Source organism: Lynx rufus, unplaced genomic scaffold (genome assembly GCF_022079265.1).
Source record: "Lynx rufus isolate CCGP_SWC_20201006 ecotype Redwood Valley unplaced genomic scaffold, mLynRuf1.p SCAF_45, whole genome shotgun sequence".
In the NCBI taxonomy this organism is placed as follows: Eukaryota; Metazoa; Chordata; class Mammalia; order Carnivora; family Felidae; genus Lynx; species Lynx rufus.
The window spans coordinates 481,814-603,709 of NW_025814862.1; the positions used below are offsets into that span (position 1 = coordinate 481,814).

The following is a 121,896-nucleotide window of genomic DNA, read 5'->3' on the forward strand; positions in this document are numbered from 1 at the left end:
TATTTGAGCAAGGGCTCAGTAGATAACACTGGGCCAAGAGGGTGCTTGTCTGCAGGAAGGGGGTTTGACAGGGAAAAAACTGCACCAAGCAAGTGTTAATTGAAAACAAACTCAAGGGGATGATCCGTCTGAGCTCGGGCTTCTGTCCACCCCGTAAACACCTTCTCCACTGTGCGCTCCAGGGTCTCAGGGGAGCAGGTCTCAGCCCCAGGGATCCAAGGCTGCCCACAAGAGAAAAGTGTGGTGACCGACATGGTGGCAGCTCAGGTCACATCATGAGTCTGTGACTCAGTTGCCACCTGTCACCCTGGCACATGGGAAGCGTGATATGGGAATGTTTTCTTATCACATCCATTCCTGCAACTGGGAAAGCCTTAGAGGGGCAGAGGTCCCATGGGCCAGACCTGGTCCAAGGGCCCTGAGCACAGACCTGAGCCTGCAGGGGACACTGAGGCAGGGCCTGTTGGGTGAGCTATGGAGTCATATAGCTATTCCTGACAGTAGTTTCAGGGGGAGACCTCTCTACCTTACCCTCCCCAGGTCCCTGCCCTCAGTGCCACAGGAAATAATCCACTTGTGACCCTCCAACCCTTAGCCAGCCACAAGAGAGGATAGCAAACATTTATTTAATAAAAATGCAAATAAAATCCCTCCACTGTAAAGATCCTGGCTGGTTTAGGGAGAGTAAAGTGAGCAGGAGTCAGGGCGGGGGACGGAGGGGTTTGTGATCACCTCCCTTCCTGAAGGAATGCCACCTTGGGGTGGCCAAACTATGATCACTGACAACCCTGTTAAATGAAACGCTCCCCCAAAATGAAACGCTCAGGGAGAGGGCATGCCCAGGCGTCGTGGTGGCCTGGGATCCAACCCGGAAGCCCATTTGGCCTGGCTGGTGTCTCTCCTGCTTCCAGGTCCAAACACAGTGCCCCATTCCCGCCCGGATAGCACATCACCCTGTCCCTGGCCTGTGTCCTTGGGCAAGGGAGCAGTCCCCAGCTGCTGGAGATGGGGTAAGGAACAGAAAGAGACAGCGAAGAGAGAGAATATAGACAATGAGGACAGATGTGTCTGGCAGGTGGGGACTGTTCCTCAGAGGGAAGCTGCGGTTGCCAGGAAAAGGGGTGCTCAGGGTGCCACAGCCCACCCCAAAATCCCCTACCTCCACTCAGCTCCCATCAATCATCAAGGAAAAGCAGAGCCCCAAGGCCCAATGGGGACCACATCCGGCCCAAAGGGGCAAGGGGATGGCAGCGGATGGGACAGACAGAACTGTGAGGTTGCTAGGTGGGTGGACAGAGCGTGAGGTGGGAGTCGGGGGTGAGCCGGCCCTGGGATCTTTGAGCTCCGCTCCTTGCCCCAAGGTGTCTGTGATCCCAACTCAGGGTCCCCCCCACCCCGCATCCTCTGGCTGGTTTCCCAGCTCTCTGTGGCCAGCACTCGGCCGCCCCCTCCCCTCACACCCCAGGCCTGGCTGATCCCCGAGTGAGCAAGGGCCATCAATTATTTAGCTGCTGCCTCTCAGCCTTCTCTCTGTTAGTACCTCATAAAGTCAGAGGAGATAAATCTCCTCTCGGCTTGCTTCCGCCGGCTGACAGGGAGCAGGCAGGCGCCTGGGTGATGAGGGCCCGGCCCTGAGCCCCGGGGCCCCCGAGCCAGCGAGGAGCATCCCTGGCGGCCTGCTCGGCTCCTCTGCTATTAAACCCATAATTCAGTGGAAACGAAGCTGTGCAGGCTGCGTCTTGGTTCCCGTGATGTGGTGAGGTCTGCCCACCAGTCATAACTGCGCCAGGCCCCAGCTAGAGTGAGGCTCCCGGCCGCACATGGGGCCACTTCTGGGGGACCCGTCAGGTTTCAGGAGCTATGTTTAAAGCTGTGCCCGGTGGAAGGTTCCTGGGCATGGACCTGGGTGAATTAAGGAGCCCGACTGCCCACAGGGGAAGCCGGGCAGCCAAGCAGCACAGGCACAGGACCTGCAGAGGCAAGTGAGGGGTGAGGACACCCAGGGCACACAGTGGGCCCTTGTCTGCATGCCCCAGCCATACCCGGGGTGACCATGGAAATTACCTGGGTCAGCCCTGGTGGAAGAGGCAGTCCCGGTCACACCTTTCAAGAACAGAGCCATCCACCCCAGGTGAGCTCCAGAGCCTGGGGACCCCCCAGGGAGGACCAGCACCTGCCCAGGCCATCCTGGGGGAGGACTCACAGCCCTGCACCTCTAGCGAGACACTTGTCCCAATGGAACAGATGGACAATGATGTCATGGGAGGTCCAGGTCAGGCCCTTGCCCCTCTGCATAGTTAGGAGAGAGTTAGGACTGAGTGCATGACCCCCACTCTGCAGGACTTGCGGTGGCCCCTGCTGGAAGTGGCATGTGGGCAAAAGGGAGCAGTCACAAGGCAGCAAGATAAGGTGGGCCAGGGAGGTATGGAGTAGGGGTGAAGGCAGGGCTTTGGGACAGAGTCATGCCCACCCTGTGGACCCTACCACAGGTGGACCTACCCAGAGTTCCACTCTTAAATCCCTTGGGCACATGGTGAGACAGAGCTCCAAGAATCCCGGTGATTCTAGGCCAGGGGACTAAAATGCATGCAGAGCAGAGGGGCCTGGCCCAGTTGTGGGGACTTGGGCTGCTGGAGGCACTGCCTGACTGGAGCTCCAGCTCCTGGTGGGTGTTCCCCTCCCCACTCCCCACTCCCACTGGCCCCCATGGGGCAGGGGCTGAGACCCAGGTAAGGAGTCCAGAGGTGCCACCAGTCCCTGCAATTAGCAGTAACGAGTTGACAGGCGCCCAGTGCAGGCCACAGGTCAAGTGCTAATCGAGAATGATAATTACCTCGATAGGCTAGGAAGTGAAGCAGTCCCTCCCCTCTGACCATTAATCCTCTGGATGTGGCTCCTGCCCCACCCCAGAGCTAATGGGGTTGTTTTTCAGCTGTAACCACGAGGCTCCTGCACAGAGAGAGGCTGGGTGTGTGAGGGGCCTCAGGCCCATCCCCCTTTGGCCCCCAGCTCAATGGCCATGCTGAGTCCCTCCCAAGGCACTGGTCCTGACTCTCCGTCTCACACCCCTGCAGGTTGAGTACACCAGCAGCTGTCCTAGGCCTTTGTCACAGCCAATCCAACTCTGCAAACTACCTTGAGCTCCCAACGCTGCCTCCTGGACACCGGCCACTCCAGAGACACAGCCTTCCTGTATCCCAAGCAGCCATCGGGCCCACACCCAGCTTTGGGGGCTAACCACCAGGTACTTGCTCCTACCACAGCTTCAGGCTCCTCCCCACCCTGAAGACCTGTCCCCTTCTTCCCTCCAGGCCCCAACCTCTGTTGATGTGGCCAGTGTTGTTATATAAGCAGTGTCCAGCCACATCAAGGATTCATGGGGCTTTATAGCCTGACTCCAAATCTCTCTCTTCTCTGTGACCAGCCAAGCCAACCCTCCACCTGACCCTGGATCATCAGGTTTTGTGGCCAAGAACGGGGCCCATTTATCACAGAGCCCATCTTGTCCCATCTGTGGGCAGGCCTGGTCTCGTCCCCACCTGTGCCCCTTATGCCATGCCTGGCTTGGTAACACCTCCGCAGCATCCCCAGGAGCACTCTGTGCTGAGACCGCAGGGCAGGAGCTCACTCCTGGGGGCCTGTCCTGCATTCTGTCAGCTCACTCTTTGGGAACTGCTCCCTCGGAGGGGGCATGGCATGCCTCATCCATCTCTCTCACTGCTTATTGGCTGGGACTGAATACACTGGATCTAGGCCTCCCCTCACCTGCCCTCATTGCCGTGGGGGAAGGAAGGGTGCCTCCCTCCTGCTCTGCTTGCATGTGGCCTCCCCCACCGCCACAGCCCCTACAGTCCTGCCAAGGTCAGTTGCAGCAAGAAATGCCTCCAACAGGACCGTAAGCAGCTACAGAGATGAATTATGTGGGAGGACGTCCAGCGTCTGGTGCTGATAAGGCCTGTAAGGCCTCTGCCTGGAGGGAACCACCATCAGGAAGGGCTCGTTTCAAGAGAGCATCCTCTGTCCTGAGGAGAGAGCGACCCGACCGCTTGGCTTCCCAGAGCACAAAGGTGCATTCCATTAACTTCATTGCATCAACTTCTGCTGACTTGATTGTCCTTGAAGGGTGAGAGGATCAATCTTCAGTGCATATGGGGGGCCTAAAGCAGCAAGATCCACACAGACCAGAGCGACCTACTCTGGACCAGACCTTTGTGGCACAGAACTGACTGCCAGGATCCCGTGTCTCCTGCCTCAGGCACCCTGCATGGGACACCGCAAAGCTTTCTAAAACAAACACAGTCTGGGGATACAGAGGTTTTATCTCCGGCTCCCATGCTGGTCAATGAACAGGGCCAGGGGCTGCTCTGGACACAGGAGAGAGATCTGTCTTCAATGACTTCATGTCCAGCCCCTGCCTGACTCTGCCACCTCCCCACTTCCCTCTGTTGCCCTACCTCCTGCTCCAGGTGTTCTAAACACCTGACACAGGGACATAATTGATCTCAGAGCATGGTCCACTGCTCCCCTCCCTGGCCAAGTCCTGCGCTGCCCACCCCCTGCCAGTCATCACTCCAAGAGTTTCCTGGCACTCCCCACTCTCTCTGACACCCTCTCCTCCAGCCCCCAGCTCAGACCTCAGTCCTCAGCCCTGACTCCACACCTGCTTTCTTTGCTTTGCACGTCTGCACTTCTGGAGGCCAGGGTCAAGTCTGTCCCCTCAGCAGCTGCAACACCAAGACTACTGAGACAAATGTATGCAGGAGGGTGGGGAGAGAGGGAGGGAGTGTGGGGCCCACAGATGTGGGCTAGAGGGTAAGGTGGTGCAAAAGGAAAAGAGCTGAAACCATTGAGAAGAACTGGAAGTAAGCAGGCAAATATTGACCAAATCTCTCATGGGAAAGAACTTTCTAAGAACAAAGGCAAAGATAAGTACACTTTGTGTGAAAGCTAAATTCTCAGGTGGCTCAGAAGAAACCATACAGTTAAAAGGCAAGCAATGAATCGGGCAAATTTTTGACACTAACATGACAAAAAATTAATAAAATTAACATAGCATGAGCCTAACCAAAGCCAAAACACCAAGGAATTCAGCAAATTGCAGATGAGGCAGCACCCTAAAGATGAACCCCATTGAATGCCCCAGCCCCTCCAGCCAGGTATCACAGAAGCCCCTTGTCCACTGAAGGCAGCTTTAGCAGGCCAGCTTTTTGGCGTCCTGAGTCATGAGATGTTGAAACATTAGCTGAGGAAGCCCCCTTCCTGGAATCTGTGCTGATGGAGTCTGACTCAGAGGGGCAGACCCAGCTGTGTGGACTTGGTATGGCCACAGCATTTACTTGTCACTGCAGAAAAGGTAGAAACAGCTAGAATACCCAAAAATGCAAAGTGAAAATGAAGACCAGACACAGAGTCATATATGAACTTATGAGAAAGTGTGTGCACACAGCAAAACTGGGAGAACATAAATAAACCACCATTAACCACAGGGTTCTCCATTATTTAGACTGAATATATAAAGCATACAGACATGAAGAGGAGGTTCCTAGAAGATGAAGCACAAGGCAAGAGGGTGTGGGTGTTCTGGCCAAGTCCAAAGCAATATTGTCAGCATTTCTGAATGATGATGTAGGTCCTAAAGGCTTTCCTAGGCTTGGGTCATCTCTGGGGGGCAGTTCTATCCCCTGGTTGAAGGGCATCTGTGAGGGGAGAGAAGGGCTAATGGAAAGGTGGGTAGGTGGATGGTGAGTGAATTAATAGGTGAACAGACAGATAAGTAGATGAGCATATAGGCAGACAGATGATGGGTGGGTAGACAGGGAAATGAATAGAAGGATGAATAGAGCAATGGATGGATGGATGGATGGATGGATGGATAGGTAGATGAATGGAGGGATAGAAGAATGGATGAATTGACATGGATGTCAATGGATGGACAGATGGGTGTGTGGAGGGATTGTTGGGTGGATGAATGGGTGGGTACACAAGTGGATGCATAGAAGGATGGATGGAGAGATGGAAGAAGGGATGGATGAGTGGATGGATGGATGGATGGATGGGCAGGTGGATAATTAGGTGGATAGATGGGTAGAAGATGGACAGACAGATGTGTGGAGCGATGGTTGGGTGGATGATTGGATGGATAGACAGATGGATGGGTAGACAGATGGATGAATGAAGGGATTGGTGGGAGGGCCTCTGGTGTGTGAGGTATAGCCAATGGCCCCTCCCCAGCCTTTCCCTTTGCCTCTCCCTACCAGAAGCTCTAGTGGGATCACTGTTTTTCAGGGAGCATACACTCCCTTTGTTGTTAGCCTCTGCCTCAGCATCCCCAAACCAGCCCCCTGCCTGGGAGCTGTGGGCCAACCCTCTGCCATGAGCCTCAGATCCCTGGTGGCTGGCCGAGGAATCCCTCTGCCTTCCCTCTGGGCTGTTCAATATGCAGAAGGACAGGACCCAGCATGGCCACCACAAATCTTGCCCCCATCCTGCAGCCGATCAATCATCAATCAGTCCCAAAGCCCCTGGATGTCTCAGTGGCTCAGCCTACATGGCTGCCTGATCCGTCCATGACAGCCATAGCTGCAGCCGGCTCTGAATGCCGTTGGCTACATATATTGAACTTGAAGCATCGGATTACATGTTTGTTCAATAGCAATAAACTCCCAAAGTTTTATAGGGTCATAAAACCGCTGCCTCGGCTCCCACTTAGGCAGTGCATAATGTACACAGGCCGGTTTCCCCGCTAATGGGGCAGCACGAGTGATTTGGGGCTATTAGCTGGAAACATCACATCTGCATTTCCCAAATTCTCATAAATAAAGCCGCCCGCCAGAGCATACCAGACTGAGCCTTGAAGTTCTAGGAGAAGCTAGAGAGGCAGAGTAGGCTGCAATCATGGGACGTGTTGGGGGTGGGGGGGCAGATGAGGGGGAGTAGCAAGAGGAAGTTGAAGAAATACCGGTGAAACACATGGGGGGCGGGGTGGGCAGGTGCCCACCCACCCAACACACTGTCTCTGGAGTTATCCTGCTCAGCCTCTCCCTCAAGGGGTCCTGGATCCCCAGCCTCACCTTCAGGGAAGGACAATTCCAGGCAGGTGGGAGCTCAGAGGAAGGATGGAGGGGGGTTTAATGGTGGACAGAGAAGGGAGGGTGAGAGCTTCAGGTACAGGGAGCAGCAAGTGCAAAAGCAGGGAGGGGCAGGGAGGGGCAGTGAGGTCCCAAGTCCCCATGGGCCAGTCAGGCATCTGGACTGATTGAGGGCAGAAGTGATCAGAGAGCTGGAGGGGTCAGTCAAGGTGGTGGTGGCAGAGCTGGGGGAAATGGCCAGAATGACCTTGAGCAGGTAGAGGCTGTCTCCTGGAGTGTGCATTTGGGGAGGGGGTGCCACTTCTGTGGGCCTGGATCCATGGTGAGGTGCTGCTAGGGTCAGAGATGGAAGAGGTAGCTTTGGAGGAAGTGAGCTCCCCATCTTGGGGGCATGCCACAAGGGGAAGGAGATTAAGGTCTGCAGAGAGACCCCTGAGGAAGGGCCTCTGCTCTGGCCTGAACCCCAGCCACCAGGCACATACATATCAATGGGAGATATTCAGATGGGTTGGCATGAGGAAGGCCCTGACAGGCATGAGGACACCCCCTCAGCCATGGTCAGGTGAGGAGGAGGGGCTGGTGTCTGCCAAGCCCCTCTTCTCCACTCTGATCCCTCAGGTGGACCCAGCCATTGGCACTCGTTGCTTGGACATGTGGCCAGTACTTTTTCAGTCCTGCCAGGCTCTTAGTGATGCTGGAATTGGGTGCGTGGATGACTTTGCCCTGATCCTTGTAATTTTGCTATCAAGCTAGGGCCTCAGAAATACATCGATTTTCCAGAATCAATATTTATTGCAGCTTCAAAGGCTAGGGTGGGCGGGGGGGCTTCAAGCTGATGAATGGAGGCCAAGTAGCCAGGGAGTAGCGGTGCTGCCTCCACAGGCCTTGCCAACCTTAGCACCTGCCCTGCCCCGACCCAACAGCCTGGCCCCAGCCAGGGCAGAGGGCCAGGTGGTGCACCCTATGTCTAAGACATCCTAATGTCCTGTTCCCTGAAGGCTGTATGCTTGTTTTGGTTTGAGCTGCCAAGGAACAAAAGCAATCCAGGGTTAATTCTCCCCAGCAGAAGCCCCTCCCTCCAGGAATCAACCTTCTGCAAAAAACCTAGGAGGGTTGGGAGGTCGTATGGGTGGGCAGTACAAGGGCACCTTCCCATCCACACAGGGCATCTGTTTTGCCTCTGAGCCTGGGCCAGCAGCAGTTGTGATGAACAAGGTAGCAGAGCATCCATCTGGAGGAGACCCCCTTGTCCTGGTAGAGGGCTGCTTCTTCATGGATGACCCCAGTACGTGGCAAGCCCCATGTCTGACCAGTGTGAGGTGATGGTCAATGCTTCACAACCTGCAAGAAATAGTCTGGTTTGGAACATCTGCTAGTTTCTGGGGTGTAAGTGTTCCCACAGTGGCAGATTCCAGAGCTACCAATGGGCTGTCACTGTGGTCAGAGTTGGGGAGAGCCAGGTCTAGCACACCACTGCCTTGAGGGAACCCACTCCAGAGCTGTTGCTCCCTCCCAGGAATGCCATAGCCTCAGGGCTCAGACAAAGGACAGGAGGAGATCCCCCAGTGGGCCCAGAGGCTGGGCCAGTGGGACAGGAGGATAGGGGAGGCTCTGGACCATCAGGGTGCTAGAGGGGTAGGCAGTCCCTGGCCCACAGGGCATCAAGAAACTCATTTCAGGAGATGTCCAGGCTCCTGCCCCACAGACAGCATGGAATCAAGTAGTAAGATCTGCCAATTGAGAAGTGTGGGGACAAGAGTGAGGATGCCAGGACATGGGACACACATTCGCAGAGGGAAATATGGGAGGCCCAGAACCCGTGGTGGAGCTCAGCTGGCTGACAATGAGAGAGACCCCTCTGGGGGAGCAGCTGGGGGAAGGGGGAGTGAGTAAACACAGAGCTTGAGTGGTGGATGCTCCCAGCCCACACAGTGCTGGCAAGAAAAGACCCCCACCAAGCCTAGCCCATGGCTAGACACCATGGCCAAGGAGTAGGACAGATGAATCTGTTCCCCCTGAAGGTGACACAGGGCCATGGCCTGACTTTTCAGCAGTGCACTGGCCACAGGCCACCCTGAATGAGTCCACCTCTGGAGAGGGTCTGTGTTCACATCCATCCCTGCCCCATGGTTTCCCTGCTCTCCTTTCCAGGGTCAGGAAGGACCTAAAGTTCTACCACTTGGAAGTGCTATCCCTGGAAAAACAGCTTCCCAGGAGACACAGATGTCAGTGTGAACTGGAAGATGTCCCAGGATGGCCGTGTGACCTGTGTGGGTACCATTGCCTCTCACAGCCTCAGTCTCCTCATCTGCAAGATGCCCAGAGATGCTTGAGGAGGCGGTGTGCACCTGGAAGGAAGTGGGCTTTTATGAACTGGTAACTTCCTCACCCTCCAAAGGTGGTGGTCCTGACAGACTGGCACACAGCAGTTGGGCAAGGAGGCAGAGGAGCCTGGCAGGGTGAGAGGGTGAGGCAAGGACTCAAAGGACACCCTAACCACAAAGGGAACCCCCAAGGAGCAGGGACAAGATGGAGCTCCTGGTGCAAACACAAACCCATCCAAGGCCTGACTGGGGCTCAGGGGGGTTCCTGACCAAGCCAGGGTCCATGGCAAGTGAGGGGCAGACCAGTATGGAGGTCCAGGTCTGGAGATGTCTCTGGAAGTCTTCTTGGAGGAGGAGGCCCTGTCTCCAGCAGCCTCTGGGAACCACTAATGCTTCGTGGTGGGCATGGCCACTACTTGCACTTCCCTGATCCCCACTGATATAGAATAAAAGTTAGGAGGAGGCCAGAGCCTGGCAGATGGCTGCCCTATAGCTGGGTTCAATCTCAAGCAAAGCCCGAGCTATTCCCCTCCCTCCTCCCTCTAGGCCTGTGCCAAATCCCTTCTTCTGTCCTGCCCTTGGAGGCAGATCGTTGGCTCTGCTGACTGCTGGCCCACCATTATTAACACACTGTTGCTTGTGCCCGGAGCATCTCAGCCTTCCAGATTAAATACAACTGTTTAGGAAATCCTTCCAAGAAGCTATGAATTCTGACACCTTTTTGGCAGGGATTGAGAGCACAGCTAGGATGGCCCAAAAGGTGGGACACACCCCCCCCCACTCCAGGGCATGTTGGGAGGCCCTGGGACCCAAATGTGGGCAGAGGACAGATGGAAGACAGGCCCATGTGGATGGAATAGCATCAGCCTCCAGGGCCCTAGGAGGCAGCTCCATGAGGATGCCAGGAATTCTGGGAGGGTAAGTGCCCAGGTGAGTCTTGGGATGGGTTGGGGAGGGACCTGGGCAGGACAGGGGCTTTAGAAGCCACTGGGAGTTGGCAGCATTCCAACCTGACCGTGCGCACTGGGCTGGGCAGGCAGCCCAGGTTGTAATACCTGCATTGCTTTGTGTCTGCAAGGAGACGCCCCACCACTGTTTCACAGACAGACAGGGAAACCAAGGCTTGGAGGGTTGGAGAGGTGAAAACCCCTGCCTACCGTCTCAGTCCATCCAGGCTGCTATAACAAAAATACAAGACAGGGCAGCTTATGAACAACCTAACGGTGTTTCTCACAGTTCTGGAGGCTCAGAAGTCTGAGATCAAGGCACAGGTAGATTGAGTATTTGGTGAGACCTACTTCCTGGCTCATGATTGCCATCTTCTCACTGTGTCTGCATGTGGCGGAAGGAATAAGGCAACTCTCTGGGGTCTCTTTTATGAGGGCTCTAATCCCATTCCTAAAGGCTCCACTCCTATGACCTAATCATTTCCCAAAGGCCCCACTTCCAAATACCATGGCCTGGGGGTTAGGATTTCAATATATGAATTCAGGGAGGGACTTAAACATTCAACCTACACCACCCAGCCTGTACCCAGCTCACAGACTCACATGCTAGAGCCCAGTTTTCCTGCCCCTGGCACTCACTCATCCTGAGGCCTTGGCCCTGGACAGGGAAGGCTGTCCCTATCTCCACTTTCTCCAGGAAGCTGGCACCTCCCTGGTTCCAAAACGGGTGCCAGGTACCAGGTAGCTGAATGCCCTGGGACAGACTAACTCGTCAGAATCCACCCCACATCTGCCACCCCTTCTGACTGAGGCACCAACTCCCCCAGCGAGGGAGACGTTGGGAGTCGATGAGGTGGGGCCCTCGATGGAGAGTGGGGCTACAGAGGCCCAGGGAGCCCAAAGGCCTCCTGGAAGCTGCAAGCAGGGCAAAGGCCCAGGATACCAGCAGGAGGCCCTCAGCAGGTGTGCAAGCAAATACTGGGCGCCTCCCATGTCCAATTCCCAGCAGGTAGGGGCATCGCCTTTAGAGCCTGGCAGACAGGTGCATGCCCCATGTATGCCTTGAGCTGGGGCATCAGAAAGTACTGGGGTCAGGGGACCCATTGCTACCACTGGAAGGAATTAAGCCAACAGTTACTACGTACTGGCAGGAGCCAAGGCCACAAACGAACTGCTGGCCCCTCCTCCTGATCGGAGAGCCTGAGATCAGGAAGGTCTGCACGCCTGGTGGGGAGGGCCATCACAGGACACATCCACCTGTCACGAGTTTTGTTTACCTGCCAGCCCCTCTTGCCCATAATCACCTCCTGCAGAGAGGCCACCATGCTAGGCCTATCTCAGCTCTGTCCTCCCTGTTTTGTGGGCATCGATTTCCATGTTTCCAACAGAGCCTGGAATTCATATCTGGCATTTGGTTGTTTGGGTAGAAACAGCAACAATATTGTCTGCAGGGTGTCCCGGGCCCCTCTGAGAGGTCTATTCCTGCCCGTGAGTCTGAACAACAGGCCCCGTGCCTGATCAAGAAGGCTGCATGACCTGCCCTGGGCCACCCCAAAAAGCCAGTCGCATGGAGGTTCTGCCCTGCTGAAGGCTGCTGCTCCAGTGCCCCCACTAGCACCTCATTGTTGTGGCCTGATAGCATCATCCTGCCACCCCCAGAAAGGATCATTACTCCAGTCCCCTTGCCCCATGCCTTGAGCAGCAGAAACACTGTGCCCTGAGTGGGGATCACCAAGTGCATGGGTTCAAATCCATCTATGGATTCTACCAGAGCTGTGCGGTGGGTATGTGGCCAGGCCAGAAGAGGGCGGTGGGGGGGCGGTGGGGGGGGGATGTTGGGAGGCAGCTGCTGCTGCTGGAGGCCACCAACGGGAAGGGGCCAAATTGGACATGCCCCACACCTCATTCCCCAGGAGCGTCACACGATATCTGAGACTGGGCAGTCCTTACTCCCCCACTTACAAGGTGTGCTGGCTGGCCCAAGTAGTGACCAGAACCAGTCTTCTGACCCCTCATTCTGTTTCTAGTTTTTCCTCATTCCTGGCTCTAATCCTCACATGATCAGCCTGGAGGCCAGCATGAAGGAGGTGGCAATGACCCAGGAGAGGCTGATGGGGCCTGTGGAGGAGGGCAGACCTCGCCACTTTCAGGAGGCATGGTGTAGCTGACAGAGGCCATTGGACAGCAGGGCTCCTGTTGTCAGGATATGACGGTCCACAAGGGCTTCTGGATGGCCCACACACTCCACTGTCTGCTGCTCCAGGTGGTGCGAGGTATTTGCAAAAACAAGGTAAATAAGCAGCTGGGCTAGAGCCCCCTCTCACCAAGGTCCCCTGTGGGCCTACCCTCACTGGGCTGGCCCAGACTTAGGGAGGTGTGGTGGTGACAACAAGCACTGTCATGCAGCCCCATGTGCATGGGGATCCTGGGATGCAGACCCAAAGTGGCAGCTGGAGGTAGAGTCAGAGTGTCAGACTGAGGACAGAAAGACTAGTGGGGGTGTGAGTCCCCTGGGGGTGCAGCCCAGGGCTGACAACAGTCTCTGCCCCTCCCCCCTGCTTCTTCATCAGGCCCTGTCCTGAGGTTTAAGTTGAAGATGGACACACAGTAGGTGCTTGCAGGCCCCTGGAAGAGGAAAGCTGTTCTGGAAACAGCCTGGAAAGGCAGGCAGTAGGCAGCACTGAAGGTCAGCCCTTTAGATCTGTCACCTCCGAGATTTCTGTATGGCATGAAATGGGGCTGGGACATATTTACCTAAAGCCCAGTTGAGAGCTGATGTGGGGCCCAACCTTCCCAAGAACCACTTGGTGGTTGGAGCTAGTATGCCAGGACACACAGCCAGACTAAGGAGACATCGCCACCACCAAGGGCCACCATGGGACCCCTCTGTCTCCACACCTACCCCTTCCCAGGATGACCAAACCTGCTTCACAGGGAGGCAATGTGTTTGCAAGGGCCTGGCACACAGTGGGTGCTCATGCACTGCATGGCCTCATACACCCATGGTACCCCCTTCTAGGCCCCAAGATGGGAGGAGTTGTCCTAGGATACAGGGCTGGGTCTTCAGGAGTTCAGGGCAGGGAGACCCCCCAGAGCCCAGTACAGCCTTAGCAGAGCACCCATGGGCGGGGGGGGGGGGGTCCAGGGATACACCTGTCCCAGAGGGCATGGGCAGGTCTGATCTATGGGAAGGGAGTCAGGTCAGCTTGACTGGGGGCCCCAAGGGGCCCCACGCTGGACTCTAGGCTGATCATGTGAGGATTGGAGCCAGGAATGTAAGTGGCTTCCTGCTCTTTATTACAATGCACCCTTCTGTGTTGTTTTGTTTTATTTTTGTTTAATGTTTATTTATTTTGAGAGAGAGAGAGACAGAGCATGATCAGGGGAGGGGCAGAGAGAGAGGGAGACACAGAATCCGAAGCAGGCTTCAGGCTCTGAGCTGTCAGCACAAAGCCCGACATGGGGCTCAAACTCATGAGACGTGAGATCATGACCCGAGGTGAAGTCAGACGCTCAACCGACAGAGCCACACACGCGCCCCTACAATGCACCCCTCTGTTAATCCCCACATCAGCACATTTCCCAGGCTGGATGTCAGGGAGCCTCTGGGTGCCCCCACTGGGGGCCTCCCTTGTCCCCTGATCCCATCCCCACAACCATGCACCTGCCCACGGCATCTCCAAGGCTTCCCAAGCAGGTGCAGGATTATAGCTTCTTGTTGAGCAGCACTCCCAGCCCCGGTGAGAGGGTCTACCATCTTCTGGAAAGGTCCCTGCCTGCAGAGGGTAGGGAGGCAGATGGAGTCCAAGAGCCATGACGCCACAGGTCTGCTGCCAGGGATTGACCTAAATCAGTCAGAAACATGCTCAAGCTCCATGTTTAAGGATCTGCCCTGGCATCATTTAAACCATGAAATCCCAGAACTGACCGAATTTCCAGGGCCCAGTGTTTGTCTGGGGCAGGAGGAGATGGCCAGTGGATGTCTGTACATGGAAGCCTTGGGGCTCAGTGACACCAGAGGTTGTGGGCTCAAGGCTCCCAGGCCCACTTTCCCAGAGCATCACTTGGGCTCTTAACAGTCCTTGCTCACTTCCTCTCACCAGACCCATGACAGGGGTGGCAGCTAGGTACACTGAAGCAAGAGCCCCCTCACTGTACAGCAGCTACCTCAGGACTCGAACTAAGGCCTGCAGCCTCCAATGCCCAGGGTCCTGAGCTGCCCCCATGAAAGAGTCTATGCCCTTCTTTCCCACCTACCTTGAGGTGCTCATCCCCCGAAAGTGTCCATTCTGGACCCTGCCCATATGGGTTCATTAGCCAGATGACGTGACCTCCAACCACCAGCAGAGTCTGTGCTGGGGCCCAAGCCGTCCACACCCTGACTCACCAAATTCCCCTGCTCTACTATTTGTCAGGAAAGACACTGAGAGAATAAGTTCTAACACACCAGCCTCAGACAAGGGGCCACCAGGATGTCTTCCAGCCGGACACCCACACACCTGCTCTCTGCACAGCCATGCCAGCCCTTGTTGCGGGGCAAAGAGGTCAGGGCCTATCCCCCATGCCTGTTCCCTATGCCATGCAATCCTGGGCAAGGGGTCCCAGTTCACCCTCTGTGGAGGGAGAGAGTTGGGGAGGCAGCACAAGACAGCCGGCTTTGCCATCGCCCGTATGGGTATGAAGACAGAAGGCCCTGGACTGAGGAGGGCTCGGGGAACAGCTCTCTGCTGACTCAAGGCACCCCAAGCTTTCCCCAAAACATTCCATTCCTGCCACCTTTCCAATGAATCAATATGCTGACAGGTTGACAGGCAAATAAAAGGCAGTTGGACACAGGTTCAAGGGCACAAGTGGGCATCAGATGATGGTAGGGAGATCCTGGGAGCCTAGGGATGGACAAGCATAACTACAGCCACATTGGCCCTCAGGCTGTCAAGGGCAGCCTCAGCCACAGGACAGCAGCCAAGGGGGTCCAGCTGGGCCGAGCAGCAACAGAGGCAGCCCCACCCCTGTCCTCTCCCTCTCCCCACCCCATCCCCTGCCTGCCTGCCCCTAGCCCACACACCCACACTGCTGAGCCCCATACTCCACTCAGTCCTGCATCTGTCCGCCCACCTGCTTCACTATTGTTTACTGGAGGGTTTTCTTCAAAAGGTATTTTTTTCACTTAAGTGATTATATTTTGAAAGGAGATCTTACAGCACCACTGGAAATGGAAAACAAGCATCACAGGCGGCAAATAGAAGGTATCCGTACAAACAGAGTGGCAAAAAAAAAAAAACATGTTATAAAATCCCACAAGGCCTGGGACCTGCAGAAGGCTGGACCCTCACAGGGCATCTCCAGCTCCAGCAGATGTCCCCATCGTGGGATCTCCCACCTACAGGGAGAGCGCCCCCACACAAGGATCAGAAAGCTCTTCCTTTATTCAATGTATTAATTGGGTACAACCTGTGAGTGCTATCTAGTTGAAACATGAAATAACTGAAGCTTGGCCCCACTTCAGGGGTGGCCCCAATTCAGGACAGGGATTCCTGCTTCCTACCATTTGCCTTTGGCCTTGGGGTCCTGGGCAGCCCTAGCCTCACTCCCAAGCCCTTGGACAAGGCGCTGGGCAGAGCGAGAAGACAGCAACCCCAGCCTGGAGAGGAAGATTACTTGTGCATCTCTTAGAATCCCCTACCCCTGAGTTGTTCAAGGCACTGAGAAGTCCTGCAGGAGACCCCTTAACCTTGTTTAACCCAGGGTTTCCTGGGTGACCTTTTCTCCCTGGGTTTTCCCTGCATCTGGAGGGGTCTCCTGGATGATAGACAGAATGGTAATCCCTTCCAGACAGACTACATCCATTCTTGTTGATTAGAACACTTATGGGGGCCCCTGGGTGGCTCAGTCTATTAAGTGTCTGACTCTTGATTTCAGCTCAGGTCGTGATCTCAAGGTTCGTGGGATCAAGCCCCAGGTAGGATTCTCTCTCCCTCTCTCTCTTCTCCTCCCCGGCTCGCACACACACTCTCTCAAAATAAATCAATAAACTTTTTTTATTTTTTAAAAAAGAACATTTATGAATCCAGTTTTGCTCCAACAATGAAATGAGTCCCACCCAGAGGACATGTAGCCATTCTTCCTATTGGGTCCAGCAAAGCCACAGGACACACAGGGCTTCCCATGGCTCCATTGATCCAGGCCAGGAGAGGTGACTCCCACCCCAAGCTCAGTCCTTGGCTGTGTGCTCTCTGCAGTCCTTATCAGCACCTTGGCTGACATCCTTCTGTTGGGATGCCTTGTACTGAGGAATAAAGGGAAAGTGAAGATGACCTTCTCCTGCACACAGTGAGTGCTGTGAGAAGGCTTCCTGGATATAACATAGACTGTTGTCCACTCCACGATGGGCCCCAAATCTGTTGGGTCTGGCAGGAGGGGACTGAGGGAGGCAAACTTCACACAGGGACCTACATGGTGTTCTGAGCCAGGAAAGAGGGGTGGATTAGGTATATTGAAAGATCCCTAAGAAGAAGCTTGACCTGCCCAGTAAGGTCCTGTGACTGTGGGACAGTTCTGGGGATCAAACTGCCTGCCCCTTGAGACCAGTCTGTGCCTCAGAGGTGGCCGAACACACACCCAGTTGCTTTCTGGAAGGGGCAGCATTTGTAATGGGACTTTCAGGGTGGGGGAGCTGTTGGCCAGCAGAGGTTTGGGGAAGGAAATGTCAGGTGGAGGGAAGGGCAGGAGCAGACATGACCACTGGAAGTGCAGGTGTTTGGAAACCAAGCTAGCCCAGAGGCCAGAGAGCAGGTCCTGAATGTCAGGAGGTGAGGAGGGCTGGAAAAAGTGGGAGCTGCCCTGGGACCTACTGAGCCTAGGAGACCAAAGTCAGTATAACCAAGGGTCAGGGTGGGGTGGCCACTCTAACCACCATATCACGGGCCAGTACACCTCTGTCCCTGTGCCCTGGTCCTTTGAGGCAGCATCCTATCTTGTGTGATAGGGAGCAAGCCAGTCCAGAGGGGTCTGCTCCTCAGGTCCCCCTGCTCAGAGGGGCTAGGTGGAAGGTTTGTAAGCTGCAAGGATCCACTTCCTGGGTGGCTGGTCCATCCTTTGGAGGGTGCAGTCTGAGCCGACAGCCAGAAGCACGGTGGGTGGAATGACATCAGGGTGACCCCTCCCCAACCCATCCCTGAGCCCGTGGGAGACTTACTGCCTGAGAACCTTGGTTAATTGGCCCCATCCACTGCGTGCTGCTCAAACACTTTGACATCACTGCATGATTGGCAACCTCTGTTTTATGTGGTTTCTGAGGTGTTCCCAGGACTTGGTGATGCTGAGTTGGACCCAGGGTGCAATGGAGCTGCTGGGCTGGGCCTCTTGGGTGTCCCCAAGCACCCCGCAGGGACTCATGCCCCCTTGGGTCCAACTCCAGGCCTTGGTGTCCTGCAGGGCCTTTCAGCCTGTTAGGCCCCTGGGACTTCCCCCAGCCTGGCCTTGGGATGCCAGGGGGCATGAAATCAGACAAGAAGTGAGTCCCAAGGGCCACTCTAGTGAACCACGGATAGCCCCACAGCTGAAGGAGGATGCCAGGCTCACCGCCAACACCTCCTCCCCAAGGCCTCACCCACCACAAAAGCTTCCTGTTGCCACAGAGTCAGGTCCATCCCATAATGCACTGGACAGAAGCCTGCATCCATGTATAGTGGCCATGGGGGCCCATGGGAGTTACAGAGGCCGTGGAGGGCTGTAAAGGGACTGTGGGGTCCATGGGGGGGGGCTGTCATGGGGAGGACAAGATTTAGACCAATAAGGTTGAGTCACCTGCTTAGAGCTTCACAGTTGGAATCTCCCCTGACAGCTTCTGGGATGGCAAGCGGCCAGGACTGGGACACGCATGTTCCAGCCAACAGCTTACTCACCCCTCAAAGTGGCCCCAAGAAGCCCCAAGACAAGGCCTGTGGACAGGTACCTGGGACAGTCTGTCTGGTGCCAGGACAGAGGGCCAAACTCAGCTTCTTCAGCGCTAAATCGTCCATGCCTGTTGACTCAAGGTGGTGAGGGGATGGCCTGGCAAGGCCCAGACCCCTTTTATCCAGTGATACTCATAGGCCAGGCCCTGAGGGCTGTCTTCACACGCCCACTCAGGGAATGCTCACAGGCCCCTGCCAGCGTGGCACTACCAGCCCCCTGCCAGACAGAACTATGAGGCCCAGCAAGTGGCAGAGCCAGGACTGAGCTTCAGGCCTGTAAGGGCATCTGCCACAGGGCATCTGCTTGGGCCTCTTTCCTTCTGGGCCACTCAGTGAGGCTACATGATAGGTCTCACAGGAGATGATCCAGGTGAGGGCCCCAAAGGCTCAGGCCAAGCTGGCAAGGGCACCGGTGGGGCCAAGTCTTTGGTGGGTCCAATGTGTTGGCAGATGGCACAGAAGACAGTGAAGTTTTACTTCCCAGTAGCAGTGTTGGCAAGACTGTGGGGACAGCCAGGTCCACTGTGGCTCCCCGTGAGCCACTGCCAGGAATTGACATGAAGGAGAAAACAGAGATGCATGTGTGTTCTGGGACCTTTCTCTGAGCCTTATTTATAATACAGCAAAGTCAAAAAGAATCCAAATGTCCAACCAGAGGAAGACAGCACCATAAATGATGGATTCTCACCCTGGGAACACAGGTGGCCCCATGAACCTGCATTTCTGGGGAGTCTCTAAATGCAGGAGATGTGAAGTTATGTTAATAGAAAAGCAAGACTCAAAATCAAGTGCAGCCCGGGGAAAAGGGGCTTGTGGGACCAGCCCAGCTGAGACGCACAGGAAATCCACCCCAAGCAGGTCAGGCAGTGGGGCATAACATCTAGTTTGTCTTTATCATTTTCAGGTTTATTATGTTCCCATTTCCACAGAAATGTGTATCCTTTTATAATGACAAAAAACAATGAAGAGTTAATGCTGGACAGGACAGTAGTCGTTACATTCCTGGGACCCAACCCCACCATGCATTCGAACCCCAGCTATAGGCTCCAAATAGTCCCTGGTGCCCTGGCCACCACCAGACCTGGCTCTTCTGTGTTTGCCAGAAGATTTGCTCCATGCCAATTTGGGGCAGCTGGCCCCACAGGTGGGGGCACATGTCCTGCCAAGTACCATCTGTCCCCACTGTGTATCAGACACCCCAGGCAGTCTCCCCCGCCAGGGACTTCAAAACGGCCACCTGTCACTGCCTTACTAACCCTGAGCCCTCTTAGGGCCAGGGGCCTCCCAGAGGGGTCAGGCCCCGGCTGACCATGCTCAGCTAGGCTCTGAGCTAGTCACTGCCCTGGAGAACCCTCAAGTCTGACTTTGGGCAGAGTGTGAACCAGCGTAGGATGTGGGTGAGATGGGTGGATGGTGGCTGAAACTCTGTATGCACCCTGTGTGTCTTTGGGGCATGCAGGAGCAGCATAGGGAGGTACCTGCCAGAGGCTGTGGGTGCCCCCTTTGCAGACCAGGCTTGGTGGGGAATGTGCCGAGGGCTGCATGGAACAGACATGGAGCATCACTGACAGCATCTTGGAGTGGCCAGGTCTAAGGAAGCAGAGAAGACGCTTCTGTGGGACACCAATGGGCTGACTGCTACACACAAGGCAGATGCCCTTGGCCCATGAGGCAGGTTGGGTAGACTGAGGTACAGACAGGGCCAGGGTACACAGGAATCATACTGAACCAGGACTGGACCCAGATCAGCATAGTTGCAGTCTCCACAAAACCACATGGCCTGAGGGCCCGGAAGAGGCAGATCCAGTTCTAGAATGGAGACATTGAGTCCAGAGAAGAGGGGATATGGTCACCTGGGCTGGTGATAACATGAAATGGAGACAAAGAGCAGGGAGAGACATTGATGGAGAAGAAACCAGTGACAGGTGTGGGAAGCAGTGAAACCCACAGAGGGGCTCAGATGAGAGGGCCACACAGTCCCATCACACAGGTCACCAGCTGGGAGTCACCCTCTAGGTACAGCAAGTAGCAGAGGACTCACCTCCAGGGAGCACAGACTCGGGAGATTCTATTGACTGTGTGATGATGTCATTTGGACTTGTTCCTTGTCATTAATGACTTGTTCCTTGTCATTAATCCACAATAAAACCTATTTCAGAGCCACCAGCCAGGGAAGGGCCTCTCCCCAACTAGAGCCAAAGCCTGGAATAGGCAGCTCAGTGCCCCTCCCCGATGTCAGGACCAGGAGTTCACCAGAGGGACTTGGATATATATGAGTGGCCAGGATACAGAAATGTGGTGGCTACAAACGAGGCCATGGAGGCCTGAGCCAGGCAGGGCGAACAGGAGGAAACAGCCAGGCTGGGCTATAAAAGGCAAGGAGAGTGGACCAAGTCCCAACTTGGAGGCCTCTCCTGGTGCCTCAGGCCTATGTCCCCTCCTGTCCCACCTGGATCCCACCCCCTGGGTCCCTCAGATGTCCTGTCACTGTGTCACCTGGCACCCTCCATCCCATAGACCCTCACCCTAGGAGTTTGTCTTCCTTCACTCTGGCCCGTCTCCCCCAGCAACCTCATGGCCCCTGTTCCACCCATGCCCCCCACCCTGTGCCCATGACCCCCTCATCACGGCCCATAGTGTGCCCATTAGCCGATAGCTGGAATCCCTCCATCAGGCCCAGCTGCCCTCCCCACCACCCTGCCAGCCTACCACAGTTAGTTCTTGGGAAGCGTGGGGGCCGCTGCCAGCAAGGGGCCCCCGGGGAAATCAGCCAACGCCAATAAACCTCCTTCAGACACCCACGGCCCTGAGCGCACCATCACTCTTCTGCATCAACCAGCCCTCTAGGGCTGCAAAACGGGCCGGGACAGGCCCTGGTCCATCAGCTTCCCCCCCTGGAGGCTGCCCTCCTCTGCCCCTCCCCGAGCAGCCCAGGAGCCCCCAGCGTGCCCTCCCCCACTCAGCCTGGCTCCATCACTGGGACCTGCAGCCCAGGGTCCAGCATCATCCGACGGGAGTAGGGGGTGGCAGGGGGGGCCATGTCTGCCGCCCCACCAGCCTGACATTTCCAAACAGGCTGGCAACACTTCTCAGCAGCAGAACAAGCGCTGTCAGCAGCTCCCCAGGCTCCAAATGCCAGCATGGCTGCCCAAGCATGGCAGGGAGAGGCCCAGCAGCCCCGCTGGGGTCAGGCAGCCCAGCAAGAGCAATGGCAGCAGGGGGTGCTGTGGGGATCCTAGAGCTGGTCTCCCTGACACCACCCTGGGGGTGAGGGGTAAGCTCCAGTCTGTGCCAAGTGCAAGGGTGCCAGCTTGCCTCCTGGCCAAGAGCTGAAAGAGGTCCCCACAGCCACCTCCACCTTCCCCTATTTGAAGCTTCTGGCTGCTGGGAACAGGGGTGGGAGCCGCGCAGCCGGGCCTGGCTCTGCCCCTCCCCAGCCCTGTTCATGGAGCTCAGAGCAGCCCCTCCAGGGCCCCATGTGGCCTGAGAATCAAAGCCACTTCTATCCCAGGATGCTCCCACAGCTGATTTGGGAGAAGTTTTCCCAGTGCCAATGCTGAGCCTCAGCCCAGAAAGTCAGCCATCTGGGGCACCCAGGGGCTGACAGCAGTTAGCCCCTGGTCCTCAGTGGAGGAAGAAGCCATGAGGGAGGGGCTCAAGCCCCATGCCCTGTGGTTAACACACCAACATCCAGCACTGGAAAGCAAATTCGCACACTGGCAATGACCGGGGGACACCAAGCCTCTGAATCCACCGCGTTGCTATCGCAGCCAGGGAAGGGTCTGGGCCAGTAGACGCCACTTATCACGACATACTTGCAACAGGACTGCACCATAATAAGCCTGAGGAAACATAAATGGGGCTTTTTCTTTACAGTTTGTAAGATTTCAATACAAAATATAGGAGACTTTATTGCTGAACTGATTCCTGCCTGTGAGGACACCGAGGTAAGTGAATCATTTCAGGTCCCAGAAGGGACACAACCTTCATGAACCCTGGAAGGCTGTGACCCAAGTGGGCTGAGGTGCCATGCTGTAAGGTGCTGCAGACCCCAGGGGAGGGATCCAGGTGGGACAGGGGGGGACATGGGCCTGGGGCACCGGGAGAGGCCTCCAGTCTGGGGCTTGGTCCACTCTCCTTGTCCAGAGACAGGCGGCCAAGGGTCTCTCTAGGGCAGGGTCTCAAAACCCTAACAAAGCAAGAGCCTGGGGAGGGCATTTGACCCATGCGGGAGGCACAGGCCTGGCAGGCTCCAGTGGGGAGACCAGGTTAAGGGGTGCCAGAGAAGCCAGCCAGGCACCTCAGCTCCCACCCACCGAGGGCAGGAAGCTGCATGCTGATCACACAGCATGGAGGAAGGGGGGTGAAGGCTTGGAAGAGCCAAGTTTGGGCCTACAGGGTGGACACCTACAGGGGCTGCCTCCAGCCTTTCCACTGCCAGATGGAAGATGCAGGTGATGGGGCAGGAAGAGAGAGTCAGGATGAGAGGAACCAGGTGGGTGGAGGATATGCAGAGAGGGATGTTCACACTGACAGGCTGCAGGTCTGAGTGCAAGATATCCCTGTCGGCCAGGTCTCAGAGCAGCAAATAGGTGAATAGGGAAAGCCCTTTACATGCTCCCGGAGACTCCAGCCTGACCCTCGGCAAAGGAGCCTGGAAGGCCATTGGGCACGCCTGGGACAGACACCACAAGCCAGCTGAGTGAGGGTATACACTGCTGCGGGGAGGGGCCATGTCATGGGGAGAAGGGGGAGCCTGGCCAGCTCAGAACCAAGAGGAGCCCACTCTCTGTGGGGTCAGCACCCTCCACCATTCTCCCCCATCCCCGTAAGACACCTGAGAGAAGGCAGCACTGGATGGCTCTCTCAAAGGAGGGACCATGAAGCTTTGTCCCTCACGTGGACTCCAAACCAAACTAAGATAAGGCTGGGACAGGGTCTGCTCTGCCAGTTTCCTAGAGTCTGGCAGTGCTCTCTGGAGCTGTCCCCCTGGCCCTGCCTTTCCTCCTCAACCCCATCTCCCCTCCCCCACCTCACTTCCACCTCACCCTTACTTCATGGCCCACTTCATCCCTACCTCCCCCCTACCTTACCACCTACCTTACCTTCACCTCATCCCTTACCCTACCCCTACTTCATTCCCACCTCACACCTACCTCACAGTCTACCTCACATCTACCTCACCCCACCTCAGCCCCACTATAGCCCACCTCACATGTGTCCCTGCACCTCCAAGCTCCCAGGACATTGCCCATCTCACTTCCCCAGGAAGAGCCCTCCAAGACTCGGCCTGGGGCATCTGCAGAGCATACTCTCCACAGGAACACCGCGGTCTTCCTTCTCAACACTCTGGAGTCAGTACTCACAGGTCACCAGAGGGAAATTGAGACACAGAATCTCTGGCCAAGGCCATTGCCGGTCAGTAGATGAACTCATTGCATGTATCTGTATTCATAGATCTGGGCTGGCTGTCCCCTGTACTGGAGCACTGGGAAGTCCCACAGAGGGCCAAAGCCACCCTTCTCCTCTAGGGTGGGGTACCTGAGTCAGGAGACCTTGACCATGGTTGGCCATGCCCTGCAGCACACAGGACATGTGGGCCTACACTCTCTCTGAGTCTGCAGCACCTCACAGCCTAGGGCACCTCAGCCCATCTGGGTCACACCCTCCCAGGGTCACAACATACATGTGGGAGGACTCCAAGGGCAGACCCTGGGCTCCTCCCTTCCAGGGACTGCCTACCCAAAAAGTTGAGCCCTGACACAAGGACAGGGCCAAATGGGGTGGGACCCCTGCTCTGCCTGCCCCTGCCCCTGCCCTGAAGGGAAGTCCCACCCCACAAGGGGTCCTGTTGAGGCCACGGCCACCCACACCCGCTAACAGGGCTGCCAGCCCCGAGCATGAGCCAGTTGGTCGTTGATTGATGGGTAATTGTTTTACCTCTGAACAGCCCGAGCCCCATAATTTGGAAGCATAAATCCCAGCCTGTCGGGCTTGGCTGACATGGAATGACACCCAGAATTAAATGGAAGCATAACAATTAACAGCCCATAAAAATGTTCTGAGCTGAGTCCCGCCAACTGGGGAAGTGCATCTCCTTCTCCTGCCGACGGGATCCCATGGGCTTGCTGGGCCTGCGGGGGGCAAGGGGTGGGGCACAGCATGATCCCAGGTCCCATGATCCCAGGAGACCCGGCTCTCCTCCTGGAAGGCCTAGAACTCCTCTCTGTTCAAGAGCAGTTGCCCCCATGCAGGTCGGAGGATCTGCCTGCTCCCCCGCTCTGTTCCTGGGTGTGATAGACGCTGTCAGGTCTTCCCCCAACCCTGCATCCCTCAGGAAGATGTATGTCCCACAGAGCTCTCTGAAGCACCCCAGTGGACCCAGTCCCAGCAGTCTATAGTACCCCACCTCCTGGATTTCCCCTCCCAAACAAGCCTCTACCCCCAGCCAGGGTCCACTTTGAGGACCCATGCCTAAGATGGCAGTTAGTGTGCCCTCCACATATTTGGGGCTCACTTGTCCAGGTGTCCCCCCTGAGCTCACGCTTCCCCTGGGTCTCCCATGGGCACATGCCTCACAGGCCGAGTACTGTCACCCTGTGCCCTCAGCCTAAGGGGTCGAAGGCTCACCGGGAGAGGGCCTTTCCTCCCCTGGGCTCTGCTTCCTCCACTGGGGCTGCAGGGCACCCCCGAGAGTCAAGGCACCCTTGGCCCTGGACAGCAAAGCCTGCTCCATGGCTCTCCCCGACATGTCTGGTGTCAGGGCCTAGCTAGAGAATGAGATCCCTGAAGTTGGGGATGCTGCCTCCAAGCCCCTGGGTCTGGAGGCCCAACAGCCGAGCTAGACTTTGGGCCCAGGCATCCCCCACACCCTATGCACAAGGATGGGGGCTGTGGTCTCAGTGGGAAGACCCTCTCCCGGCATGTCACTGGGGACAGCTGGCACTGAGGCGCCAGACAGAGCTGGAAGCTCTGTTGGGAGACAGGCCAAGACTCCACCCTGCCTGGCATGAAGATGAGGTCGTGAGAATCGGAGATGCCCAGCCTGGCCAGCTCCAACGGCATGATGGCGGCCCAGAAGAGCCATGCTGGCCTCAAGGACAGAGGTCCCCTGGGTGGGGACCCCAAAGCCGGGCGGCCAGAGGTTTAACACCAAAAACTCTTACCGACTTGATGCAGAGCCCATTTTAAAAATCAACTTAATAAAAAGCCACTTGCCTAGCATTGGGAACAGTCAAATGGCTGCTGTAACTTAATTGTCTCTGAGCTCTCTGTTTTGTAACTCGATAATTGTGATTTTGTTTTCTTATTAATGTCATTGTTTTAAATCTCCTCCACCACTTTCTCTGCTGGGCCTCGGGGTGCAGAGCAGAGGCGGGTCTCCCAGAGGCTTCCTCCAAAGAGCCCAGTAGTTTCAAAGAGACTGCTCTGCTAAAAGTGCCCATCCTGACAGGCACCTGTTGGGGGAATGTGGGAGCGGGATCTCGGGGACAGGAGATTAGCATGAGGGCCGAAGGTATTCCTGACAGGAGGAACAGTCTGGGTAAAGGCAGGGAGGCGTAGGGGTGGGTCCTGAGGGAAGTTTGGTGAAGGTTGGATGCTGGGGAGGCCAGTGGGGACGTGGAGGTGGGGGAAGAGTGGGAACTTCACCTTGGATGTGTTACTATGAGTGTGGGGGAGTCCAGTGGTCCTGGCTGCAGTCCTGTAACCAGAGGGTCCCGGGGCGGGTGGGCATACAGAGGAGAAGCGCTGCTGCTTGGCTCATTCCCACGCCCATCACGCTTGTCTGAACAGGGGCTGGGGAGCCACCCTTGAGGACATGGGTTCGGGAGGCAACATGCAGCCCCGGGCTCTGGGCCCTGCAGACACCCCAGCCCTCTCCCCAGGCACTTGGGCGGGAGCCGCACCCGCATTGGGAATTCTGGGCAGGTCCAGCCTGCATGCTGTGTCGGAGAAATGCAACACAATTAATTAGCCCCTAAAAAAAGCGTTTGAAGTGTTTATTGCAGGACGGCGCTCCTGGTTTTATAAGCAGATGGGGAAATAAAGTGGTGGGGATGACAAGCCGGGAACAGCTGCACGGGGACCCGGAACCTAATTCATAATTCAGCAGACTAATCAGAGAACATCTTCTGCAGGCGCCGTAATGAAGGGACGTGAGGCCGCAAGTGATGAGCCGCTCCCCGCTGCGTCCCGCTACGCCGGCCATGGCGGCTACTCCCCTGCGTGTCCAGACCCTGGGCAGCCCTGCCGCCCGTCCTGGGCCTGGAGCACAGTGCCTGAGTGCCAAGCTCTTGACATGAATTTTCTCAGCAGCGGCATTAGTCGGAAACCCATTTTCCAGGAGAGGAAACTGAGGCCCAGGGAGGCTGTCTGAGTGACGGGTCCTCGTAGGTATACAGCTCCCCCCTCCCCACAGGACTCCAGGAGGCTAGAACCCGCCCCCTACCCTGGCAGTAAGTGCAGAAGTCCCTCCAGCCTCAAGAGGTATCTTCCGTGAGAGGGCTTCACCCATGCAGCGAGCCTCCCGCAAGGCCTCTTGTAGACTGAGGAGTTCTCACCTCCCTTGCAGGTGGGAGGGGGGCACAAGACAGGGGCACAGCATTTAGAGCCTGGCCAGAGCCTCTTTGTTCCCAGGATGAAGTGGGTGGCTGTATGAAACAGCAGTTAAGAAGACGGGAGGGGGCCAGGCTTTTCCCTTGAGCTGGGGTGGGGTGGGGGTGGGGCCAAAACAGGGCCGGGGTTCTGGGGGGTGGGTACCTGGGGCAGTTCATGGACCCCTAAGCAGGGACCTGAGATAATGGAACATAAAAATTCACATGCATTTTATGAATCTCCTGGCTCCGACAGGAGCCCAGTGTTCACAGCAGTCGTGGACTGTAAAATGTGCAGGATGAAATATCTATGACAGCCGTAAAGTCCTTGTTTTCTCCTGGGCTGCTATTGAAACAACGAAGGTGGAGGGCGGCAGCCAGGCCTGCCCCTCTCTGGTCCCTGCCCCTCCTGGAGGGTTTGCTGCTCCTCCTCATCCCCATCCGGGACCTTCCCCTTCAGGCTCCGCGTTGTTGTCTGCAGAGACACACAGACCCAGGGAAGAGCCCAACCCACCCTGCCCTGAGCAGCTCACGGCCTCCTGAGCAAACAGGGGAGGTCAACTAAACCTTGCACACGTCTTTTATGAAACATACATAAAACCACAAATAATATCAAAATGGTTGATGGTGTAAGAGAGGAAGGCACAGGTGCCATGGTGCCCCAATGGGAGAACACAGGGGCCTTGTGGAGCTAGGCTTTGAGGCATAGGTAGGAGCTCACCAATGTGAGAATGGCCAGTCATCATCCTCTGTGCCACCAGCACTAGATGGGATCCAGACTCTCGTTAGAAAGGGAGCCCTGAATCAGACCCTGACCCCAATCCCATTGGACACCCCAGGCTGACTTGGCTGGCTGGGATCCTTTTCAGGGATCCAAGCCCCAGGGCACAAGCTTCCAGTCCTTGGACCAGAGTTACATCCCCTCGGGCTGTAAGGGGAGGGCAGGGGAATGGGAGAGCTAGTGCCCAGTTACCTGCCACAGGTAACAAACCAGCCCTATTGCTTTTGTGTGCACTGTCTATGGGTGCACACAGAATCTGGGCAGGGCTACGGGGGGTGAGGTTCTGCTCTATGCGGTGCCTACAAGGGTCCCTCAGTGGTACTCTGTGCATGCCTGGCCTTAGCGGGCCGGGTGCAGGGCCAGGCTCAGCAGGTTGCCCTCCTCTGCACGGCCTCTCCAGTGCTCAGACTCCTTTTGTGGCAGCAGAGCCAAAAGCAGGAGGTGGAAGCTCCAGGCTCTGAGGGCCTAGGGGGTGATACAGCAGCAGGTCCACCAGATGTTAATGGTCAAGGCTGTCCCAGGCCACCTGAGAGCAGGGGAGGCCCAGTACAGAATGCTGAGGGAAGAAAAGGAGCAGAAGCCCCCTGAGACCCCAGCCAGGAGCCCACAGGCACCAACGTGATCCCTGAAAAATAGGATCAACTGAAGTGTCCGCACCTCCAGATAGATGCCCTCATGGGTGTTCTTTCCAGAAGAAAAAATGAACAGGGAGTGACCCCATGATTTTAGTTGGGGCCTGCCCTATTTGAATATTGATGGGAGATAAAATACAACTTAGGGCTCCCTCCACTCCTAAGTAGAGAAGGTGTGTGGTAAACCCAGGACATGCCCTCAGGAGGCGGAGCCGTGCTAAGGGATCTTTGCCAAGGCGGAGTCTCTGTGCTGAAGTGGGATTTGGGTTTCGCAGGCAGGCAGGGCTTGCTGCCTTCAATGTCCCCCGCATGCCCCACCACCAGCATGACTCCCCCCACCGGCTCCCTGGCAGCTGTTTGCCAAGGACCCAGTGGGGCTCGGCCCAAGCATAGCCAGCACATTGCTCATCTTTCATGGGACAGATTCTTCCTTGTCCCCAGTCCACCCATTTGAAAAGAGAGACCCACCTGCCCGGTGTCACCCAGCTTACAAATGGTAGAGCGAGGATATGAACCCTGGTGTCCCTGGCTCCAGGGCCATGTCGTAGCCACAGACTGGCCCCGCCCCTCCCCCCAGCCAGGCCCCCAGCGTGTCTACATCCGCTGCCCACTCTTGCCACATCCTACTCTTCCTGCGTGCCCCCTTTCCAAGTGAACAGGCTTCTCTGGTCTCCCTTCCCGACCTCAGGCGCAGGGCAGCTCAGAGGTTAGCCAAAGGGCAGTGCGGCCCCTGAGTGTGGTGGGGCCACCATGCAAGAGCTCGATTTGTGTGAGTCTAGCACCCTGCCGTGGGTGGCTCCCTCATGACTGTGCCATCCAGCCCTGTGGACTGGCTGCAACACTACTACCTCCAGAGTGACCAGCAGTGGACAGAGCCGTTCTTGGGCAATGCTCGGTGTGCACACACATTCCCCCGCCGCACCTAGCCTGTCCCTTGGGGTGGCTCTTGCAAAGGCAATCTCACTGAACAAACATGCCCCGGATTTGCTCTGTGCAAACAGCAGAAACTGCCGCACCACAAATGAGGGACTCGGAGAATAACTGAATGCACAATGGGCCGTGGAGGGCTGTGTCCTTTGGAGCAGGAATGTGGGAGGTGACCCCTAGGCATTCCGAGGGGGAGGCATGGGACCCTAGGCCATCTCCTAAGACATATGCTTGCCCAGCCACTCAGGTGCACTGAGCTGGTCACTGGGGGGCAGGGTGGACGCAGTCCCAGCTTCAAGTGGGAACTGGACAGCATATAAGCTGTAGACGAAGTGCTGGGCCAGGCAGTACCCACCAGAGACCTGCCCTGGATCCTGCACCTGCACCCACCGCCAGCGCAGCCAGCCCCACCCTGACACCCACCCTGGGGCCAGGGCCATTCCTGCTCGGGGGTCCTCCAGGCCCAGAGGGCAGTCAGCATCCATGTGGTGACCCTGATGAAGCTCCTCCAATGGCCTTCCTCCTGTCAGCCCCTCCCAGTTCCTTCAGGAATGGAACCAAGATGCTGGAGTGACAGGCCAACCAGGCATGACCCCTTTGGCCACTGGAAGAGCCCCTCCCAAGGGCTGCCCTGGACAGTGGGGCCATCAGGGTAAGAGCCCACTGCCATCCCCAGCTGGGTCCCAGCCCGGCTGCCCCCTGTGTCCCGGGGGGGTCATCGTGGAACTGCCAGATCCTGAGGAACAAAGGGCTCCTCACTATTGGTGTCTGTGCCCACCGTCTACCTAAACGACGCCACCCCTGCCCCTACCACAGGCCTCTGGCCTCTCGCTGAGCCTGAGGCAGGTGCACAGGTGGACAATGCAGGGAAAGGGACACCCATTTCTGTGGTAAGGGGGCCCTCACATTCCTTTCTCTGTGCATTTTCCAATTTTGACACAGGCACAACTTTCTCATGTAGTAGGAACAGAGCGTCAGCAGGGAGAAACCAGGCTCCCCTCGGGCGTGTGCGGGAGCTTGAGACCCAGGGCTCAGAGGAGGGTCGGGCTCTCTCCAGGCTGGGCCCCAAGCAAGAGGCCCAGTGAAGAGCCCCCTCCAGGGTGCAAGGAGGGTACCCTCCCTGTGCGCAGCTGTCTCTCCTCCCAGGAGGTGTGCTCTGTGCCCCTCCCCAGGGACAGGCCAGCCTCATTTCATTGCCACTGCGACAGTTACATTAACTTGTATCTAATGGGACGCTGGGCTATTGGACATGGAGCAATTCCAGTTTAATTAGGCATCAGGAAGCTGGGCATTAATTAAAGTAACAAAAGACTCAGCACAAAGTGGGCCGGGCCTTTCTGGAAAGGCTGCAGTCCAGATATGCAGGAAAGGCCAAGAGCACGGCTAGCCTGGAGGGAGCCCCTTCACTCATCCCAAAGGCTTTCAACTACCATTAGCCTGAGTGTCTCGAATCTTCTGTCACCACTCACCCCTTAGGCCCAAGCACTGAAGGCCACTTGGAGCCTTACACCCTGACCTCCCTGGCCACGCATGGCCCAGAGGTAGTCCTCTTTGAGCTTAATGTGCTGTTCTCCCAGGGAGAGAGGGTAGGGGACACCCTGGAATTCAGGCAGAGCCCCTACCAATGCTGTCCAGGCCCTGGCAGCCCTAGAGACTTGTCACAGCCCATGCTCAGCTCTGGCCAAAGCCCTCTCCCCACAGCCCTGTGGCCCCACCCAGGAGAAGCCTGGCCCCCACTGTGTGCACAGACCACCCTCAGCACCCCTTTCTCCTGCTCCAGACAAGCAAAGGGGCTCAGGCCCAGGGGCAGTTGGGGACAGTGGTCAAGAGCAGAGGACACAAGAGACGAAATCTCAACGCTGCAGCCAGCACATGAGAACTATAACCACCTCCCTCTGTTTTCCCTCTGCCTGAGCCTCCCTTGTCTCCTGGCCTTCTCTTAGCCCTACTAGGCCTTGGCTCCTCTGCAGCCATTATGGAGAATCACACAAGGATTTGCAATCACATGAAATCTGCCACATTTCTGGGAGGCGCTTTATGTAACTTTTTATTTTAAGGGCAAGAGAGTTGAGGGTTTTATATTTCTTTCTCAGAGGAAAAACAGAATACTAGATTAGGTGGCTTACAATATGACCCCAGTTACTCCTCTCCCACCTTAATTGGCTCAGTGTTTCCCTCTGTCTTTGGCCTGCACTTAGGGCCTCATAGGTGTGGCTACCCCTGGTCCCAGGACACACTCCAGGCTCCAAGGTCAGACCAGAGCCCAAGGATCTCTAGTTTAAGCCACTTCTCCCAGTCCTGGTTTGGCATCACCTCCTTCTTCTCAGATGTTCTACCTCTGTTGATATGTCCTGCTCTCCATCCTTGCTCCCCTGTGGGAGCTCCCCTGGTCTAAACTGAGGGACACAGTGGTCCAGGTGTCTGATGCTGCTCACCATACACCTGCTGCCTGATGGGCCCCTGGGCAGAGCCCAGGCCTTGAAAGCCACATGAGTGAGATGGATTTATGTCAAGGCCACAGGGCCCTTCCCTCCTGCACTGGATCATTGGAAGGCTGACTAGGCAGGAGCTGTGGACCCCAAGTGAGACTCAGCCAGGCTTCCCCACCGCAGTAGCAAGAAGATCTCAGCCACACAACGATATTGGGCTATCTCCACGAAGCATTTGCTTCAGCCCCCCAGGGACACACACTTTTCGGAAACCTCTGAGCCTTCCAGCCATCCCTGTTTCTGTGAGCAAACAGGCCTCAGCCAGGAGGTGACGATTCAGGGACACCTGGACAGTAAGTGGCAGAGCCATCCCTCCCAGAAGGGTCTGGAAGTAGGTTCTGAGCAACGGCTGTGCGGCCCCAGCCCGGAGCGCAGGCTTCTCACCATGGTGGGGTCCCAGCCTGCTCTAGGAAGAGACAAATGCTCCGTGCTCTAATATTGACATTTCCCATAATGATGATCATATTTTCCCCATCAGTCGAGACCTGAATCAATGGCATTTGAGTAATTGGAGATTGATTTTAATTAAGTCTTAGAAGTTTTGTGACCGTACCTCAAAGGACTCCTTTCTGCCAGCTGCAGGGGAAATGGTAAGAACAGGACCCTGGTCTGCCTGACCCTAAGGTGGGGCAGGACTGCCACCTGGGGTATCCTCAGGTCCTGACCTCAGACCCCTCCCCACCGGACCCCCAAGATCAACCCCATCCTTTGTCCCAGCCAGGTCTGAATCTCACTCAGCTCATGGGGCAGGGCTGGACTAGGGCTGGATTCTGGGGAAAGAGCCTGGTGAGTGGCGGCAGGACCCCCCTCCTAGGCCCCACTTCCACAGCTGAATCTTGGACAGTGCCTGGTGCCAGGTGCTGACTGCCAGGTCCCTCCCCTCCCCAACCCCAGTTTCCTCAAATGTAAAGTGGGGCAAGAATGCCCCCCATCCCTGCCCAATGACCCAGGCCCCACCCCACAGGAGCATTGCCATATTGTTTCTCTTCTGTCACCCGACAGGATTGCCCAGACAGAACATGTGGTCCAAGCCTCCTGCCCAAACCTCATCTTCTAACATTTCCATCATCCCCAGGGCCACACTGCTCTGATCACACTCACTGACCACAGGACACAGAGAGAGGGCTCATGTGGGTTCCCTGCCTGGCACCCCGCCCCCACCAGACCAGCTGTCTTCTGGGCCAGGCCACTGCCCCTGCCAACCCTCCAGAGCTTCTCATGACAATGTCAGGACATGGGGATCCAGCCCATAGGTCTCCACTCAGCCCCTCATGGCCCTCTAACTGCTGGGGACCCCAGGCCTCCCCAGCTACCCCCACAGTTTCCCACCACCACCAGCCCCATCGGCAGGTTTAATGTCACAAAGGAGAGAAGGTCATTAGCAGGAATGTATTATTAATGAGGAGACCTAATTAAATAGACCACTAAATCACTCGGTCTCACCCTGAATCCCTGAGGACTAATGGGGAGTAGTCAAGCCCTCAGGAACATCTAGCAAGATGCAGGTGGGTGGGCTTCTGGGTGCCAAAGACTCCAGTGGTGCCCAGGCGCCAGGCAGGAGCTCAACGGTAATCAATGCCATGGCCCTGGGGACCCTCGGCTCCGACCCCAGTCACTGGCTGAGCCCGAGCGCCCCTCATAAAGCCTAATTGCTCTGGATCAACTCAACACGGCTGAGTTGCTGCTACTGGTTCAGAGGACAGTCATGGCAGCAACTTCCCAGGCCTTGACCCTACTGGGGGAGCTGAGTCGGGGTCAGTGGGAGTCACTGCCCATGCCAAGTGTGTCTGAGTAAGACCCTCAGGGGTCTGTCCTCTCTGTCCAGCCCCCCACTTCTGAGAAGGGAGAGTCAGCCCCCAGGAGTAAAGCTGACTTAGCACCTTTCTGTTCTGACTGCGGGCCCCACAGTAGCACTCTGCTTTTTCACTGTGAGATGTGCCCGCTTAGCATCCCTCCTCTGGGGCCACATGGAGCCTGCCATCGGACTGGCATAGGCCCTGAGGGCAGGGATAACAGGAACTTCAGCACCCAATGACAGTGCCTATGCTGAACCTGTTTCACCCAAACCCACTTTACAGAGGAGGAAATCCACAAGGCAGAGACTGGGGCCAGGCCCTTCCCAACTGCCCAGAAAGCCTGTGTTTCCATCCACCTCCTGGCTCCTATGGTTAGGGTGCATCCTGGAAGCAACCCCCCAAGACCATCAGCCCCTACCAGCTAATGTAAGGAGGGGAGCAGTGAGCAGAGTTGCCCAGCCTGCTGCGTCGCCCATGGGGTCAGGGCCAAGGCCACTGAGTCCTCACATGGGTGGGCAGCCAACTCCTGAGCTGGGAAGGACATTTACCAGGCACAGAAGAGCAGGCAGGCCCTGTGGAGGAACCTTAATGAGCAATCAGGCTTGGAGGAGCCTCAATCCCGTTAATGGTCTCAGAGCCTCTGGCCTCGGAACAGAGAAGTATGACGAGCTAATGAGGGAGCGCTGGCCAAGGGCACTGCCAGAGCAGTGACCCCAGGCCAGAGGTTGAGAGGGGCTAGACCTAAGCACCTGGGCTGGGGGAGGGGTCTGGGAGATCAGGGGCCAAGCCTCTGCCTTCAGGACCTTGGGCCTCAGTTTATCCATCCAGGTGTGGAAACAGGGGCAATGAAGGAGGTGGCACTTTCGGGCTTTCCAAAGTGGGAAATGGGGAAACTGAGGCCAGAATGACACCTGCCTAGCCCTCCACTGTGATGACCATCTGTGGTAAGCCACAGAAAGTCACTCAACCAGCCCTCCCCATGGGGCTACCATCTTCACCCCTTTGTTTCTCCAGCTGCTACCTTTTCTTAATTTTGTGCTTTGAAAAAATTGAAACTACCAAAAAAAGCTGCAAGAGAAGTTTAAGTGGCCACCTGCCTGCCCCTGGCCCACCATCAGGCACCAGCCACCACTCTGTCCCATCCCATCATCTTGTGGCAGGCTGCTCAGGGACAGCACTGGCCCCAGTAGGGGATAAAGTGGCATTGAGGGTTCTGGAAGCTGTGATGACTTGGGGGGAGGGGCATAAATAGGATAGTCCTTCTTGGAGGACCAGGTGAAGGAACTGTATGGCAATGTCCGTTAAGAGTCTGGCCAGGTAGGGCCTGGAACCAGGATCAGAAAAAATGACTCATGTAAAGGGAAGCAGGTCTCTAGGTCCTGCCTCTACCAAGGCTCCTGGTATCCTCCAAGCTGCTGTCCAGGAGTGACAGAGTCAGTCTCACGGAAGCCAGTGCCAGGCCTCCTTTGCCTGGAATTGCCCTCCTCCTCTTCCTGCAGTTGAAGGCTTCACACGGCTAAATGCCTGAAGCTGTAGACCTAGAGAATTAGAGCAGCACTGAGCAACCACTCACACGTTAGTGAGAACTGATGGATGGAGCAGCCCTCGGCCAGATCCCAGGAGCATGACAGGCTAAGTCTGATGGTGGAGGGGTATTCCCAAGGCCCAAAGGAGCTGTGGGCAGGGAGAGGATGAAGGACCAGCCCACAGGAGCAGAGGATGTCCCTGCCTACCAACCCTGAGACCTAGAATACTGCAGGTATGGGGCAGTGACTTCTGGGCCCAATGAGACAACCCTGTGGCCACTCCATGAGCCCCACCTAGGGAATGAGACAGGCACCATTCACTCGGCCCAGTGATTAGGCAACACCCTACCTCTCTGCAAGTGGGTGTGGGAGTCCTCACCTTCTGTGTATGGATAACTCCCACCCCTGGTAGGCAGGCCCCAGGAAGTGCGGGGGACCCAGGAACCCAGTGGGGCCACATCCTGGCCCCCATGACTCTGCCACCCCCAGCACCAAGGTGTCTGTACTGTGCAGGATATCAGCAATTTAACTTTATCACAATTACTCTGAAAACTATTAAGTGTAGTTATTAATCATTAAGTAATTATATCTGCTCTTGTATTAATTATCTGGCCATTGGGAATGTCACCAAGATTTAAGATTTTTAATTGTTAATAATATTTCCCAAACATGAGGGAGATTTAATGCACCTTCATATATTCTCTCTCTGCCTGAGGTGAGACAGGGAGGGTCCCCTTGGGCCTCAGAAGGTACCTCAACCTGGCCCCCCTAATGCAGGGAGAGGCCCTGCCCTCACTAGCACTGCCAGGCAGGCTGCTCCCCTATGAGTGCATCCTGGGCCCTGGGTATGACCCAACCTTCTCTCCAGTGACCTATAAGGGCCCCCAAACACCATTCCAGAAGTATGGCCCACTCCCCAGCATCCACACCCTGTCCTACTACCATCAACTTCCATGAGGCCCACAGGTTGGGATGAAGATTGCATCAGGGATACTGCAAGGTGCCCCCCCCCAATGACCTTGATGTCCCCAGGTCAGTATCCAACTGTCATTCCAGGCCTGTATTCCTCCACAGGCCTCACTGACCATTCACCCCACCGTAGTCTCCAGTGTCCCCAGGAGCTCTGGCTTTGGCCCCATGGCCAACAGACACTGGAGGAGCCACCAGGAGTCACTATTTTTGTGTGCTTGGGCCACAGAGAGGATAGAAGGCCATGCTGGTGGCTGACAGAAGCTGGGATCCCATCCCTGGGGATGAGGGGACACTGCTGGCACTATGGAGTAACATTATGTGACACCAGTGACCTAGCACCACAGTGGGCATAAGCTCCCCGCTCATGTCTTGCTATTCTCAGAGAGCTGACATGGGAAGGCCATCCTGCCATCACTGGTCCACAGCCCCGTCTTATGTGGAAGTGCTCTATGGTCCCTCATGGGCATCACCACACTCTGCCCCCATGGCCTGCTTCAAACCAAGGCTCAGAGGCAGCAGACTGGCACATCCAGGCTCTGCATAGTTGACACTCGCCTGGACACATCTTTGGAGCACCTGGTCCCGCCCCAAGGCACCCCCTTAGTTCCCTAAGCACTGGATGAGGTCCGTGGGGGAAAGGATGGCTGGGCCATCCAGGCACTTCCTAGCTCTGGGAAGGCCACAGAGGCTACACGTTGGCCTGGGGATTTGGGGAAGGACTAAAGTTTCCTCTGCTCCTTCTTCTAGCCATTGCAGCTTTCTCCGCCCCAACATGGTCAAAGATAGAACTTGGGTCAGTGTTGAGACAGGAGAGGTGGTGATGATAGTGACAGTAGTGGAGGTAGAAGTGGTAGTGGGAGTCCTTGAGCTGTGGACCCTCAAAGGCCCAAGTCCTTCAAGACCTTCCTGAGCCTGCCCCTCTCCCCTTCCTGTCTTCCCCCACAAATAGCCACGTCTGACATCCCTTCAATTACAATCAGAAGAGCATGGAGGTGAGCATAGGCTGAGCCAAGCGATTAGTGCCAAGTGATGGTGGTCTTGAACCAGTGTGGGTTTGTTGACATGGTGCTGCAATTGTGGTGGTGATGATGACGGTGACAGTGGTGGTGGAGGTGGGAATGGTGGTGGTGGTGGTGCAGGTGGTGGTGGTGACGGCGGCAGAGATGGTGGCAGAGATGGTGGTGGTGGTGGTGGTGATGGTGATGGTAGAGGTTGTGGTGGTGGTGAAAGCAGAGATGGTGGTGATAATGGTGGTGATGGTGGTGATGGTGGAGGTACTAAAGGTAGAGGTGGTGGTGGTCATGGTGGAGGTGGTGACGGTGGTGATGATGGTAGTGATGGTAGAGGTGGTGGTGGTGACACGGTGGTGATGGTGGAGGTGATGCTATAGGTAAAGGTAATGAGGGTCATGTTCCTGGTGACAGCAGTGCTGAGGAAAACTGACTCTCCAGGGTACAGAGTTTTTCCAATAAGCCATGTCTTTGCCCTCACCCCATACCCCAGATGCTGGCCCCTTTTCTTCCTGGTGGGCTGTCCCTGGGAGGCAGGAAGAGGGAGAGCTTTGACCAGGCCCGACAGGAGAGTGGTATATCTTGAGCTCACAGAGAACATTTAATCTTAGTTAAAAATAAATAAGTTCAATTATTGGAAAGGGAAAAAATAGCCTAGTATTTACTGCAAGTGAATCAAAGGTAATTACTCTGGGGAAAGTCCCCTTTAAGGATCCTGGGCACCATCCCCCTCCTGTCAAGGTTATGAGTGGCAGGTGGGGTCAGTTGGTGCGCCTGGAGCAGGGAGGGATCACCCAACCCCTCCCCAGGGGCATATCTCCCCCTTCTGTCCCTGCAGAGCTAACAGTGTTCCCTCTTCCTTGGCCCCACCATTGACCGTCAGCCAGGTCCTGGCCCATGGCCCCCGGATGCCTGGGTACAGTCACACTCCAGTCCCTGGCAGAAGTGAATGTCTCTAGACATCCCCAAGCGCTTGACTCACCCACTCTATTGCTCACCTGCTATGTGACCCCAGACAAACCAGTCACCTCTCTGGGCCTGTGTCCTCACCTGGAAAATGGGTGATGAGGCAGCTGTCCCCCACAGTCCATGTTAATGTGTCCCTATGGCAGGATGTGGGGAGCCGCCGGTCTGTGACAAGGTCTACTGTGTAGACAGGGGAGCTTTGCCATCCCTCCCCAAACTCCAACCCAGTACAAGAGGTTCACTGTGAGCACCTTCCCTCGGGTGTCCCCAGTGTCGTTCTAAGACAGAACCCTGAGGTTTGAAGCCCCCTCAAGCAGGGTGGTACCTACCCACCCTGGCTGGGCACTGGGCAGCCTGGAGTCTGGTAGAAAAGGACTTTCTGGTAGAAAACCAGATCTACGGCCAACTGCTCCAGGACAGACTAGCCCCTGCCCCAAGTCTGTTTATTGGGGGCCTGTGGGTGCTGGTGCCAGGCAGACCTCCCAACCCCCACCTGAGGGCCTCTTTCCAGGCCCCTTCCTGATGTGACCCAGCCAGGCCACCTCACCCTCCCTCAAGGTCTTCCTCTTCCCTCCATGGCCCCTGACTGGATGAGGTCGCCACCCCCAGAACCAGCACCAGTGTCTCCTGAGATCAGGGGGCCTGGCAGTGACCCCAGGTCGCAAAGGCTGGCCCCATGCCCTAATACGCATGCATGGACAGGGGTGATGAGCTGCAAAGAGCTGCCACTGTAATTAACGCGAAACGTGCTGCCTTTGCCGGGGAGGAAAATCCCATCTCAGAAATACACGTCCAATGCAAGTTCAATTTCACCCACGGGGCCATAAAACCCTTTTCCAATCACCTGGTGCTGTTGGTTGCCAGCACCGTTAATCCTGGGAATGTTATTTAGAGCCAAGACATCACTCGGGGAAAAATCAGGTCCGAACCCCACAAGTAGCCCCACTCTGTTCCCTGCAAAGGCCTTGGGAGATAAACAATACCCAGTGAGGGTGCTGGGCAGGGAAGTGGGTGTCCTTGGAAGCCACGGGATCACTTCATCTCCCTCCCCCACCAGCCGGCAGGGCCCCAGATGGGCCCATCTTGGGTGGGAAGACTGAGGCCAGGCAGCTCAGCCCCACTCTACCCTGCCTGCTCCCAGCTGACCCTGTCCTCCTGGTCCCCAAATCACCGCTGGCCCTGATCTTCCTCCAGAGATTGGTCCCACAACCTTTTCTTTAAAATCGTTTCCTTGATTACCGAGGGTAACAATGAAAACACGTAATTGAATCTCCAAGAAATTACCATTTTTATAACTTGCTCCCAGTTCCTGAGATAAATTAAATGTCTCCCTTGTATGGCGAGCCTGCTCGCGGCGCATCATCGAGGGATGATACTGCCCTTTATCATCCATGTGGGGCCTTATTAAGAAGAATGCCTCACGCTACCTCCCGGGAGGTGCCTGCTGGCTCCACCACACAGCCCTGAGTGGGCAGTTGTCAGCTTGAGAGGCGCTCGGCAAGCATGTAGTTGGGCAGGTGGGTGGGCGGCTGGCCCCTTTGCTGGATAGCTGGCTAATGGTGTGGGTGGTTGGCGGGGGGCTGGCCAGTGTCTCAGCCCAGGCTCCCCAGAAATCCAGGCCTGAGTCCGCAGGGAGGGAGAGGTCAGGGAGGGGCAGCAGTGAGTCAGACAGCCCCCTCCTGTTGACCAGAGCTGACCCAGGGAGCCAACTGCCCACTGGGCTGGGCTGGGCACCCAGGGGTCCTGTGGCATCTCAAGGTCAGCCACCTAAGAGGCATGGGGGGTGCAGAAGCAGTGCCAACAGGAAAGGCGGAGTAGGTGACCAGTCACTTGAACGGTCAGTAAGTTCGTTAGCTAGCTTGTTGGTGGGGTTGGTGGTCACAGTTAGATAGTGGGTGAGTTAACCTCTTGCTGCCTGGGTGGGTGGGTGGCCTTTTTTGGGTGGTAGGAAAGTTGAAGCCCCCAGACTGTTGACTGAGTTTGCTACAAGTGTTTGCAGGCTGCACCCAGCAGACCCACCTTCAAAGGACCCAATAGAGACACTACTCACATAAGAAAGCCGAGTGGGGGGAGAAGGAGGGTAGTGCGCTAATCTCTGCTCTCTGGGGACAGGAAGGGTAAGGCCCAAAGAGCAGCTTTCCACTGAAGATGTCTGGGTATACTTGGGTCAAGGGCAACAACCCAGGGTCACCAGGGGACTGGGATGCTGGTTCTGAAGGTCAAGTGGCCTTGGGACTAAGCCCTATGGCAGAGCAACAGAGGGGACTGGAATGGGGAAGCAGGGGAGGCAGGCAAGGGAGGATGATGGACAGCCCCAGGAAAGAACTAAATGCACTACACCCCACGACTATGCACCCACCACCTCTCTGTATCCCATCCGGCCCTGCAGGCAGCCCTGCAGCCCAGGGCTTGTATGGAGGCTCTGCTGGCATTGTTGGTCTTGAAACCCCATGGTCTGGTGGCAAAGTGTGACCTCAGTCCACCTTCCAGCCAAGCGTCCTGATCCTGAGTGAGGGAAGCCCTGACACTCCCTTGTCACACCCTCCCAGCCATGTGGGAATTACAGCTAAAGGGAGAGACTGCCTGGGGCTACAAGGGACAGCGAGGCTGGGCTCAGGCCCCAAAAGCCCAAGGTTGAGACAGCCTGTGTGCCCCACCATCTCTGGCCTGCAGCCCCATGCCTCAACCCAAGAGCCCCTAGCCCATGCCCTGCCCACTTCCCTCTGACCTCACAGGCCCGGCCTCATATTGACCAGGCCCACCCAAGAGCCCTCACAGCCAGGGCACGTTCTCTGGGCCAGGCGCCACGTGGTCACACCAATACAGTGGCATTGCCTAGCCACCTGGCCAGCCCTCCACCCAGGCCAAACCCCAGGGTGGCATCTCTGGGCACAGGGTGCCAGTGTCCCCCACCCCACACCACCACTGCTGCTGTGGGGTCAAGGCAACTCTTACTTGTGTTTTATGTTTTATAGGTGACTCCTTTACTGACCCCCTCACTGGCTCCACTGTCTTTTTCCCTCTCAGCACCTGTGCCACTTTCTAGCCAAGCCCATTCCATGGCAGTTGCCAAGCACTGGCCAGGGGCAACCGTGAACCTGGGACCCCTCACGCCATCGTAGCTGTCCACTAACAAGCAGGGCACCATGGGGCCAGCCCAGGTGGCCTGTCAGGAGGGCTCCACCTGGGGAAGGCCCACAGATGGGAGCCCCAGGCCCTTGGGAGGAAGCAGACAAGGGATCCCTGAGGTATGCAGTGGTAAGAGTCCCAGGGCAACTTATCATGGTATAAACAGTGAGGTGGAACTAGAGAGGAACATTCTGTCCCAGTCAGACAGACAGACAGAACCGCGACAGAACCGCAGATTCAAGTGGGGAGGATGTTTCTGCCCCGGCATTGTCTCTCCTCCATCCGGGGCAGCCCCCTGCCCAGGGCCTGGGGTCCCCTAAAGCCATCAGCCTGTGTGCAGAGTTGTGGCGCCATCTGGTGGTAGATCTTGGGCCCCACACCTGGGCTGGCTGGAAGAAGGTAGGGTGGGAGCGCCCTGGCACCCATTGACACTCGCCAGGCTTCTGACCACTCCAGGTCTCCCCGCCTCACCTGACTCCCAGTTTCTCTCTCAACCTCTTTGAGCACATTTCCTGGGTGCAGTGACACACCCAGGGAGCTCATGGTGCAGCACTGTCCACTCTCAGCAAGAACAAGGTAGGGGCAGAGGGTGGGCAGCAAGGTGGACAATCATCCTGTATCCTGGCCCGGTAAGGACATGTTGAAGTGACCCTGGCACTGACCAGACACTCGGGCCAGGCTTGGCCCCCGCGTACTGTCTAGCTAGCGGGGGCAGTGGGCCATGGGAGTATCAAGAAAGGGACAAGCCTAGCTGGATGGGATATTCTGCAGGGAAGGGTCTCTGGGCCCAGGCAGGAGTAGGCACACCAAATTTACCCATTCTGGAGCACAGGGGCTCTGGAAGCCCCCAGAATGACCATCTCCCCAGCCTGGAGCCCTCAATGCCTTCCTTGGCTGATAGTAATTTATTGGGGCTGTGCATCCCTGAGAGGATTTTCCTTGACATTCTTATTATCTCTCTGATTCTTAAATAAAAAATGTGAGCAGTAGGTGTCCAGAGAGTCACCCTGGAAGGGAAGACAAATGTCCTGCCACTGCCCATGATCATGCCAGGGACAGGACAGACATGGGAGCACCGCCTTCTACTCCCAAGCCTCAGCTTTTGAAATGGGACCACCCTAGGTCCTCCCGTAGAACCCTCCCCTCCCAGTGCCCTCCCTGCCCTTCACCTGCACCCCATCCTAGGGCCCACCCCCAGTCTGTTCACTATCCAGCAAGGCTGGCCCCACAGGCAGGGAAGAGAGGGGAGGCACCTATCTTGCCTGCCCTTTGGCCCTGGGGGGGGGGTGGTCACTCCCCAGGATGCCCTATCCCTCCCACAGCCACACCCAGTGGACCCATCCGTCCTCTTGCAGATGCAAGACCACCCTTGGAACCTATGGGCCCCAGCCATAGACCACCCTCTGCTCCATGCTCAGAGCAAAAGAGAATTCACCCCTTCCCAGGCCCTGGGAGGGAAATGAGGGGGCAAGAGTGATCCGAGGCCCCAGGTAAGAGGGTAACTCCCAGTCTCGGGCTGCTCCAGGAAACTTGCAGGGCCTGAGGGACATACAGGTGGCTCTGAGTCCTGGAAAGGGAGAGTTTGGACCAGGAGCCTGGATTAGGGGACACAGTGATGGGGCTTCTCCTAAGGGGCTGCACTGGCCCAGGTACCCCAAGTTCCATTTGCTCCAGGCCTGTTTCCCAGCTTTTGATATGAATGGGGTATTGAATGCTGAAGCCACCCCAGCTCCCAGCAGGAACACCCCAGCCCGACTCGGGGCAGGAAGGGCATGGTCTGCCACACCACCACTTCCTTAGCCACTCCCTGCTCACAGGCCCCAGGCTCCCTGAGGCCATTGGGCATGGTGGCAATTTGGGCAGGAAGCAGCTGCCATGGCAACTGGCGTCCAGGGAGGTGTGCTGCCTGGCAACAGGGGCCATGGCCTAGTGCTCCCTACAATGCCCTAGAGCCATGCTTTCCGCCCATGGACAGGAATTCCGGCCAGTACCAGGACCCAGTGCAGATTCACACCCACCCTCACATGGACATCCTGAAGCCCAGACTCACTGCAGAATCCCCCACACCCGAATCCTGGGAAATGCATGCATTAGCCTAACTGTCCCCATTCATGGGAATGTCATCACAACTATGGGTCCTAAGCACCCTCTCTCCCTCTGAGAGTAACCCCCCCCCAACTTGGGGTGTTGTCCAGCTCAGGGCCACATTGCAAGGACCAAGGGAGGGGGTGAGGATGGTTTCAGGGAGTTGGGTCTTCAGGGCTGGGCTCTGAGCCTCCAGCAAGTGGGGGCACAACCTGGGTAAAGGTGAAACCTCAGGGAATGTGAGGTTTCCAGGTTGGGAAGGGAGGTGCCTCAAGGTCACAGGCAGTGGAGCGGGAGCCCCTGTGTCATCAGGGTGCTCTGAGCATCTTCTCAAACCCACTCAGGGATTACCACTGCCCTTGGGCCTAACAGCCTGGCCAGGGTGCCCACAGTGAGATATGAAGACCCCATCCAGTAGTTCTGTGTGACGGCCACTGTCACTGCGGGAATCACTGGTCTCCACAAGGACCTGTTCTCCCTCCCCCATTTCACATTCCTGAGCACCTGCTGGTACCTGTCAAGCTGAAAAACACTGAGGGCAAAATGCAGCACCCCCCTCCCCTGCCCTGCCCTCCCCACAGCAGCCACTCAGGACCTTTGCCTGGACTGCCCCATGGCTGCCTCACCCAGAGGTCCTCCAAGAACCTTCCTTGGCCCTTAACTTGAGTTGCCCTGCCCCCAGAAGGGTACTCTGAACCGAGCACATCCCGAGACCCGTGGGATTCCATAGAGGCATTACAGGATAGAGGCCCATTCTTGCCTCTGGTGGCTGAGCAGTTTGGGGGGCAGCTGATGCCTGAACTGGGCTCCAGGAGCACCTGCCCCAGGTCATCCCCAGCCAAAGCCTGTGGTTACAGGCCGCACAGATGTACCCTGCCCCCTAGAAACACAGAGAGGCCTCCTGGAGCCAGGGCCACGTGTCCAGCCTGACACGACCTATGGACTGTGCACGCTGCCTCCTCAGTCACTGAGCCACCCCGCAGTGGTCCCTGCAGTACATCTGCCCCACATGGGAAAAGGACAGCAGAAACACATCTGCAGACGAGGGATTTTGACAAACTTCTTCAGATAGGAAGTGAGGGCTGGCTTAGTGGAATAGCCTGGGTGGGAATAAGCAGAAAAACAGCACTTGCTAGAGGATAGCTTGGGTGACCATCCAACACTGTGGTGAGGCAAACGGTGCTCTATTAATCACGATGGCAGGACCGCAGGTGATCCAGGAACTCCCCACACCATCCCCTATTCCGGGCCACAGAACTGCAGCAGGTAGTCTGCTCAGAGGTGGGAGGACCTCCTTTCAGGGACCTGACATTAGGATGCTCCAGCAGTTCCTAAAGTTAATGGGGAGAGAATAGTGCCAGTCAGCTCTTTCCTGCCTCCCTTATACACAGGAGTAGAATAAAAAGGAAAGCCAGACACTTGGGGACAGTGTCTGATAGGAGGTCCCAAGACCAAAGAAGAAAAGAACCACAAAGAGAATAAAAAAATGCAGGAAGCAAAAAGTTCCCCTCACCTCTAAACCTACTATATCCCTAAAACAGCACAGGATGTTCTGGAAAAAGAATAAGGGACATTCAAAGAACAATAACGATATCTTGGAAATTTAAAACACGATTGCTGATGTTCAAAAGCCCAGCAGCCACGCTCCTAGCAGCACTGAGGACCTTGAGGCCTTCCTCAAATTCCCATGGGAAAGCACGCTCTGAGCTCATTCTCTCCTCAGCCTGACACCCAAAAAGCCCGAGGTCAGAGTAAGGTGCTTTGAGACCTGCGAGTTGTCTCATTATCTATTCCCATGCGATTGGCTACTTCAAAACTTAGTGGCTAAAATAATCACAATGTAACCTGGGGCTTGGTGACCTGGCTCGCCCCTCAGAGCAGTTCTTTGAGGGTCATCCTGGGCTAGTCAACCCACCTTTGGGCCCCACTGGGGACAGGCTGGAATGACAGAAAACTTTATCCCCCTTACCTCTCATCTGACAACAAGGCCATGCCTCCCCAGTGGCAGAGGGTCCTCAGGGCAGCAAAAGAGAGAGGTCAAGGCCCAACACACAAGCCCAAATGATGTACAAGTTTAGCCCAAAATTCAGGTGAATAGAGGAGCCCTGTTTCCCTCTCTCTCTCTCTTTTTTTAAATAATTTATTGTCAAGTTAGCTAACCTATAGTGTATACAGTGTGCCCTTGGCTTCTGGAGTAGATTCCCACAATTCATCACTTAAGTACAACACCCAATGCTCATCCCAACAAGTGCTCTTCTCAATGCCCATCTCCCATTTTCCCCACCCACATCAACCCTCAGTTTGTTCTCTGTATTTAAGAGCCTCTTATGGTTTACCTCCTTCTCTGTTTGTAACTTATTTTTCCTTCCCTTCCCCTAAGGTCTTCTGTTAAGTTTCTCAAATTCCACATATGAGTGAAAACATATACTATCTGTCTTCTTCTGAATGGCTTATTTCACTTCATAATACCCTCCAGTTCCATCCACATCGCTGCAATTGGCAAGATTTCATTCTTTTTCATCACCAAGTAGTATTCCATTGTGTGTATATATATACATATACATATATGTATGTGTATACATATATGTATACCTGTATGTATATGTATATATGTACATATGTGTGTGTACATATATATGTATATATGTATATATGTATATGTATATGTACATATATATGTATATGTGTGCATATATATGTATATATGTGTATATATGTATATGTGTATATATGTATATATGTGTATATATATGTACATGTATGTATATATGTACATATATATGTATATATGTATGTGTATGTATATGTATACGTATATGTAAATGTATATATACATATACATATATGTACATATATACGTATATATGTATATATGTGTGTGTATATATGTGTATATATGTATACATACATATGTATATGTATATATGTATATATGTGTATACATACATATGTATATGTATGTATATGTATGTATATATATATATACATATATATGTATGTACATATATATATACATATACATATATATATATTCACATACCACATCTTCTTTATCTATTCATTAGTTGATGGACATTTGGGTTCTTTCCATGATTTGGCTATTGTTGAAATCACTGCTATAAACATTGGGGTACATGTACCGCTATGAATCAACACTCCTGTATCTTTTGGATAAATTCCTAATAGTGCTATTGGTGGGTCATAGGGTAGTTTTATTTTTAAATTTTTGAGGACCCTCCACACTGTTTTCCTGAGTAGCTGTACCAGTTTGCATCCCCATCAGGAGTGCAAGAGGGTAGGAACGTTGTCTCTTGATGTGAGGAGGGCAAAGTACAAGGAGAGGGACAAGGGCAAGGAGAGAATGGATTTGTGGCCATTTCTACCACTCAAGGACTTAAGTTTTGCCTGATCCACCTTTCTGAGGATGTTACTTGAGGATGGGCTTCCACAGAACAAGGGAAGACACTGAGAAAGAGGAAGGCATGGAACCAGGACTTCCAGGAGCAGTGGGGAAGGCTGTGGTAAGACAGGCCACATAACGCTCCGCTAGAAAGAAGGGAGGAGCAGCAAACCTGGGGCCTGAATCTGGCCCTAGCATTGGATGTGTGATCTGCAGCCATTAAAAAGATTTCTGTTACGTAGGGGCGCCTGGGTGGCTCAGTCAGGTAAGTATCCAACTCCAGCTGAGGTCATGATCTTGCGATCCGTGAGTTTGAGCCCCACATCAGGTTCTGTGCTGGAGCCTGCTTTGGATTCTGTCTCTCTCTCTCTCTCTCTGCCCCTCCCCTGACTCGAACTTCTCTCTCTCTCTCTCTCTCTCTCTCTCTCTCTCAAAAAAAAAAATAATAATAAACATTAAAAATTTTTTAAAAAAGATCTCTGTCACAGAACTACAATAAATAATCCTAAATTTGCATGGAACCACAAAAGACCCCAAATAGCCAAAAAATTCTTGAAAAAGAACACGACTGGAGGTATCACACTCTCAGATCTCAGGATTTATTACAAAGCTGTACTAATGGAAACAGTATGGTACAGGCACAAAAACAGACACATAGATCAATGGAACAGAATAGAAAACCCAGAAATAAACCCATTATTATATGATCATTTAATCTTGGACAAAGCAGGAAAGAATATCCAGTGGAAAAAAGACAGTCTTTTCAACAAATGGTGTTGGGAAAACTGGACGGCAACATGCAGAAGAATGAAACTGGACCACTTTCTTATGCTGTACATAAAAACAAATTCAAAATGGATGAAAGACCTAAATATGAGACAGGAAACCATCAAAATCCTAGAAGAGAGCAGTAATTTTTTTTTAATTACAGGCAGCAATTTCTCTGACATCAGCCATAGCAACATTTTTCTAGATATGTCTCCTGAGGCAAGGGAAACAAAAGCAAAAACAAACTATTAGGACTTCATTGAAAGAAAAAGCCTCTGCACAACAAAGGACATGGTCAACAAAACTAAAAGACAGCCTCCTGAATGGGAGAAGATACTTGTAAATGACATATGCAATAAAGGGTTACCATCCAAAATATATAAAGAACTTATAAAACTCAACACCCAAAAAATAAATAATCCACTTTAAAAATGGGCAGAAGTAGAGGCACCTGGGTGGCTCAGTCAGTTGAGCGTCCGACTTCAGCTCAGGTCATGATCTCACAGCTCGTGAGTTCGAGCCCCGCGTCGGGCTCTGTGCTGACAGCTCAGAGCCTGGAGCCTGCTTCGGATTCTGTGTCTCCCTCCCTCTCTGCCCCTAACCCACTCGCATTCTATCTCTGTCACTCTCAAAAATAAATAAAGATTAAAAAAACTTATTTTAATGAGCAGAAGTCATGAACAGACATTTCTCCAAAGAAGACATCCAGATGGCCAACAGACACATGAAAAGATGCTCAACATCACGCATCCTCTGGGAAATACAAAGCAAAACCACAATGATATATCACCTCACACCTGTCAGAATGGCTAAAATCAACAACAGAGGAAACAACAAGTGCTGGCAAGGATGTGGAGAGAAAGGAACCCTCGTGCACTGTCGGTAGGAATGCAAACTGGTGCAGCCACTCTATAAAACAGTGTGAGGGTTCCTCAAAAAATTGAAAATAGAACCACCATATTATCCAGTAATTCCACTACTGGGTATTTACCCAAAGAATACAAAAATGCCAATTCGAAAAGATACATAGATATATCTACCCCCAATATTTACAGCAGCATTATCAATAATAGTCAAACTACAGAAGCAGCCCAAGTGTCCATCAATAGATGAATGGGTAAAGAAGATGTGGTGTATATATACAATGAAATATTACTCATCCATTGAAAAAAAAAGGAGTGAAATCTTCCCATTTGCAACAGTAGGGATGGATATAGAGGATATAATCCTCAGTAAAATAAGTCCGTCAAAGACAAATGTTGTATGATTTCACCCATACATGGAATTTATGAAACAAAACAAAGAAAGAAAAAACAGACTCAACTATAGAGAAGAGACATGGTTTCCAGAGAGGAGGTGGGGGGGCAGGGAATGGGAAAATAGGTGATGGGGATTAAGGAGGCACTGGTTGTGATGAGCACTGGGTGGTTATGGATGTGTTGAATAACCATATTTTACCCTGAAACTAATATAACACTGTATGCTAACTATACTCCAGTTAAAAATTTTTGAATAAAGTTCTCTGAGAGGTGAGGGGAAGGCCTCTGAAATGCTGAAGAACAATCTTGAATCTGCTTCCATCACTTAACAGTGATGTGACTTTGGGCAAGTGACACAATGTCTTTGTGCCTCAGTTTCCCCACCAATAAAGAGGATGATAATCATCCTTACAGAACCATTAAAGTAAATGTTTAATAAATGATTTTTTAAAAGTAAAATCCCAAAGATAGGTCAGGTAAAAAAGCCAGGTGGTGGGCTAACCTCTTCTGTGTGATGAGGAGGTGAGGGCACAGGGCGCTCAGCTGTGCAGAATGTGCAGCCAACCCCAGAAAGAGCTTCATGACCAGGCTTCATGACCAGGGGGGCGGGGGACTGAGGGGGGAGAGTCACGCTGGACACCTTGTTTGGCGTTTGTTTTTGTTTTAACCTTGTGTCTGCATGATCTGTTTTATGTTTTCAGAAAATAGCTAAGGCTGGTGAGTGAGCTAGGGTGAAGAAGAGGCAGAGGGGGTGAGCGGAGGAGGGTACTTCAAAAACAGGGATGGGGTGGGAGGGGCCCCACCAGCCCTGGCTCTGGCCACCGCCCTGGACCATTGTGACCTCCCTGGATGTGCCCAGGCCTTTGTGACAGGCACCCTTGAGGAAGACCTGTGAGCCATGACACCTAGAGGGCCCTCAATAAGAGGGTGGCACGTCAGGCCAGGCTAGAGCCTGGACCTGGGTTTAGAAGGGGTTATGGAGGGGCCAAAAACCCTGGGTCCCTGTGGCCACTCCCACCCCCAATGCCCCCAACCATCAGCTTCGAGCAGCCATGCAGGATGCCTGGATCCACCCTGCCAGGGGTTTGTAAGATGGCCCTGCCTGGTACCTCTCAGCTCCACTCTCTCAATAGAGTCGGCCAGACCTTTCCCACCTCCGGGGGTAGGAGGCGGGGGTCCCAGGGTAGGGGCTGAGGTACCTGGGAGCTTTATGGCAAATGAAGAGGGAGAGATGCAGCGACAGAGACCGAGAGACCCAACGGGGACAAAACGAGGGCAAGAGGAGGCAAGGCTGGGGTGGGGCTGGCCCCTGCACTCAGGACGAGAGCAAGGGGCCCCCAGGCCAGGGGGATCCCCCAGCTCAGGGCCCAGACCCGGCCCTTGCCCACCCCTGCCAACAGGGGCAGGAACCCCGGCTTCACCCAGGGCAGCCCCCTCCCAGCTCCAGAACGTGCCCCTGGGTCCTGCAGAGCAGTCCTTCTTCCAGCTGGAGCAGGAAAACCAGAATCTAGTAAGTGAAGAGCCCACCGAGGCTGTGGGGCCAGCCCAGGCTCAGAGCCCATCTGTGCAATGGGTTTGAAGCTGTTCGCAGAGCCGCAGCTTCTGCCCCAGCCCCCACTGTCTCAGTCCCCTGCCCAAGAAGTGGCTATGACAAGCACTCCCATCTTTCTGCCTCCCATCCTCAGAAAAGACAGAACCAGGATCTGCGAGAGCAGCTGGGGGCCCTCCTGGGGCCAGGGCAGCAGTTTCTGCCCCTATGCCCGGAGCACTCGAGCTGCACGACCCTGGCCTGGGTAAGTGCATGGCAGACATCTGGCCCCAGCATGACAGAGGGCAGCTGTCAGGAATGACCCAGTGATTCCATGTACCATACCCCTGCTCTGGCTCTCAAGCAGTCCGTGACCACAGATGCTGCCCATGGCCTTGGGGCTGACCCAAGGGCTCTTCCACAGACCCCTGAGCAGACCAGTTCCCAGCCCCTGGAGGACAGGGCACCCTTGCAGCTGCTGCGGCAGGAGCTGTGCCGGGGGGAAGAGTCCTTCGTGCAGCAGTCTCAGGTGGGTCCCTGGGAACTGGGCTGAGGGGGCTGGGTCCTTCATGCAGCAGTCTTAGGTGGGTCCCCAGGAGTTGGGCCAGAGGTGGGGGGCAGGGGTTCTTTATGCAAGCAGTCCTAAGTGGCTAGAGGAAGAAAGAACTGACACTGCTGGCCTTGCCTGTGCCCACATGGTGCCCATCCTCCAGAATGAACTGCAGCAGATCCGACTGTCCTTTGAGAGGAAGAAGATGGCCATTACCGAGGTGCCTGCCTGGCTGGGATGGGACAGCTGCTGGGGGACCCACCTGGTGGGACACATCATGGGTCCTGTTCCTTGGAGCGTGTGACCCAGCCTCCCCTCTCCCACCAGGTATGGGATGGCGTGGCCGAGGTACATATGGCCCTGAACAACCAGGCCACTGGGCTCCTGGTAGGTCCTCAAAGGGTGACACCCGGAGAATGAAGGGAAGAGGGACTAGGCAAAGTGTGCAGGGGCAGGGGAGCTTTGAGAAACAGGGGAATATAGCAGAATAGTCAGGGTTAAAGGACCTGTCTTACTTCCTTTGCCTCCCCCCGCCCCCCGCCAGAACCTTAAGAAGGACATCCGGGGAGTACTAGACCAGATGGAGGACATTCAGCTGGAGATTCTAGGGTGATGTGCAGGGTCAGGGGTCTGGGGCCCTGGCTGAACTGGGAAAGGGGCTGGTGTTCTGACCAGGATGGGTGGATCAACCCCTGACCCCTCCCCAGTTCCACTACACCAGACCAAGAGGTGCTGCAGGCTGGGGTGGGGGACGTACATGGCCCTGACTGTACAGCCCCCGTCCCCAGGGAGCGTGCCCAGTGCCGCACCCAGGCCAGGAAGGAGCAGCAGATGGCATGCATAGCGGTAAGCCCCCCACCCCACACCCTTTCCCAGTCTGACCTCACCCTGGAGGCCCCTCTCAGGGAGGAGATGCAGGCTACAATGGAGGAGGCCCCAGGGAGGGAGCCACACCAGGAGCCAAATGACCCTGAGACATGGCTGCAGGTGCCTGTCCTGGGCACTGGTGGGGTAGTGGGGAGAAGGTAAGAACTTGCAGCACAGGGACCCCTGCCATTGGGGGCAAGCTCTGACCCAGCCCCTCCCCTGCAGAAGGCAAGGCCTCAGCTGGGATGTTCCGAGGGCCTCAAAAGCCAGCTCTGGTAGGTGGCTCTGTGAGTGCATTGGTAGAGCCCAGTCCCCTGGGACCATCCCCATGGGCACCCCCGCCCCCTGACCGCCGCCGCCCGCAGGCTGCTGGCCCTGAGGCTGCTGCTGGGCACCCTGCTGGCCTGTACCGCCGCCTACGTGTACGTGGTGGACCCCGCGCCCTTCGAGGGGCTGGTGCCTCCCCTGCTGAGCCGCGCCGCTGTCTGGAAGCTCCGGGCCCTGCTGGGCCCGTTCCTGCACCTGGAGGTGGACGACTTCCTGCCCTTCTAGGCCGGAGGCGCAGCGGCCCCAGGGAGGAGGAGGCCAGGCAGCCGGCGCTGCCCCAGGTGCCCAGCGGCCGCGCCGGCCCCTGCCCACAGCACTGCCACGCGCCATCCCCACCAGGAGCTGCGGAGAAGGGTGGAGGCGGGGTCTGTCCTGAGGGCTGGGCCTGCGGCTGGACATACAGTCGTGACACACACAGCAGCGTGTGAGCTTGTTTCCATGGAAACGGGGGAGAGGGGCAGGAGGTTTTGCAGCCTTCTGAGGGCAATCTCACAGTGGGGATTCCTCAGGGTGGTGCCCCTGCCTCAGTGCCCACACCCCATCTGTCCACTGGTCATCAGCGCCTCCACAGGAAGTCCCCAGCCCACCCCTGGCCACCAGGGAGGGCTCTGAGCAGAGGGTGTAGCAGAAGGGTCTCCACTGAAGGTGAGGATGAGGATCCTCAGGCCTCATCCCTGGGGCTGGGCCCAATCAGTAGACCTCAGGGATGAGGTTCTCAGTCCTGAATCTGCTGACCCACTGACTTCACACCCCTCATGTGACCCTCTGTCCTTATCTGGCCGACCACCCCACCCTCCCCACACTTGACCGGCCATCACCCTCCCACCTCCCACCTCCCACTCCTGTCCCCTCCCTGACCCAGGGTCCCTGTCCAGCCCAGCCTCCTGGCACTGCCCCAAGGCTCGGAGGACAGGGGGACCACGTTGGTGGACAGAGCCATAGAGGTAAACACCAAAAATTTTATTTAGGGCATTAAATGGGGTTGGGGGAAATACCTTTTAGGACAATAGAGAGTAACTTTGTGGCTTGCTCATCCCCAAGTGGGAGAATTAGAGGCACCGCCCAGGCAGGAAAAGGGCTGGCCAGAGCTCTGCCCTGCCCCTGGGGGCGTCCAGGCCCTGGCTGGCTGGCAGGGACTGTAGGGCTGTGGGCAGCCAGGCCGTCTGAGGTCCCCCAGGTGCCACATCTCGGAGTGAAAGAGTGAAGACTGCTGGGTGGGGTCAGGCAGAGCTGTCACCAGGAACACACTGGGCTGGCAGGATCTCCTCCCCGCCCAGGCAGGGCCTGGATGACTCACCAGGCTGGCGGCTCCAAGAGGTTAAGGCATCTGTTCATGTGCTGGGTGTGGGGAGGGGGGAGTGCAGTGACCTGCAGGGGCAACCTGAGACCCCCACCCCAGCCCAACCCACAGAGGCCTGGGCTCCCTGGGGAGGAAGTGGCATCTAAAGTGCTTGGTCAGGCAGGGAGGTCGGGGTGATTGGTGCAACACCCCGGGAAGGCCGTGCTGGTCCCAGCAGCTCCAGGGCCCCTGCCTGGGGTGTTGGACCCCCTACAGCAGGTGGGGACTTCCTGAGGTGGGTGGGCACAGGGTCACAAGCCCCAGTGGGCTGGGAGTCAGTCAAGGTGCGGCTGGTGGAGAAGGGACCCCCAGCCCACAGCCCAGGGTCTGTGGCAGCCTGGCTTCCTGGGCTGTCCTCTCGGGGCCCCGGAGCTGCCTACTTGGTGTCCCGCTCAGGCCCCGAGAGACCGGGGAAAAGGCTGGAGGCGGCTGAGTGCAGGCGGCACATAGCCCCTCGGGGAGGCGCCCTGGCGGCCGGGCTCCAGGGTGCCCGCAGCGGCGGGCGGTCCTCAGGGAGGCCAAGGTGGCATAGGTGCAGGCCGGGGGGCACCCTGGGCTGGCCACGCCGGCCCCATCCACGGCTGCAGGTGCCGATCCGCCCCCTGTGGGCCGCAGCGTCCCATGAGAGAGAAGCAGAAAGGTGGAGGTCAGCATGGGGCACAGCTGCCCAGTGCAGGGTCCGAGGCCCAGCTAGCCTCCCACATTGGGCCAGCCCGTGCCCCAGACCCCAAGTCTTTGACCTGGCTGTCTCAGCCCTAAAAAGCTGTGAATTCCCAATTCCCCCACCCCCAACATTTGGCAGTGGGAGGTGAGGGAGTAGGGGAGGCACTCAGGTTGCCAGGAGGGTGAGTTCTAGTAAATGTAGCTACAGGATGCACCACTGGCCCCCACAGGGCCCTCAGCTAGCAGGTGGCCCCCAAAGCACCCCCTACTTCCCTTACTCCATCTCCCCCAAAAGCCACTGGGTTCCCAGGGGGCCCTAGGGTGGCTGCAACCCCAACCTTTCTCTAAATGACCTGTTACTACCAGGGGTGACGCAGACCCATGGGGGCCTCATACCTGGCAGCCAAAGACCCATCGGCCAGCCCCCACCTTCCAGGATTCCAACTCAGCTTAAGTCAGTGGAAACACCCACGAGGAATGCCCACACCTTTGGCCAACACCTCTCCCAGAGCCTGACCCACTCTGCCCCCTGCCCCTGGAGCCCCCGCATTGCAGCAACAGCCCTGGCCTTGCTGAAGGAAAGGATCAAAATGACTCTTTTTCTTTTTTTAATAAAATTATAGATATATAGATGTAGATATAAAAACATAAAACAGACACAACGCAAGCGGACGCTGCCGTGTGCTTACTCTCGGGTCCCTGGCGCCAGGCAAAACTCTGACCCCCTCCCGGATGTGCTTCCCACAAGGACGCCGAGGCTCCAGTAGGGCCCAGACTTTGCATGCCATGGGGTGGGGTATCTCCAGTTTGGCAGGGAGGGGACTCCTGGTCTCATGGGCACCTTGTAGCAGCGTCCGGCCCGTGCCTGCTCCCACCTGCCCCCAGTCGCCTCCCACAAGAGCATAAAGCAGAGGTTAAGGCTTCAATGAAAGCGAGCTTCCCGGCAGTGGGAGCAGAGGGGGCCCGAGCGTTAACACATGGGACGTGGCATGGCAGCGCAGCGCACAGACACGGGGACGCACCCACCAGCTGGGTGAGACAGGACACACGGAGCCGAGACCCCACCCACAGCTGGCTGTCTGTCTGTCCATCGTCCACCTGTCTGTCAGAACCCAGAGCAGTCCCAGAGCTGGGTGCCTGGAGGCCGGGGCTGGACTCCCCGAAGAAGAACTGGCCTTGCCAAGCTACAAGCTTCCAGCAGGTCCCTGAAAGGCAACGAGTTAGGAGCAGCCGGGCGGTGGGGCCTCGGTCCAGTACAGCCAGGGACCCAGGCCTCTCTGTCCATCTCTGGGCCACAGTGACCCGTCTGTAAGGGGAGGAGGTGGGGACCAGCCTGGGGACAACCTCAGGGGCATGGGTGCAGTCGGTGCAGATGCAGTCCGCACCACCTTGCCGCCCCCACCTGTGGGAACAGGGGTACCAACACACAGATCCTGCAGCCTGGGGGCCCTCAGCCCAGCTGTGCCCTGGAGAGCAGATGGGTGGATGGACGGGCGGAGGAAGAGGGACAGGCTCGTGGAGGCGTGGTCTCTTCTGCTGACGTGTCCACACCAGGACTGGGCCTCCTCATCTCCCAGGGCAGAGAAGTCGGGAGGGGGGGCAGCCGCTGGGGGTCCTGGTCCCCGGGGCTCCACGGCGGATGGATGGCAGTCAGTCCTCACACTGAGATCTCGTACGTGGTCCCACCCACGCCGGACACCTTCTTAACGAGCGTGTGCCGGGCAGGGCTGGCGGAGGGCCCTGGGGGGCCAGCAGCAGGCCCCAAGCGGGCCAGGCCCGGGGACTGCCCGTTAAGCTTACTTGGGGGGGTCTTCAGCTGAGGGTGGTCCCTGCATCAAAACAAGCACATACATGCACACCCACAGTGAACACGGGATCACGGCATGACAGAGGCCAGCGGAGGCAACAGGACAGATGACGCAGACGTAGATAGAGCCCAGGGCAGCCCCTGCCTCTGAGCCCAGAAGGTCCCACCAGCAAATGGGTGGGGATGCAGGGCCTGCAGAGGGAGGGCTATTGCTGTCACAGGACAGACAGACAGATGTCAGAATGGCCATCACCCCCCTCCCAGGTCCCTTGGTCCCTCCCACTGGGACAGATCACAGAGTGCAGGGAGGCCAGGTGGACACTGGCCAAAACCCCAAGCCCTGGACTGTTCTAGTGCCCCAAGCTGGGGAGCCCAGGGGTGACTGTGGGACCCCTTCCCTGCTACCTCCTAGGAAGATGAGGGGAGGTCTTTCTGCCCTCCAGCCTGCCTAGTATTGACCAATAGCATCTCTGATCTCGCTGCCCAAACATCCACAAGGGTGGGAGCCACTCCCTCCTTTAGCTGCCACCCACTGGGACAGTTACACCCACAACAGGGACCTCCTCCCTGACTGAGCCTGTGCTCAATGTGGCAGGGGTGACACCTTGACGATCCCCATGCACCCACGGTGGGGCTGAGCACACACCATGTGTTCAGCTCATATACTTGGACCCGACCTGGCAAGGCAGCAAGCCTAACTTCCAGTTATCCGTCTGCTAGGGACCTAGAACCAGCCTGCCCTGCTAGGCCTCGGTTTCCTCATCTCTGAGCAAAGGCCCTTACTGCCTGGGACTACGTGCACCCAGGGCAGCATGTTCTGCCATGGGGTGATGTCCCCCAGATACAGCCTCCTGGACAGACACCATCTCCAGAGGAAGAAGCCCTGGGGTCCCTGCTACACTTGATCACGCCAGCTAGGGGAGAAGGTGTTCAAGATGCAAATCCTCCTGCCTCCCATCCTGGGACATGCCGGGGTGTCCTTAAAGCTGGGTGATCCCCATACAGGCTGGCCAGGAGCCTCCAAGGAGGGTGAGACTCACCCCCGTAGGCAGCCATTGGCTTCCTGGACAACCCCCACGTGCTCAGCCAAGAGGCCCCACAGGCGGTTGGACACCTGATTGGTGCTGGGAAGCCCCCTGCCCCCTGGCACCCACCTCTGCATGGCCAGCGAGGGTGGCGACTCCGGGAGGTCCGTGTGGATGAAGGCGACAGCTTTGGGGCCTGCATAGGAGGGTGAGCGGGGTGTGCTGGGTGGGGAGGGTGGGCCCTGGCGCACTGGGGACCTGTGCGAGCCGCTGCCGGGCCGAGGCCCAGGGGCGTTGTTGTTGGCCAGGTCAGCCTGCAGGGAGGAGGAGGAGGTCCGCGGTGCCCGGCTCACGGCACTGGACAGCGAGGACAGTGAAGTCTGCAGCGCGGGGTTGCGGGCACCACCGAAGCCAGGCCCTGCCACCAGGTCATCTCTGGAGCCATAGCGCAGGGAAGGGCCCCGGGGGCCCTCGGACAGCGCACTGGCCTGCTGCAGGCTGTAGGAACTGGGCGCATCATAGACGCCCGAGTCGCCAAAGAGCGAGTCGGCCTGAGAGCGCAGCAGCCGTTCCCGCTCCTCCCTGTCCTTGCGCTCCTGGATGGAGGCCATGATGGTCCTGGACAGGTTGTCATAGCGCACAGGCGAGGGCTCCCGTGGCCGGGGACCCAGCACCGGGCTAAAGCTACGGGGCGGGGGTCGTGGCGGGTCACCCACTGCCCCCGGGTGCAGGTAGGGCGAGCGGTAGCTGGCCATGCCAGCCGAGGGGTGGGCTGGGCACGTGTGGCCACTGGGAGATCCAGGGTTAAGCAGACTGTCATAGGACAAGCTGCCATTGCGGTTGGGCAGCGCGTGGGGGGCAAAGATGCTGCGGTGGGGTGTGGGGGGCCCACCCTCAGAGCGCAGAGGCTGCAGGGCCACGTGGTCCCCGCCCCGCCGGCTTGCTGCCTTGAGGCTCAGGGAGCGCAAGGCACCCGAAAAGGTATCAGCAGCACTGAGTGGCGGGGACGGCGGGTAGGCTGCGTGCAGGCCTCCGGGCGTGTAGTCGGGGAGGTCCAGGCTGGGCTCTGATGCAAAGTCCAGGCTGTGGATGCTGTCCTCCCCTAGTGTCAGGGAGTCAGGGCCCGGGACCTGCAAGGAGAGAGGGCACACCTCTACCACTGCCCAGCCACCATGTCCCACCCAGCCACCACGCGCTCTGTGTCCACACAGAAGCTACAATCCTGGTGACATCAAAAGTAGCCACACGTGCAACCAACAAGCTGTTCCTGGAAGCTCTCCATCCCCTGACTACCTCTTCCTTGCCCACCACAGAGGCAAGTGGGGACAGGGTAGACCAAAGCACCCAGATGCTGCCTCTCCAGAGAAGGCTTTGCACCCTGCTCCTGCTCTTACTTCCCTGGGGAAGAGGAGGGAGCTGTGGGAAACAGCCACAGGAGCTGGACCTTGAGGAGACACAATAACCACACAGTGGCCCAGAGCCCTCTGCTGGGCACCTCACAGCTGAGGATTGGAGTCTCTGCAGGGTAAGACCAGAGCTGGCTGCTACATCCACCCAGGGCAGTACCCTCAGAGCCCACCTGGGCAGGATCTCCTGGGGAGGGGCCGGGGGGCAGCCACAGCAATAGGGAGGAGGGGCCTCTTTGATTCTCCTGGAATCAAGGCATGCCGGAGCAGGCTTGGGCTGGGGATGAGAGCCTGCATAACCTCAAAGCCGAGACAGGGTGTTGGTAGGGACAAATGTGGCCTTGGGGTACTTGGCCAACCAGCCAGAATCCTCATGGGATCGAGGACAATCCCAGGAAGGAGATGAGGCAGGTAAGGGTACCTAAAGCCTCCCATTCCCAAGGACACTCCTCCTGGGGCAGGGCTATGGCATGTTGGCCAGGGAAGCCCAGACTCCCTGCCCAGCCCAGAGGGTCCTGAGATGCAGGGTCGAACAGGCCAGGGGTCTTGAGGGAAGGGGAGTGGTCCAGGTATACTGGCCCAGTCACAGGCTAGCCTCTCAGCCAGCCATGAAGGAGGGTGGGCAGCCTGGGAATGTTCAGGGTTCTGGATCATTCCTCAAGCTGTCCAGGGCTGCCAACCGCTCCACAGTGATCGTAGAGTACTTATACAACTCAGAAAAAATAAATGTGCTTTCTTAAACAATCTCAAATTCTTCTGAAGCCTTCCCGTGGGCCTTACAGAGTGACTAATGGTGGAATTTCAGGCATCCTGGCACATACTGCTCCTGGGGGCAGCCGCCTACCAGGCCAGTGGGCAATGCCAGCCAAGGAGAAGGGGCCAGCCAGGACTGCCTGTGCCAGGCCTTCCCTCATGCCTAGCAGGGATCCCCACAGGGTGAGGCCCTGCTGGTACCCACAAGGCTCTCTATGACCCTATGGCCCCAGGGGTGGGGCCTCTAGGAGTGGGACCTCTGGGGACAGGGTCTCCAGAAGGGGTAGAGCAGGACCTCCTGGGGCGGGGCCAGGCCTCCTCACCTGCTCACCAGGCCCGCAGAAGGGAGCCTTGGGACCCGAGGGAAAAGCAGGCCGGAACTTGTACATGGCAGGTGTCGGGGGGCTGGTCCTCTGCACCGACAGGGCGCTCTCTGGGGAGATGGACCGCGGTCAGGCTGGGGTCAGTCCATGTCCCTCCCTCTGTCTGGCCACCCCTACCTCACCAGCACTGCTTGGGCGTGGGGTCTGCAGGTCGCCTCCGAACGTGCCGGCCTCCACCTTGGGGGGCAGTGGCGGCCCCAGGTCCAGCGGCTTCTCATCCAGCCGGTCCAGACTGCCCTTGGACTGGGAGGGGGCGTGGTCAGTGGTAGGTAGGGCATGGGCCAGGGGTGGGGCATAATGGGGACTCCTCCCTGGGCCCTGAGCTCTAGACCATTCCCCAGAATCTACCCAATTCCTCCCCCTTCCACTTCTAGGTCCCCTCCAACATAGTTGCTTCCTGCCTTCAAGGGTCTGCCTTCATCCCATCCCCTACCTGACCCCAGGGCCCCCACCTTGCTGCGGCCCAGGCCAGCCTTCAGCCCGTTGTCACTAAGCTTGACCTTGAGTGGGGCAGCTCGCTCCAGGAGCTCAGGCCGAAGGAAGGGAGGTTTCAGGCGAGCAGCCAGCGGCAGCCGGGGAGGCTCCACCACGTACCTGCACCAGGGGCAGAGGGGTCAATGGCCAGGGTGACCTGGCCTGAACGCTCACCAAAGACAAGGCTGGCCACACCTGCCAAGGGCAAAAGTAGACCAGGCTGAGGGTCCGCACCTGCCCACCCCAAACCCTGCAGGGGTCCCTTGACACCCCGTTCAGGCCTCACCGGGGTGCCAGAGGGCTGCACAGCACGTGCTCCACATTCCCATAGCAGCCTCGGGTGAAGGGGTTCACTCCCCCACGGAACTTCCCCGTCACCTGTGGACATGGGACCCCTCAGCCAGCCTGGCCACCCAAGGTCCAGGCCAAGGTGGACCGGGGGACAGGCAGGGACAGCTGGGGTTCCTCAGATGTAGGCTGGGCAGGGTCAGCCCATGAGTGCCCCCCCCCACCCATTTACCCCGAGTGTCCCTGCAGGAAGCTGTAGAATTTCTGGGCCCTGAGTTACTGCTAGTACAGTTGTCCACAGGTAGGAGTGAGCAGGGGGACAGGGCAGGTGAGGCCCCATACTCCATTCCCCCACCCAGAGTCTCCAGGGCCAGATCCTCCCCCTAGAGAAGCTGCATAGTCCACCTCACTAGAGGGCTCCAGTAGTCCTTTCCCTGACACCACCCCCACATGGTCCTGGTGTAGTCCTGGCCCTCTTGGCCCATAGGGGACCTCCCCCCCATTCCCATCACTGCATGGCCCTCTCCTAAGGTCAGCACCTGCTCGTTGGTGGTACGCCCCCGAGTGACTAGCACCACATGGAAGCCAGTGAGGCCGATGACAGGGATGAAGAAGAGGCCAGCCACACACATGACGGCCATGCTGGCCCGTTAAGGCCAATGGCCATAGGCAAAAACATGGAGCAGGTGCCTGTGAACAAACTATTCCCACCACCACCCAACCAGGAATGGCAACCCACCCCCTGGGGACTCCCAGGCAGTCCCCAGCCCACACTGTCAGGCAGTCCCCAATCCACCCCGAGCCTCAGTTTCCCCCGTGGAATATGCCCCCAGCCCATACTGTCTTTGCGGTTAGGCCAAGGATACGTGATGGTAGTGTGGGCGGCTCCCAGTCCCTCAGCGTGGTTCAGCACATAGACCAGGCCAAAGGCGACGACACCCACCATGTGTGCACTGAGCGACAGCAGGAACAGGAAGAAGTAACGGTAATTGCGGCGCCCGATGCAGTTGTTGACCCAGGGGCAGTGGTGGTCAAAGTCCTGGGCAGGAGCAATGAGTCAGGGCACAAAGTGGTGGGAGAGGAGAGACATGGAGATGGGGGCGGACAGGGTGGTGGGATGGTCACCTCTACGCAGTTGTCGCAGACGCTGCAGTGGGAACAGCGAGGTGGACGGTAGAAGTGGCAGGTTGCACACCACTTCATTCGGACCTGGATGCCCCGTACATCCACATTCTTGTACAGCGGGGCCCGGAAGTCATCCTCCTTATCCTCGTCCTCATCCGCTGTGAGCCAGAACCAGGGGAAGGTGGCAGGAAAGTGACTTCCTTGGCAGGAGAGCCCTTCCCGAATCTCTGCCAGCCCACCCACCAGGACCCACCCCACCCCAGGCTCTTTCATGTCAGCCACTCACACTCTAGTGAAACTGAGCAGATTATGTGCCCAGTACAGGGCCCTACCTCGGGGGAAGACGCCAGGGTCCATGAAGGTGGCCATGCTGAAGTTGGCCAGGACAAAGAGGAAGATGATGCCATTGTAGACGGGAACAGCTGGGGACACAGCTCGAGTCAACCATGGGCACCTGCATTGGACAGCAGGATAGAGGTGGGTCTGGGGGTGCTGAAGCTGGGTGGGGAGGGGAGGTGGCAGCAGATGAATTAGGCATGGCCACACATAGGAAGACTGGGCCACTGAGACCACCATCAGTGCTCAGTGTGGGAGTCAAGAAGGCCACTGCTGCCACATCCCTGCTGGGAGACCCCTGTACATCAGCCTGCTGCTCCTCTACTCAACCATCGGGGCTGAGCACCTTGTGCATGGTGTGCTGGCTCCCTCTATGCCAACACCAACTCCAGCAACCCTCCAGGTGGCTATTAGGAGCTCAACTCACAGTTGAAGAAACTGAGGCTCAGAGCAGCCCGTGGGCCGGAGGGGTGGCAGACTGGGGGACGGGAGCCCAGGATGAGAAATGAGCCCACTCTGCCTGTGTACTATGATAGACAGAGGCCAGCCCCAGCCCTTACCCAGACCTGTCCCCAAGCCCAGCAAGGCCCCTTCACCAGGGAAAATTCTCAGTCAGTAAATGCACGGTGGGTTGTCACCCCCGGTTTTCCCTGAGGGGTGCAGTCTCAGTGTCTGGGCCACTGGGCACATCCCCATCCAGGCAGCCCCTTCTTTTCCCTTCTTTTTAGTTTGTCACCTTACTATCCATATGGCAGTGCAGAACACCTGGAGACTCTAGAAAAGCACAATACCCCGCAACCACTCATCATCTCTTTCTACTCCTCAGCCCTTGGCTCCAAGGCTGCCCCCTCTTCCAGGAAGCCTTTCCAGACTCCTGGCACCCCATAAGGGTCACACACACTTCCCTGGTGGGTGTTTTGTCACAGAGAGTGTCCTCTTCAGCCCTCTTGGGACCTGATCAGAGACCCCTCCCTGGAGACAACCAGTCCTTGGGCACATGGCCTGTGGTCCCCTGCCCTGACCCTGCAGCAGGGTCCCTGAATCCATTCACTTGATTCCCACAAAGTTCCTCTGGCCTCAGGTTCCTGATCTCTCCCATGGCTCCTGGCTGCTTTGACAAGTGGGGGGCACCCACTTGGGAGTTGGGGGGGTTGTTCCCCTTCCCATAACTAGCCCCTCTGTGGAGTTGGGAGTGCCAGAGGAGATCCCCTACGGTAGCCCTGACTAAGAGGACAGGGCATCGTGGCCTCCAGCAGGGTGAGCAGTACCCATGGCCTTACCCACCGCCCCAGCGCACACCGGCCACGCTGGCGCACCCACGCCTATCTTGGCCAGGAGCCAGCCCTGCCACCCCAGCAACCACCTCCATGGTAGCAGAACTTCGCTATTTTTAGTGGAAAGCGAGAGGCTATTTAAAGATTCCACTTCCCACGGCAGCAGGCTCAGCGGGCCAGGAGCCGCAAGTTACCCCATCCTCTTCTCCAGGACCTGCTGTGGAGGTGGATGCACTCCCCGAGGACACAGGTCCCCTCTGCCGGGAGGGCTTTTCTCTATCACCCCCTGCCCAGGCAGCCCAGAGCACCCACCAGTAGACACCTTCCACATTCCCCATCCCTGTGGGCTGAAGCCTGACATACAGATGGTGCTGAATGTATGCTGTGGTCTCTGATCCAATCCCATTCAGCAAAGTGACAGTGGGTCCCTGAGGCATGGTCTGCTCAGCAAGGCGGGGTGGGGGCAGAAGCCAAAATGCCAGTGGGGATGGGCTCTCCAGGCAAGTGAGAGCTGCCCGCTTAAGAGAACCAGGTACTCCGAGGAGCCAGGGAGAGGCACGGGACTGTGGGCCCCGCTCAGGTGGTACAAGCCAGCTCTCCATGATGCCTTCTGGGAAGGGCTAGCTATGCAATCTGTACAAAATGAAAATGCGGGCGCCCTTGTTTACAAAGTATCAAGGGGCTTCTGGGTGGCTCAGTCGGTCCAACTTCGGCTTGGGTCATGATCTCGTGTTTCGTGGGTTCGAGTCCCATGTCAGGCTCTTTGCTGACAGCTCCAAGCCTGAGCCCTCTTTAGATTCTGTGTCTCCCTCTCTCTCTGCCCCTCCCCCGCTTGCACTCTGTCTCTCCCTCTCTCTCAAAAGTAAATAAACATTAAAAAAAATTAAAAAGTATCAAGAATTTCAAGACACTGACAGCAAATCATTAAGGGCAAGTGTGGGCTCTCATGCACCTGTGAGTCCCATGGCATCAGTGGGGCCAGCCTGCTCTGGGAGAGGAAGGAGCTAAGAGGTCCTGAGGTGCTTGCTCCAGGGCCTGCAGATGTGCACACACAAGGTGGAGGTGGGTGGGCACTGAAGGTAAGAGGACACATAGGGGAGGCCAGAGCAAGGGCCCTGTCCATTACTGTTGTCCAGATTTTGCCAGTGGATACTACCTGCCCTGTGCAGTAGAACATGAAATCCACCCTTCCAGCTGTGGGGGGTGGGTGTTTTTCTGTTTTCTCTATCTTAGAGGCAAGGAATAGGTATAGGAGAGCTTGTCACATATCAAGGCCTTGGGGTGAACCTATGTCTGGACTGGGATTCTAACCATCATGCAGGCAGGCAGGGACTGAACCCCATGGGCAACGCCCCAGCCACACTGACCAGAGTTTCCCGTGGCCCAGGTGGCCTGTCCTCCCTGAGCCTCAATGATCCCGCCAGGCTGCATGGGTGGCCCTGAATGAGATGTCTGGGGCTGGGAGGAGTGGATAGCACCTGCACAGCAATGGGCCCATGTTTGGGATCTGCACTGTGATGGGGCAACGTTTGCATTGAGGTGGTGGGCAGCCTCTGTTCACCGTGGGCACCAACCCCCTGCATGCCTGGGCCGCACATACCAGGGAGAGTGGGGTGGGGCCTCAGCTGGTATTGGGCAGGCTTTTGGGGAGGTAGTGGGCAGGTTCTTGAACAGGGACCTGAGCCATTGGCCCCTCTGCCCACCATTGCCAGGCCCCCAGGCTTGACTCAGATGCAGGATCAGGCATTCCCCATGCATTCTTGTCCTCCCCATCCTCCCTCAGGGGGCCTTTGCCCCTAAGCCATGCCATAAGGAGGGTCCTAGCCTGGGTCATGCCTAAGGAAGACTGGCTCACTGGCCAGTGCCGGCAGGACCATGCACAGACACACATACATATCCTCATGAACATGCAGGGACACATGCACATACACATAAGCAATGCACACACAGATACACAATATGCTCCAAGACACACTTGTGTGAATACATGTCTGTACATGAATGCACACAGACACATGTGCATACATAACCACATTCAAAAGGCACGTGTATTCAAGCACACATCGACACATATTGACCTGCAAGACACACATGCTTAAATATTTGCAAAGACAGATAGGCCCGCTTGTGCACATGCTGGCACACGTGCAGAAACACACACATAGATGCAGACGTGCCCTTCCTCACACTGACCCCCTTCCCTATGCTTCCCATGGACCAGGCAAGTGTGAGGACATGTGAGGACATGAAAGCTCTGTGGGCAAGGCCTGGCAGGCAGAACTGCTCAGTCCACCTTGAATCTATCCTAGGCTCCAGGAGGGCCCCTCTGCCCACAAGTACAACACTCCATTCCCACCCAGGGGACTGTATACTCCGGGCAGAGGATGGCCACCTCTTGCTGGCTGCAGCCATACTCTGGGCCCAGGGCAGGCCCGAGTGGGGGATGGCCCAGCTCTGAAGCTAGAAGCCCTCCTCCCCATCCAGCCCCCGCCTCCTGAGTGTCAGGGCCACACGCCACCGCCATGGGCCCCACCCAGACTGAGGCCCCAAGTCTGCCTGGCCCAGCAGGGAGACACCACCCAGTGGGGGTGGGGGGTTCTGCAGGGACAGTATGCGCGCCGCAGCTAAATGTGGAATGGAAAATTTTACCTCAGGAGTTTTCATTTAAATCGGGTTCTTCATTAACACTGTGTTTAAGAATAATGCTCACACACGGGAGCACCTGGGACCAGAGGGTTTGTGGCCGCTCTGCCCTGGTCAGGCCAGGCAGGGCCTCTGTCCTTGTGTACCCATTCCAGTCCCTGCAGACATCTGAGCAGATGGGGAAACTGAGGTTCAGGAGGCCAAAGATACCCTAAGCCACAGGTAGTGAGGCCTGCCAAGGGGCTCACCTCAAGTTTCCTTCCTTCCCATGTGGACCCTGGCAGGAGCTCCATCCACCTGGGCCTTCTGTCTTTTCTGGGCCTCTGAGTATGGGGAAGGCTCAGGCCCATCCTGGGAACTAACTGTGACATCCCAGAAGTCAAACCTTTGGTCCTGGACAGACATAAGATGGCCTAGCCTGGCCCCAGGTGTTGGTAGTCTGAAAGCAGCTCCAGTTTTCTGATGTCTACAGGGTCCTCTGTCATTCTGCAGAGTGGCTCTGGGAGGAGAAAGGGGCTGAGGTGGAGGCTCTCAGAAACGGCACCTCCCACCCCAGCACCTGACCCAACCTGGCACTGAGCCACAATGTGAAGGGTTTCTGGAGCCCAAGGGGACACGACTGTACCAGGAACCTAGGAAGGCTTCCTGGAGGAGAAATGCCTCTGGATATCTGCCCTTCAGTGTGATGCTCCCCATCCTCCAAGGGGGATGCCCCACCTCTGGTCATTCTATCCACACCCCAGCCTCTCCTGGGCAACATGTCTGAATGTCCTGCTTGTCCCAGCCCCCTCAGTGAACTGGCCCGAGGAAGGGGTCCTTGGTCTTCTAGGCTCCTGGCTCCCCACCCTGTATGATGTCAGTGTAGACCTGCCTCAAAGGGGGCAACTCCTGTTTGCTGAGCAGAGAGGGGGCCTGGGGCCACACAGCACCCAGTGAAGTTCAAGGGGGAGAGACAGAGAAGAACCCTGTGGGGGCCCCAAGGGCAGGGTGGGGAGGACACAGGAGTGGACTGCTCCTTTTTGAGCACATGTCTGAGTCTGCAGCAGGCCCAGGCCCAGAAAGAGAGTGAAAGTGTGGGGGCTAGGGTGACCAGAGGATTGTCCCAAGGAGGGGACCACTGGGAGCCCTGCTTGCCTGGAATCTGCATGCTGTGAGTGGTGTCACTAGGCCTGGTTTGCCTGGCAGAACCCCTCTCAGGAGCCCAGTTGTCTTCGAGGACTCCAGGGAAGCCAGGGGTGGGGGTGGGTTAGGGCCCCCAGTGGCCTTTTGGCCCGGAGAATGTGGCCTCAGAGGCTCAGGGGCGCCCGGTCCCAAGGGCAATCAAGCCTCCCTTGGCTAGATGGTCACTGAGCCTGGCCCCCAGCTAGTGCCCTTTCACCCCCATCTTACCGCAGGAACACATGCCACCTTCTTTCAGGCAGAGTGGGTCACATACAAGGCAGGACACAGGAAAGGGCCTGCAGTGCCCTTGAGGGAAACCTGCACCTCGCTGGGCTGTTGTTCCTGAACCCAGAACCCCAGCTCTGAGAACAGAGGAAGGAAAAACTTGGCAGGGTCCAGGAGCATCAGCGCCCACATCTTGGGAGTCGAGTTCATAGGGCAGTCTTGTAGGGGCCCTCTGAAATCACGGAAAGGGCTCACAACAAACTCACTATAGTGGGGCTTAGGTGAGCCTAGGAGGAGATACAGGCGGGCTCTCTGGGGTAAGGTTGATTTCAATTTCTTTAAAGATTTATTTCCGTGCATTTCACAAGTTCTTGAAAGAGAACACGTATTACTTTTAATGTTAGGGAGGAAAAACACTGAACTGCACTTTGGGAGTGAGAAACCAGGATCAGTAAGTGGAGGTCAGGCTACCAGGAAGCACACCTGAGGCCCTTCCAAGTCCCAGACACTGGCCCCGGGGCCAGGACAACTGGGCCCCACCCCTCCAGAAGACCTTGCACCCACTGCCCACCTGCCCCTCTCCTCTCTGCCCCACAGCCAGCAGCATCTGAATAACAAGAACATGCCTGCTTGCCAAAGCCAGAAATAAGCCCGTCCACACAGGCCTTTTTTAAACACACTCTTGGCAGCCTGTGGTGCCCACCCAGTCCCGGCCTCCAGGTAGAGGGCTCCCGCGCCTCCATGGGCACCCAGTGCAGACTCGCTATCCTCACAGCTGCTATCCACACTGTTCCATGCTCTTGCTAAGGCCAAGGGTGCCAAGCCAGCTGCTGCTCACCCCTGCTCTGGGCTCACACTCCAGGGCTGACCTGCTTCAGAACAGAGGCCTCACTGGCTACAGCCACTTGTCAGGCTTCAGGTTCCCAGGAAGGCTTGAGTGGTCATAGCTTTAGTCACCTGGGCTGTCTTGGCATGGGACCTGCGGAAGGGGGTGGTCCCAAATCTGTACGACTAAAGCCTGGAACCCCCAACCCCTACTTGTACCTGGGGTGGGGGGTGCCCCACAACAATTGTGTTGTAAACAGGCTGATGTGTGAGCCAACCTGTCTCAGGTGAAGAAGTTATGGCTGCATGGGCCCAGGGCTCTGCCTACCTTCTGACTCAAGGGTCCCAGTGCCTGACATGACCGGTGTCCCTGGATGTGACCTGGTCTGGGCCCTCCTGCTTCGACCCTGAGCCTTCCTGAGAAGGTCAAGGGAGGGTGGAGGGCATTGCCAGGCCAGCATCAAGGGTGGCTTTGGGGCAGGCACGTGGCAGCCAGGCCAGGCCACACCTACGCAGGAACAACTTGGCTCTGGCCCTGGGCTGGACACCCAAGAGCTGCCCTCAGCTCCTTGCTGGAGGCTGGTGGCTCTCTACAGCCCCTGTCCCCTCATGCAGCCCGTTGGGAGGGGAGGGCTGCAGCCACACCCTGGGCAGCCACAGCACACACTCCCCTATTCGGGCCCAGCTCCTCACACTCAGGGCCTGGCACACCCATGAGATGCCCACCAGCCACTAGTGTCCCCACACACAGAACTCACCTGTCCCTGGTGCCCCAGGATAGGTACACTCACTGTTTCTGTCTCAGCCCAGGCGGGGGGCTCACGTGCGCATAGCTCTGGTGCCAGCCCTGCCATGCCCAGCCCTCCCTGCCCCTGCCCCCCTGCCCTGCCCTGCCCTGCCCAGCCCGCGGGCCCTGTCCCCCCAGCCCTGCCAAGCTTCATCCCTTGCTGTACCGACCCCTGCCCCTTCTGGCCCGGCTGTGGTCGCCTGTGCCCCCGGTGACGCGGGGGACTCACGTGAACACGAAGAACAGGGTGCTGGAGCCGACCAGCAGCGCGGCGGCCGTGGCCACCGGGATGTACTTGGCGGGTTTGAGGCGCGTCCCGGGGCTGCGGGGCATCCTGGGCGCCGCGCCGCCGCATCCCTCCCCGGGGCCGGGCGGGCGGGGCCGGCCGGGGTCGGGCCGGGGTCGGGCGGGGCGGGCTGGACGCGGCGCAGGACCCGCGGCGGCGGCGGCGGCGGCGGCGTTGGCGGCGGCGGCGGCGTTGGCGGCGGCGGCGGCGGCGGCGGCGGCGGAGGAAATCCCACCCCACGGGTAGCGGCGGCGGCGGCGCGCTGATGTCAGCGCGCCCCTTAAGGTGGACCGGGCGGGGAGGAAGGGGGGGCCGCGGGACTGGGGCGGGGCCAGAGGCGGGGCCGGGGCGGGGCGGAGCGCGGACCCAAGGCAGACGCACCCGGCCCCCGCCCCGCCCCACGCCCTCCTCCCGGGGCGCTGCGTGCTGGAACCGCCCAGACTAGGGAGCCACCGAGCTCCATCGGCCCCGACTGTGCTGGCGTCCTGCGTGGCGTTCGGGACCTGGGCCTGGCGGCGCCGTTCCTCGCCTTGGTGCCCCAGCCAGGCGTGTGCCCGCGGCTCTGTGAAGCCACCCAGCCGTCGCACACCTGCAGTCCCTGCCCGCTGAGTGGACACCGCAGCAAACGCCAGGGCCCCTGTTCCCACTCCGCAGGCCCTGGCGCTGTGGCCTGTAGGTCGCCTCCTGTGCCTCTATTTGCACAGACTTTTCCCTAAACACCTCGGAGCCTGTCCCTGGGATCAGGTTGATGTCCCTGCTATTCCCGGATAGGGCCAGACCCCTCTCACCTGGAGCCCCCCTGGCATTCAAGGGGGTGGAATATTTGTGACGCTGTATGGGCACCTTCTTTGTTTATCTCCTGTCCATCCCACAGCCCTCGGGCCACTCGACTGAACTAAGTCCTGCTAGTGGGCAGGGTAAGGGGGGGAGGGGGCGCTGATCTCTCATGATCCTGACCCAAGCTGCATGCTTGGGAATGTGTGCATGTGGGAGAGCTAGGGCCGGATGAGCCCCTCAGCCTCCCCAAAGCAGGGTGGAGTGCCCCTCGGGAAGCGCGAGGCACCCTGCCCCTGCCTGGGATAGGCCTGTGGGCAGGCCCACCTCCTGCAGGAAATCCCACCCGCCAGTGCCGCTGCCGCTTAAGGTGGACCTGCAAGCTTTGCAGTGCCTAGCTGCGGTATGGCTGGAGTGGGCTGAGCAACCTGGCAGCAGTGCAGAACCTCTGGGAGGTTGGGACCTGGGGCAAGTTCTGAAGCCTCCACAGTGAGGACCAGCCAGTCTGTTCCCTCCTACACACTCCCAGAGCCCTCTGCCCAGAAACCAAGACCCACCAGCCGCCTCCCCAGGTGGGAATACAAGGCGGGGGGTCGGGGGCAGGGGGGGTTGGCAGGGAGGGAGTGGTCCCCACCCTCCTCAGCCTGACTTCCGCATTTTGGCCAGAATCCCTTGCTGCCCAGGGGCCACCTCTTCAGGCCATGCTACCAAAGGCCCTGGGGCTTCTTCACCCTGTGCCCTCCCTGTCTGTGTGAGAGCCTTATGAAGGCCCCAGCAACAGCTCTGCAAGCTGCTGGCTGTGAGCCATTAGAAAAGATGCCAGGCTGGGGGCCGGAACTGGAGCATTAATGCTGCTGCCTGACAGTAAAAATGGTAACGGGCTTTTCTTCTCATAACATCCCAGTTGTAGCCTCTGCCCAGTGGGGAGCCCACTCCAGGGGGCCCAGCACGGGGTTGAGGGATACCCTAGCACTAAGTGGGTTAAGGCAGCACGGACGCTTGAGCTGACACGTCCTTACCTCTGCCTCAGCACTCTAGTGGCCTCAGGTCACCAGATAGAAGATCCAGGGTCCTCACATAGAAAGACTCCAGCCAATACATGCCCCACCCACAGCTTCGCCTTTGTTCCTGCCCTTCTGCAACCCAGCACTGGGATCCCAGGCCCCCGGAAGCCTCTGGATGCAGGCCCACCCTTGGGGAGGCATTCCTCCCAACACGCTCCCAACTGGTGGCTCTTGCCCAGGTCTGACTCCAGGTCTGTGTAGGGGTACCAGGATGGCTGAGAGCTGTGAGTGCCAAGCACTGGTCATGGAAAGAAGGGATGCTTGTTACCTCCTTGGTGTCATCCCTGCAGACTTGCCTGGGCAGAGGGGGGTCCTGGTGGGGGAGAGGGGTGCTGGGGGGAGACCCAGTGAGGCCTCTGGCCCAGGAGTCCTCTCCTAAGGAGCTAAGATGCCCAGGAGAAGGAAACCACAGCAGAAAGCTTGCCCAACTTGCAGCTCAGTGGACTGACCTGGAACAGAAAGGTACATCATCTCACTTCTTACTCCATCCCCAATATTGTCAGCATCTCAATTCTGACTTTACCATTGCCTTTTTGCCACAGGGAGGAACCCAGCTGAAAAAACACTGGCTGGGGAGCAAGGCAGAGCCTCCCCCCCCCCCACACACACACCCCTGCTGACATCCCTGCTCACTGGTGAGACCCACTGTCAGGACTGCATGTCTCCCTTTCTGCAGCACATTCTGCATTGTCAGCAAGCCACACCTTTATTTTTTATTATTTAGCAAGCCACACCTTTAAATGCACCCCGTTAATGTAGCCTGGTCACAGCACAGCTCTGTTCCCCAGCCATTCTGAGGGGCCTACCCCGCTGTCAGGGTTTTAACCCCTTGGAGACACAATTCATCACCCAAGAGGAAAGAAGTCAGCCTGTGGTTTTACATCAAGTGGGATTTATCTTGTTTTGGAGCCCAAAGCAAAGACTATTAAACAACCATTCTGTGCTGAAAGGGATGTCTGACTGCCCTTCCCTGAAGGATCAAGCCCTAGGCAGACTTACACACATCAGTGCATCCAACAGAGGCCCATACAGAAGCAACACCTGTCCTTTACAACATCAAAATTCCAATTCAAGATAGGCAAGGTGCATTTCACAAGCTTCAATGTCCTTCCTTGGCGGGAAGGACCTCTGTGCCAACACCAACTTCAAGAGCATCCAGACCTGTACCTCTAGAGGCCCAAGGCTGCCAGAACACAATGCTGACCAGCAAGGTTTTGTTTGGCTTTCAAAAAAAGAGCAGCTTCCTTTGGAGGTGCATCCCCCAGAGGGAACAAGGATCCAAGGTTTGGAATCAGACACAGGTCACAGGACACACTGGGAAGTTGGACAGAACAGGACACAGCTAAAAGACTGGCCACAATGTAAAGCACCTCTAGCAGGTGTTAATGACCAATAGCTGAGTGAGAGTGCATCCACTCCAGAGCCCAGTCCTAACTTGCTCCTCCCCCACTGGAGGGCAGTATGGCCACACTTCATAACCCAGGTGGTCTCCTGGGACCCTTTACCACATATGCTTTTGAAAAGCCTGCTGGTGCACTGAAAAGCCTTTCTCCCACTTAAGATAATGTTTAGAGACCATTTGTTTTATAAGACAAACCCCTAAATGGCACTAACCCATTTGCATTCTTGAAAACGTCCCTTTATTTAAAGCTACTGCAGATGTCCAAAATTGCACCCAGATGGAGACACCGTTGAGTGAGCGGGTAAGACAGTTCTCTCCAACGATGGCAGTGAGCTGTCCAACAAGGGCCGTGGGGCCGAGTCCCACCAACACAGTGCACCAGACTGGACATGTGTGCTATGGGACTGGCCTTTCCCTCCACCAGGGCAGAGGGCCAACCAAACGCGGCCTCAACCAAAGCCTGGAAACACACTTGGCCGTCTTGCACCAAAGGCCAGGGTACTCTGGCGGTCTTCCTTTCCCTACCTCAGAGGCAAAACAACAACAAAAAAGCCTATTCCTTGCCACAGGGCAGAAGCGCATGAGTTCCTCCCCCCCCCCCCCCCACCAGCACACCTGCCCCACCTCAGCTGCATCATGGCCCCAGGGACCAACAGCTGCACTGAGCCCACAGCAGAGCCAGAGGCGATGAGTGAGACCCGCAGCGCTGCTCCAACATCCTGGAGCCAGCAGGAACCCACACTGCTCCCAGGACAGGGCCGGCGCACACATGGTCCTGCCTCCGCGCAGGTTTCAAATGTGTTGTTTATTCACTATTTTTGATGACTATAAATAAGTGTTTCCACTATGGAAAAGAAAGTTAGCACAGTACATTTTCATGACTGGGGAATGGATTTTCTGAAGTCATCTTCAATAGGGCAAAAACTTAGAAAAAAACCACCTGAATGTTGGAATTCAGTTCTTTATATAAAGTCCCTTGTAAAAACAAAACAGAATAAAAACAAACTGAAAAGAAGGGGCAGGGCAAAATTTTAAAAAAGAAAAAAGAGGAAAAGAATGGAAGGAAGAGAAAACAAGGGAAGGCGGCTTATTGCTCCTCCTCCGCTCTATCCTTGGTCTCGGCGTCTTCCGACTCCTTGTTCTCCTCCTTCACCGAGAGAGCTTCTAGCTTCTCGGCCACCTTCTCAGCATTGTCGTTTTTGCCCGACCCTGCTAAGACATAGGGGGACACAGTAAGAAAACCGAGAAGCACCACTCTTCCCAGCCCACCCACCTCCTGTGACCCTGGGCGAAGGCCACAGGGCAGTCCACTTCACCATGTGCCAGCCAAGGCAGCCTCCAGGGTCACCCAAATTAAGAGCTCACACCTAGGACCATGGTCAGGCAGCTCAGTTATATCGGGCCCCAAGTAAGCAAGTGACTGTGAGGACCTCTTGAAGCCCCTTTGGCCTCTGGTGGGCTCTAGCCAGACGTCACTTTACTTGACGGCTAGCCTGGGTGCTGTGAGGCCAGGCCAGTGAGCACATGGCTTGGGGCCTCTATGGCTACCTCACTCCCCAGAAGCACCGTGTCCCCAGACAACTGCATCACCCATGACAGGTCAAGGTGGTCACAGCATCCTGGGATGTTACTCTGGCAGACGGAAAAAGCACCCGCCTGGGGCTGCAGCCAGGTGCAGAGTGAGTCTGCGAGGCAGTCCCCACCCCCAACTCCACGTCACCTTTCTTTTCTCTCTCTTCGATCTCTTTCCTGCATTCTTCAAACTTTGTTTTAAATTTCTGTGCATCTGCAGAAAGAAGAGAAGAGACCTCCTAAGAGACCTAAAAGGTCTGAAGAGCCAAGATTCACAAAGGGCTCGTCCCATGGGTGACTTAAGGACACAGCCCTGGGCTCACTCTTGCCTGGACCAAGCAGTGACTGTTTCTCAAGTCTCTCCAGGGACTGGTAGCTAGGTTGGCCCATCTCCCTCCACCTGACTCTGTGACAATTTGGGCAGAATGGTACACAGCACTGGTGGCCATGTAAAACCAAGGGGTCAGGAGCCTCCTGGCCAGACACTCTGCTCTCCACTCATGTCAGAGTAGCTACTAGATGAGGCCCACTGGGCACTTCTGACAATCAGGGCTGGAAAAGACATCCAAGCTGGGGAGAGGTCACCATGGGCCTGGGATCCCAGCACCTGCTGGCAGTCAGGTGGCTGCGAGGGGACATGCCTGCCCTGGGTAGACTGGATGCCCACCTCCCTTTGAGGTTAAAAGGGAAAAGGCACTGCTCTCATCAGAGCCCACATGAAGCCTCGAGGGTACACAGGTCGACTGCAGCACTCACATTCCTGCCCCTGAGAGAGCACCAGACAGCAGAGTGAGACTGGTCCCTCCCACAAGCTTCTCACAGGCACTATCAGTTCTTCCTGAAAAGCAGTACCCAAGGGCCTGGTGGCTCTTCTGCTTACTTTCAGCATTTAGGAAGCGGATGGCCAGCAGCTCTGGCTTGGGGCACTCATCGGCAAAGTCGGCGTGGGTGTTCCAGACCCAGGCACGGTCGCTGCCTGCGTTCGGCTTCAGCTCCATCATTGGCGTGACTGGGGAAGAAGAGCCATGTGAGGATCCTGACAACTGCTACGAGACCACCCCGGGCAACAGGAGGTCCCGCCTTGGGGTCCACCAACCAGGCCTAGACAAACTCCTGTGGGATACAGGATCTTACTCAAACCTCTTTGAAAATGTCCCATGTTCACTTAAAACCAGGACTGTCCTGGAGTGCCTGGGTGGCTCAGTCAGTTAAGCGGCCCAGTTTGGCTCAGGTCATGATTTCACAGCTCGAAGGCTTGTGAGTTCAAGTCCCACATCGGGCTCTGTGCTGACAGCTCAGAGGCTGGAGCCTGCTTCTGATTCTGTGTATCCCTCTCTCTCTCTGCCCCTCCCCTGCTTGCGCGCTGTCTCTTTCTCTCTCTCAAAAAGAAACAAACATTGAAAAAAAAAACAAAAACAAAAAAAACAAAAAAAACCCCACAGGACTGTCCTAAATCTGGGAACAGGGAGACCTGCTCCCTGACGAGGAGAACATCTCAGAAAGGATCTCCAATCCCACTGGAACAAGGGCTCCAACGCCAACAGAGCCACTCACGCCCAGCCCTTCCTGTGGAGCACCCATCATGTAGCTATGTCCTTGCTCAACCACACCATCAGGTAGCTGGCCCATTGGGAAGTGGGGGACAGAAGCCATAAGTGGGGTAATCATCCAGGAGGACATGGAGTCAGCTTTGCACTTGCCAGGGTCCCTAGGAGACAAGGCCACCACAAGTAGACACCATGGGCCCTGGTGACATGCACATACACCATGGAATAAGTAGGAATCTGGAATAAGCAGATACACCCATGTCCTCAGGCTCTGCACAGACCCAAAAGGAGAAACTGACTGCGCAAAGAACAAGAGCACACTTGTGCACCCCTGTGCCCCTGGCAGAGGTCTCCAGGGACCTGAGCACATATTGACCGCCTGAACCGGCAACAGTCACACCATCCCCATGCAGACACCTGGCGAGCCCTTGACCTCTACAGAGCACAGAGATGCCATGGCCTCCTGCTGCCACCACCCACCTGGCACATTAAGGGTCTATGGTATGTAGGGGTCCCAAAACACACCTGCAACTCAGAAACAACCCAGTGATCTGACAAGGCTCCTGAAGAAACACAGGGTGTCAGGAAGTCCCCTGGGGAGCGATTCAAATTGGAGTGGAGGCCAGGGGCCAGAGCAGACAGGTGGGGGAAGAGGGAGACACACAAGAGGACTACCAGAATGGCCCCTAAGGAAGGCAAGAAAGCCCCTCCCTGCCACCTCTCAGGAGGATTTCTGCAAACCCGCCCATCCTTCCACATCACCCTCAAGAGCTGCTCTGCTCAGGTTCCTGCCAGGTCACCCCAGGTGTCCAGAAGAGGGGCCCTCCCTCGCCAGACATGCATTCTACCCAGTAACACAGACACGGCACCAGATCAGGAATGGAGCCCAAGACACATCTACTTCCAAACACACATAGCACTGCAGAACAACCTAGCAGCCAAAAGACTGATATGGCGGGGACTTACTGTCACCCCTTCACAGGCCAGGCCTGGTGTGGCTTTCCCCAGACCCTCCCATCCCCCAACCATGTTGAGCCCCAGGTTAATGCATCACACGTGTTCAAGGGCCTCAACCTGTCACCACCCACTATCTGTTTGGTCTCACAGACACCTAAAGATGAGGCAGCCACCTTCTCTCTGCACCCCTTTCCCTCTGTGTTCTCACCAGGGAACACCCGGCAGGGACAGAACACACCAAAGAGTGGGAAGGCTGCCTACTGGGCACAACAAAATACAAATGGGAGCACACATCCTCACAGCACTGTCCAATCCTTGGGCAGGTGCTCCACGGACCTAAGCCCACATTGGGGCTCTGCTTCCACCCCATCATGTCCTGTCTGCTTGGGCTCCACATCTTGTGTGCTATAAGCTTCTCTGCAGGTCTGCTCTGAGTTCAGAGCATGCTGGAAAACTTCATTTCCTATTTTAAGTTCAAAACACACTGCAAATATGCACTCTATGTCATAATGCACTCCCAGATTCCTAGCCCAGCACTGAAAGCAACCTGCCCAAAGATCTGAAGGCATCCTCATGTGCAGCGCTGGAACTTAGAGTGAAAACACACTCCCAAGAGGCCACCTACTGTAGTGGTTGGCGCATATCTTCAGGGTCTTGTCCCTCCTCATGAGGAGGCGAATGGTCCCTTTCTCCTTATGCTTCAGAAGCTTGACATCACCTGTGCCTCGTTCCTTCCATTCTGGGAGATCGTTCTCTGAAGCAAATCGGAATAGCTTTGCCCGCCTTCAAGAAAAGCCATTACAAGAGAGCTTAAATGTGTGTGAAGACAGAATAAACAGTCAAACGTTTGCTGGCAAACAACACTTATTTCCTGTACCTGGAGTCTCCACGGACGCCCCTCCCTTTCTTTGTACTTCTAGGACGATTAAGTCAAAAAATTACCAAAAAAGCAAAACAACATTCCTAGTATTTACTTGGAATAATGAAGTGAAAAAGAAAAGGGATTTCTACAACCACAGAACTTTCCAATTTTAGTATATGTGCTGCCAAATCGAGTACAACCACCACATAACTTTCCAACAGAAAGACACAACTTCTCAACAAAGACACCTCCTGAATATGCTGGGCTTGCCTGTGATCGTAGTGCAGGGGAGCCCCTGGTGTCCCATAGGGCTGTAGAGGGTAGCAAGGAAGCAGATGGAGGTTGAGGACCCCTGCCCTCCACAGGGCCAGCCCTTCCCTCTGCTGTGAGATGCACCCTGTGCTTCCCAGGCCCCCCAACCCAGAGAGACCTCTGCAGACCTCTCTGTTCAGACCACGAGGCTCTGGCCCAACGTCTTGCCTTTTTGCTCTGAGTAGCACCTCACACTGGGCCCAGCCAAGGCTCCCACCCAGATGGGCTCCCATGGTGAGCCCAGCAGTCCTGCCTTTAGGACTTCAGGCTGATGTCCTCCATTTCCTTACCCACAGGACCCCAGCCTTGCTGGTTCATTTCCTGCACCACACTCTGCTCTCTCTCCCAAACTCAATTCTGTTACGGGAGACAGTGCCCTCACAAGGATGCCCGCAGAGCTTTCACCTGGAGCCCAAGGGCCCAGACGCAAAGGCCTGACCTGCTGGCCTCACTTCCCTCAGGAAAGGCCTGTGTCCAGGACACTGAAAGCAGTTCTCGGCCCTGTGAGGGCTGAAGAGGGTAAGAACAGCAGCACCAGCTGCTGGGAGGAGCCAGCCCCTGGCTGCAGCACCATTTCCGGGCAAACCAGAGACGTGGAAAACCAGTATCTTCAGGGACTCACCTACCACTCTGAGACCAAAAGGATGTATATGACTCTCCTTCCCCAGGCCTTTGGGGGTGGTGGGAAAGGGCTGGTCTCCCCAGTCTGCCTTCCTTAGAGGGAGGGATCACTGTTCCCTGCCCCCCACTCACAGCAAAGCACTCAAATCCTCATCTGGCTTCTTAGTTAGAATCTGAAGACGGTGGAGAACTCCACTTGGACAGGAAAAACGCTCCAGCCTGTTTCCATTAACTTGTGACTGAGTCTAACGTTTCCTGTGATTCTGAGTACAGACAACGGGTCAGTCTCAGCAGTGTGGATTTTGTCGCAGACATCTCAACACATGGCTGGTGCCAGTACTACTTAAAAACGACACATGCCGTCATAGCCTCACACTGAAGGTGTCAAACACATGCAGGATAATATTTAGAAAGTAATCTCGATAAGCATAACACATCCATTTTCATTTGTAATTCCAGGCATTATTTTGTGCATTAAAAACGCTGAATTGGGAGTTCACAAATTTCAGGATGCCAAAGTCTGGCGTGCAAAAGAAAAATAGTATTAATAATGGTAGAGACTCCCTATTCAACCAGAAGAAGGGGGCCATGGGAGTTTTGGGAGGTAGCAAGCCTGTAAGGTGACATGAACAGGAGGCTGTGGAGATGCACCTTGGTGGTCAGAGCAGCAGGGACAGGACACCAGGGAGCACCTGTGCTCTCCACAGCACTGGCTGCCGGGAAACAGGGGCACCCAGTGAAGAGTTATCGAAAGAGTAGATTCTAACAGCAGCCCTGATTTTCCACGTAGGATTAGTCATCATACAATTCCAAGCCCTTTCTTCAGCCCCAGTCCGATTTAAGGTCAGGCCAAGACCTTGACACCTGTAAAAACTGTAACTTCAATCTTACATTAAAAGATACATGTTGGGGCGCCTGGGTGGCGCAGTCGGTTAAGCGTCCGACTTCAGCCAGGTCACGATCTCGCGGTCCGTGAGTTCGAGCCCCGCGTCGGGCTCTGGGCTGATGGCTCAGAGCCTGGAGCCTGTTTCTGATTCTGTGTCTCCCTCTCTCTCTGCCCCTCCCCCGTTCATGCTCTGTCTCTCTCTGTCCCAAAAATAAATAAACGTTGAAAAAAAAAAAAATTAAAAGATACATGTTTCTCAGGATGCCTGGGTGGCTCAGTTGGTTAAGCCTCCAACTTTGACTCAGGTCATGATCTCATGGTTCATGGGTTCGAACCCTGCGTCGGGCTCTGTGCTGACACCTCTGAGCCTGGAGCCTGCTTCAAATTCTGTCTGCCTCTCTCTCTGCCCCTCCCCTGCTCACACTCTGTCTCTCAAAAAACAAATAAACATAAAAAAAAAAAAAGGATACATGTTTCTGGAGCAACATGAGCTTACTTACATTTTAAAAAGCTCTTCTTCATCTTCTTCCAGCGTTTTAATTTCTTGCTCAGGAAGAGAAACTATAGGCTCAAACTGGGGGTCATGGTTGGACTCATCTGCATTCTCGGTGGAGGTGTCATGGTCCTCATGGGTGTCCTGTGGAGTGAGGTGCAGAGAGGTGACTCTGCTGGCGCCAGAGCGTGCCCCTCACCCAGAGCTCAGCAGTGGGCACCCCTCCTAGTGAACGGCCTCATCCCCAAACAAGAGATTAAGCCCACAGTCTTTCACATAAGGGTTTGCACGCACAGAGTGCAATAAGATGCTGAATTTCAGCACCCTCCCCAGATGCATCAATCACAACTGTGCACATACTGGGGCTCCTAAATTGAGCCACCTACTGGCAGATGAGAAACTGCCTCATCACTTGAACCTCAGTTTCCTCATCTGTAAAATGTGGATAATCACAAGGGCAAATGATTAAAAGATGCAACGACAGAAGAGGGTCTCAAGTACAGTTGTCACCCTTTAATCAAAAAGCAACCATTTGGGTTTTTACTGGTTGAGAAAAATCTGTGCTCTTGCTTAGCAGAAAGGAAAAAGGTTGCTACAGGATGGCTAGTGCTTACACGCAATTCACAGTTCTGTTAGCAATTTGATCTTAAACCAGAAAGTTGATGTGTCAACAGAAATCGTACAATGAGCCCTAAGATTCTGATGCAATTTATTAAACTACAGGGCACAAAGAATCATATTTGAGGTTCAAGTCTCACAGAACACGTGGCTTGATCTATAAATCCGTAAGCTGGGAGACCTCCCTACCAGACTCGAGCCAAAAAAGAAAATATATAAGCTTTCATTGCTTTCCTTGGTTGGATAAGCACTGCGGCTCCACCAGGGTCAGCTCACCCGAGCAGATGCCCTCGGTCAACAAAGCCACCCCCACTCTGGGTCGGTTCGACCAGGACCCGTCCACCCCGCTGAAACGTGAGTTTCTGCCACAGAGGCCTGTGGCGGCTCAAGACGTGAGAACAGAATGAATGAAGTACTGCGTAGGCGACGGGAGGAAGGGACGCACGGTTTTGGTGGGAAGCCTGCAAGTGGGCCGAGCCAGGGGAAACCCGCCACCCGCCCCACTTCTCAGGCGAGCGGCGAAGTAAACTCGAGACCGAGGAGTCTGGGCGGCGGGCCGCCCCACGCCTGGATGGAGCTTCCCGGCCCCACTTGGGACCGCCCCAAGGTCACGCGGGCGCCAGGCAGCCCCCGAGCCCGCGGAGCCATCGTGCGACCTGGCTCCGAAGGCCTCTAGCCCCCAGGCCGCGCTCCCCCAAAGTTCCGACCCCGCGCCACCGAGGCCCCAACAGGAGCCGAGCCCACAGGCCAGCGGGGGTTGGCAACGGCGGCGCGGGCCGCCCACGTGGCCGCCGATAGCGGCCTCGGCCTCCCGGCCCCCGCCCAGTCCCCACCCGAGCCCGGCCGCACCTTGGCGGCCGCCATGGGGACGCGGCGGCAGCGGCTCGGCTGGCTCGGTCGTCGCTGGCTCCGCGGCCTCTCGGCGGCTAGTCGTGGCTCCTTTCCTCCGCGTCTGGCGCCGGCGCCTCCCGCCCTCCCGCTCTTCCCTCCGCCCCGCGACCCGAACCCCGACCCCTGACCCCGGCGGCGGGAAACGCGACGCGATTCAAAACCAGCGCAGCTTTATTGGCTCACACGCGGACATTCTCATTGTCCAGCCCGCCCCGCGCTTCCCGCCAAAACGCCCGCGGCGCATGCCCGGCCCGCCCGGCAGCCAGGGGAGTGGGTACTCCCGGCGGCCCTCGCGCGCGCTTCCGCCCCACCGCAGCGCGTGCCCCTCGAGCACGAGAAAAGGGCTGGGGGTAGGAGGTGACGCGTGGTGATGATGTCACCGGAAGCCAGGATGATAGAGACGCGCGGCCTCTGCTGCACTCGCTGGCGGCGGGAGAGCGGCCGGCTAGGTGAGCGGCCGGCGCAGGCCCCTGGCGGGCAGGCGGCACACCCCATGCCCGAGACCCGAACCTGAGCACGGAGGGTTCGAGTCCCGCCTTGTCCGGGGTGGAGCCGGGGATAGACCTCGCGGCGTCGCACCTGCCCTCTGAGCGCCTGCCTCCCTTTGCCAGGACCAGGACCAGGTGGCGGAGGCAGCCCTCGTGGAGCCCCCAGTCCGGGCAGCGGACGGGCGGACGATGAGTGATAAACTCGACAGTGAAGTAAAGTGAAGGGAGATTCTGATGGGAGACCGGGTGGGAAGGGATGGAGATGGGGGCGGAGGGGGAAACCCCTGGGAGAAAAGTGGGATCGGAGGTGAGTTGGGAGAGGAGGGAAGGGAATGGGGGTGAGGCTGGGCATAGGGTGCACTAATGGAGGTCTGGATGTGGGGCTAGCGAACTGGGGCGTTCAGGTTCTAGGGTGCAGCCCGCAGCCCAGCCCCTCCTGTCTCCACACAGGGCCCTGTGCCCATGGAGGGCTGCAGCCAGGACAGCAACAGTGCCCAGGGCAGCCCTGAAGCCCTAGCCCCTCAGGAGGAAGAGGAGGAGGAGGAAGGTGGGGCTGGGGTGGCTGCAGAGTCTGTACCTCAGCCTGGGCTCTACAGCTACATCAGGGACGACTTGTTTACCTCGGAGATCTTCAAGTTGGAGCTGCAGAATGTGCCTCGCCACGCCAGCTTCAGTGATGTCCGACGCTTTCTGGGCCGCTTTGGCCTACAGCCTCATAAGACCAAACTCTTTGGGCAACCTCCCTGCGCTTTTGTGACATTCCGTAGCGCCGCTGAGCGGGACAAGGCCCTGCGCGTGCTGCACGGTGCCCTCTGGAAGGGCCGTCCACTCAGCGTGCGCTTGGCCCGACCCAAGGCTGATCCCATGGCCAGAAAGAGGCGGCGTGAGGATGAGGGTGAGCCCACGGCCACATGCATCGCAGATGTAGTGACCCCACTTTGGACCGTGCCCTATGCTGAACAGCTTGAGCTGAAGCGGTTGGAGTGCGAGCAGGTGCTACAGAAGCTCGCCAAGTGAGTGCGGGTGATCACCCTCTTGGCCCTGGAACTTTGCTCAGCTCTATGCTTGTTCAGCCGTCCCGTGCTCTGTATAGACATCCTTAGGTCCTGCATGGTCTCTTGGGTAGCTAACCACTGAGACCCATGTGTAACCAGTGGGGACACTGAGATCCCAAGGGAGGGGCCCAGAAGACCTGGGTATTTGGAGAGTAGCTGGGGAGGGTTGCAGGGGCAGCGGGCTGAGTCCAACCTTGGCCCCACCTCATCCTGCAGGGAAATTGGGAGCACCAACCGCGCCCTGCTGCCCTGGCTGCTCTCACAGAGGCACAAGCACAACAAGGCCTGCTGCCCGCTGGAGGGGGTTAGGCCATCACCCCAGCAGGTCAGGCCCGGCTGGTGTGGCCAGAAACTCACCTCATGTTCTTAAAGGAGCTCTTCTCACTTATCTTTGCCATCCCTTTTCATGCTTTGTATTTATTTTTCCTATTTCTCACATGACTGTTACTTGTTGTCAGCCCCATCTCCTGGACTGCCAGGCACTGTGGGGGAACTAGAGCCTCTTGCTCACCACCATCTCTCACTTGATGAGCTGTTCTGTCCACTCACAAGTGCTGGATGGCCAGGGTAAGGTCAGGCATGTCTCTCTGCCTCCCTCTACCCTCCCTGCAGACCGAATATCGTAATAAGTGTGAGTTTCTGGTTGGCGTCGGGGTGGACGGGGAGGACAACACAGTCGGCTGTCGGCTTGGCAAGTACAAGGGCGGGACATGTGCTGTGGCAGCCCCCTTTGACACCGTGCACATCCCTGGGGCCACCAAGCAGGTGGTGAAGGCTTTCCAGGAGTTCATCCGGTGAGGGCTTATGGCTGGGCTAGGGGCCCCAAGAAGTCCTGAGGTGGTCTGGGAGCAGAGGGCCTGCCAGGGGGATCCTGGGATTGTGATCTGGTGGGTGGGGCTGGAGGGGAGAGCAGGGAGACTGCTCGCCCAGTCCTGGTTGGCAGATATTGAGGACTCAGGGCCGCTCATGGCTCCCACCACAGGTCCACTCCATACTCCGCGTACAACCCAGAGACATACTCAGGCCACTGGAAGCAGCTGACTGTGCGCACCAGCCGCCGTGGCCAAGCGATGGCCATTGTTTACTTCCACCCCCAGGTCTCAGGCAAGGAGGCCCTGCTGGGGGAGGGTGTCTGGGCCACAGTGAGTTGTGATGCAACTTTACAAGGCCTTTTCTACTGCTTACCCAGAAGCTGAGCCCTGAGGAACTGGCTGGGCTGAAGGCCTCCTTGGCACAGCACTTCATGGCAGGGCCAGGCAAGGCCACTGGGGTGACCTGCCTCTACTTTGTAGAGGAGGGACAGCGGTGAGGACCCTGGGTAGGGATGGGGTGGGTCCCTGCAAGGGCTAGTGATACTGATGGACCTTACCCTACCATCCACAGAAAGACTCCCAGTCTGGAGGGCCTGCCCCTGGAGCACGTGGCTGGAGACCGATGCATCCACGAGGACCTGCTGGGGTTGACCTTCCGGATCTCCCCTCATGCCTTCTTTCAGGTAGCCCCAAATTTCTTAGGATCATGAGGACATGTGGAGGGAGACCTGACATGATATCAAGATGTGATGGAGACAGTGGGCTAGGGCAGTGACAAAGGATTAGCCTGGCAAGAGACCTGGGGATAATGTCCAGGCAGGGGAGCCACAAGGATTGTAAGGTAGATGAAAGATCATTTGCCATTAGATTCTTTGACAACCCTCTTGGAGAGCCATATGTGGGGTGTGAGAACAGGAGCTGAAGTAATGCCAGGGCTCTGGTGTGAGCTCTAGTACTCAGAAAAGAGCTTCATAATTGATCGAGGGGTGGTGATATCAGCATCGTTGCCTTTTAAAGCTAGGAGACTGAGGTTGCCAGGCAACCCTCATGGGATTGAGGGTCAGTCTGAGGACTAGGCTTCTGGCTCCCTGATGGTTAGACGTAGGGGAGGGGTAGGATCAGGAGACCTAGGAAGAAAGTGAGCGAGCCAGGAATTGGGCCACAGAGGCAGGAAAGATGCCCAGGGAATGCAAGTGCTTGGCATGGGGCAGTGGGGGAGGTGGGCAGGAGGGGAAGCCAACTTGGGCAGCAGGGCTCCCCTGACATCCTTGACACTGCCGGCTCACCCTCCAGGTGAACACCCCGGCAGCCGAGGTGCTCTACACAGTCATCCAGGACTGGGCCCAGCTGGACACAGGGAGCACAGTGCTAGACGTGTGCTGCGGCACTGGCACCATTGGCCTGGCACTGGCCCCGGTGAGCCCTCCTGCCCTGCCTGTGGATACCCTCCCCACACCACCCATGTTGTCACCTGCCTCATGATCCTCCGTGATCCCCAGCCCGAAGACTAAGGTTAACCGTAGTCTGCCAGATTCTCTTCCACTCTCCAAATGCCTCCTGCTGTTCCCTTCCCTAAGAAGCCCCCAGGATGGGTCAGAATGCCATGAGTCTGTCCTTTACTGGTTTCAGAAGGTGAAGAGAGTTGTAGGAATTGAGCTTTGCCAGGAGGCTGTGGAAGATGCCCGGGTGAATGCCCAAGACAATGGTGAGAGCCAGCGCCCCACAAAGGTGGGCAGCAGATGCCTCTGCTGCATACCCTCAGCACAGCACCTGGGACCCACCAGGTGGTTCTTAGGGCCCATGGTGGGTGGGGTGAGGGCAGAGAGTACAGGAGGGCTCCTATTACGTGGACTTAACACATGTCCAGGATGCCTGAGGCTGCCTGATGGGGGAAGGTGAGCAGCCTCCCTAGACAACAGGCTTTCCTAATGCATCTCTGGCCAGGGACTTCAGGACACCAGGCAAAGCCCTGTGGGGGAGAGTGTCCTTGGTCCCCTGACAGGGCTGTCATGCCATGTCCAGAGTTGAGCAATGTTGAGTTCCATTGTGGGAGAGCCGAGGACCTGGTGCCCGCTCTGGTGAGCAGACTGGCCTCCCAGCAGCTTGTTGCCATCCTGGACCCTCCTCGTGCTGGCCTGCGTAAGTGGTCTCCATTTGGGGGTTAAGGGGAAGGTGGTGGGCAGGGATGTTGGGATGGCACACCAAGCTGTGCAGCCTCAGACCTGATGCCCATCCCATCTGGGTCTCCTCAGATTCCAAAGTGATCCTGGCTGTCCGAAGAGCCGAGAACCTCAAACGGCTCCTGTATGTCTCTTGCAACCCCCGGGCAGCCATGGGCAACTTTGTCGAGTGAGTGTGAGGTGGGGGGATCTGGGGTGGATTGGGGCCCTGCACACAACCTCCCCCTCCTCCACAGGAGCCCCTTCCAGACTCACGTGGCTGATCTTGACACTCCTTTCTCACCACAGCCTCTGCAGGGCCCCATCTAATCGGGTGAAGGGCACTCCCTTCCGGCCTGTCAAGGCTGTGGCCGTGGACCTGTTCCCGCAGACCCCGCATTGTGAGATGCTCATCCTGTTTGAGAGGGTGGAGTACCCCAATGGCACAGGGGCCCTGGAGCCCCAGGACCCTCCAGCCCAGCCCCCACCAGGGTCCCCAGATGATACCCTGCAGGAAACTGGGGCTTCCACCTCTTCCTAGGTCCCTGGAGCACTAGAAACTTGCCCTTTCAGAATAGGGCCCAGTCTTCATCACCGGGGCAGAAGCCAAGGGGCTCCCCAAGTCCTTGCCTCACCTCAGGATGCTCAGGCAAGCACCTAGAGAGCATGAGACACAGCTGCCCCAACCAGGGTCAGCCTGTCCCCATGGACCCTAGGCTCTTGTCCCCTACCACACCCCCCCCCTCCTCTTCCCAAGTTCCTTTTGGGCTAGCCGGGGCACAGGGTCAGAATAAACCATTGCTGAACTACTGGCATGACTGATGAGCATTCAAGGTTGGCAGATGGGGCCTGCCCTTACTTTATCCCCTACTGCGGGTGGGGGGGGGCAGGGGGAAGCCAGCAGGGCCCCTTGAGCACCCTGCCAAGACTAAGTCTGAGCCCCCAGCTGCCAGTCCCTCCACATGGCCGGGAGTCACAGAAAGTGTGCCAACAGTGCCAGGTCTCCTGCTTATTATCCTAAGAGAAGAAGAAACTGGGAGCTCATGGCTCAAAGCCAGTTGTGCATGTGGGGTGGAGACATGGCAGGGGGCCAGGCCTATCTGCTACAGGTCAGCCCAGCAGGCTGCACCACTCTTCCTGCACCCCGAGGGGAGGTTCCATCCCCAATCTGGCCCTGAACTCTGAAGGGAGGCCACTGTTATGACCAAAGGCCAGGCTGGGACACTGCTCAGATGTTGCAAAAGCAGTGTCCCCAGGCAAATGCCTCAGCCCTGTGAGACAGGCTAAAGAGGGGGATACTGGCCAGCTGAGGGTCCACAAAGCCCCATAGCCTCACATGGTTAGAAGAAACAAACGCCAGTCATTCCCTTTTGGGACAGTTTTGCTTTATGCATTCAGACAATCAAGGCTCACCCTTAAAGCCACAGCTTAGTCACCACCTGGAAGGTACACAACAGGCAGTGGCCACATGGAGGTGGCATGAGTACAGACTCCACCTGCCCTCTGCAGCCACAGCATGGCTGTGTGCACACAACACTCACACCCACATAGGAGGGACAGAGGAAGGACACGGGGAGGCTGCAGCAAAGCTCGCTGCCTCTATTAACGTGTGCACGAAGCTTTGGTTCACAATGGCGCATCTGGCTGTTCTGAGAGCAAACACAGTCAAATGATTATTCACAGCTGCAGACAGGAGGCAAGACAGAAGCAAGTGTCTAATTACAGCAACTTGATTTAAGGGTTTTGTTTATAAACGTCAACACAGAAGCCAACCTCAGTCACATAGGTGGCAAGGGAGGGATACACTGTGGGTGGCACACAAGACCCAACATTGTCTTCCTGAAAACAAATGCCATCAACACCAACCACGGGGGACATGATGGAGAACAGGCACACCCGTGGAATGTGACAATGCAACCCAGCACTGGGCTCCTGCAGCTGACAGTGCACCATGAGCACACAGCACCCTGAGCAGGCCTTGGTGACAGGGAACTGATGACTACCTGTACCTTGCACATGGGGACAACCAAGGGCCCTAAGCACACCCACATCCTCTGGGGTTCAGGGCAGGAACACACTTATCCCTGCACTGGTCCACAGGAGCCACTTGGAAAACACAGGCTGCTGGTCAAAGTAACAGGCTGGCCACCAGGCCTGGATGCATAGGGCAAATGCCCTTGAAATCCAGTGAAGCCATTGTCACAGGGAAGACCGCCGCCGTCCATGTGTTTATGCCAGGTCTGGAGAAGAGCGCCACTTTGTGATCACGGATGGATTGCACTGAGGGTCCTTATTTCCTCTTTTAAAATCCCCGTGCTAAAATGCATTAACTTGTTTATATCTGCTACGTGACTCCAAATCTACCTTCTACTCTCACTGTAAAAGTTTCTTTCCAAATGCTAAAATTTCATAAAAGCTTTAAAAATTGATGGGTGGACAGATGGACTTGACTGTGCAAAAATCATTAGTAAAAAGTTGCCAGAGGCCAGTGAAGGTGAGGGGCCTCAGTGTCTTAAGAAGGCGTGTTTTTAGGACATTAAGACTTACTCAGAAAAATGGACCGCACGCCAACCCAGGACCAGGGCAACAAGCCAGGCATACACTGGCAATGCATTTCAAGGATGGCAAATAATCACCTTGAGGGTTTGCCTACAATCTCTGAAAAATAGTTCTGATTCTAAAATTGTGTTTATTTTAAACCAAAAAGGTCTGAAATACTCCTTCCTGTTGTAACCTTTTCAGAGAAAAAGGGAAAACACAAGAGGCAGGGAAGGGGATGGGGGTCCCAGCGTGCGCCTTCTGACCAGGTCCCTGCAGTGGTCTGCGGGAACCCTGGGCACAGGGTACCACAGAACTTTGCCACCACTTTCTCATTTTATCTGACATTTGTCAGTGCATGTTATGTACTGACACACATGAAAACCTTCATCAAACCAGTCTGCAGCAAGTCCACATAAGCAGAGGTTGTCCACAGTTATTTTCAAGCTCTTGGCTTCCACCTGTGTGGACAAGCAGAGTCCATCCTTGAACACGCCCACTCAGACCTGTGGGCGGCCCCCAAGGAAGAGCTTCGTGGCCCTGCTGTCCCCATGCACCAGAGCCCCACCCCTCTGGCCCTGACGGCAGAAGCCTGGCCGCAGGGGAGGAACTCAGATCGGAGGCCCGAGGCTGCAGAGTGAGTGGCGTGAGGTCTCCCTGGCAGCAGAGCTGGCAGTCCCCGCGCCTGACCCTGCTGCCTCCCTCATACGTCCACAGTGCACAGGGGCTCGCCACCAGGCTGGGCAGACGCCACAATAGACATCTTGGGTTTCTTTCGTGTCTCCTCCTGAAAGAACAACAAAGGTCAGGGATGCCAACAAAGTAGGAACATGTGGCCAAGCGCAACTTCAGGCAAAAGGCTCCTGAGGCAGGGTGGATATGTGAGGGGGCAAGCTCAGCACACTGGTACCAGGTAGCCTCTGGAGTAGGAGGGCACCACTGCTTTGCACTACACCACATGAGAAGGAAGGTCTGAGGAGTGGACCAGATAGGGGGCTGGCTGGGTCTCCCTGGATGCCATCTCAGAGAACTGTGTGCTGGTGCTTCCCTGGGAAGCAGACCACACACCCAGAAGTGAAGGGCCAAGGAAGTTACAGCCACCAGGGACAATCACGTAGGTGGTTCTCTCTCCCCACCCCAACTTGACGGCAGGTTCTCTCTCCCCGCCCCAACTTGAGGTATCTCCTGGACCAGAAAGGCCAAACATACAACAGATTCTCATTCCCCACCTCCCCCTCCCTGGGGTTTTATATAGGCCTCCAGGCAAATACCACAGCTTCACAAGGTCCTAGCCTAGAAGACCCTCAGGCAAGTGGTTTTAGGAAGCTTCATCGGGACTGAGCCTTACCCAGGTTCAATGTTGTGTGAACCATGCTCCTCCCTCACAGAAATGACAAGGACCCAAAGAAGAGGCCCAGGATGGCAGTCTGTGTCCCACAAGACCCTGAGAATGGGAGGCCTGACTGGTATAACGTCCCTGCCTTCAAACTGAGTACTGAGTGGAAATACCCAGAAGGCAGGTCCTTCACAACCACAGGCCAGGTCTGAGAGTTCTATAATGTAACTAAAAAGTGAATTGATCTGATGCAAATGTCATGAATGCTGAAACGCACGGAAAAGCACATCTACCCTAGAAGTGTTGAGGCTGACTTCCCTCCCACAGCTGCCAACGTGGCTGTGCTAGGTGCCCCTCCCCTCCCTTGAGGGCAAGAGGATGAGGGTGCGGAGGGGCCTTTGGTGCTGGCCAGGCCTGCACACTCACCCTCTCCTCAGCCAGCCTCTTCATCTCCTCCTGTAGTTTGCTCAGGATGTGCAGGTTTGGCTTGTTCTTCTTGGCATATTGCTGCAGCTCAATCACACTTTTGTCCGAGGTCTCCTGGGGAGCACAGCACCTTGCTCTCAGGACTGCCTGGGGCAGGCCCCACAGACATATTATGGCCAGCAGCCAGAGCTGCACTCCCAACCTACACCTGGCAGCTGACACAGCCACAGAGAACGCAGACCAGTCCACAGCTGCCCAGCTCACTTTCTGACCATACTACCCCCACTTCTGCCTCACCCTGAGCAGGCAGAAGCCACAGCCTCTTCCCTTCATGGGGCAAAGGCATCCTGGCACCCAGCTGCCTCCACTCCTGCCATCGGCTGGGCACTCGTACTGCCCAGACCCTCAGAGTGGAACGATCAGGGTACGGCCTCCGCCAGCAGGGACAGCATGCTGCCCGATGGGATAAACCCTGGCACTGGGGCCCAGCTGGGAGCCCATCAGCCCTAGACACTGCGCTCTCTGCATATCTGCAAACCCTCCAACTTTGAGAACAGGATCAAGCTGTCCTGAGGCCCTTCCTGTCTGAAAAGGCCATCTCTGAGGCCGCCTGCCATGCCTTCGAGTGTCAGACTCCACCTGTCCTCCAAAAGATACAGGCTGAGGCTGTGCCTAGACTGGACGCTCATCCTCCAACTTAGGGAGAGTTCCCACTCACAGGCCAAAGCAGGCTTTTCTCAATCTTAGCCCAAACAAGATACAGCACAAAAGTAAAGGCACATGAAGGCAGAAATCAGCCTCATCTGCAGTCATTGGAGTTTTCTCAGCAACACATATCTGGAGGTTCCTCTCTAAGCACCCTGGGGGCCCAGTGTCACCTCCTTAGATGCCACATGGCCACCCCTCCCCTCACTGGGATGCAGGTAACCCAGACTATTTCTGGAAACATCAGGGTAAAAATAAATGTAAACACCTCCCAGGACTTCCCTCCACCCCACAAAACATACAAACCTAAGGGTACTGGTTTAAATCTCTCAATCTCGGCAAAACAGCAGAAACTAAACAGATGACGTGTACAGGTATTTAGTTAAAAAAAACTGGTGTTCATAAGCAGGAAGAGGTGGCCTGCATCTCTTACTCTCCCTTAAGCTTCTAGGGGTCCTCAAATTAATCCAAGGGCTTGCAGTTCCGGTGTGGGGGAAGGGGAGACACCAGGTCTCAGCTCAGAAGCTTCCTCTCCACTGGGGCTGGCAGCACTCACCACGTGTACCTCCTGCTGGGCAGGCTCACCCCACACAGCCAGAGCCAGGCCCAGGCTTCTCAGGGAGGGAGACACAGCATGAATGACCACCTCCCACCCCCAAGGTCACAGACATGGCCCAGCAGAGCGCCTGAGAAGCAGCCTTGAACAAGAGCAGAGCTGCCCAACACTATCTCCGGTGACAGCAGGACCTCAAACAGGTGTGCCACGGTGGAGGGAGGATGATAAGCACAGAGGCTGCCTTAGGTCCTGGGGAGGAGCCTGGTTACCTGCTTGACCATCTTGCTGCTTTCGCGACCATACATGCGCAATAAAGACCCCCAATTCTTGACATGTGGATGCAGCAGCTGAAGGATTTTCTGAGAGGCTAACTGTTTTCCAACTCTCTTATTCTTACCTGTGAGGAAGGAAGAGGAAATGTGGAGAGGGAGTCACTAGAACATTCAGCTGTCAACATGGCCACCTTGCCTACAGAGGAGACACACCTGCCATTCCCCCACCCAGCAAACGGCATGTTCTACAGGAGGGGGTACAGACGTCTTCCACCACTGCAGTGGGCACTGGAGTCTTACAAAGCTGAGACCAGGACCCACCCTAACCCCATTTAGCAGAACAGCTCCCTCAAAGGCTTCAGAAAATCAGAATGGGCCCAAGGTCATAACTTACAAGGCCACCCTCCCACCACACCCTACACTTCCAGAGATACAGACAAGCAAAACGAGTACCATGAAGCACATAGCCCAAGGCTCCTTGGGGACAGGCACAGGGGAGGGAGGCTCTGCCAGAAAGCCCAGAGGAGTTTCCAGAGGGTGTATGAACTTTGAAAGAGGAGTTTCTATGTATGCAGAGGGAAGGTGGGGCCAGGGAGCAGAGTGGGTCTGAGTGCCAGGAGATGCCTATGGCCAGACAGACCAAGGTGGCCACACTTCCCAGATAGGGAGGTCAATGGTGCCAGCACTCCTTCTATGCCACACCTGCCTGCTCCAGAAGGTGTCTCAGTGAGGACTAATATCTGCTGAATCACAGGGGACACCCAGGTCTGTGAGTTCTGTGATTTTCCCAAGGCCAACTTGTGTGTTACTTTCTAATTTACATAACACTGGTTTTGTGTTTATAGTAGTCATACAAAGTTTTCTTTTAAAATAAAGTTGTTTTCAGAAGTGGTTACTTTAGGGGTGCCTGGATGGCTCAGTCAATTAAGCATCTGACTCTTGATTTCAGTTCAGGTCATGATCTCAGTGTGTGAGTTTGAGCCCCACGTCAGATTCTGCACTGACAGTGCAAAGCCTGCTTGGGATTCTCTGTCTCCCTCTTTCTCTGCCCTTCCCCCCACTCATACATGGCACACTCTCTCAAAAATAAACATTAAAAGATAAGATAAAATAAAATGTAGTTATTTCAAAAACCAAATTCAGTGGGGCGCCTGGGTGGCTCAGCCAGTTAAGCATCCACTGGCTCAGGTCACGATCTCATGGTTTGTGAGTTCGAGTCCTGGATCAGGCTCTATGTTGACAGCTAGCTCAGAGCCTGGAGCCTGTCTTCAGATTCTGTGTCTCCCTCTCTCTCTGTGTCCCTCCCCTGCTCACACACTCTCTCTCTCTCTCTCAAAAATAAACATAAAAAAATTTTTTTTAAATAAAGAAGTTAAAAATAAATAACCAACCAAATTTGGTAAATACTGCAGGTGGTGTACACAAAGACCACAAATGGGGCAGGCACATCACCCAGCACAGGGATACAGAGTAGGGCAGGGCAAGGGCTCTGCTGCCATTCTAGGACATCCCTCCTCCTGCCACAGGGACCATGGGCTGGATGGGGCACTAGTGGCAGGGAGGGGGAAAACATGGCCTAGCCAAAGTGACCAGCCCAAGCCCAGGAACTAGGAGGATAGGGTTGGTACAGGCAGGACTACCACAGTCCCACCTCAGACTGACAGGCTTTCAGACAGAGGTCGATAGGAGATGCCAGTGGACACGGAGGACTGCGGGTGGTCAGCACACAAGGCAGGAGCTTGGGAGTGATGCCAGGGTAGTGGCCTGAGACTAAGCCCCAGAGGCTCAGGGCTCCCAGACAGGCCACATGGCAGTGTGCAACCTCCCCAGTGGTCAAGGGAAATTGCAGTGGGGTGACAGGGAGGAGGGAGGCAGTCCTTACACCAGCCGCGCACTGTGTGTTTGCCGCACGCCATGACATATTCACTCTTCTGGTTTTTACCAGGAACCACTTCAAACTTGATGGATGTATCACCCATTCCATGGTTTCTTAAAGAAAAAACATAGACAACCAGTGCCATCAGCTGAGGACGAAGAAATGACAGCTTCAGGATAGGCTTTAAAGGCTCAATGAAGACAATGCCAACCCTTTCCCCAAACCGCACATCTCAGCTGAAAAGGAGGGGATTCTCCTGATCCGATCTCACAGGCTCTGACTGACCAGCAGGCACAGGGGCTTCTGTGCACACAGGGAATACTTGCAATGGCTTGGCCTTTAGCATCACCTCTTGAACCAGGATAAACAGCTAGTAAAGACATTGGGCACCAAAAGAAAAGCCCCCACACAACCCTACTCAGAAGGGGAAGCACCCGCCCTACCTTTTAAGGCACTCGTGAAGGATCTGATAGGGAGACAACAGTCCGGCCTTGCTGGTCAGCTCGTAGACCCGTGAGTCCTCGATACTGATGTGGTTAAAATACTACAAAACAAAGCAGCCACTCCTAAGTGCTGGACCGAGCCTGCTGGCCTCACGGAGCTGTTCCCCATGCTGTCTGCTTCCCCCAGAAGCTTCCTGTCATCTTTACTGCCTTGAAGAGCACATTGCGCCCCCACCTCATTGTCCAGCGGCCCCTCTGAGACAGGACAAGCAGTGCTGTGCTAGGTTGGAGAGTATGCTGCAATGGGGTGGCAAAGCCTGGTGCTGCCTGGGAGCCTTTTCTGAATCTGAGTCTGATCAATTAGAAATCTAAAGACAAACAACCTTAGAAAAAAATTTTGAAGATCATCATAAGTGAGATTATAGAAGACAAAAGGTAAATCAGACAAAAGAGATGCACTCTAAAAAGGCCAAGCTCTCTGAAGGCTGTGAAGGGCCTGGCCTGGCTCCTGTTTCAAACACAGAGTCATCCTGTCCTAGCTCTGAGACCAACTGCTATGCCCAGAGAACAGAACAACTAAAGGGTTAATGGGAAACCACTTAACCAGTTGAGGGGAAAAAAGAGAAGTTCTGACAACAGAGGCAGGCAGCAGCCAGGAGGCAGTGTTGACCCCAACCAGACTTGGGCCTCTGCTGAGCCGCCCTCTGTGAACGAAGGATGTGGCCTAGTTCACTCAGCACAGCCCACCTCCCTGGTGGGGACTGCTGGGCTTCTGGGGTTGCCATAGCAAGGTACCACCAAGTGGGTGGCTTATTTATTTTTTCACAATTCTGGAGGCCAGAAGTCCCAAAGCAAGGTGTCAGCAGGCCACATTCCCTTTGAAACCTCTATGAGAGATTCTTTCTGGACCTTCCCAGGTTTTGGCAGCACCAAGCTTTCTTTAGCATCACTCCCAACTCCACCCAGCCCTCTCTCCACTTCCCTCCCTCTTCTTACAAGAACACAACACTTGTAAGAACACTACTCTGGGCAGGGAGGCAGGGGTTCCTCTCTCAGCGGACTGTGACTGAGTCAAAGAAAGCAAGGTGCCATTCCTAAAGGGAATTGCTGATTCTGGTGAGCTAGAAATCTCCCTACTCTCATTTGGCTACAGTTTCCAACAGGTCCCCACAAGATACCTCCACTTACGAGCATCTGCATCAGCATGGATCAGTTTCCAGGGAAAGTTATTCACCAAGACATCAGGCCCTAGACCTTAGTGGCTAGCCAGGCAGCCGACCCATCCATGGTGGCTGGCTCTCTCATTTCAGCCTTTTGATAACCCAGTCTCTAACCAGCAGTCGGCACCTGGGCTGTGGACCTGTGGTCAGACTGAGCAAGACCACCTGTGTACCCACGATCCTCCCTGACAGAGCCGAGGCAGACACACACATGGCAGAAGAACACACACTAAGAAGCTGGACACTTAACCGGTTAAGAAGCCGGTTAAGAGTCGGACACTTAACCAATCGAGCCACCTAAGTGCCCCGAACTCTCTATTAAAACCTAAATTGGTCGGGGGCGGGGGAAGGGAACCAAAAAAAACCAAGTCACTAATGCCTAAATTCTAGAACAAGCATGAACCAACCACAACCCACAGCTACCTAAAAAGCTATAAAATACTAAGAAGAAATCACCCCAGGTCTTGTGAAAAGGCTCAGTACCAGTTCTGCTCATCTGTTAATCAACACCAAACATGCTATGCCCTGAGCCTCTGCTTCCATGGCAATTCTAGAATTCTGGATATTCTATATCCACACCACCATTGCATGTGGACTTTGTGCCACTGTACCTCAAGGACAGCAGTGCATAGCGAGAGCTCCCAAAGAACCAGGGCCTGCCCAGCCAACCTTGGCATCCTGCCCCCACAGCTGGAACTCTGGAGCCACACCTCCACAAGGGCACCACCACCCACCCACCAAGCTACTGACAAGGATGTGACAGAAACACTGTCACAATTTTTCAGGAGCAAGACAGCAATTCCTATCAGTCATGATTGTGCTGCTCTAGTACCTTCAACCTGACAGAAAAGCTACTTTCTTCTCTGACAAACTTTAAAATGGGAAATAAGTACACACATATACAATTAAATTCTAAGTGTGAAGAAAAACCTCTCTAGAGGATGAGGACATTTTTGGTCATCAGACACATATCTGGTCCTTGTATCCAGTTCAGGGAGCGCCTAAAACTTTAGAATTTCCTAATAGGAGTATCTTTTGTTATTCAAAGGAGTCCCTCTGGACCTCATCTGAGTTTATGCTAATTAGGCATGGTGGGGGGCAGAGCCTAGACAGCTTCATGAGGGGGCTGGTCACCAGAAAGACCAACCATGATTAAGCACCTCTTCATCTGGCTATCCATTTGTATTCTTAATAATAAACCAGTAAACGTAAGGAGTTTCCCTGAGTTCTGAGAGCAAATTCTAAAAAAGTTCTCATTCAAGCAAATTAATGAACCCAAGGGAAGTCACGGAAACCCCTGAATCTGTAGTTGGCTGGTCAATGTGGGTGGCCTGCGCACCCCATTTGTGGCTGGAATGTGAAGTGTGGGCAGTCTTTTGGAACTGAGCCAACTCCATGTAAATAGTGTAAGAACTGAGCAAAGTTGCAGACACCTAGCTGGTGTCAGAGAATTGGAGAACCAACATGAAAAAGTCCCTTGTGTGTACAAGGGAACTTTTATACCTGGGATTTCCGAGCTGCCCACATAGCCTCCTCTACCTGGGAAGACCTCCTCTCTCAAGCTTGCCTTTTCTTTTTTTTTTATTTTTTAATGTTTATTTATTTTTTAGAGAGAGAGACAGAGTGTGAGCGGGGTAGGAGCAGAGATAGAGAGGGAGACCTAGAATCCGAAACAGGCTCCAGGCTCCGAGCTGTCAGTACAGAGCCTGCTGTGGGGCCAGAACTCGGGACCAGCGAGATCATGACCTAGGCTGAAGTTGGACACCCAACCAACTGAGCCACCCAGGCACCCCTCTCAGGCTACTTTCTGATGTTATTTCTGGAAAGATCCCTCACTTTCCAGAAGAGCCCCAGAGTACATGGTCAGATCCTGAATCTTCCTACTATCCAGCACAACCTGAGGCACAAATTCCAGAAACCTGCAGTCTCTGTCACAGCAGACGCCTCACTAGAGGTGCTGATGTAAAAGGCTCCAGGGACAAGGGTGCAGCCACAATGACCTTGCAGACTGTACAGGGCAGGAGGAAAGGTGGAACATGAAAGAACTGAGCACAAAGACTGCCAGCTGGTCATCATCAAAACCATGCACTCTAGAGAAGAGGTAACCACCAGTCTCTGACCACCAAGCATGAGGTAGAGACAGGGTTGACATCACAGTCTGGGGCAAGCTTGTAGCCCTCCAAGAGTGTATACCACCAGACAGCCACATATGAGGCCACATGCAGGTGGTGGGACTGCAAAAAGCAGCTGCGACAGAGCAGGTAACTGGAGCGACAGACCACTCTTCAACACACAAGGCTGGGAGAGCCATGGAACACCCCCGGATCCCCAAGCTGGCCAGAATGAAACTGGGAGGTCCCTGCTTAGGGAACTACAATGGTGCCAAATACAAAAGTGAACTAAAGCCAACAGTAAGCACAGAGACTTTCAGATTAAAAACTGGACTGAAATGCTAATTCATTCAGTTAATAACCAACCAAGCCAGATGCTGGTATCTTAGAGGCCACAACACTAAATGGAGACCATCCTGGATCTTATCTTGAAACCAGGTGTTCCTAACACTTGCTGTACTAACCCTGGAGAATTTTCCATTATCTCAACATGTCAAAAATTTCTTAAATCAACTATAATTTACTGAGTTACTTTAAACTTTACCACAATAGCCACAGGCAGTGGGGCGTGGGTGCTGCATGCTTAGACAGGTAAGACACACATCCCCACCGCACTGGGCAACAGCAGAGGCTACTCAGATGAGCTGCTATGACAAAGCAAAGCTCCATCTTCCAAAAAGGCTGCTGGAGCCGCACATCCCCTACTTGCCTAGGCCAAGCTGACTCCCAGCACCAGAACCATAGCTACCCCTTCCAGTTTCTGCTACCCCGTATCAGAGAATGGTGGCGTGCAACCTATATAGCCCATGCATCATCAACTGCAACAACCAATCCTAAGGGCCTCGGCAGGCTATGGGTAGAGGTGTAGGTAACAAGTTCTCCAACATGCCTTGGAAGCCTCCCTGAACAACCACTGTTCCATAGTTAGGTTATTGAGAAATAAAGTTGAAAATGTGATTTTTCCTGGAGGAGCTAGCCTTTTTGAGATTTTGTTTGCTGAGTGGGCTCTGTGATCTGTCTATGGCCCATCTATGACAATAAAGCACAAAAAATAGACACCCGAGTGCAATTTAAACTGCCATGGGCACTTTACCATATTTTAGAATAGTCTCAGTCTAAAAAGATTGGAAAAAAGGTTTAGTTTTTTTAACGTCAATTTATTTTCGAGAGAGTGTGCACCCGTACGAGTAGGGGAGGGGCAGAGAGAAAGGACAGAGGATCAGAAAAAGGCTCCTCGCTGATAGGAGAGCCCAATGTGGGGCTTGAAACCATGAGATCATGACCTGAGCTGAAGTCAGACTTAACCAACTGAGTCACCCAGGTGAATACTGTTTTATATTTTGTCTTTTTTGTTTTTGAAAAAAAGTTTTAAACGCAGCCTATACCAGTTCTAGGGTGACAGAATAAAAAAACCTCCAAATTTTGCTCCTCCACAGGATCAACAAGAACACTGACTAAAACTGTCAAAATCAACTTTTTCAGAATTCTGGAAATTAAAGACAACAACATGGGGAGCATTTATTCAAGAAAAAAATGGCTGAATTTTGCTAAGAACAATGAGCTTTGTAGCATTTTATTTATAAAATTTGGCCCATTCCTGTCTTCTCTTCCCAGCTCTGTGGTAGCCTTGGGAACCAGCAAGGCTGGTTCACTGAAGAAGGCAAACTGGTTCCCCAACACCCCAAGCCCAGAGAACCACTGCTGTCTGGTCCATGTGGCAGCTCTACAGAAAAGCTCATTGTAAAACTTGCCTTTATGCGACCCAACTCAGAGTTCATTCGGTGAAAACAGCCCAATTCCCCAGGAAACCTATCAAAAATAATCAGTGGCAACTGTTTCATACTGCAGTTGCCTGAGGCTGGGATACCAGCTGGCAAGCAAGAGGCAGGTCAGAAAACATAAAAGGAAAAGCTAGAGAATGAGATGCCCTTAAGAGGCTTTGAAAAGCTCCAACTTGTCTGGAGATCTAGGTGGCCACTTGCATGCCCAGGAAAGACCTGGGAAGGCCCAAATCTCCTGACTGACTCAGAAGCTCTGTGCAAGTGGGAAGGAAGTAAAGGCTAAGGCACAATGTCAACTACTAGAGCATTAAAGGTGACCCCAACATGCATAAAGAGCCCCCTAGCAAAGGCTGGGAGACTTACTGATTTAGGTCAGGAAATCTCTGATTGGATTTCACAAAATAGTCTAGGAAAGTCACACTATTATGGGTTGAATTCTGTCCACCCACATATTGATAGGCTGAAATCCTAACTTCCAATACCTCATTATATAACCTTTTTTGCAGATAAGGTCCTTACAGACATAATCAAGTTAAAATGAGGTCATTAGGGTGGGCCCTAATCCAATATGACTACTGTCCCTATAAACAGATTCAGAAACAAACACACAGTACAAGGAGAAGGACTGTTATCAGTTATCTCCAACTGTTATCTCCAGAGAGAGGCCTGAAAGAGATCTTTCTCTCCTAGCCTTCAGAAGAAACCAACCTTGCTGACACCTTGAGTTTAGATGTCCAGTCTCCAGAGCTGTGAGGCAAGAAATATGTCCTTGGGATGTCTGGGTGGTTCAGTCGGTTAAGGGTCTGACTTCAGTTCAGGGCATGATCTTGTGGTTAGTGGGTTTGAGTACTGCATCAGGCTCTGTGCTAACAGTTCAGAGCCTGTAGCCTGCTTCAGACTCTATGTCTCCCCCTCTCTCTCTGCCCCTCCCCTGCTTGTGCTCTCTCAAAAATGATAAATATTTTTAAAAAAAAATTGTCCTCTAACTGGTAATCTTGATATCCACAGTTGCCACATTATTTAAAATGCCCAGGTTTAACGAGACATGAACTAAAACACAAATGTATATGCCATACAAGATGAAGAAAAGTAGTCAATACAAACCATCCTTGAGGAGGGGCACCTGGGTGGCTTGGTCAGTTAAGGGTCCAACTCTTGATTTTGGCTCAGGTCATGATCTCACAGTTCGTGGGATCAAGCCCCACATCAGGCTCTGCGCTGACAGCTTGGAGCCTGCTTGGGATTCTCTCCTTCTCTCTCTGCCCCTCCCCCGCTCAAGTGCTCATGCATATGCTTGCACACTCTCTCAAGATAAACATTAAAAAATAAATAAAATAAACCAGCTATAATATGCTCAAAAAACTAAAACAAACAACCACATCTAAGAATTAAAGGAAAGCATAAGAACAGTATCTCACCAGACTATCAATTAAGACAAAGAAAATAAATAAATAAATAACAGTGCCCCATAGACCTGTGGGATACCATGAGTGTACTAGGTTACCTATAATAGGATTCCCAGAAAAAGAGGATACTAAAGGGCAAAAAAAATTATGAGAAAATAAAGGCTGAAACTTCTTAAAGATGGAAAACATTACGTATCCAAGAAGCTCAACAAATTCCAAAAAGAATAAACTAAAGAAATCTATACCTACACATTTCTGTCAAAGGCCAAAGACAAAATCTGAAAACAGTACGAGAAACAACTCATCAATAACATGATTCTCAGTAAGATTAACAGCCGATTTCTCATTCCTTATAGAGGCCAGAAGGCAGACAGATCACCACTATGAAAAAAAACAATGTCAACTAAGAATTCTATATGCAGAGGTGCCTGGGTGGCTCAGTGAGTTAAGCGTCCAACTCTTGATTTTGGCTCAGGTCATGATCTCACGGTTGTTAACTTTGAGCCCCGCACAGGGCTCTGCAACTGAATGTGGAGCCTGCTTGGGATTCTTGCTCTCTCTCCCTCTCTCTTTGCCCCTCCCTGGTTCTCTCTCAAAGTAAATAAATAAACTTAAAAAAAATTCTATACCCAGCCAGCAAAACTATGCTTCAAAAAGAGAATCATTAAGGGACACCTGGGTGGCTCAGTCAGTTAAGCGTCCAGCTGCAGCTCAGGTCACGATCTCATGGTTCATGGGTTTGAGCACCCACATCAGGCTGTCCCGACAGCTCAGAGCCTGGCACCTGCTTCAGATTCTGTCTCCCCCTGTCTCTCTGCCCCTCACCCACTCATACTCTCTCTCAAAAAATAACCATTTAAAAAAAATTTTTTTTTAAAGGGAATTGTTAAGACATTCTCAGATAAACAAAAATTGAGAGAATCCACAGGTAGTAGAACTGCCGTCCAAGAAATACTGAAGAGCCTTCAGGCCAAAATAAAAGGACACTGTAGACCATAAACAAATTGAGGGCATTACAAAAAATAAAGCTAACTACGGTAAATAAAAGACAATATAAACATATAGTTTCTAATTCTGTTTTTCCTTTCTCAACGTTTATTTATTTTTGGGACAGAGAGAGACGGAGCATGAACGGGGGAGGGGCAGAGAGAGAGGGAGACACAGAATCGGAAACAGGCTCCAGGCTCTGAGCCATCAGCCCAGAGCCCGACGCGGGGCTCGAACTCACGGACCGCGAGATCGTGACCTGGCTGAAGTCGGACGCTTAACCGACTGCGCCACCCAGGCGCCCCTGTTTTTCCTTTCTGAATTAAAGGACAACTATATAGAGGCATCTGGGTGGCTCAGTTGACTCAGAGTCCAATTTTGACTTAGGCCATGATCTCACAACTTGTCAGTTCAAGCCCAACATCAGGTTCTGCCTGAAGCCTGCTTTGGATTCTGTGTCTCCCTCTCTCTCCCCCTCCCCCGTTAGCAGTCTGTCTCTGTCTATCAAAAATAAACCAACATTGGGGCGCCTGGGTGGCTCAGTCGGTTAAGGGTCCGACTTCAGCTCAGGTCACGATCTCGCGGTCCGTGAGTTTGAGCCCCGAGTTGGGCTCTGGGCTGATGGCTCAGAGCCTGGAGTCTGCTTCCAATTCTGTGTCTCCCTCTCTCTGCCCCTCCCCCGTTCATGCTCTGTCTCTGTCTCAAAAATAAATAAACATTAAAAAAAAAAGAGAGAAAAAAAAGAGAAAAGAAAAAAATAAACCAACATTAAAAAAAATAGATTTAGGGGCGCCTGGGTGGCTCCATCAGTTAAGCATCCAACTTCAGTTCACGGCATGATCTCACAGTTCGTGGGTTCGAGCCCTGTGTCAGGTTCTGTGCTGGCAGCTCAGAGCCCGGAGCCTACTTCGGATTCTGTGTCTCCCTCTCTCTCTGACCCTCCCTTACTCACGGTCTGTCTCTCTCAAAAATAAACATTAAAAAAAAAAAAAAAAAGATTTAAAGACAACTACGTAAAACAATAATTATAAATCCATGTTTGTGGACACACAACATACAGAGAGGTAATTTGTGACAACATAACCATAAAGGTGACAGTAAATAGAGCTATAGGAGCAAAATTTTTATATACAACTGAAGTTAGTTGGCATTAGTCCAAACTAGATTGTTTTCAGTTTAGATGTTACTGTTATACCCTATGACAATCACCAAGAAAATAACTTAAAAATATACAGGGAGGGGCGCCTGGGTGGCTCAGTTGGTTAAGTGTCCGACTTCGGCTCAGGTCATGATCGCACGGCTTGTGAGTTCAAGCCCCACGTCAGGCTCCAGAGCCTGAAGCCTGCTTCAGATTCTGTGTCTCCCTCTCTCTCTGCCCCTCCCCTGCTCATGCTGTCTCTCAAAAATAAATAAATGTTAAAAAAATTTTAAAAATATATGTATATACAGTGAAAGAAACAAGAGAATTAAAGTGGTACATTAGAAAGTATTTAAAACAGGGGCGCCTGGGTGGCGCAGTTGGTTAAGCGTCCGACTTCAGCCAGGTCACGATCTCGCGGCCCGTGAGTTCGAGCCCCGCGTCGGGCTCTGGGCTGATGGCTCAGAGCCTGGAGCCTGTTTCCGATTCTGTGTCTCCCTCTCTCTCTGCCCCTCGCCCGTTCGTGCTCTGTCTCTCTCTGTCCCAAAAATAAATAAACGTTGAAAAAAAAAAAAAATTAAGAAAGTATTTAAAACAGAAGAGGCAGTAACGAAGGAACTGAGGAACAAAAAGACATAAAACAGAAAGCAAACAGTGTAATGGTATATATCAATTCTACCTTATCAGTAATTACATTTCAATTGACTAAGGTCCCTCCAAAAAGAAAAAAAAAAAGAAAAAAAGTTGATTAACTTTATTTAAAAGGGGCACCTGGCTGGCTTAGTCAGTGGGGCATGTGACTTTTGATCTTACGCTTGTAAATTCAAGCCCTGCATTGGGTGCAGAGATTACTTAAAAATAAAATCTTTAAAAAACAAATTGATTAAACTCTGACCAAAAGGCAGAGATTTGACAGAATGCATAGAAACAAAACCCAGTTTTATGCTGTGTAGAAGAAACACAATTTAGGTTCAAACACACAGACGGGTTAAAGGTAAAAGGATGGAAAGACATATCAGAAAGCAGGAATGACTGGGCGCCTGGGTGGCTCAGTCAGTTAAGCATCTGACTTCAGCTCAGGTCATGATCTGATGGTTCGTGAGTTCAAGCCCCACATTGGGCTCTGTGCTGGCAGCTCAGAGCCTGGAGCCTGCTTTGGATTCTGTGTCTCCCTCTCTCTCTGCCCCTCCCTGCTCACACTCTGTCTCTCTCTCAAAAATAAACAAATATTAAAAATTAAAAAAAAAAACAAACGTAGGAATGACTGTATCAGAGAAAACTGACTCTAAGACACTAAGACAAAACCTGTTACTAAAAATAAAGGATATTTAATAATGACAAACAGTCCATCCATCAAGGTGACATAACCATTATAAACATTAAATAGAACTGACTTCTGGTTTGAACACTTGTGACACCAAATGAATGTGTTTCCACACCAAGCCGTTCTAATGCTAACTGCCAGGAGTTAGAGCAGATCCTGCAGATTAAGGGCTCAGTCCTACAAGACTATTGCCACCACTTGCCACTAACCTCAAGTCCAGGTTGTCACCTGTGCTTCTGACTGAGCAGCTATATACTGGCGGTTCCCAACCCTTCCTCCGTTTTACTTCCTAGAGCCCTGCTTTATTACAAAAGGATATAACTTAGAAACAGCCAGATGGAAAAGATAAATAGGGCAAGTATAAAAGAAGGGGTACAGAGCTTCCATGCCTTCTCTGAGCCTGCCATCTTTTCAGCATCTCAATGTGTTCATCAACCAAGAAGCTCTCTGAACCCCTTCAGTTAAGAGTTTTTTAATGGAGGCTTCACTATACAGGCATAACTAATCACCTCATTGGCCATTAGCAATTAGCTCAACATCCAGTGCTTCCCCCCAAACACACAGGAGGGGGAGGCCCCTGAAAGTCCCAACCCTCTAATTAAATGGTAAATTCCCTGGGCAACCAGCTCCCACACCCAAAGGAATCGTCCAAAAGCTACTTCATTAACATAAACTCAGATGTGGCTGAAAGGGGCCTGTTAAGGGGTGCCCGAGTGGCTCAGTCAGTTAAGCATCTGACTTAGGCTCAGGTCATGATTTCACAGTTCGTGAGTTTGAGCGCGGCTTCAGGCAAGTTCGAGCCCCACTTCGGGCTCTGCACTGTCATTGTTGTGTGGGATTCCCTTTCTCTCTGCCCCTCATGAGATTCTCTCTCCCTCTCTCTCATAAATAAATAAATAGGAAAAAAATCTTCAAAAAAGGAGTCTGTTAAAAATAACAAAAAACATTCACCTTTATCAACCTGCAGCTTTTTAAAAAAATGGGGACAAAAAACACATTAATGTACTGTATTACATTAGAAGCTCTGCACCAGGAACCAAGAACAAAGACCAAACATACATTTCTAATTACCTCCCAATACCACCAACATATATGTAGCTACCAACAGCCCCAAAATACATGACGCAAAAACAGAATTGAAAGAAGCTATAATTCAATAACAACAGCAGAAGACTCCAATACCCACATTCAAGAACGGATAGAAGAACTAGGCAGAAGACCAACAAAGGAAGATAACACTATACACCAACTAGACCTAACAGGCATCTGGTTCACTCCATGGTACACTTGCATATAAAACGTTGTCTAGGGCAAATCGTATGTTAGGTCATAAAACAAACTTCAATGAATTTAAAAGACTGACTGAAATCATACAAACTATGTTTTTGAACCGCACTGGAATTAAAGATCAATAACTAAAGGAAATTTGGGAAATTCACAAATAGATGGAAAGTAGACATTCCTAAAATAACCAATGGTTCAAGAAGAAACCACAAGAGAAATGAGAAAAACACTTTGAGGTGAACAAAAAATAGAACACACACTAGAGCTTATGGGCCGCAGTTAAAGTAGTACATAGAAAAAAATTTATAGCCCAAGCTCCAATATTTAGAAAGAAGATCTCAGGGGGCACCTGGGTGGCTGAGTCAGTTAAGCACCTGACTCTTGATTTCAGCTCAGGTCATGATCCCAAGGTTGTGGGATTGAGCCCTGAGCATGGAGCCTGCTTAAGAATCTCTCTCACACTCTCTACCTCTGCCCCTCTCCCCTACTCGTGTGTACTCTCTCTCTCTCTCTCAAAATAAATAAATAAATAAATAAATAATAAAATTAAATGGAATAAATAAAAAGAAAAGATCTCCAATCAATACTCTGAAGACACTAGAAAAGAAAAACAAACTAAACCTAAGGTTGGCAGAAGAAAGGAAACAAAGGCTACAGCAGAAATAAATGAAACAGACAGTAACAAAGCTATTGTGGGGCGGGGGGGGAATCAACAAAACCAGAAGTTAGATCTTTGAAAGATCAACAACACTGACAAACTTTAAATTGACCAAGAGAAAAAAAGAGGGACTCAACTACTAAAATCAGTAATGAAAGCAGGAGCAGCACAAACTTACCAAAACAACGTGGATCATAATGGAACACTATGAATAAATGTATGCCAAAGAATTAGTCTAGATCAAAATGAAAAATTCCTATAAAAACCCAAAGTTTCCAAACCAGCTCAAAAAGGAATAGGATATTTGAACAGAGGTAAAAGTGAAAAGATTGAATTAGTAATTAACTAACCTCAGACAAATTCAAGTCTGGACTCAGATGATTTCACTGAATTCTATCAAATGTTTAAAAAATTACTACCAACCTTTCACGAAATATTCCACACCAATAGTAGAGAAAGGAACACTTTCCACCTCATTCTGTAAAGACAGTATTACCCCAACACCAACACCAGACATCACAAGAAAACTACAGACAAGTATTCCTTGTAAATATAGCTGCAAAAATCCTTAAAATACCAGCACGCTAAATCCAGCAACACATCAAACTTACGTGCACCATGACTAAGTGGGATTTATCCCAGAAACCCAAGGGTGGTTTAACATTCAAAAACCTATGCAATATACCACCACATGACTAAAGTAAAAAACAAAAACCTGACAATCATTTCAGTACAAGCAGGAAAAACATCTGACAAAATCCAACATCCATTACTAAAAAAAAACTCCCAGCAAACCAAGAGCAGAAGGAAATTTCCTCAATCTGATAAAACCTACAGCTAAGACAGCATGGTAAATAAAAGAAGCCAGTCACAAAGGACCACATGTCATATGATTCCATTGGTATGAAGTGTCCAGAACTAGTAAATCCATCAAGACAGAGAGATTAGTGGTCGCCAGGGGTTGAGGGGCAAGGAACAGGGAGAATTAGGAGTGACTGCTAATGGGTATGGAGTTTCCTCCCAGAGAGATGAAAATATTCTAAGATTAGAACACTGCAAGCGATGACTGTACAACTCTGAATACACAAAAATCCACTCAACAGTACGATTTAAAAGAGCAAAGCTCATGGTATATAAATTACATATCAATAAAACTGTTAGGCTTCTGAGTGGCTCAGTTGCTTAAGCATCCGACTCTTGATCTTGGCTCAGGTCATGATCTCATGGTTTGAGTCTGAGCCCCACATTGGGCTCTGCACTGACAGCACAGAGCCTGCTTGGGATTCTCTCTCTCTCCCTTTCTGTCCCTCACTCATGCCCTCTCTCTCTAAAATAAACTTTAAAAAAAATATTTTTAATGAACTTATAAAAAAGAACACCTTCCTCAGAATTTGAGAAGCCCTTACTACAAATATCCATTTTATCATATTTACCCAAGAAAGTTCGCAAGTAGTTTTAAGTAGTTCTTAATACAAAGAACGACATAACTTTTACAGACAGTCTCAAAGTTTCATTCTCACCACGGATCTCCAGTCAGGGTAGAGCTGACGAACTCCCGTATACACTTATTATGCACATTCTTTACCACTCACTGCAAGACACGGGACAAAAATCTCTGACAAAAATAACACCTTTCCCCCTGTTTGCACAAAGACAAGCTAGTTTCCCCTTTTATAAAATATGAACAAAACAAAATCACCTAGAGCTTGGGTGACTAAATCCGTAAGCATAACCTGCACTAGTGAGGAGGGTGGGGTGTGGACACTGCACTGGGACCACAGCTCCAAACAGGGCAGGATCACAACACTCACCTCAAGCTCTTCACTGTCTTTGGGCTTTTCCTCAGAGGTCTGTTTGACAAAGTCAGGGATAAGGATCTCCAGCGTAGCTCGGGCTATGAAAAGAAAAACCCCAAGGGTGAGGGCTCAGGCCCAGCTTACTTCCTAACTCCAGAGCAAGCTACATGCTGACTCCTGTGTAGGGCCAGAGTACCCACGGCTCAGAGGAAAGCAAGGGCCCTGGGGAACAGCAAGCAGCACTTCACAGGCAGGGAGAGCAGAGGACGGGAGGTGCACATCCTAAACAAAGGAGGCCGTGGGACAAGCGCTAAGACTGTGGGCAGCCTTGTAAGCCACACCAAGCTGTGTGTACTCTTGCCCTGAGGTACTTGTAGCAGGCCAGGCAGCGAGGCCTGAGGAGTGAGCAGGCTGCTGAGTGTGGCAGGGAAAAGCAGAGCGATTGGACAGATACTTTGGAGAAAGAATCTGCAGGATGGAGCAGAGGGATGACTCAAGGCTGAGCACAGGTTTCTGCGTGAGCAGGGCTGCCACTCACCACTGGGGTGGGGAAGTGGGGGGTGCTGCAGAACAGGGGAGGGGCAAAAGCCTGACCCTGTAGAGTTGTAGGTGCTGGCAAGACATCCGAGTGAGGTATCAAGAGAGCAGCTGGGGTCTGGGCAGAGAAGTGGATCCTTGCACATGGGGAGAGCAGAGCCCCACTGCCAGGACGTTTCCACTCCCACAATGAGCCCCACTCTGCTGGTTATGTGCCCCATGACCTTAGCAGCACCAGTTTGTTGAGCTGAAAAAGGCTTTTGTCAGTTTTCTGCCCAAAATGGACAGCAGGCCTTGAGGGAGAACCCGTGACGAAAGGATAGAAAGTAACGTATTCTCCCAATCATCCTCAGCATACATCACCAAAGAAAGCAACTCCAAAGGAAATTCTGAGTCACGTGAGCAAAAGCACTTTCACCACCCTCGAGACCTGGTGAGAATGTGATAAACCAACATGCTTCATGCTTTGGAAGACACAACAGAGAAACCTCAAGAATGGAATTGTGGGCGCCAGTGTCTGGGTACACCCAACATGTACCATGCAATGTGCTCTACTCCCAAGAAGAGGTCAAGTAATCCTAATGGTGAGGCAGAATGGTTTCCATTTTAACCAGAAACATAGGCCTTCCCAGGGATCTGACAGGCTATGTTCAATGAATGGCGGTTTGAAGGACTCAGGAAATCATCCTCGCACATGTCAAAACCACTCAAGGAGAATGCTGACTGCATATGTTTCCACCTGTTTGTCATCTCCTAAGATGCCCACGTTTTGCTCAGTTTAAATACAAACCCGCTCTAGTATGCGTGCTAGGCACAGCCTAGTCAGCTCTGTGAGTGGTGGGGACAAGGTTGGAAGATTCTGGCCCAGCCTCCACCGAGCAGAGGTTTGCATTTTCTACTTTTATTTCTCACACTTTACTTCCTCTACTTGAGTCTTTTCCAAAGAGCACATACTTTTAAAAAACCAAGGTAGATGATTACATAAATAAAATGGATTTGCTCTACCCCCAGCCCTCCCCAGCTAAGGGGAGAGGCAGACACAGTAGGTAGCATGGGTCTCTGATACCCAAATAGGCACATTACCAGCTTTATTCTTCGCAAGTTTTTTGCTGCTTGCAGTTCCGGATCCATAGGTCACACCATCAATGGTCACCGAGGCACCAAAAGGCTCACTTGGGTTCTCTTAAAATTAAAATTATTGCTTTAGAAACACTTGCCAAGACATTAAAAGCATGCACGCACGTATACATACAATCTGCTGGCACCAAAAGACAAGGCAGGGTCAGGGATGCTGCTGGAGGGCAGAGACAGGGGCTCCCGAGGCATGGAGACAGGGCCAAGGGTTGGTCAGCAGGCAAAGAGCATGCCAGGAAAATTTTGGGAAATGGGAGACTACGGGTTCGTAAGCTGAAGGGGTAACAGGAGGCCAGAGGCCAAGCCGGGATAGGGATCAATGTCTATGAAAGATGGACAGAGGGCTGTGAGCAGCGGAGACACACAGATGCAGTTAAGTCAAAGAAACAACATGAAAAATAATGTGTGACTCCTGGGTTCAGACTTCCAAAAAAAGGACAAACTGGTTTTCACAAAGGTGTGATGAGGATGGCCACAGGAGACAGCTGGTGGGAAGTGCAGGCCTAAGGCCACTCCATCCACCTGGGGGCAGGTGGAAACACAGCAAGGGAGGCCTTCCTTGGAGCAAGGAATGAACGGAAGGTGGGGGTGGAGGGAGCATGGATAACGGAAGGGGAAGCAGAAGCACTGGCCCTCAGAAGGGGCACACTACTGTGAAAATGACCTGCCCACCTGCAGTGCCCTTCTCCCTGCCCTGCCTTTACACTCCTATCCCAAAGAGTGGGGCTAATGGTCAGTTCCCGCCTCCCAGCCATGACCCCAGCAAGGTGTAGGATTCTTCGGGGCTGAGATGGGGGAGGTCAAACTTACCACATTCAAAGAAATTATAAACAGGGCGGACCTTGAGAACTCGCTGCATGTACTCGTGCAGGATGCAGACCTCGGACTTCCCGTTGGGGTTAATGACAAACTCTGTGACAAGAAGGCCTATCTCAGCAACAGCATGAGGACCTGCCGCAAGCTAGCACTTGGGACCTGGCACCACCAAGTTAACGACTCACTCACAATTAGGGGCTCACCACCATGAACACAGTGCACCTCTGCATTCATAGGGTAAACACAAGCTTTGAAGTAAACGCAATTCACACACAAAGCATATGTTCTAAGACCATCAAGTGAAAAACAACAGTATAATCAATCTGCCAATGATAAAATTTACAAGCCCCAACTCACCTTTCTTTGTGGGTGCATCCTGCACAGACAGAGTGATGAGTTTTTGATTGGCTGGCAAGATGGGCCTCTCAGACTCTGCCTGTTTCCGTTTCATTTCTCGGTTAAACTGCCGCCGCTCAGCCCAAGTCCTGAATTTCTTCACAGTGACTTGCTCAAAGTCAAAACGCTTTTCCAAGTAGCTCCGAAATTCCTCAAGATCTGTGCGGATTTACCAGAGAACAAAATTGTTAATTTCCAACATAAGAGTCATGTTTTCTCTGCCCACTGAGTAAGGCAGCAACGGGCTGCCCATCAAACAGGTCCCACCACACCATCCCCATTCTTTCACTTTTCCTTTCAAAGAGCAAAGAAAGCAAAGGATCAGGTCCCTTCACTCTGGCAGCTCCTCAAATTACTCAAGTTACAAACCTCTAGGATGCTCTTTTAGTTTATTTGGAACAAGAACAATAAGAAAAAAGGAGAAAAAGAAAAAGTTTTAAAAACAAACAAAAAATCAGATGGCCTTCAAGCCTTTTTCCCTGTATCAAAACAGGTACCACAGCAGCCAAAGCGCTATGCACCCAGTGCACACCTTGCACTCTCCCCTCCGGCACCCTGGCCCCAAGCACACTCAGCAACACAAGCAGGTGGCTTGGGCCTTGGCACTGGTCATGCCTCGCCCCACACAGTCCCTGGCCCATCCCCACTGTTCACCACCCACCCCACTCAGTGAAGTTCCCAGGGGCCTCCTGCTTTTACCGTTGCACCCACTACCCCTCTCCCTCCCAGGACATCCTAGAGAATCATGTCAGCCTAACTGGTTTCTTACTCAAGTGTAAGCCCTGAGGCAGGGACTGTCATGGCTCATGGCCAGCCCAAAGAGCAGTGCTGGTGGAAGCGGAGGGAGGAGTTCCATGTGTGAAGACTGAGGAATATACGGTTAAAACACAAAGCTGTGAAACAATGTACCTGCACCTACTTAATTATGCACCAAAACCACATATTTCTTTACATGTGAATGCAGGGAAGTGAGTCTGCCAACAAGTACAAGTGGTCAACCTCTCCCATGGGAATGAAATTAGAAATGAAAGGCAAGTGTTTTCAAAAAAACAGGAACACATTCAGGTGTTATGTGTGCCTAAAAGATAGTATGAAGAAAAAAACCTCTATGATAAAGGCTGAAAGCAAAAGCTCCCTTCAGCCAGGTCCTGAGAAAAGCTCCAGCACCCGGACAGAAGACAGGGGAGGCTGACGTGGATAAGGAGGGAGACAGCAGGCAGGCAGGTGTGGGGAGAACGCAGTCTGTCCACTGGGGAAGCTGGGGGCTAGTGACACACCCTGCCTTTCCCCAGACACCTCTCTCCACAGACGCCACCCCTCTCTGAGACACCCTCCCCTTCTTCAGCAGTGGTGGTCCCCTGACCCCAGCTCTTCTAGGCTCCTCATTCATAAGAGTTACAAGACAGGCTGGGCAGCAATACTGACAATATCCAAACAGCAATTACCAAAAATCCTCAAAAACACAAAGTCCTCCTTGAAATGAGATTCAGCAGGTGGGCTGAAACAGATCTGCCACCACTATAGAGACAAACTAAGAATTGAATGAGGAAGCCTAGGGGCGCCTAAGTGGCTCAGTCGGTTGAACGGCCAACTTTGGCTCAGGTCATGATCTCTCAGTTCATGAGTTCGAGCCCCACGTCAGGCTCTACGCTGACAGCTCAGGGCCTGGAGCCTCCTTCGGATTCTATGTCTCCTTCTCTCTCTCCCTCTTCCCCATTCTCACTTTGTCTCTCTCTCTCTCTCAAAAATAAACATTAAAAAAAAAAAGAAACTGAATGGGGAGGCCTAGGCTAAAAAACACACAAAAAATGAAGAGAAACACCAACACAGCCAAAAACAATAGTGGGACTAAAGCAGGAAATGTCCACAGAATAGTGGTCATCCCCCAGTGCTGAGTCCATGGATTGATGAAGCTCACTCTGAGCCCATCAAGGTAAATCAAAACAATGCCAGGAGAGCACATCCTGCTGAAAAACCAGAATTTCAGGAAAGGTCACAAAAGTGACTGGAGAAAAAGGCTGATCTGCACTGACTGTAGCCACCTCTGTGGCAGCACTGGCCATGTGGGGCCTGCAGACCAGGTGGGTTCTAAGATCAGGGAGACGCACCTTTCTAGCCACATAAGAGTGGACACAGGTCCCCAGAAGCCCCTTTCTCACAAACATAACTAGGAACAAGTGGTCTTCAGCAGTAGGAATGTAATTGAAGGGAAGGCGTGGTATATAGCCACATCCCTGCAGATGGGTCCCAACCAACAAGGAAGGAAGGAAACTTACCAACTGATTCATCCTTGCACACCTCGACCTTTGCCTTCACCTGCCCCAGGGCCCCAGGGGCAGCCTCAGCCCCCAGCGGGTCCTTCTCATCAGGGGGCCCTGAGTCAGCTCCCATGGAGTCAGGCTCTTCCAGGGGGAACTCCAGCTCCGCAGATCGGCTCAGTGGCTTGACAGGGGACACTTCCCCACTGGGGGCAAGCTCACTGCTTTGCTCTCTTTCCTCATTATCCTTCATTTTCTTATAATGCAGACAGGGAATGCTACTCAGAGGAGGATCATGTTTCTGCGGATAGTGAAATTGCAACACAGATTACAAGGATGACCCCAAAGGTCTGAACATCCGATGCCTTCCACCTGCCTCTGCTTGGCTACGATGCAAGTGCAACATGTGTGTGTTCAGTCTGCAAACTTACAAGACTAAATTCATGACTGATGCATCCCCTACCCGTATGCTTCCCGTTCCCAGGAAGTACGGCCTGGACCAGGTGACCACCCGAGACTCTCTGTGTAGGTACACGGGGACTCCAGAGTTATGGAATGTCATGATCCATCCATCAGGCAACGGTTCCGTAGGAGGACGGCCACGACCTACATAAAGACAAGAACATTCCACAATCACTTCAAAAACTCTCCAAGTTATGGAAGTCTTCAAAATTACAAGCAGATGAGAACAGTAAAGCCAACCAAGTATTGAAAAAAACCTCTAAGAACTAGGAGAGTAGGGGAGTACCCTGCCCTCCTCAGAGCCTGTCCCAGCCCCATCTGCTGCTCAGCACCTCCTATGCATGAAACTCTGCTCTCAATTGTTGTGTTTACATAGCTCTAACCCATAGAACCTAAGTTCCTCCTCAACACAGGAAGCTGTCCACCTTGTTCACTGCTGTACTCTTAGACCTAGAACAGCATGTGGTGCATGAAGGAGCCTGGGATGAGATCCTATAAGACACAAGTCATAGCCTCAGCTGCTGCCTGCACAGCTGTGGGCATCAAGGGCATTAATTCCTCACTGCCTGCCTTGGCTGTGGCCAGAGGCACCCCAGGGACTGGGTTAGCTTTGCTAATAAATTACATGTCTGTCGACCACTGCTCCCTGTGACTGGATAACATGCCTTCATTGTACCTAAGCTGCATGCTCTCACTAGCATGTGAAACACAATTCATAAATTTCTAAATCAGTTCTTGCTAAAGCATGTAAACACGCAGTCACAGAAAAAGACTCAAGACTTGTTACCCACTTGACATCTGCCACTGACAGGCCTGGTTACTGGGAAAAGCACAAAGATTCAACGGAAACAATTATCTTACAGGTACTGGGTGCAAGTAAGAAATTTAGAAACAAAAGGAAAAAAGCAAATGAAATCTAAAAAATATACATACAATAAAATGGCACCAGGGACTCTCATGGTAAAGGGAGTGGTATCCCAGTGCCAGGTCCCCACCCGGCAGTGCTAACCCCTGACCTGATACCAGAACATGGCAATACATGGCACTACTGGCAGGTGCACCTGGATCACTCATCTGTGACAACCAGCAGCCATAAAGTTGGCCCAGCCATCTGAAGAGCTCACATGCAGCTCACACGCCGCCTGTGAGCATGAGGCCCATGCTGCAGCTCCTGGGAGGCTGCACTATGGGGCAGGCTGCCAGGTGGGTGAGGTGGAGAAGGCTGCAGAGAGAAAGGTACAGGACTGCCCAGTGCAGGCAGGCCAAGTGGCATGCCTGCAGTCACAGGCATATTGTGAACCTGTGGGCCACTCAGGATGAACAGGACTTTGCTCAGATTGCTGAAACCACAGAAAGAGTACAAAGCAAATCTCCGGAGGCACTGAAGTAAAGACTGCTCCCACACCCCTTCTTCCCAGAAGCTGAGGCCCTAGGCTTATCCCCATCTACAGCTGATAAACCCAACACCCATCCTGTTCCAACCACTAGCTAACCCAGGCAGACACGTGCCAGCAGCCAGCACTGCTGACACGTCCACTCTGTAGTCAGAGACAGGACACCACCGACCCCTCAATTTCCTCCCATCACACCAGGCCACTTTCTGCAACCCGGCCCCCAGCCTAAGGTCTCAACTGTGTGCCCAAGTCCCCACGCATTTGTTCAGCCCCTTTCCACTGCCTAATCTCCACCTGGACACTCACAGGTACCTCCAGGCCAGGAAAGCTAGAAACTGACACCAACTTCTCTTATACCTATACCACACTGGCAAAGCAGCAGCACAAGCATGTCACTGGGTGCCTCCCAACTCCCTCCACCACCCCCAAAAACCAAGTGTGGCTTCGGAATACCTTTGCCTCTACTGAATCCAGAACCCAGACTGCAACCATCCCCTGCCGTGGTGCTGTACCTGCCTCTGGCCTCGGCCTCCACACCCTCTAGTTGCCTATCTTGTCATCTCCCAGCATACAACATTCCCTCCTCCTCACCCCATCAGAAGTGCCCTCCCCATTCCTCTCCACAACACCAGCCGCTCTGTGGTGTGTATCCACAGCAGACACCCCAACCTGCCCCTGGGTTGTCATGCATCTGTTACATCCTTGTGTCTTATCTGTTTCCCCTTCATCAGACATGGCCGTCCTCCATCAAATAAGTGCCCACTGCCCAGACCACCACCTGGCACCCGAGGGCTCTCAAACCTACACTTCTGCTGTCCCACAAACACACTACTTTCTAACCGGCTGACTTACTTTTTAGCACTGTTTTAATCTTGGTCATCATTGGCTGCACACTTGTCTCTCCATCAGACGGATGGTCACTGTCTCCTCCATATTTCTCTTCCATTCGCCTCTTTTTGGGAGCACAAAGGCCCTCTTCCAGCAGAGCATCGACATCGTTGTCAAAATCATCCTGCAAAACATGCTGTTCAGACACCATGGCCCCCGGAGCCCGCGTTCCTGTACCGTAGGCAAATTTAACAGCATTAGTGAGAACAGACAGAAATGAGGCACTCTCAAGTGGGGCCTCGGTATGCCTTTATGTTGCGTGATCATCTGAAAAACAAACAGGATGAAACTGACAACTGCAACCAACATGCTTGATGCTTGATACAGGTACACATCCCACCAGGAAGTGCTTCTCAGCAGCACCTTCCAACTCAGGTTGCATAGAGTACAAGGTCGACTGCTCAGCCAAACCTTTGGAAAACTTAAAAACCTGGACTTCTTACAGCTTTTTCTTTTCCACATTAACGTCATTCCACCTCATACGGGTTTTTGTTTTTGTTTTTTTCTCTGCAACATCAGCTTTCAAAAGATGCTGCAGTTCCCAACACCTCTCTTTGGGTTTTGCTAAGAGTGCTCCAAAGGAGGGGTCGCCGACATACCTCATAGGAGAAGTTCAAGGCCTCTTCATCCACTCTGTCTCTCTGCACGATTGCTTTAGCCGTGAACCCGCCTGCTCCTTCTTCATCTAGCTCCAAATTGTCAGTAAAATCTTCTAACTCATCGAGCACTGCGTACTCCACTCTCTTTTCCTGATCCAGCTCATTCTCCTCATCCTTCTTATCAGCACTCTCACCCCCTACGCCTACCCCGTTCCCAACACTCCCGCCAAAAGGACAAGCATGCACGTCTCCACTGACAGGGCTAAGGGCCAGACCGCAATCTGCGCGAGCGTCGCGCTCCACTCCTGTGTACAGCACCTTCCTGTCCTTACTCCTGCAGCTCTCGGTAAAGCTCACGCTAATCTTTACATCCTTAAGCAACTTAAGGTCAGGGGAGAACTTCCGGACCGCAGGTGCGTGCCGGGCGGTGCGCGGGCTGTGGCCACTACAGTTCGGGTCTATGAGGAGGCGGGCCTTAGAGTAGGATCCTTTGGAGAGAAGAGAAGCTCCGTAGAAGTTGAGCGGGTCCTCAGCAGGGGATTCGGCCTGTCCATCACCACCAGAGCCAACGTCCATTACCTCTGCATCACTGGACGTTTGCAGGGGAGGTGGTGGAGACTGTTCACGGGGCAGCGCTTGGAGGGGGCAAGCTCGGTTCTCCATCACTGCTTCTCCTGCGGGCTCACGCGGGAGAGGAGAGGGACTCTCATATGTCTCCATAGTAAAAGTGGTTAAGACTATTTTAAAAGACCAGAGTTTTAAAAAACCTTACATAAATCTATACAGCTAACATGCACAAGTCCGTTGAGACCCGGGTACCGTCCTGCCCGCGCTGCACACGCTGGCGGCTTAGTCAAGCTGGCCACATTGCTCTTTTCATTAATGTAGACAGCTTTTAGAACCACTGCCTCAATTATTGGAAATCACAATGCACTCAGCTTAAATGACTGACGACTAAGCGAGTCTGTCTTCATGCCAAAGTGGCACCTTTCTTCTTCCACCTGCAAAGAGATTTAAAAACATCGTCACAAAATGACAGAAACCTTCTGCTTCACTGGCACTGAGAACCAAGTGCTATTAACAGTGTAGTAAAGAACTTAAAATACTACTGCCTTAGAGAACCTTCTAGGCTTCGAAACAAATTAGCTCTATGCTTTTCCTTCAAAACCTAAATTATAATTTAAGTCCAAAGTTAAATATATTAATTGTCCACTGTAATTCCTACTTCAGAAGCACAAAAACAGTATTATCTTAACACTCAAAAAAGATTTTAAAAAACTAGGCTAAACTTCACCGCAGCATTCCCCTAACTCAGTTTATTAGGTAAGCAAGCTCGCGGTGCAAGGCTGCCCTTTCCAGAATACACATAAGGTGTGTGGCCTCCCTCTGGCCATCAGAGCGACATGGATCCACTCACCTGCTAGGGCTGGGTCAGTCAGAGGGCGAGTGCGAGACCCTCAGCTCAACTCTGCGGCACTAGGGCCTCAGAGATACGGCCAGGCGCTCTGCTACCCAGGGACCCCAGGGCTCTCCTGGGCCCACAAGGTGGCACGTGGACCGGGACAGTGATGCAGCGTGCTGAGGTCGCCAGAGGTGGCATGGTTCTGTTCCCAGTAGAGGAGGGGGTGGTGGCTGTGGGGAAGGGAACCTGGCCAGGGTCGGTCGGGGGAGCCTCAGGAGACAGCTGGAGCCAAGGCACAGGAAGTCCTGGGTGCCATCTGGGGCCTGGCTCCATCCTGGGGGCAATAAGGAGCCACCAAGGGTCAAGTGATTCACACACCACAACTCAGTCCCTATTTGAAAAAGGGGACTGACTGCTGTGCCAGGCCCAGTGCCTATGCCCAAGGCATACAAGGCAGTCCTCCAAGCCAGAGGACAAAGGTGTGAAAGAGGCTCTGCTGACAGGGCTGGAGCCCTCAAGAACAGTGAAGACACAGAACTGACCACACTGTTGACCGTGCAGAGGTGGAGAGCAGAGACAAGAGGGAACTGAAGGTGAATGAGGCTTCTCCCCTGGAGGGTCCCCCGTGTTCCAGTATTCAGGCAGAAGCCTGCAGAGGAGAATGGACGGAGCCTCCAGGCAGACCTGTCCAACAGGTCTGAGGCGGCAGCTCTGCAACTGTGACTGGCCCAGAAACAGAAGGCCAGACAGAACACATCAGCGAGGTGGTAGTTGCCAAAATCACAGGAGAGAGGCTGCCCAGAGAAGCAACATAGACCAAGAGGGTTGAGAATGCCACTCTGGGAAGCTTCCCTTCAGAGAAAAGACAACAAAACGGATGACATGAAAAGGCAGGTCAGAGGGACAATCCAAAAACCCAGAGGTCCACGGGAGGGCCAGACATCAAAGCAGGAGAAGCACGTGCAGACGCAAATGTGTATGCACACACACTCCCACGCCATGCTGACACACACACGCATGAACATGCCATGCATATGGGTGCAGATATGCACATGCATGCCCATGCCCACCCAGGGCAGCTTGACTGGCTGCACAGATAGAACAGAAGACAGCAGACATCACACATTTAAGAAGTTTACAGTGAAGGACTAGAGCGTGGTGGTTGTAGTTTCAAGGTGATGCAACGTAAAAACCAGAGATTTGTTTAGATTTAATTAATTCATTCAATCAATATTCACTGGCCATCTACTCTAAGGGATGTACTACCACGAACAAGAAACAAGGTCCCCACCGCCTGGATGCAGTTGGAAGGGCCATGACCACTGAGCTGTCACTCTTGTTTCCTAGATTCTAAGATGTCCTTACATTTCTGAATTCAATGGAAATTTAATGATACTTCCCCCAAAGGTGTATCTGTTAAAGGTGCTAAAGATCAAGGGAATACAGCATGTGGATAACAAGACACAGACCTGCGGTAAACGCTAAGGTGGCTACAACCGAACAGGCAGGAGGAGCACCAAGTGTAATAAGGCCAGTCTCCTGGCAACCAACAAAGATCATTTCAGAGGACAGACAGGTCAGCATGTTCAGTACTACAGAACACAGATCAAGAACCAATCTGTGCTTCTCGGGGCTGAAAATGGCGGGGGGAGGGGGGTTGAAAACAATGGGTGGTACAGGACGAGGACACCTGCCACCATGTTATAAGGCCAAGCAGCTGCCAGGATCAAAGCACAAAGCAAAGATGATAATGACCCTGGAAGAGGTACAGAAGGTGGAGTCAGAGAGCTGTAGAGAAAGAGACCGTTCTTTCTCCCTGGGAGATCAGGAAAGCCTTCCCAGCCCTTGGGGGGGGGGGGGAGGAGGCGGGCAGCAGCTCAAGGTTCAGAGCTCACAATGGAGCTGTCTTGGTTAAGTTCCTTACTTTCCTCTAGTAAGCTTGTTCTACTCATTCAACAAGTGTTTGCTGAATGCTTTCCATGTGGCACATGTAACCATTCTAGATGCTAAGGACACAATGGACAAAATCTCTGCCCCACAGAGCTCACATTTTAGCAGGAGAGATGGACAAACAACCAAGAAAAGGTGAGAAGTATTCCAGAGAAAACAAAGCAAGGAGTTGGGGGAGGGGAAGCAGTTTCAGAAAGGGCAGACTGAAGGCTGCACAGCCAGAGTCCATCTGTAGGCAGAAGAGAGTGAGCTAGGTGGGTGGGAGGAGGGGATGTTCCAGGTAACAGAGAAGAACAAAGGCCCTGGGGCAGAAGTGCAGGTAAAAGCAGTGTGCTGAAGGGTGGAGTGAGACAAGAACTGTAGCCCTTATCTTGAGAGATGGGCTACTGGACAGGAGGGTCCAAGCAGTGAGGTCACATGATCCAAGGACAGCAGTGGCAGCCAACCCTCAGCCAGGCCCTGTTCTAAGAGTGTTAGGCATTCTCACAAAGCACGGAGAGAGGTTAAAGACAGAAAGGTTAAGCAACTTGCTCAAGGTCACACAGCTAGAAAGTAGTGAAGCTGCTTTACCACCCAGGCTAGGTGGCTCCCCTCCTCACTTCCTTGGTTTTACACTATCTTACAGTTTAAAAGTACCATTCTGTGTCCAGAAAAACTACCATGGGTGAGTAGAGGGAAGAGCAAGGGTGAGAGCAAAGAGAAGAACTAAGAGGCTCACCAGGCAGTTCAGAGTAGCATGATAAGCTGGAGGTGTTAAGAAATGGTCCTGAGTGTTGCACGGAAGCCTAAGAGAGGAATCCAGGTGACTCTAAACTCAAGAACAAAGCTGTCATGCATTGAGGAGATGAAGGCAGCATGAGAAATGTTGTGGGGTGGGTGAAGATCAGGGTTTGGTTTTTGGACGTGGCTACTTGACATCAAAGTAATACATGGAGACATGGAAGAGGCAGCAGCTCAGAAGGGAGGCCTGGGCTGGAGAAGGCAATGGGAGATGTCAGGAAGAGGGCATTAAAGCCAGGAACCTGGATGAGACCACCAAAAAGGGGAGGGCAACTACTATGAGGGACCAAGACCAGGCAAACCAGTGAAATTCAGGCTTCCTACCCCCAAGGTCATGGTCAGATTATAAAATCATCCCCAGGAAGTGCCCTACAGAGTGCCTGGCCGTAAAGGGGCTCAAAGAGTGACTCCTGCCATCGGCCCCACTACTGCTTCAGCTGACTGAACACATGGACGTAAACCTTGCTTGCCAAGTGGACTGTGAGCCATCAGGAGACTCGCAGCAGGCTCCCCTGGATCCCTGGCACATAGGGTAAAACCAACAGGCTTGGATAACACCCTTCACTGAAGTCCACTTGCTGGGGTGGCCATCGAGGCAGCAGCTGTGATGTACAATGCTGGGGCTGCTGCCTTTCGGTCAAGCCTCTCACACTGCAGCCTCCCGCCCAACCCAGCAGCAGTATGACCTCATCCATTCCTTTTGTCATCCTCTAACAGACCTCACATCCTGTACTCACAGGCGCACCGCTGACTGGCCATTCACACTCTTTGGTGAGTGACAGCCTGCGGCAGGGTTTGGGCCAGTCTGCCAAAAGCCCCGTGACTGGGAGTCCAGTCTGCGGCCAGGAAACAGAGGGTCTCCACCTGGTGGTTGTCCTCACAGTCACCAGCCCTAGCCTGGACTGCCGTGCATCAGATAACAAGGTACATGCAAGCATGCAGAACAGCAAATCAAATTCCTACCATGAGCAACCCAAGTCCATCGAATGATACTTGACAGGTATCACTATCAACAGGTTGCCCTGCTCCGTTTATTTTTACCACGACCATTGTTACAACACAACCACAATCCGTCCATCTACGTGACACTCAATCCATGAGCATTTGGTGGAGAAAAAGACTTGGGCGACTTTTCAGATTTCCCAAACTGTTACACCCGGCAGGGTCCTGGGCGAACACTACTCTTGTTCATACCTTTCCCGCCTGAAAGCGACGCTACACCTTCGGGCCCACAGGGCAAGGGGCCTCTTTTCATTCGGGCTGTTTACCCGCGCGGGAGAGCGACCGGAGTCGGCGTCACCTGGGCCTGGGGCCCGCCCCCCCTCCACCCCCAACGGCGGGACCTCCGCCTCGCGTTCTGAGGCCCGCGGCCATGATGCTTCACAAAGGCTGGGACTCCGCGTGGCTGCCCCGCCTCGCGCCCTCCCGCCCCGCCCCGCCTCGCTGCCCGGGCCCTTAGCCCTCGGCCCGAGAAGGAGGGAGGGGAAGGGCGCGCCCTCGCGCAGGCCGCAGCGCCCGCCCCGACCCCGCGGGGCGCCCCTCGCGCCCCGCACCTACCTCCAGCACCCGCGGCCTGCCCGAGCTGCCCGCAGCCCGACCAAAGCAAGGAGACCCTCACGGCCTGGCCGCTACCGCCACGGATACCGCTATCTAGAAAGGCCGCCCAAGCTCTCTCCGGTCGGCGGGACCCGCCTGCCGCGCGGGGCGAGCAGAGGGAGGGCCTTGGCGGCTCGCGGCCAATCCCTGCGCGCGGCCACCCCGCATTGGGGGGACCGCCGAGCGGGCTGCGGAGGCTGCCAATCGGCGAAGCGCAGCGCTAGCGGCCACGGCGCTAGGCCCAATAGCGCGGCCGCGTGGGCGGAACCAGGCGCTCAGGCCCCGGCCGCGCTAACGGTCGCCTCCTGGGCGGGGCTCGTCGTGCGGAGGGCGGCGGCCGCGAGGAGCGCCGGGAACGGGGAGCGCGGGGAATGCCGGGAACAGGAGAGCGCGGGAAGCGCAGGGAATGCCGGGGGAAGGAGGAGCACAGAGGATGCCGGGAACGGGAGAGCGCGGGAAGCGCCGGGAGCACAGGGCGCCTAGCTGCTTTAGATCCTGCGGAGGAAAACATTCGAAAAAAAAAAAAATGGGGGCGCCTGGGTGGCTGAGTCGGTTAAGCCTCGGACTTCAGCTCAGGTCATGATCTCACGGTTC

At 54.4% G+C, this 121,896-nt stretch overlaps 5 protein-coding genes and 1 non-coding gene across 10 annotated transcripts; 2 read left to right on the forward strand and 4 right to left on the reverse strand.

Moving 5' to 3' along the window:
• The first annotated feature begins 49,624 nt into the window (after nt 1-49,624).
• CCDC188 (coiled-coil domain containing 188) lies at nt 49,625-52,145 on the forward strand. The gene is made up of 9 exons (XM_047098231.1): nt 49,625-50,158; nt 50,334-50,441; nt 50,601-50,705; nt 50,890-50,946; nt 51,054-51,113; nt 51,271-51,335; nt 51,515-51,572; nt 51,819-51,868; nt 51,959-52,145. The coding sequence occupies exons 1-9, from the start codon at nt 49,625-49,627 to the stop codon at nt 52,143-52,145; spliced, it is 1,224 nt and encodes a 407-aa protein (XP_046954187.1).
• A 747-nt stretch (nt 52,146-52,892) lies between these two features.
• On the reverse strand, nt 52,893-68,813 carry ZDHHC8 (zinc finger DHHC-type palmitoyltransferase 8). 3 transcript variants are annotated; one of them, XM_047098259.1, is made up of 11 exons: nt 68,664-68,813; nt 61,516-61,637; nt 61,184-61,341; nt 60,925-61,097; nt 60,598-60,700; nt 60,057-60,148; nt 59,749-59,890; nt 59,419-59,539; nt 59,237-59,346; nt 56,884-57,884; nt 52,893-53,861 (listed from the first exon to the last, which is right to left on the reverse strand). In XM_047098259.1, exons 1-11 carry the CDS (start codon nt 68,765-68,767, stop codon nt 53,636-53,638), a joined length of 2,352 nt encoding a protein of 783 aa, XP_046954215.1. In that variant the 5' UTR covers nt 68,768-68,813; the 3' UTR covers nt 52,893-53,635. The 3 variants fall into 3 exon arrangements, with proteins under 3 accessions (XP_046954215.1, XP_046954217.1, XP_046954216.1); XM_047098260.1 differs by having other exon boundaries at nt 53,774-55,751; XM_047098261.1 differs by lacking the exons at nt 59,237-59,346; nt 59,419-59,539.
• A 4,092-nt stretch (nt 68,814-72,905) lies between these two features.
• Nucleotides 72,906-80,813, reverse strand: RANBP1 (RAN binding protein 1). 2 transcript variants are annotated; one of them, XM_047098243.1, is made up of 6 exons: nt 80,678-80,813; nt 79,218-79,354; nt 76,662-76,819; nt 74,413-74,541; nt 73,681-73,746; nt 72,906-73,169 (listed from the first exon to the last, which is right to left on the reverse strand). In XM_047098243.1, exons 1-6 carry the CDS (start codon nt 80,690-80,692, stop codon nt 73,048-73,050), a joined length of 627 nt encoding a protein of 208 aa, XP_046954199.1. In that variant the 5' UTR covers nt 80,693-80,813; the 3' UTR covers nt 72,906-73,047. The 2 variants fall into 2 exon arrangements, with proteins under 2 accessions (XP_046954199.1, XP_046954198.1); XM_047098242.1 differs by having other exon boundaries at nt 72,906-73,172.
• LOC124525720 (small nucleolar RNA SNORA77) lies at nt 73,524-73,649 on the reverse strand. Its single transcript, XR_006965546.1, has one exon. It is a non-coding gene; the product is annotated as a small nucleolar RNA SNORA77 (small nucleolar RNA).
• A 296-nt stretch (nt 80,814-81,109) lies between the features above and the next one.
• Nucleotides 81,110-86,043, forward strand: TRMT2A (tRNA methyltransferase 2 homolog A). Of its 2 annotated transcripts, XM_047098240.1 has the most exons (13): nt 81,110-81,168; nt 81,331-81,420; nt 81,658-82,220; nt 82,479-82,587; nt 82,875-83,056; nt 83,245-83,359; nt 83,452-83,567; nt 83,646-83,757; nt 84,368-84,490; nt 84,704-84,779; nt 85,019-85,213; nt 85,327-85,423; nt 85,543-86,043. In XM_047098240.1, the coding sequence occupies exons 2-13, from the start codon at nt 81,397-81,399 to the stop codon at nt 85,772-85,774; spliced, it is 1,944 nt and encodes a 647-aa protein (XP_046954196.1). In that variant the 5' UTR covers nt 81,110-81,168; nt 81,331-81,396; the 3' UTR covers nt 85,775-86,043. The 2 variants fall into 2 exon arrangements, with proteins under 2 accessions (XP_046954196.1, XP_046954197.1); XM_047098241.1 differs by lacking the exon at nt 81,110-81,168 and having other exon boundaries at nt 81,217-81,420; nt 85,097-85,213.
• Nucleotides 86,044-86,601: 558 nt separating this feature from the next.
• DGCR8 (DGCR8 microprocessor complex subunit) lies at nt 86,602-121,363 on the reverse strand. The gene is made up of 14 exons (XM_047098237.1): nt 121,264-121,363; nt 115,575-116,575; nt 114,940-115,099; nt 112,695-112,837; nt 112,250-112,532; nt 109,935-110,132; nt 109,572-109,673; nt 108,711-108,809; nt 107,106-107,188; nt 93,386-93,486; nt 92,949-93,055; nt 91,064-91,191; nt 89,534-89,647; nt 86,602-88,558 (listed from the first exon to the last, which is right to left on the reverse strand). Exons 2-14 carry the CDS (start codon nt 116,292-116,294, stop codon nt 88,475-88,477), a joined length of 2,322 nt encoding a protein of 773 aa, XP_046954193.1. The 5' UTR covers nt 116,295-116,575; nt 121,264-121,363; the 3' UTR covers nt 86,602-88,474.
• Nucleotides 121,364-121,896: the final 533 nt, after the last annotated feature.

Coding starts and splice junctions, on each gene's coding strand:
- CCDC188 (XM_047098231.1), top strand. CDS start 49,625: ATGGAGGGGCCAAAAACCCTGGGTCCCTGTGGCCACTCCCACCCCCAA. Junction 50,706..50,889: donor CCTTCGTGCAGCAGTCTCAG/GTGGGTCCCTGG, acceptor CCCATCCTCCAG/AATGAACTGCAGCAGATCCG. Junction 51,573..51,818: donor AGCAGATGGCATGCATAGCG/GTAAGCCCCCCA, acceptor CCTCCCCTGCAG/AAGGCAAGGCCTCAGCTGGG.
- ZDHHC8 (XM_047098259.1), bottom strand. CDS start 68,767: ATGCCCCGCAGCCCCGGGACGCGCCTCAAACCCGCCAAGTACATCCCG. Junction 61,098..61,183: donor TCTGCGACAACTGCGTAGAG/GTGACCATCCCA, acceptor GCTCCTGCCCAG/GACTTTGACCACCACTGCCC. Junction 59,540..59,748: donor CTGGCCTGGGCCGCAGCAAG/GTGGGGGCCCTG, acceptor GCCCCCTCCCAG/TCCAAGGGCAGTCTGGACCG.
- RANBP1 (XM_047098242.1), bottom strand. Junction 76,820..79,217: donor GAAGAAGAGCTTTTTAAAAT/GTAAGTAAGCTC, acceptor CTTTTCTTGAAG/GCGGGCAAAGCTATTCCGAT. Junction 73,173..73,680: donor CGAAGAGAGAGAAAAGAAAG/GTGACGTGGAGT, acceptor CCTATGTCTTAG/CAGGGTCGGGCAAAAACGAC.
- TRMT2A (XM_047098240.1), top strand. CDS start 81,397: ATGAGTGATAAACTCGACAGTGAA. Junction 83,057..83,244: donor GCTTTCCAGGAGTTCATCCG/GTGAGGGCTTAT, acceptor CTCCCACCACAG/GTCCACTCCATACTCCGCGT. Junction 83,360..83,451: donor TTGTTTACTTCCACCCCCAG/GTCTCAGGCAAG, acceptor CTGCTTACCCAG/AAGCTGAGCCCTGAGGAACT.
- DGCR8 (XM_047098237.1), bottom strand. CDS start 116,294: ATGGAGACATATGAGAGTCCCTCTCCTCTCCCGCGTGAGCCCGCAGGA. Junction 112,838..114,939: donor GATTAAAACAGTGCTAAAAA/GTAAGTCAGCCG, acceptor GTCTTTATGTAG/GTCGTGGCCGTCCTCCTACG. Junction 91,192..92,948: donor ACACACAGTGCGCGGCTGGT/GTAAGGACTGCC, acceptor CCTTCCTCACAG/GTAAGAATAAGAGAGTTGGA.